The sequence below is a fragment of the Miniopterus natalensis genome, chromosome 8, assembly GCF_054644295.1.
Source record: "Miniopterus natalensis isolate mMinNat1 chromosome 8, mMinNat1.hap1, whole genome shotgun sequence".
NCBI lineage: Eukaryota > Metazoa > Chordata > Mammalia > Chiroptera > Miniopteridae > Miniopterus > Miniopterus natalensis.
Genome location: NC_142088.1, coordinates 9315491 through 9459669, shown reverse-complemented (window position 1 = coordinate 9459669; position 144179 = coordinate 9315491). Strand labels below are relative to the sequence as shown.

Here is a 144179-nt window from a genome sequence, read left to right as displayed (position 1 = left end):
ACAAAATTCCATCATTGACACCAATTATTGATTTTTGGTGAGTCTCTTCCTTTCTGTTTCATCATCTGTAAATGAAAGGGTTGGACTCAATAATATTTAAGACCCCTTTTCGCTCTCAAAGATTCTACCACCTGGGCCCCACTTCTTTCTTTGACTGTTGGCCAGCATTAGGTGGGTAGCGTCTAACCAGAGGTAAGAACACAACAAACGTTGAGTAGGATTAAGCTCATCATGAAGAAAAAAAATAGTCTGACATCCTATTGTGGTTTCTCCCACTTTATCTGTATATTCTCATGAGCCACCATTTATTTTGTTCAATCAGAAGGGAAAATGCCCCATTTCCTGCTTCCTTTCAAATGGGTTTCTCCATGCTGATTCTGCTCTTAGATCTCTTTTAGACCCAAAATATTTGTTTCTCTAGACCAAAATCATCTTTCTGAACTTCTCACCAAATCCTTCAATTTGCAGACTTATGCACGTGAATCACCTATCTAACCAAATCTAGAAAGCTCACAATTTATTTATTAAACTACAATTTAATTATTCCCAGCTGTCCATGTACTTTCTCCTGTAAAGAGCTAAATTGATTGTCTAATATCAATCATTTCAGCTATTTTCGGCTTATATTCTTTCAAGCATGTCATTTTTGGTTTTGTTTATTTAATTCCTTTTTTATTCTGGATTAAAATTGCTTTATCCTTACCGAGGGCTAAAATTAACCAATTTAATTGTTTCTGTTTTGGCGGGGCAAGAGCCTCAGTTAATTCTCTGTATTTCTTTTCCATCCAGCCCTCTGCAGCTCCCTTCCCTTCCTCTGGAAAACAGGACAGTCGCTGTGTGCTGACTTGCTTCTCTCTCAGGTCTTTGCACAGCGCCCTGGCCTTCTCCTGCGTGTTACACACGTACTATTTTTGTTAAGTCCCACATTCTTTTTTTTCAGGACTGCTGTTCTCTGAGCTCTAATTAGGGTGTCTTAAAGATTCTTCAGCTGCTTTCATGCTCGTGAACTTTATACTTCTTATTGCGCCTCATTCACTAGATTTCTTAATTCCCCCGAATTTATGCTCTTGAAATTGGATACCTTTGTATAGCTGCATTGTTGGGACCTACATCTCACTCTTCTCAATGCGAGTCATCTGTGGGCATGAAAACCCTTTTCCCTGTCTGTCTGCTATCTTCAAAGAATTATTTTTTTTAGTTCCCCCTCCACGCTCCTGCAAAAAGCTATATATAGTATTTCTTTCCAGAAATTTAATCTCTAAAGGGAATCCAGATTCTAACATCATTAAGTGAAAATATTTTTATATTGATCAAAATGCTGTAATAGTCCTCAGCCTTCACTTTTTCCTCAATAGAGTAAACACCTTTGTCAGAAGGGTCAGGCCAGAGCTGCCGCAGAGTGCCAAACATTGTTTTCAACCCTCGGCGATCAATTCCTTAATGAGACACATCCTGTCTAGAAGGAGGGAAATACTGTCTATGATCCCAATATCTGCGTCAATTGAAAAGAATGACGAAGAAAGCTAGGGTTCCAGACAAGTTAGAAATATGCGTATGAAATGTTCAGACACCCACCTTTTTAAAAGCAAGTCACACAGGTAAGGGCAGAATTTGAACATGGAAGAAAGGAGGCCAGAACCACTTCCTGGAACAAACAGTTCTTGGAATTCTTTTGGCTCAAATGTAGGGTTATTATCGTAAAATCGTTGCGGGCTGCAACCCTGTACCGACTTCAAAGCGAAATATCAACAAAGACGATCACTCTTAGACATGAGAAAGAATATCTTGATGGAGGCGAGGCAAATAACATGAGAGTTCTGGCTGGTTTGAGTAGAAAAAGAGCTAGTAATTGAGGAAAATGGTTTAACCCAAAGGATTTGAGTCCATTTGATTAAAAGTATTTTTTAGAGTCTCATATAAGCATCCTGAATATTAGAGTTTCTGAGGTTTATCTATCACTAGTCATTTTCCAATTAACTGTACATCCTAATACCCCTTGATCCTAGTTCAATGGCTTCAGTGACTAATAATTTTTCTTCTTTTCAGAACAGATATTTAAAGCTGAAGCCTTGGACTGTGATTACTATCATTTTGTGGGTTTGGGTTTGCAATCCTGATTCTTCAGAGGCTGTTTATTTCTCCCAAGTCATTGTTTCAGCCTCAGTTACCTGCTACCAGGTAAATTTGGGTGCAACTCTGTAGATCCCCGCTTTTCTCAGAAACCAATAATTCAATGTCATAATAGCTCAGTTAATTTCCCTCTTTAAAGAAAGTTATAAGCACACATGAAACAATTATTAATTGCTGTATTTGCATCCATATGTTTAAAATGTTACACACATGATTTAACAACAAAAATGAGGAAAAAAAACTACAAAAAATGCAACATGGGTAAAGTTTAAAAAATAATGTTGACTCAAATAAACATGGAATGAGGAATAGTCTATTTAAAATGGTGTGTGTGTGTGTGTGTGTGCATTTCAGAAAGAAATTATCGTATAAAAAAGAAGTCAAGTCAAGGAAATACCCCAGATTAAAGGAAGACAAAGAGATGTGACAACTAAGTGCAACAACAGGCTAGGTCCTATGCCAGAGGGAACTTTTACTGGAAGGTGGAAAATGCTGTAAACAGTTATTAGGCCAACTAATGCAGCGTGGATAGATTATGGACAGCACATTGTATTGTATCAGTGCAAATTTATAAAGTTGACCACTGCACTGTTGTTGCATAAGAGATACCCTTATTCTTAGGAAAAACACACCCTAAGTATTTATGAATTAAAGTACCATGATGCACATAACTTACTCTGAAGTGGTTCAGAAAAATTGTGTGTATTTGGGGAGAGAGAGCACACACAAATTATAACGCAAATGAGACAAGTCTGGATAAAAGGTAAATGGATGTTCTTTGTACAATTTTATTTTTGTAATTTGAATTTTTTAATTGTTTCCTTCTAAATAAAAAAAATTAACGATATACAATTGATCTATAGAAGCCAGATTGAACAGAACACATTCTGTGTGGTTCCTTTTGTGTTCTTTAAGCATGCATAATAAGTCAGTGGTAAAACCATGAGGAAAAGCAAAGCAGTGAGCGCTGTAATGAGGATAGCATCGTCCATAATAGGCCACGATAATAGTCACCAGGGAGGGAGACTGCTTCGGAAGGGGCTTGGGAGTGTTAGTAACACTCTGTTCTGCACCCTGATGTCTGACTTAGCACAAGGCAGAGCTTTAGAGCTGCCGTAGGTCAGGAATCTCTAGATGTGGTCCAGTTAAGCACAGACACACATAATGGCCGGGGGCAAGTCCTATGAGGCCCAGCTGCAGACCTGCAGAACGTCCAGGGCAGCAGGCAGGCAGTCATACGCACAGGAACCGACAGCAAAGCCAGCGCGCCTGATCCCGGCTCGAAGCCTTTCCCCGAGAGGCACGGCGAGGCATAAACCCGAAGGCGTGCCGCACGGCTGCGTGAGGCCGAGAGCCCGCCGCGCAGCTGCGGGCCGCCTTCCAGCCTCGGCCCGCCAGGCCTCCCACACCGGGCGCCCGCCAGCACTGCCGGGGCAATGTCCCCTTTCCGCTGCTCCCCCTGCCCGGCCGCCCCACCTCCCTCAGGTCTCCGCTGAAAGTTTACTTCTTGGAGAAGCCTTTTCCAACTCCCCAAGCAAAGCCCAGTCTCGTCGTAATATTCTTTTGTGACATTTCGCCTTTCCCTTCATAGCATTTCGCACAGCGCCAATTATATAGTTATTCGCAGAGCCATTTACTTTCCCACCAGCCTGAGTTCCTGAGAGCCGGCTAATACCTACTTGACAACAGCTGTTTGCCCAGTGCCTAGCACAGAGCCTGGAACATAGCTCGCACCTGTTGTGGCTGATGGAAGGAAGGAAGGAAGGGAGGGAGGGAGGGAGGAAGGAAGGAAGGAAGGAAGGAAGGAAGGAAGGAAGGAAGGAAGGAAGGAAGGAAGGAAGGAAGGAAGGAAGGGGAAGGAAGGAAGGAAGGAAGGAAGGGGGGAAGGAAAACGAAGGAAGGAAGGAAGGGAGGAAGGGAGGAAGGGAGGAAGGGAGGAAGGAAGGAAGGAAGGAAGGAAGGAAGGAAGGAAGGAAGGAAGGAAGGAAGGAAGGAAGGAAGGGAGGGAGGGAGGGAGGGAGGGAGGGAGGAAGAGGAAGGGAGGGAGGGAGGGAGGGAGGGAGGGAGGGAGGGAGGAAGGAAGGAAGGAAGGAAGGAAGGAAGGAAGGAAGGAAGGAAGGAAGGAAGGGAGGAAGGGAGGAAGGGAGGAAGGGAGGAAGGGAGGAAGGGAGGGAGGGAGGGAGGGAGGGAGGAAGAGGAAGGAAGGGAGGGAGGGAGGGAGGGAGGGAGGAAGGAAGGAAGGAAGGAAGGAAGGAAGGAAGGAAGGAAGGAAGGAAGGAAGGGAGGGAGGGAGGGAGGGAGGGAGGAAGAGGAAGGAAGGGAGGGAGGGAGGGAGGGAGGGAGGGAGGGAGGAAGGAAGGAAGGAAGGAAGGAAGGAAGGAAGGAAGGAAGGGAGGAAGGGAGGAAGGGAGGAAGGAAGGAAGGAAGGAAGGAAGGAAGGAAGGAAGGAAGGAAGGAAGGAAGGGAGGGAGGGAGGGAGGGAGGGAGGAAGAGGAAGGGAGGGAGGGAGGGAGGGAGGAAGGGAGGGAGGAAGGAAGGAAGGAAGGAAGGAAGGAAGGAAGGAAGGAAGGAAGGAAGGAAGGAAGGAAGGGAGGGAGGGAGGGAGGGAGGGAGGAAGAGGAAGGAAGGGAGGGAGGAAGGGAGGGAGGGAGGAAGGGAGGGAGGGAGGGAGGGAGGGAGGGAGGGAGGAAGGAAGGAAGGAAGGAAGGAAGGAAGGAAGGAAGGAAGGAAGGAAGGAAGGAAGGAAGGAAGGAAGGAAAAGGAAGGAAGGAAGGGAGGAAGAACTCACTTGCCAATCAACCTCTCTAACAATGTCTCTCTCTCTTCCAACAGGAAACAAAAATGACTGGATAATTGGTTAAAGGATTTCATTACAAATCATTTAGTAGCCATAGTGGATTTTCAATAACATTGATGAGTCAAAGGCGATCATGTTTGTGAATGTGCTTAATCGTCAAGCATGCTTCTCTGCTAGCTGGGAGGTCCAACACAGGGGACAGGCTCATTTGTCCTCACCGTGCCCATGCCTACCTTGGTTCCACACACATACTGGGTGCACAATTACACTTTGTCAGGAGAATGAAAGTCTAGTTTCTTAAAGTGATTACACTTTTTAAAGAATATTTTAATAGATGTGTCAACAAATAAAAGTCATATAGAGAAAGTGAGGCAGGGAAATATCTAAACAAAACATAGTTTGCGAATTGTTTTTCCTTAAGAATCACCAAAGAACACATATTTCCAACTCTTAAATGCCACTATTAGAGGAAATAGCAAGGACATTGAGAAGATAACTGGTCTTAGAAACAGGAGACCTGGGTTTTACTGATGACTAGGTTAATTTTCACACAGCTTCCCAAGCTTTGACGTCCTCACTATAAATTGAAGCCATTGCAGTTGAACTTTTGGGTCCATTATTTAGCTGTCGGAAAGCTTTGTGAGATCAATAACTTTCTTAAATGTTCTTAAAATATGAGATTAAGATATCCTAACCAAGTACTGGCTTTCCTTTAAAAAATAAAGAAGAAAGGGAAGCTTCTTACATGTTTGGATGGGAAATCCACCCTGGTTCACAAAAAGTTTATGCTTTTGCTCTTTAGTAGAAGAGAAGAACCCTATAGAGAAAGACTTATCATTATTTTGCAGATTTGTATATGTAGAACTTGTCACTGAGGCAAACTGATACAGCAGGTTAACTTGTAATTCAGGCATCAGTCCCATCGCACTTACATGTGCCACACAAAGGGACTCAGCTGTGATAACAACATGAAGTGGGAAAGTGGACTGTTTCTGAAATTTGCTGTCTGGCTGGCTCTGCTTATAGAACTAATTGAAGTAAGTGGTTAAAAAAATCAAGTGAGGCCTTAAATTTTAATTTGTGCAAATGCAAACAGAAACCATGAAATTAATCCATTCTGTAATGGGCGGTGCCCAAATCCCTAGAATTTTTAGTAATATATGACCAATATTTCTTGAAATTGCACAAGCACAACAACTAAATGACAGTGTTCTGTTTGCTGACTAGTTTTGAAAATAATTCCTGCCTTAAATTTAAAGTAACGACTATAGACTTTTCTTAAGATACAATCGTCCCTACAAAGAAAGGTGACATTTGTTCTGGTCTTAAAAATACCCCCATGTACAGTCAAGCCAAAGAGTGGAGTGCTAGTTAGGGATTTCAAAAGTTCAGATGTGCTGTGGATCAAACAAGGTCCCCTTGAGTATACTATCTCTATATAGTGATTGCCTCCAGCTATCACATGGCCATCAGTCTTGTCTCCCAACTCCAGTGTTTTAAAGGGGATTCCAAAGGGCACAGTTGTAAAGAAGCTGTGTGCCCACTGGCCAAGCCTTGGGGCCAGCCCCCTGGAATGGCAGCTCTGGTTCCCCGCCTGACATTCTGCATCACTGTGGGAGCTGACTTAATCTCGCAATGTCTCAGTGTTCTAATGGCTAAAGTGACCATGACAATAATGTTTCTCTTCTCTCTGGGACACGGTGGAGGTCTACACTCTCATAGGAAGATCTCTTATTATACCAATTGAGGCAGCTTCTGATTTTGGTCATATCTTTTCTAAAAAGATAAACATATGGTCCATTTATCAGCTAATAATAATAATAGCTTAATAATATCAAGTCTCTAATATGTCAAGCAACAAACTAGGTGCTTTTAAGGACATTACCTGATTTAATGCTCACACCCCTGTGCTTAAAGTAGGGACCATTACTACCCACTTTTTACATGTGAAGAATCTAAGTGACTTTCCCAAGACCATACAACTAATTGTGGTATAAACTGAATTCAAACCCAGGTCTCTCTATAGGACTCAAATTATAGAGTTATTTCCACTATATCTGAACATTCAGAGTTTCCAATAAAATTAGAATTTACAAAGAACTTCCATGAAATTCTGAAAGATAAAAATTACTGGTTTATCTATTATGCTTAACTACATGAAATTAATGCTTAAAATAATAAAGTCTGAAGTATATTTGGTATATGTGGTTAAATCCATATAGTCAGTATTTACAACGTACTCCCCCAAAGGCTGGTTAAGCTCATCAAATAAGTCAATTCAGTCAGGTAAATTCAGCATTAAGAAAGTCAGTCAAATTGTTTATGCTTTTCAGTTTTAATTTTGGAAATCTAAAGCACAACCAGTTGAATTTTCTATTTCCCTGTGCATTTATGTGTGTGTAGAATACACTCCCAATCAGGGGTCAGATCTTTATGTCCTCAAAGGTAGTGATTTGATGGGGTGGCATAGGGCAGGGGAAGGTCTGAAGACTATTTTCAGCATTTCAAAGAGTCTAACAAATGTCAACTATGTTTCCAAAAAAAAGCAGAACAGGCTCAGCCAATAATCACATTCCTAAGCTTTTGGCCAGAATCACTTCAACTCAGTGCTTTAATACTAATGACCTCATCCTGATCAGGAAGACTGATTGGGAGTTGCATGTGTCTTTGGTTAATAAAAAAAAGTCTCAAAAAATATAATGATTGCTTAATGTCATAAAGATATAGATTCCAGGACATTTATGCTTTTTGCAATATTGTGGTTTAGGTACCAAAAGGTGGTGGAAGAAACTAGCTGCTCAACAATAAAGGAATAACTGAGTAAATTATAGCTTATCCATGCAATAGAATACTATGAAATTAGAAAAGGGGCAGGCGCCATTTCAAGAAATGCTATAGAATAAAATAAGCAGGTCACAGAAAAACACGCATTACATAGACACGATGTCCTTAGGCTCTTGCCTAGCTTAAGAAACATGTATGTGCATGGACAGAGATGTGCATGTTCCCGAGGTACCGCCTAAGTACATTAATAGAAAAGGGTCATCTGAACTGGAAGCAGCAGTTACTGCCAGGAAGGGGGAAAAGACAGATGGGCACAGATAGGTACGGTCTTTCACTTTCTACTCTGAACTTTTATATGGTTTGAATTTGGACAATGACTATCAATTGTGTTGTAATTATTTTAATTCCTTAATAAATGCAAGGGCTTTGTTTGTTTGTTTGGCAAGCCTTTGCAAACATGGACTCCATATGGAATAGAAAGGGATCCCTGGAGGTGGAAACTGGGTGACCAGCCAGCACAGACGCCCCCTTCCAGAGCACACACATCACACACACATCCAGTCTCCCTGAGAGCGACGGGCTCCTGAGACACTCACAAAGCAAGCTCTGTTTCTCGTGGCCAGAAGGCTGCGCCACGCAGTGACTCTCCTCTGCAACCCTGAAAATCCTGCAGGTTGGTAGCTGAGAGTGTAAACAAGTCGAGGACCAACATGGAGACCCCTCAGGAATGCTGGCACCTTCCTGAGACTTGGAAGTAGTCCTGCTCCTAAGTGGACACAGGCGTGCCTGAAAGAGAAGCTGCCGTGTAAGTCTGCCCCGTGCAAAGCCAAACCAGCTCTGCCACTCCCGCTAAAGGAAACACGGGCACGGCCTGCTCCATCAGCTGTGGCACCCAGCCCCTGCTGTCTGCCCGGCTCCACTCTGGCACAATGGCTCAGCCCTTAATGTGTGACATGGTGTGTGCCAGGAGGACCCAAAAAGCTCTGCTAGATGTTGACAGTCTCCCCCTAAAAGATAGGATGAGTTCAAAGTCAACTGCATGCTCAGTATTGGGAGACAAGAGGGTAACTTAGCTGGGGCTCTCGCTCCCCCCTCTCTCACATTCAGTCCAAGTCTTTCATTCCAAGTTTCTTAGTTTTCATTGGAATGGTTCAACTATTCATGCATTTTTGTGCTCTACCAGCTTAGGCTTTGCCAGGAGCTAGACAAGTATGAGTCTATGCCCATGTTAAGGAATTCAGTTGGAGGGGCAGATCCCATCGAATGCAAGACATGGAGGCTCTGGGGAGAGCACCATCTGAGAAAAGAGGCAAGAAGTACAACCAGGAGAATTTATGGCGCAGCATTTTGCCGAGTCCCACCCTTCCCTGCTGCAGTGAGGATGCCTTGGAAAAGGGTCTACTGGGGCCTCTGCTCCCCCTTCTGATAAAGCAGGGATATGGGACCAGAAGACCGGGGTGTTACAGGGAGCAGGTAAGCGCGTAGGGCAATTAAAGCAGCCAAACCTGCCAAAACCGGCACAGCATGTGTGGTCAGAGAAAGGGGAAACCAGGCATGGGGGGCTCTTCTGAGTGAAAGAAAGACAACTGAGAAACAAACCCTATAAGAAACAAATGATAAAGAAGGGCTGTGCATCTTAAAAGGCTAAACAAAAAGACCTATCAGGTCCTTGTTAGGTCTCAGCTAGTGGTGTCTTACCAATATCTTAACCTGTGGAGGCAATGAAAGCTTTGAACAAAAACAAAGGCACACCCTTAGCAGCCCTCACTTTTTCTTTTAAAAGTACTTAATGGAGATTATAAACAACAGGTTGTCCATTGAGAGCTGGTGGTTTGGCAGGTAGAAGATGGAGATCAGTGGAAACCACGGCTGGCTGCAAGTTTCTCCAAGAATATGTCCATCTATGTGGCTCTCTCTTCTCTGGCCCCAACACCCCAGGCTCCAGGCCTCAGTCTCAGGTCCTCCCACCTTTTCTGGTCTCCAGCAGTATGCTCCCCACTCGAACATTCTTTCTTGTTTCACCTCCTTGAAATCTCAACTTGATCACCCTCCTGGCCGAACCCAAAGCCCGTCCCTACCCACGCCCTGGAACCCACACCCCCTCACTCCAGGTTTTCAATGTCCCTTCTCAGCACATGGCTTTCACTACACAACTCCAGCTCTGGTGCTCACAGTCTGAAAATCTGTTCAAACACATCAAGTGCCCCCTCCCAAAAAATGTTAGTGATCTTGAGTCAGAAGACCTGGATTTACTTCTGTCACTTACTTATTAATGTTTATCATCTGACTCTTGCACTCATAACATCATCTCTCACTAATAAAATTGAAATAAACAACTTGGGGGGAAATCAAAACCAAAGTATTACAAGTTTTCTTTTTTATCAGAGAACAGGTGATTCAAATATAAGTGCTTAAGGTAGATTAAAAAACTTCCCTAATTTGCAACCCAATGAATGTCATATAACATTAAAGAAAAGGCAGCTAGTGATCTGATTTCATGCTCCCAATGTAATCAAATGAAACCCATTCTTAAGCATTGACATATCCAGCTTCTCTAAAAGGTGCTTTGAATAGAAAGTCTTGGTTTTGTTGTAGACATAGAAGTCTTTATTCTTTTTTCTCTCTTGGTTACTACATTTGTTACACACTAAAGCAGTGGTCCTCCACTGGGGGAAGTGGGATAATTTTGCTCCCTAGGGATATCGGGCACTGTAATGGGATGTTTTGGGTTGTCATGTGGATCGAGGTGCTACCGGCATCTAGTGGGTAGAAGAGGCCAGGGATATTGCCAAACAACATTCTACAATGCACAGAACAGCCCCCAGTAACAAAGAATTATCCAGCCCAAAAGGTAAACTGGTGCCACTGTTGAGCAACCTTGTACTAAAAGAATAGGTGTCTCTAAGGTGTTTTCCTAAATTTTTTTAGTGTGCTTTTCTGCACATAAGAAATGATCAAATGAAGTTGGGCACATCTTTGGAGGCCTCAGGCAGCCATCAATGCATGAGTACAGGGCAAAGGAAACAAAGAGTCAGTTAACTCATTATAACTCAATATGGACAAACAGGAATGAGCCACTAGCCTAGAAGAGTTGGTCAGGGAAAAGAGTAATGCAGACGAAATTCTTATTGCAACCGAGGCGCAGTTGACGAGAATGGAAGACTCCTTGGCGCGCTTTATTCAGCATGAACTCATGAGTCTTCAGTATCCAAGAGTGATGTCGGAGTTTTAAAAGTAAAACACCCCATTGCTACCATGAGCAAATTTACTGTACACTGAAATTAAGACAGACCTTCAAGAAATATCTCTGTAATTAAAGAAAACCTGGGAGGCATTGTACCACAAACAATAAGAACCCTGGCTTTGGAATCCTCAAAGGGCAAACCAGGATTTGAATCAGACATGCCCCAGGGAAAGCCTCTTAATCCCTCAGGTTTCTCATCTATAAAACGGGGACAATAGCACCCACTCAGTGGGGCGGCTGTGAGGATTATGTGTGGTTATGTATGCAAACTGCCTAGCATGGTGCCTTAGCCACGTGGTTACTCAATTCATGCCAGTGCCTTGCTTCTTAATGCCCCGATTATTGTCTTCATCTTAACTATACCTAATCATGATTAGTTGAGATGAAAGGGGAGGCGTCTCCAGGTGTTATGGAAATGTCAACTTTTTTTAGAATGAGCTAACTCAAACAAGCAAAAACATTTATCTCTAAAAACTGTTATAAAAGAAAGAAGTAGTAGAGCAATCTGGAACTTTGGTGATAACAACACTGATGACAAATCTTAGAAGATTTACAAGTCTGTTAATAGTAGAACATTCCCAGTTGAAAGGGATGGTACTCAAGAACACAGTATAATTTATGTTAGTTCAATAAAACAAGACATGACCTGGACTTTGAGAAAGAACTTGATACCTACAGCTGAGTAGAAACCAAGAACTGGTTGCAGATGTTCTCAGATCAAAATTTATTTGGAAAAATCTTTTAAGATCTCTATGATAGCTCTAGGATGTTCAAAGGGTTTGAATTATAGATTTAGTTAAAAACTAGTAAATACGTTGTTGTTTCTTGTATTAGACACGCCTTAAAGCTTTTCATAGAAACCCTTAACTTCTTTGGCATTGCCATCAACAATAGATTTCTGTGGTTCTCAGTATTTTTCAAGTATTTTCATATCCATATTTTAACCTTTTATTTGACACCATGCTATAAGATAAATAAGGCATTAATATTAATTTATATTTCCATTTTGTTGGTGCATAGTATATGGAGACTGTAAGGTTAAGTGATTGGGGGGGGGGGGGTGGCTTAACCACAAATTGGCCGGAAAATTGGCTCTAGCATCCTGACTCTCTCTTCAGCCTTCTTTTCATATAATAACTCTTATCACACGCATAATTCAATCTAACAATACTTTTGAGCATCTGGTCAACAAAGATAAGTAATTCACAGTCTTATAATAATCCAGTGTATACATAGTTATAACATGGGGTGACATAATGACATAAGAAAAGTACAAAACAATATGTTCTGTATGTTGAAAGGCGGCAAAGGTCATGCCAGGTAGGCAAGGGAGACAGGCGGTGGCATTCCAAGTGGGCACTGACGGAGAAGTGGGTTTTGCGGAAGAGGCAGAAAAGGGGGACAGGAGAGAAAGAAAGCAGAATACTGGAAATATGTTCAGGGATCAGAGGAGGGAAATTGGACTGGAGCATAGGTTACTGCGTATCCAGGAGAAGTGGAAGATGAACTTGGAAAGTTAGGTTGATGCCATCTCCAACACCCTTAGCAGTCCCGCCTCTACAGGCTAGTCTATAAACTCCTAAATAATAAAAATAGCATCTTAATCATCTTTAAATTTCAGTGGCAAGATTCCTCTAAAAATCACATACAAAACACTCCATAAAGGCTTTCAGAATAAACGAGTAAATATGAGTGAACTAATTAATGAATCAGTGAGCTAAGGAGGTGACCATGGAAAGGAAGGGCATAAATAGAAAACAGTGTGGACGTATTTGGCCTGGATTGACTCGATGGGAGGCAGTGGAGAGGAAAGAGTCTTTGCTTCAGGGTAACTGGGAGAATGGTGAGTATAAAAAACACACAGCGGTTGTTTCAGTTAGGAGATGATGAGGGTGGACAGAATAGCAACAGAATGTTCCATAAAGTTAGTTGAGAAGCCCCACCTGCATTTCCACATTTTTGTGCAAATGGAATCTGGATTGGAAGAAACCCTGCAGGGCATATTGCAAATCCTCTCAATGAAGAAAAAGTGTGGCTGTCTAAAAATTGTACTTTGATATAAGTGGGGGTTTTAAAGATCATGGTAATTAATTGTCTGTGACATTAATGGAAACTTGGGAAGAACAGTAGATATCAGATTACTGACTCAGGAAGTCTGTATAATTCATCTTTGTACAACCCCAACACTTGAAGAGTTCAGAGAAGAGCAGAGGTAACCACTGCACAAATAGCGTAAGAGCTATAAAAGAAGCGTAACCACAGGGCAATGAGCACAGCACCTCAGACATGCTCGAGATGCTTTCCCATGGTTGGATGAAAGAGTGAATGAATGAATTAGAATATGAGCAAATGAATAAATGTAGTCTCAGCAAAGAACGGTTTTCTGCTTTGTGCATCTGCATTTGATATATACCATATCAACCCGAGTTCTTAAAAATATTTCTAGACAATTGAGATGGATATACAAGAAGTGCTGACTCATTTCCAGGTATTCTGAGGCATTTCACTTTACCACGACAGACCTGGGCAGCCATCCTCTCCTGTCAAGGAACTGGGAAATATGTAAGGCTGGCAAAGTCTAAGTGAAAGCATAGTGGGTCATTTCTTACACCAGATTACAACACACAGAGCAAATAAGCCCCACAATCCAAATACACACACACACACACTCCAAGGCCAAGTGGTTCAAGCTCCAAGGTTGCTAAGTGGAAAGCAGAGCCAGAGCTGAAGCCAACACAGGAAGTCATGGTGGCCCTCAGGGAGGAGTGGCCAAGCCGAGGGAAAGAGGAAGGCTGGAAGACCCATCACCACTGCTAATGGGGTTCCCAACCACTGGGTAGTTCCAGGAGGTGCACTGAAATGCTCTAAAAGAGAATAGACAGAATAAACATGTGTAGAGGAAATTTCTTATAGGCAGATGTATAGAGTTTCTGTCTTCAGAAAACACCACCTGCAACTTTACTCAAAAGTTCGTTTCTTTGATTTGTTTTCTTTCCTATAAACATGGACTTAAAGGCTTTTTTTAACTTTTAAGAACATAATACATTCAGATATGTTTTGATAATTATAAAGTTCCATAAGAATCAAAAAGTATGGAAGACAACTGAGCATTGACATTTCTGGTATGGTGAGAATTTTCATTTCTTTGGATGAGATGCATATAAAGGGTGCTTTTGTAATTAAGGATTCCAAACACCAGAAATGCTTAGTTGTGATTTCATACATTGTAGTATTTTCAGTATCTCCACTTCATTTTCCTTGAATTTTATACCATTAGACATGGGCATAGGCTCTGTGGCATTCTGGCCTGATGGGTAATCTTACCACAATTGAAAGGGTGGCACTCCAGTTACCCAGCAGAAATACAGCCTCATTAGAAACTATGGAGCAACAAAGCTAAGGAACACATGTGTATTGTTCAATGACAAGATGACACTGTCACGTTATAAGGAATGTGTGGTATGTTATTTGGCTTTATGAAAACAGATATTGCAAAAAATGTAAAGACAAAGGGAGAAGAAATAGAAAGATAAGTTATGGAGGGATATAAAGAGAATGGGGGTTGGGGATAACCCAAGCACTTAAAAGTAATCTGAAATCTGATTGCTCAGAGCTCTTGACTTAGGGCTTGAGGGGGTCCAGGTCTAATGTTGAAATGCCCCTCCCAGCAATAACATTTGGAGCAAGCTCTACGGCAACGAATATGAAGATGATAAAATTATTTGGTTAATTGGAGTTTCATTACATCAGAATGTCTAGAAGTCAGTGGTTTCTGACCTGGAAACAGGCAAGTCATCGGATACCCCTGGGGCTTCTGTTATTCCTTTGTAACTGTAGAGGAAGGCAAGCTGATCTCCAGGATTCTTTCCGTGATTCCACAGTGCTGCCCCGTATCATCCATGGTGGAAAACGTCTGTCTGACTGCTCAGCGGTTGTCTCATCTAAAGAAAGGCCCTTTGTTCCGTGAAAGAGGCTGCTCATCCTCACCATTTTATGTCTTAACACTTAGGACTTTCATGAAAGATCTAATCAAGAAGACACCAGATGTCATAGCATCCTAATTGCTGCAGATAATCACCAAGAGCTTAAAGGCGTTGTACATTCATGTGGAACATTTGCTAGGGGCTGGGTTCTCAGGCAAAAACATGGAAACAGCTGTCTCACTTGAGTTTAAGTTCTGATGATTAAGGGGATAGCAATTTCCAAATCACATGAATTAGCTTTTAAAATAAAAATTGTCCTTCTGTAGTTACACAAAGCAAATGCTCAGTTTTAATCAAACCAAATGCTAGGGAAAGAAAGACCTCACTCGAACTTCCTATTAAAGTGGGGGGGGGGGGTGGAGAGAGAGAGAGGAAGAGAGAGAGGTGGGTGTACCTTTGTGGTATGAGATGAGTAAAACAATAAATTCTCAAACTCAACTGCTACTTTTAATATTTTCTCTTTATCACTGGCTTTAAGCAAGTTTATTATTATGTGTTTTGATGTAACTTTCCTCAAACTTAGGTTGTGTTGAGTTTTTTATATTTGTGAATAGTTTTCATCAGATTTGGAGAGTTTCCAGCCATTATTTCTTCAAATACATTTTTGCCCTCCCTCACCCACATCTTCACCGGTGGGCACTGCAGTTACCCGTATGCTTGTCTATTTGAACTTTCCCCAGAGCTCACCGATGTTCTGTCCTTTCTCTTCTTCAGCCTGTTTTTCTCTGTGCATCATTTTGAGTGGTTTCTATTGCTGTCTTCAAATTCATTAATCTTTTCTTCTGTAAAGTTCAATCCATGGTTAATCCCATCCAGTATTTGTTTGTTTTTATTTCAGACACTGGATTTTTTCTCTAGAAGGCTGACTGGGGTCATCTGTATATCATCCATGTCTCTACTTAACATGTTCAATCTTCCATCTTCTTGAATACATAGAATACAGTAATAACAGCTCTCTTGATGTTCTTGTCTACTAATTCTATCATCTATATCATTTCTGGGTCAGCTTTGATTAATCTTTCTCTCCATTATTGGTCGTATTTGCCTGCTTCCAATCATTATTAAGCTACTTAAATATTTATAAAGCAACAAATACCAAGGCATAATGCAGAATTTAGAGGTGCTATCCTGAGACAAAAAGAGAAAAACAGATGCACAAAGTGCACTGAATAACTTAAATCTTCTAAAAAACATTTTTGTCAACAATTGACAAATGTTTGTGGTTAAAAAGAACACTAACTTCCTTAGAGGCGCATCATTCTGCAAATGTTGGGTAGGTTTGCTTTAGTTCACAATAATCTGAAGTTCTGAGCCTTGGTATTTAACAGAAGAAATCACGTTAACAAAAATGTGACCCTCTATCCCGGGGAGAACGCTACACATAGGAGTGCCCTCACCAGGACACAGAGCCAGGCCGGGCTGCTGTCTCACAGGCGCCCGACGCATGATTGCGCGGTGATCATGGTTACGCAGGCGAGTAGAGAAAAGGGTGGCTGGTACAAGAACATAAAGTACTTAGAGATAATTATGAGACAGTGTCAAACTACTAGGTAGAAAGATTAGATTCATTATGTGAAAGATAGCCCGGCTGGCATGGCTCAGTGGTGGAGCATCCACCTAGGATCCAGGAGATCGAGGTTTGGTTCCCGCTCAGGGCACATGCCCGGGTTGCGGGCTCCATCCCCAGTCAGGGGCATGCAGGAGGCAGCCGATCAATGACTCTCTCATCATTGGTGTTTCTCTCTCTCTCTCCCTCTCCCTTCCTCTCTCTGAAATCAATAAAGATTTTTTTTTTTTTTTTTTAAAAAGAAAGATGGATAGATGATATAGACAGACAGACAGATGAAAGATTCATTGAAGACATAGGGCTTCTGGGGCACTCGTGATGTTTTTCTTGGCCTGGATTACACAAGTATTCATTGTATATAAACTTGTTAAGCTGTTCCTTTATATTTTACATACTTTTTTGTATGTTTACTATAGCACACAGTATAAAAGTTTTTTTAAAGATCATATGAGAAGCCACAAGAGAGCTGGGCTCAGCTGTTACCTTTGACTGAAAAGCTGAATGATTATATCATCTTCAGAAGGAATCATCATATCATCATACTGTGTTGTCTATTTTTAAGTTTAAATCAAAATTGAGGAGTGCTCTTTTGATAAATGGCTTTCACATATATTATCGTCTTATGACCTTGAGGAATGAGCATAATTATCTGCCTCCATTTTGCAGATGGAAAAACTGGAGCTTGAAAGGCTAAATGATATGTCCAAGGTCATGTGCAGTAGGGAACTGGGGGAGTCGTGTTACAGCCACTGCACCACAATCCTCTACTTTCTGGATTTTGTAATAATGCAGCATGTCAAGGGTAATTTAGCATGCACAGTTGGTTATCTCCAAGCACCTATTCCTCCACGTTTTCCTTGTTAATGGAACCTAAAGTTTGCTCAGCAATAAGATGGCCATCTCCTGGGAAGGAGTGGGAGTGATGCCTCCCAGTCCCAGGAGGTAATACCTGATAAACTGTAGTGATCCCATCCCCCTTCCAATGACTGGCATTTGAAGTGCACACATGATGCATCTTGACCAACGAGGTCCAAGAGGAGAATTGCCGTGGGGCTTATCAGGTAAGCACATGATGTTTGAAGCGCCCTGGACGCCTTGGCAGGCCTGAGGATAAAAGCAACGTGATACAAAAGGCAGATTTATTCACCTCCATTTTTCAGGTGGGAAAATGGAGGCTTCAAAGGGTAGATGACTTGTCCAAGATCACATTCTGCAAAGAACTGGTGGAGAAAGGGGAAGATGGGAAAACCTGGATCTCTGATGACATGGTTGTATCCTGTGAGTCAAACTCTAAAATTCCCTACTTCCAAACCTCTTATTATTTGGAATAATAAATTCCCCTGTCGTTTGAGAGACTTCGATTTGGATCTTTCTATTAACTGCAGCACAAAGAATTCCTACTAGCCTACTAAGTACTGAGCTGATTGTTTTCTTGCATTAGCATATTTAATTTTCATTAGAAATTCTATGAGACAGATACTACTATTGCCACTTTTCAGAAGAGGGCTTAGAGCTTAAAAAAGCATTTAGAAACTTACACCCGTTCATGAAGCTATAACTGGGGTCCAAATCTATTACGCCTGACTCCAGACATGTCACATGATAAACGCTGCAACAGAAGCTTTTTTCAAAAGACGGTGGCTCAGTCACATGGGATCATTAAAAGTTTTTTGTTGCCATGCTTTTAGTTGTGGCTGCAGTGAGAATCAATGTCTTTTTCTCTTTTCTCCAGTCCTCAGACAGAGCCCTTCAGGGCAGAATTCTTGCCTCCTGATTCTCTACAAAACATAAGCATTTCATAAAAGCAGAGGGAAAACTAATATTCCTCGTTCTGAGGAAATGCTTCCTAACTGTAAGATGACTGCCCAGAAAATGAATTAACTGTCCTAGGAGGCAGTCAGTTCCCTGTCACAGGGGCTTTAAAATAGGTGCTGGGTGGCTATTCAGTGAGGATGTGGCATTGATCTGGCAGGTCGCTGGGAAAATAATCTATTCTTAATCTTCAGTGATAAGGTTTCATGAAACACAGCTTTTCCATGGAATAACTTATTTGCACACATTATATTTGTCAAAGAGTGAAAGGATGAAAGGGTTAAAACCTAAATAAGTTCTAACGTCTCCAGGGAAAGATTTTTCAAAGGTGCACTGTGACTATTGGTATTTTATAGTCTGCCATTCCTTTCAATCTGCAAGTGCTGTGTCTGCTCTGTGCATATTTGTTAGACATAGTCTAACTATAAAAAAAAACCAAATAAGTACAAATATATCCCTTCCCTTGAAGAATCTGCAGCAATGCCTTGCTCAGATGTATGCACATAAAAAGTTAAACAAAAATACAAAGCAAGGGGTGCTGTTTGACAGAATAATAGGTAGGGCCAAAGCAGGTTTACAGCTGTTCACATGGAAAACAATGCAATAATTAATAAACAATAATACAAGAATAAACTCTGTTTTCACATACTCACAACTGTAAACCTACTTTTGTCCAACCTGTGTAATTTTAGGCAAAATGGGGTAAACTTTAGTGGTCTGGGTCTTTAGAGAAGAGCTGTCTTTCTTCTTGCACTTTTAAAGAAATAACCTCAAGCTAAACTAATAAGCCATTTGTTAAGTGTTGGTTTTCTGCTTTTTATATCCTAGGAGTAAATACCCATCTGGTCAACATTACTTATTAAGGCGACCAAAACATTAGGCTAAATCTTGACCAAAGTCAAGCCCATTGAACAATATATTTGTGGCCATGGCCTTACATTGTAAATTCAGAGCGGGGCTTGCAAACCTGGGGTCCATTATCCTGAAGGGGTTCTTCAGTAGATCTCAGGGAGGTCTGGGAAGTTGCATGGAAAGAGATATCTTCAGAGTCACTAACCTCTAACTAAAACCTAGCACTACCTTCAACAAACTAGAGTATTGTTAGTTTCTATGACATTGTCACCAATAGAAATCACAGATATTTTCATATCACATTATAACTGCAGCTGTCTGAATGTGCCATTTATGCTCATGCTTACTTCACAATGACCATTGTTATCAAGCCTCTTGCTAACTCTTACTATTTGATGCACTAATAAAAACACAAGTATTACTAGGTCACAAATTTGGTGTTTTTTAAATATTTTGATCAATACCTTATCTCAGTATAATTGGTTTTCTTTGCAATCCTGTGTGTTTTGTTTTGTGGCATGTAGAAACAATATTCTGAGACCAGGTCCATTTACCTAATTGCTAAAGGTTCCCTGGCACACAAAAAAGCTAAAGAACCCTGGGTCAGGTATCTTCACCTTCCTGAATTTTAAGGACTATTTTGCTATTGGCTTAACAGATATTCACCAATGCTCTGTGTTTCCGGGTTTATCTCACATTTTAGTTTTGGGTTTGCAACATTTGAAAGTTTGAATTTATAAAAGGAGATCATTAGTGTTAAACAGAACAAAATCTTAATTAATTTTTAAATTTGTCTCTCACATATACTTTGAGCATCCAATCCAGTAAGCAAAAGGAAACTGGTCCCAAATTTCTCTCTCTAGCAGCAGTGGAGTGTCCAGATAGAAGGCATGAACTTATCAGATCTTGGATCTGGAACATATTTTATGGGTTTCAGGGGTTTCTACCCTGGAAATGAGCTTCTTCCTGCCATAAGGAGAGGAATAATCTCCTTTTTTCTTTCTTACCTTAAACTCCCTGAACACAATTTAACCTCAATGAACTCAGTTCTGGAGGATCAGATGCTTGCTCTTTGAAGAGTCTATGTTTTTTCTGTATACAAAGCAAGTTAATTCATATCACATAAACACTTTGTAAAGGGTACATGTTAAAACTTCCTCGTCAAGGCTTACAAATTTGCATTATTTCTTTAGACTTTGTCTGCTCTGAAATTAAATTTGAGGTTCATTTGTTTCAAAGAAATAAACATCAGAAAAATGACTTTTGGCCATTTAAACTCAGATGGCCAATTTATATGGCTCTACTCCTGCTGTTACCTAGTATTGTGGTAAAGATCAATAAAAATTAAACATAGCATAGAATACTACAAAGATATGGCTGTTATGCTGTTTTACTTTATGTGAATTTGGGGAAAGAATTTTGGGGTGACACACTCAGAAAGAATTTTGTATGTGTGGGGTGTTTTAAATTTATGGATTTCTTAAATTCCTCCCATTACAAACAGCCTCTGGGTGCAAGTACACATTGAAGAAAGAAAAACATGAAACTGGCCATAAACAGCAGGCCCAAAGGCAGTCATGGTCCAACCATGACATTTTAGGCCAGAGCCCTGGTCTACATACTGCTAATTCCCATGGAATTCCAAGTAAGGGTTGAACCATTTCTATGTATGTTGGTTCACCTCTCTAGCCATCCGAAAACCTTTTCTTTAAGGAATAATTAGGGAAATGGGGGCTCCCCAACAAAACTCATCTCTATCTTTTTTGTTGTTCATATGATAAGTCACATGGATCTTAGCACAGGGAAACAGTACTACTTCAAGTACTTAATAATTTGAAATAAATGAGAATGGTTTAAGCCTCAAGCAAATTTCACGGAAGACATGCTCTTCAAACAGTTGCTCCAGTGAGTCTCCTTTCTATCACTCACACAGTTGCACATCTATAATTAAATAACTTAATTGCTTTTTCAAAGAACCCTACTTGCCTCGGCTTACAAGTGTTTTAATCCCACATACCTTCATAAGAGGTCCGGTATGAACATTAGGGACAAGTCGGATGGCCCAAGTTTTCAAGATACATCAATGATGCCAGTTTCGATATATTCTTCATATTTTCAAACACATGTACATAATAAAAACTAGTCAATCTCCATTTTAAAGCCCTAAAGAACCTACTGGAAAGATTATAAGCTTGTCTGTAGTGGCTTAGAGTTTCACCTAAGCACACACAAAAAACAGGGTTTGCCTTGAAATTGCCCAGGCCTGGGTGGAGGTGTGTCTCACAAGATTAAGGACCATTGTGACACCCGATATGCTGATGACACACAGCAGTGATGGGAGGTGCGGAATGAGCGGCGCATCGGGGTTGCAGTAATTCCTGCTCACTTAATTGACCTGGAATGGGCTGTGGTTATTACCAGGGAATGCTCCGAGGGTGAGTGATTGCCATAAAGCTGCTCTTAAAGCTTATAGATGGTTTCACATTTTGAGGAGGTGGGGAAGAATAGAGGGAAGATGTAGGTTCTTTTTTCTCAAAATAAGAGGCTGATTATATTGGAGAAAACTGGGATGAATGGTGGAGTTTTGAAAGAGAAAAAGACAAATTGTTTCCATGAGACTCTTGTAGCACTAAAAATAATCTTATTAATAAAAGTCATGCTCAGAAGCTGAAAAATTCTTTTACTCTCAGACTTGAACTATCCAACTAAATGTGTTCTGACACAGAGAACCCCGGATAAAACACCACCTACTGTCCCTCTGTAAGTATCATCCGGCTTTGTGATCGCTTCCTTCCAGGTCTATGGAGTCACCATTTGATTCACATATTAAGTCAAGGATGTAGTTTCAGTTTCCCCAACATCATGATGATCCTAACTATATAGCCAAGACTGATTTTGAAATATTACTTAAGAAAAATTAAGTGATTTGTTCTCACAGATGGATAAAATTTCAAGTGATGATATCAGGCCAGATATAATGTAGGTAGCCTATGTAAGATGTGGCATTGCAACTTGGTCCAAATGCAGAGATAACCTTAACGGACATTTCAAAACAGTAAACCCAAGAAGACTCATGCTGTTAGAAAAACATGGATTGGCAAAACAATTTTAAAAAGTATTACTATTTTATCGTCCCCCCAAACTTTTAAGGAATCTCATGGTGAGTCCATTGCAAACACTCTAAAAGCACAAGCTATGAAAAGAGGTTGATCAGAATTAAAATGTCAGAGCTGTAACTTCTTCAGTGTGACTTAGAGCAAGTCGCTTAACTTTTTCAAGACTCATTTTTGCTGTAAAATAAAACGAGTCCTACCTACCTTGTGGGGTTGTGTGAGAAGTAAATAAGCCAGCGTCTGTGAAGTACTTAGCAAAACACCTGGCACTGAAGAGCACTGAGCAATACCTGTAATTATAATACTATGAATCATCTTACTACTACTTAATGTAAGGCAGTTTACAAATATACATGAAATACAAGATGAAAGAAATACACAAGTAAATCAATGCAAAGAAAAACCAAGGGTAAGGCAATAGTATGAGGCCAGGAAAGAGGTCAGTGCCTGCAGCCTGATTGCATTCATTCAGTCAACACGCATTTACCAGATGCCTGCCATGCGCGCATCTCTGTGAGGATCGTGACCAAGACGCATGATCCTGCATTCAGACAACATACAGTCCTGCCTATTTGGGGAAGAGGAGGGATCTATAAACTACCCTCACTATTAAGGTGTTAACAGTCATCTTCTCCGAATTTTTGACGTTATCTTTAAATCACAAATAGGCCAATATACATTCTTAGGATGAATGACCTTACTTGGATAATTAATCATAACCTGCAACACTGTAAGAAATGTAGACTGCAGTGCATCTTCTATTGGCATGATGGCAGTTCACATGCACGCACGCACACAGCACACGCACATGCACACACCCAGCTCATTGGAGTGCAGGGTCTCTGTGCTGTGTCTCGGCGTACACATAGCCCCAGGATGGGTCTAGAGGGTCAGGGTTGGATGTCTGCACCCTTCCGTCCTGCACCTGTGAGCAGCACCCCAGTTTTCCTTACGGCTGTCCTCTCTGAAGAGTGGGAGAACACAGCGCAGGGAATGCTCAAAGTGGTCACTGGGGTGCAGGGAGACCATCTCAGACATTCTACTTACATCTTCCAATAGTCAAACGGGTCAGTGATGCGCCTTAATACTCAGTGCATGGGCTGGCGCTAGGCCCTCACTCGGCCTGTATACTGCTTGCTCCTTGGTGCCCAGGGCAACCTGAGCGAGGAGCGCACGCTTCCCAACACAGTGGGGCTTGACAGTGACGCCTGCTTTCCTGCATTCACACGCAGCGCTCTGGAAATGCTGCGGTTTACAAGTGCCTGATTAAACAATTCTAAAAGTGGTATTATCTGATTTTAACTGAATTAAGTAACAAAAAGGACAAGTGAATTAAAAAGAGTCTGGCAAAAAATATGCATTGGAGATCATTCAAATAATGGAAGTACACGAGAACATGTTTTTAAAAGAAAAAAGGGCAGAGTTGAGACTCCTCGACACCCCAATGCAAGGTCTTTGGAGTCACATCAGTAAAAACAATGACAATCGAATCGAATCTGATGAAAGAATGACCAGCAAAATTAGACATGATCAAAAACCCTTGAAGTATGAGATTGTATCCACTACACAAACAATGACCTCGCCCTAAGTGAGTGGGATGTGCCCAGAGATACTATTTAAGGAATGGTTTCAGTCACCGTGATGAGCAAGGCATTTAAAACCTCAGCACCAGGGACATGAAATCCAAACTGTGACATTTTCCAGCAGCTTTTAAAGTCATGTAATAGTCAGGGCTGGACAATTTCTCTGAAACTCCATAGAAGACGTTTTGAAGTCATTTTTGAGGTTTCTTGCGTAATAATGAGAGACAAGAAATGTTTTTCTGGCACAGACAAACAATGCAGGCTAAGATTACAGAGATGTTTTTGCAGCTGAAAGTCACACGCTTCCCCACTCGAGCTGTTGCAACAAGGAAGGGAAAGGCGGGGAGCCAGTTCCTGGGGGCCGCACACTCGCTTCTCCAGCACAGTGCCCCTCACGCTCCGTCAGAGTGATCGTGAAGCCTTTGGAACCACAGAGGCTCCTGGCAGTCCCTTACTAAGTCATCGTAAAACTCTTCCAACTTGAGAAAAAAGTGACGCATTCTTCTTTTACCATAACACAAGTGTTCCAAAATGTCAGCATTTTCCGTGGTGACTAGTAGTTCTCAATTGTACGCTAACTGGCAAATCCGTATCATAGGTATCTATCTATTTATCTATATATTTTAAATTTCATCTATCCCTTCAGAATGAAGGCGACAGCTTAATAATACCTGAAAAATGATATCACTCTTAGAGAGTAATTTAAGCTATGGATTCCGAGCATTTAAAAAGAGAAGTTTAGAAACATTGTCACTATTCTATGACTTGTGGAAGGAAAAAATGTATGTCACCATAAAAATTTAGAGCTGTGCACTCAAACCCGGAAAAGAACTTTCTAACCTGTTTTGGAATTTTCCAAAGAAGGAATTTTAGAGTTTTTTTAACTTAATATAAAAAATCAGCATATTCTGATGAATTTGAAAAATAAAATAAAAACTAAATGACATCAGAGAATAAATTTACCAGCCAAATTTCAGTAAATATGTCACACGATTGATGAATAGAATTTAAAAATGAGTATCATAGTTCAAAAAGCCAAGCCATGGAGCACATATTGTTTTCAGCTATAAAATCTGTTTTAACCAAAAAGCAAAATAAACTGAATTTTGAGACAGATCTTTAAATAACTGCTACATAATATATTTAACCCATGTTTTCAAAACAATGGGGCACAGTTATTTACACTGCTTTTTTAAAAATATAATTAGTAATAGCAAAGAGTTAAATATATTAATATTCTAGTGAGAACAAAAGAGTATATACAAAAATGAATAAAACAAAGTTTTAATATTTATAAAATATTATTTGTTTCTTCTTGAGAGCACCCTAAAATGTTTAGCTTCCCTTCTTACATAGGTTTTACAATGCACAGAATGTATGTGCATATAAAAATTTAGGTTGGTATGCAATTTATAAATAAATAAATGTCAGGGCAGGGCGTACAACCATTTACTACTAGGAATTACAGGTTTAAAAGAAAAGGCATGGTGGATAACTCCATTCCAGATGAGTAATGTTTTTAAATGTGGTCCATGAACTACCTGCCTCTCAGTTATTTAGGGTGCTTGTTAAAAATAAGAATTCACCCAGAACTACTGATTTGGAATCTCTGGAGGTGCAGCCCAGGGTTTTGCATTTTTAGCAAGCTCTCCAGGTGATTCCTCTGCATGCTACAGTTTGCAAACTCGGGCCTCTAGCCAAGAAAATCATGGCTGACTCTGAGCCTTTTATATACTCCTTGATCCCAGAGACCATGGACTGGGTATAAAGGATCCATCCCCTTGGCTGACAATGATAAGTCCATTAGCCCATTTTCAGACTCACTAAGAATAACTGTTGGTAGCAGTGATATGCCCAGGAAAAGAACACATCACATATTCCTTCCTGTAACAGGAAAAAAAAAATTGGATTTTTAAAAAATTTTTAAAACTTTTTTAGAACTTTTCATCCCTAGAGCTCATGATAATTTATAAATGCTAACTTCTTTAACCATGCAAATCCCTATGAGATAATCAGGAGGCCAGACTATGAAATTCTGAATATAAAACAAAATATCTAAAGGCTAATACTATAAAGAAATATCCAAATTGAAATAGGCATTTAAAAAATAAATACTAGTTTATCTCCAAGTAAAATTACACAGGAGGGAAAAATGTGTTTTTATATCAAAATTTCTGAGAGCTTGTAAATACACGTCCATCTGCCCTCCTGCATTTTAAAGATAAATAGAAGTTGGCTTCAGTAATTCAGAACCAAGCTTAGCAATTCCATTACTTCCTGAGGCCCTCCCTGGCCTTATAACCACAAAGTCATATGCTTTGGGGGATCTTACCTTCCAATTTAAAGGGACATCTCAGCTTTCCTCGCCGAGTGAAATGTTTCTGCATTTTCATAGTCCTGTTCTGTGTCATCTGCCTGTCAAGAAAGCAGTTGCTTGTTTGATTGTTAATTGCCCTTGTTTTTTATTATAGAACGCATTTGAATTTTGGTGAGCAACATGTTCTTCTTTGTAATTAGATATAGTAGTTAAAACGTCTTTCAATTCACCATGGCGTTCCCCTTTAATCAGCACATCAGGCTTTCTGATGATGGAACCATATCTGTGTTTTTACCACAGCAGACCTGCTCCAAGAAAATTGTGCTGCCAATACACTTCGTAATTGGAATGAAATTCAAAGGTAGGAGTGCTTTTATTTTGCAGGCCTGAAATGTGTAAGCCAAATGAAAGTAAATGGGGATACTTCGATCATTTGTATCAAGGTTCAAAGGTTTTCTGTAGGCTGCAGGACATCTGTAGCTGTAGCTGCCTGGTGACCATATATGAAGGGCCTGTTAGAAGGTGAAGGGCAGATGGGCAGGCTGGAAACGCAGACAGGATTTCTATGTTGCAGTCTTGAGGTGCAATTCCTTCTTTGGGGAACCTCAGTTTTTGTTCTCAAGGTTTTCAGCTGATTGGAAGAAGCCCACCCACAGTATCGTATCAAGGGTGATCTTAAAGTCAACCCATTGCAGATGTTAGCTACATCTAGGAAATACCTTCACATCTCGTGCCAACATCTCGATTAATGTTTGATTGACCCACGGTACTGTAGCCTAGCCAAGCTGACCCGGAAAATTGACTGTCACAGAGGACAAGAATGTTTTAAACACTTCCTCACTAGCTTTCCTTCCAGGGAAGTTTATTAGCCCCATTTTACAGATAAGGAAACTGAGGATTAGAGGGATTATGATTTACCCAATATCAGTGAGGAAACAAGCAGGTCAATCAAGCCTCCCTGGTTCAAGCTCACAGTCCACGGAGCACACCCATCCTGTTGACACCCTCTCCTCTGTCCATTGGGAAACAGTGCAGATGTGGGGCATTGTATCCCAGTTTCCTGCATTTATCAACTGGTGACCAAGCCCCACTTCCCTCCCTTACCCTGGAACCAAGTCATTCATGAATGAGGGATCAATCCCAGTGACAAACCAAAAAAATATGGGAACCATTGGGTACAGCCAGTAAATGAAGAAGGCTCTGGAGTCAGACTCCTGAAGTTCAAATCTCAGTTTTGCCATTTACCACCTGCTGTCCACTCAGAAGCAAGTTCCTAAGGGTGGGACCCGTCACTAGCCCTCCCCACTGTATTCCAACCACCTGACATGTGGTAGACAATTTAAAACTTTAAGAAATATATAATAGTGTATATAGTCAAAGGCCATGCCCAGCAGAATGGCATCCTGGGATTAACCAACTCATTGGAAAGGAAAGGAGCTAGAATCTCTCACTACGAGCATACGCAGAGCGCACCATACTTCTTAAATTTTAAAAAACCGTGATGATAAACTACAACTTTTGCTTCATATATACACATTCTAAAACATATATATTTCTCTACTGCTCTTAGCCTACTCAAACAGCAGAAATAAACCCAGACACAGCACCCAGAGAGTGGTGCTTAACGTGGGTTCTCTTAGCATATAGCCGGCGGGCCAAATCCAGAATACCTCTGTCTGTTTATGGGCCCTCGGTTAAGCATGGTTTTTACAGATAAACATTTACAATTGATTTGATGGTGGACAACTAACTTTGAACGTCAATTAAGTGAAACGTTACCCCCCTAAAAAAACTTTTTTTTTCTGTTTAGTAGACCTGCATTACAAAAATTGTACACAATGATTATTGTTTTTATATTTTTAATCTTGTCAATAAAAACTTGTTGAAAATGTCTCCTCTCTAGTTATATAAGGAATTACATAATATCTTCGATTTTGCCTGTTAGCCTACGAAACTTAAAATGTATTCTCTGACCCTAGCCAGTGTGGCTCAATTGTTTAGAGTGTCATCCTGTACATTAAAAGGTTGCAGATTTGATTCTCAGTCAGGGCACATGCCCAGGTTGTGGGTTCCATTCACCATCAGGGCACCAATCAATGTTTCTCTGGCCCTTCACAGAGAAAATTTGTCATTTCCAGTCCTAGGGAATCTAACTTGTGACTTCCCTTCCCAACAGTTGGCTACTATGAACTACAAGCTCTTGGCTGATGAGCAGATTTGCTTTGAAGAGGAGTATATTGGTGTCTGAGGACACTTCTGAAACCACAGGAGAAAACAAGTTCTCTGCCTTGGCAGTTTTAAACTACAAAAGCGATGCCCACCCAATTCCAGTCCCACACACTTAGCCATGAAATATATTTATAAAGCCATGTGATCAGAAACAATGTGTAGTGTTTTCTGGTCGTGGGAAACAGGGTCATCCCCTTGCCTCAATGGATCCATTCTTTGGGAAGACGTTAGCTCATATCACATGATTAAAAGTTAACTTCTTGATTCTGGAAGCTACTATCTTCTCATTGATTTCACTTGTTTGTTTAAAATGTCACCTCTTTCCAAGAGCCCTTAAAAGTACATATTCAGCCTCGGTTTCATGCTGGATTAAGATATTTTTGGCTGTTGACGCTTCTTAAATGATGCCAGTTTATAATTTCAACTAGCTGCAAACACTGAAAGTCTATTAAACATGAGCTGATCCTCCATTGGGGGAACATAGCTCTTGCCCAATAGCCAGAAAATCAAAACTCTGGGGCTCTAACGCCTGAAGGGAAAGGAAATTGTAGAGACAATGCCCTTTATGGAGATTCAAAAAATGGTCTCTCAGCAAATTCAAAAATCAGGATCTGTGTCAAATGGCAAAAAACAAACTAACAAAAAAATGAGCTAGAAATGTTCAGCAGTCTTCAGTGAAGGGCTATGTGTATACACATTAACAAAATATCCTAAAGCACGTGAGAATATGACATAAAGGGGGTGCGGAAGTGCAGAAAAAGATCATCAGAACCGGACGGGCTGGATGGACCTTGCCTGTGTTTGGTCCAGAAAAATGATAATAAATGAGGCTAGAGGCCAATTGTGACACCTCATGCCTCAGATCTGCAGATAATCCAGCAACATCACAAAGCCTGCTCTCCCAAAATAGCAACTTTTCACTTATAGAAGCCAGAGGTCAGTGACCTCTTGGATTTGGCCTCCTTCTGTATGGCCCATTTCTAAAATTACCACCAATTCTGCCTGCAGGGTCCACGCTGGGAAAGGAAACAAAGAGGTTTTGACAATTCTTAAAAAGTAGGAAACCAAAGAAGCGATGCCTTTGCCTGTTTTTCCCCTTTTCACCCACTTGGGTCGGGAACATGGGGTTCCATACATAGCAAGTTACAGGTGATTCGTTAATACATCCAAGAATTAAAACAGTTTCGGGGGGCTTCGGATGTCTCAAGCATCCACACAACACCCCTTTAAAGGGGTAAATATCTATAATTTCTCACCACAAAAATTGTAAATACACATTTGAACTAAATAATATAAACTGTCAAAAGACCTTCAGTGGTGCTTTTTATTGACTTAAAGTTCTCATAAAAAGGTCCATATAACTCCAACACTTCTATAACAAGTTTTACTACAGAAAGAACAAAAATTGAAGAGAAACCACAGAACCACAAATCTTAAAGCTGAAATTGACCTTGAGACATTAATTACTCCATCACTCAGCTGCTCCCGCTGCTTCCACGTCTACCCCACACCACAACCCAAGGAATAGCTCTCATTTTAAGCCTCAAAATATGAGATACCACAAATTTCCAAAACAAGCAATTGCCTCTTAGAGAAAATTTGACTTAGAAGTGACCCATGCATATAAACGGCTACTTTCTGTCCCTTTTGATTCCACACTAACAGTCCCGGGGCTATACCTCCTTAAGGAACCAGCAGTGCCCTCGGCCTTCCTGGAAAAACCCCCCTCCCACCACCCATCCCAGTCATAAATGTAGTTATTCTCATAGGAGCATCTTTTTAGTAGAAGTCACAGGAGTCCCCAGACCCCGTATCCAGTAGCCAAATCTCTGCCTCACTCCTTTTTCAAACCCACTACCTACGTATACCACAACTTTGTCTAAATAGACCAAAAGTGGAATGGGGAAAGCACAAAAATTAAAGGCATGTAGTTATACAAATACACAAATGCATAATACATACACATTGTAAACATATATGTACATAGATGCATAGGTGTACTTATATACCTGTCTGTGTGTTATGTGCACATGAATCTATAGATACACGTAAATGTATGTGTAGGAAAGGAAAACACTTGACACGTGAAGCCAGATCTTGAGTGTAAGAGACACAGTTGGTACCCACCCAGACCCCCGCTACTGAGCTGGTGCTCCCAATCCTAATAGTTTAGGGCTGTACCCTTCACCTGAGAATTATCCTTGGCTAGAAGAGATGCCCTGCCCAAAGATGCCGGGTCCTTAGAGTCCTACACAAGAGGCCTGCCCCCTTCCTCAAGGTGGGACAACTCTGGTGTCATTCATGCTCCAGAGCTCCCTGTGGGATCAGACTGCGGCTGGGCTTCAGTCTCACTCTGCCACTCTTCCTCCCTGACAGTGTTCACTAGGGAGCACTGCCCCATGAATCAGTGGCTCAGGAATCCCTGTCTCAGGCTCTCAGCATCTTGGGAACCCAACCCAAGCCAGGGAGGAGCAGAGGAAAACACCAAATACAAACTCAGGAAAAGGGTAGGAGTTCATACAAACAAAGCCATCTGTTACATTGGGAGTTGGTTACAGAGCATTTCAGCTGGGGAAGAATCGCACACTGAGAAACAGATACTCCTCCTGCTGTTCCTAGGAGGGCGTTGGACCGAGGGCGGAACTGCAGAGGAAACCCAAGAGTTAGATTGGGGGCGGGATGGTGTCTAAGCTGCGCATTTGTTCTGTGTTCTTTTTTGTATCTGTATCTTATTTTAAAGCTTAAGAAGAAAGTCCCAGGATAGAACTATGATTAGTCCAGCTGAGACACCTGTCCTTGCTGAAGTTTGGGGGATTTTGTTCTGCAATAGCAATGATTTAATGAATTTATTGGGAGCTCTTCTCCTAAATAAATACTTGGTTGTTTATCCACCATTCCCTATTTCAATTTCATCCATCTACTGTATTTCCCTTTCCCTTAAATGAGTTCATCACACCTGAAAAATGAATACTTACATTATGCTATGCCAAAGATCCAACCCATTATAGCTCATTGCACTGAAAGAATGAATAACAAGCTCGTGATCTAAAATGATGCCTCTCATTAATATGGATGATTTCGCATCTTAATTATGCGTGGCTCGAATTCACACTAAGATTAAACAAAATTGAATTTTGGGCCATGAACAGAACTGATCCACAGAAAAATGAGAGAGCAGAGCTGTGTTTGGTAATTCTAGCTTGAGCACAACCTGCACAGTTTACAAGCAACTGTAGGTCCAAGACATAACCTTTCTCACCTGGACCATTTCAGTAGCTTCCTCCCCCATCTCCCTGACTCCACTTCTGCCTTCCTAGTCTATTCTTCACACAACAGCCAGAGCGATCCTTTAAAATAAAAAATCAAAACCCTCCAGTGTCTTCCCTTTGTGCTTAGAGTAAATTCTAGTGATCTGACTGTGACCAACAAGGCCTTGTGTGATCTGGACCTGTCCTACTCCCCCAGAAGCATATTCCCCCAATCTCTCTCCCTCACTCCTCCCCAGCTGAATGGATCCTCTCATATCTCTGCTCTTTCTTTTGCATTGAACTCACACTCGCTGATCCCTCTGCCTAGAATCTTCTGGCCCCAGATCATCACATTTCTATTTCTTGTCATTCACACCTGCTCAAATACCTCCTGCCCAGACACACTAGGTCTAACCCTGTACCTAAAACAGCAACCCAGCCCTAACTTCCTATCCTGCTTTATTTTTCTTCTTACCATTGCAGCTTGACCTGGCACATATTTATTGCCTGTCTCTTCCACTAGAATGTGATCTCCATGAAGGTAAGCACTTTGGGTTTTGAATCTTTTTATCCCTGGCTCCTAGAGTTGTATCTGTCACATAGTAGACACCCAGTTAGTGAATTTATATAGAGGCAAACGTTGGCCACAATGTAGTAATTGTGATGCTTTCACAAACAGTGGGAGCCCTCCTTACTTATTAAGAATGCTTGTGACATAGCATTTGTTAACACTGATGATGTTATCATTCTTATAACCCTTTCCAGAGTGTCACTGAAAACTGTGATATCAAAACAAACACAAAGGGTCTCTAAATTAGTCTATAATGTCAGAGAAATCATTGACCAAAAGAGTGAGACAATCTGATCACTATAAATAAATACACATTAAATATACTGTGTCTTTGCCTTAACTTGATTACTACTAAAAGGATACATTTCTCTTATATTCATGGAAATAACCTGTGGAAATAAATGAGTATTAATGGCCACCAATGAAAATCAGAGAAACACTAGTGTTGTAAGATTTCTGTATGTTTTCAAGTCATGGAAAGGAAAAATGCCAGCTTTCAACTCCTAGCTTTCCAGTAAAAGGATATAAAACAGCGCTGTAATTATGTCCTGCAGATGTGTGCTAATAATTTTCCCATTGCATATGAACTCAATCAGGTTGGGGGGTGGAACTGACATACTTCCATATTCAGTGGGATTAGCTCATAAGCAAGAAGAAAGCATGCTCTGCTGCACCGCATACACTCCCAATGAAAGCAGATTCCCAATGAAAGCAAAAGCCCATGGTCCTCCCAGCCAGATAACATCATAAGTGACAAATTCCTTGGAACTAGTCACCATTTGATTCAAATGGTTTTTCTTCTTTTTCTGCCCATAATTTAAAAGAACACAATCCAAAAGCATTCCATTACTCATGCTCCATGATAAATCAGCGGCATGTGAATACCAACTTATAAAGGGGGGAAAAGTCATTATAAGTCATGTTGCTTCTTGAAAGTCCTTTTGTAAATAAATCAGCATTTTAGGAAGTGGGTCTTTTTTTTTTTTGGTCTTTTTTTGCTAAAGGCATTATCTGAGTTTAGGCAATAATTTTGGCTCACTGGCCTGGAATTAGCTGAATGCGGTATCTACAACCCCCTTGAGATAGGAGCCTCTACAGCTACTTAACACAGTAGCCTTGTTTCAAAGAATATGCTCATCTTCAAAGTAATAGTTCCCCGCCGTGGCCGGGTCGCATTCTCGTGTCAGTGCTGACGCTCACCGAACGGGGAGAGATCTTTCTTTGAAACGGCTTTCTTGGAGCAACCATAACCCAAAAAGACAGTTAATGCCGGGAAAGAGCAAAACAGCAAGACAAAGAAAACGAAGCAATCGGCGTTGTCATATGGTTTGGATTTGGGATTTTTTTTTCTCTTCTGCAGCATTTTTTCCTCCACTTTTCAGTTTTCTTTCCAGTAGTTGAGAAACACTGAGAGACCCGAGGGTGCACATCCCTGACTCACCCTGCAGCCTTTATCGAGTGTGCGGGAGAGGGGGTAACTTCCACGGCAGGCCGCGCTGGCGTCCTGCTCATTTCCTCCCTCGCTCCCTCCTTGGTCATGCGGCCGAAGGCCAGCTCAGGATCGTGATCTGCCCTAAAACCCTAAGTACTTGAGAAGAATGCTCATTTCTAAAACTGAAACCAAAATGCACTTACAGACCGAATCCAAATATGTTTATTGCAACTTTAGCTAAAACACGTTTTAATATTAAAGTGCAAGCTTGACTTCGCTTTTTTATAGGAAAAAATAAATTGAAGCTGAAAAAGACACATTGGTTTAGTGTATATTATTTTTAAATGATAGTCTGAATCATGCCCCTCATCTCATTGATTTGGCCTTGAAACAGAGAAAGAAAAGGCATAATCTCAAATCTTCAGGATCAACTCCAAGTTTAGTATTTTCACTGTAGTTCCCAAACAAAACCATCTTCAAACTTCACTCTCCCCAAAAAACAAAATGCATAAGTTTCTCAGAAAATGAAATCCTGAACCGTCCCGGGCAAGTCGACGGCACGGGGGGAATTTCAGATGTTTTTTAGTGTAGTTCGCCCTGGATCAGGTCCCCTTGCTTGGTATCAGTGACCCAGGCTTCTGGGGACTCAGAGTTCCTATTGAGTTTTACCAGCACGGCCATCTAAAGTAAATTGTTGTCTTACAAAGTAGTGAAACCCTATCTCAGCTACAAACATGCCCAAGCACACGCAAACACTCGGGTCTCCGGACAAACGACAATCCCAGCTGTTTCTGCCTCGGATCCGAATCCTCCTGGCCAAGCACGCCCCCCTTTGAAGTGCAGGGCACCTCTGTCGGCCTGCAGTTCGCAAACTTTGCACTGTTTCTCTAAGCTGACCCCTGAACTGATTGTCTGATCACTAATTCACATGCTAAGCTCGTGGTGTATCGGTATCACCGGCTCGCCTGCGTATGTCATTAAGGGTTTGTAGTAAAAGGAAAGATGAAAGAGGAAGGTGTAATATTAGACCAGCGGCCAAACATCTCATGAGTGTGTTTGGAAAATGTGACTTGGAAGAGAAATAGGCAATTCCCTTTCAATCAGTCTTTCAAGTTCTATGGAAGGGCTATATATGTTTTTTAGTTCCTCACTTCCCTGGCTTGTATTCATTTCTGTCCAAACTATTGGCTACTGTTGAAAGTGTGCCTTATGCATGAACGATGGCATTGCGTAAGAAAATAAAGCTTAATTCTTAGCATTGCCTATATCTGAAACTTACCTGTCCCTCTCCCATCATCACTGTCACTGAAGCAGTTTAACAGAAATTAAAGAAAAGGGTGCCCATGGGCGCTTCTGTCTGCAAAAGCTAAGTGGCTTGTTGAATCAACTACCAATTTTTTCCTGAGCTGTGAAGACACCCTTTTGTCTCGCACACACATATGCGGAAGATGACAAATCTAATTTTTTAGATCTTTTCATCACAAGAAATGATTTCACTTAAGCATTATTTTTGTCCACACGATTTATGTTCTGTGGATACTGTGAAAGAGAGTCTGTCGGGACATCTTGGCGAATGTTGCATCAGAATTCTTTAGAGAAATGGCAGGGCCTCTAAGTGTGGATAATGGCTCTTTGAACAGACTCTAAAGAGCCCTTTCCATAGACTGGACCAGCTCTTTTCAAGAAATACGCAACGAGAAGGCAAGTAAAAGGGGCGGGGCAAACCGAGAAGATTAAAAAGAGAGTAAAAGATTAAAAGAGGGAAAGAAATAAGGAAAATGCAAAAGGAAAAAAAAAAAGATCAAAAAGGGGATTAACCATGTTACTTGTTGTTTCTCAGAAATTAGAAAAGTATGGAGGATAAGGAATTTGTTTCCTTTTGGCCCAAGAAAAATGCCAATTATGGTAGCTAAACTGCCCAGATCACATATCAGCATGCTTTGGAAATGTGAGAAATGGATGGGAAATATAAACACGGAGCAATAGCGTACAGTTATGTTATGAATTAAGCCAGAAAAATATCAAGATTTAGTCACTGAATGAGCTGCCAAGGTTAATTTTCCCTGATGAACTTGAGCAAGATCAGAATAGAAGCGATAGCACCATAGTTGGATGTTTTCTGCGAGACACCCCCCTGCCTTCTAGAATCAAATTCTTCGTTTTCTCAGGGAAAAGAACTCCAGGCTGAGAGCATAGTCAACAGAAATGAAGCCATGACGTTCCCCTTCATTTCTTGGTTTTTATTTGATCAGTGCCCTAGGTTCTGAGGTTAGGGCTCTGATATGGTAAAACCAGGCAGCCAGCGCTGTCCAGTCCAGTCATTTACTAACGGTCTCCGTATGTCACTACCTTTCGGCATTGTTGTTGTTGTTGTTGTATCATTTTGATACCGGGAATTAATCATTTAAATTCACTTTAAAATGTAGAAAGTGTTTCAAGTTGTACATATTTGACAAAATTGATCTTATACATCTTAAGAAGGAATCTACACTTTACTATTAAATACAAGTGCATGTGTGAGGCTACTTAGTTTATTCTACTCCTGGTGAATTTATAGAGATTTCTTTTTCTTTTTTCTTTCCTGGCCCACATATTCCCTTTAGGGTTTGGCTTTTTGGTTGCAGTGGTTGCCTACTCCAGCTAATCTAAAACTAAACATGTTTAGGTCTGTTCATTTTTAAACTGCAGATTTAATTGCCAAATATTAATTGCTTTACAAATCAGAAAATCTAAGAACTAGAAGCTCTAAAACATAAAGCAGAGAAAGGGTAAATCATGAAAAAAAGCAAGAACGAAGGGAAAAATGAAAAAGGTCTTATGTTGCATGAATGCCAAAGGAAGTCTAATAAAAACAAATATTTAAATTAGAAAGCAAGTGATAAAATTATATAAAAAATTCTTTATGGCATTTTGGTACTCCAATGTTATATTCAGTATATTCTCTCTCAAACACTCAGGAGATTTTATATATATGTGTGTATATATATGTATGTGTATATTTTATATATATATATATATATATATATAATATACACATATACCAGCGATGCAATTTAATGGAACTTTGAATAGCATTTAGCAGCATCTCATTTTTCTTCTCCTCTTTTATAAACTACATGAAACTTTTCCTAAATCCCAGGTGCTTTTAGTTTTATTCAGAGTCCTCTTAACGGCAGGTAGCACAGAATACAATCCGGAAAAGTGCATGAATTTTATATTAATTGACCCCTTTTGTCAGCGGTCAAAAGGAGCGGCCTGTCACTTCCAAGGCGGGTCACGAGAAACAAACAGCTTAGGTCAGGAGGCACAATAGATACTTTACCTCCCGCTGTCGCCCTCTTGTGTGCACTTTGGCGGCACGGTTGGGGTGGGTGCCACGCTGAGGCCAGGGCACAAGGATGACAGGTGACTGAACAGTGCCAAGCTGGCTGAAGTTAGAGCTGCTCACCACAGCAATCCCACTGCTGGAGAGCTGTCCTGTGGGAACAAAATGCCAACATGGAAGGATATAGATATAGATATAAAGTCTGTCCCAGTACGTTTACTAGCAGAAAAGAAATCTGACTATCCACCCATCGGGAAATGAGAGAATGAATTAGGACAGATCCATCCTTGGCAGTAGGATGTAGTAGGATGTCCATCCTATCAACTGTTATGTGAAAAAATAAAGCACAAAGTAATGTGCTAAAAACAAAACAAAACGCTGTAAATGTAGGTTGCACAGGAGCGTAAGGAATAAGTGAAAGGATCCTGTTAATATTGGGAGACCAGAGGGAGATGTGCAGACTCTTAAACTTTTTATTTCTATGATTCTTTCTGGTTTGGTTATAAGAAGTATAGGATTAATTAATTTATATGCTTCTTTCTAGTTTGGTTATAAGAAGTATAGGATTAATATACTGACTGAATCAATTATAATAATATATATTAGACTATATGTATAGTCCAATAAAGGATTATAAGGATAAAAATACATAAGTTTTGTCCCTTACCCACTTTTTTAAGATTCTTTGTTCTAGAATCTAATTTTTTTAACCAACCTTTAGGCCCCTGAACATGACAAAGAAGAATGCGGGGAGGGTCCCTGAGCAGGTAAAGGAAAGTGAAGTTGCAGAATAACTGGTGTTTCACAAACACCATGTGCAAAGGCCCTGAGGTAGTGGTTGCTTGAAGTGTTAGAAAATACCAAGGAGACCAATGTGGTTATGGCTGAGCAAACAGGAGGTTTAGAACAAAAGAGGTTGTAAAGGGACCCAGGGGACAGATTATAAAAGATAGGTTTTACAAAAAATTTTACTGCAATTCAAAGTAAAAAAAAATGTCATTATTGCAAACCAGTACGTGCCTACATACATGCACACACTCAAGTGACACACACACAAACAGCACACACACACAGAACACAAACCACAGTTTGAAAACCACATTGACTTTTATCCTAAGTGTGAGAAGCAGACATCGGAAGGAGAGGTGTTATAAGATTTGACCTACATTTTAAAGAATCAATCAGGCTGCTAAGTGGAAAACAGGCTTGGGGCGGGTGGCAAGAGTGGGAGAGAAGATTCCATTTGTGAGGTACTGGGCAAGATAAGGTGGTGGCTATACTGGAATGTTAGCAGTAGGAGTAATAAGGAGTGACTGGATTAAGGGTGTATTTTTATTTTTATTTTTTAAAATATATCTTTATTGATTTCAGAGGGAGGGAGAGGGAGAGAGAGAGATAGAAACATCAGTGATGAGAGGGTCATTGATCAGCTGCCTCCTGCATGCCCCCCAAGGGGGGTGGAGCCCGCAACCCAAGCATGTGCCCTGACTGGGAATCGAACTGTGATCTCCTGGATCCTAGGTCGATGCTCAACCAGTGAGCCACGTGAGCCGGGCTAAGGATATATTTTTAATGCAAAACTACTAGAATGTTCTCATAAATTGGATGTGCAACATTAGAGAAAATGAGTTAAAAATGACTCCCAATTTGGGGACCCAATCAACTAACTGGGTTAATAGTGATGCCATTTACTTAGTTGAGGAGCAATATGATAGACTCAGATAGTGACAAAGGGAAGCGTTCTACTTAGGATAAGTTAATTTGAGTTGCCTTCAGACATCCATTTGGAAAAGTTGAGTGGCCCCTTTTGAAGTTAGAATGGCTGTGCAGCATTCTTTGGCTAATGAAATGCGAGAACTGAAGGATGTCATTCTGATGGACGCATAAATTTAGGTGACATCATTGTCCAAATGGCCAGCTAGTACAGCACAGAACAAATGAAAAGCTCTGAAGGCAGGATTTTTCCAACTGTGAACCTTTGCCATAAAATTAATGTAGGGGTTGTGACCAGAATTGTTTTTAATGAAATGAAATTAGTAAGATAGAACAGGACGGGATGGGACAGGATGGGACAGGATGGGGTGGGACAGGACAGGACAGGACAGGATAGGATAGAATTGGACAGAATAGATCAGAGCACAAGAACTACACACTTGGCATAAACTGCAGCCAGTTATGCGGAGCCATGTGAGAGAGACAGATTACTGTCCTTACTAGGAAATGTGATGAATGTTTGTATTAACAAACAACATTTGATTTTTACTAACCCACATCTCATTTATCTTTGCAGTAGGCGATGGTTTACCATAACAGGATAGTTAGTGTTGTCCATATTTTAGTTAAGACGTTGGGAGTGAACTTAAGTCAATAGGGAAAATTCCCAGATCACACAACCTAATGCTAGCCCTGATCCCCTTCTGCCTTTTCTCTTTCTTTGTAGCATTTTATCACTCGTATGGGCCACAATGGATTAATAGGACTGCTCCTTCCATGGTTATTTTTGCATATGCTCAAGGCTCTGGACAATAGTGTCATTTTATGCATTTATAGTCAAGCCTCTACTCATACATGAGAATACAATGAAAAGAGAGAGAGTCTCCATGGTGTCCATACATTTGGATGCTTACTATTATAGTAAGATTCAGTGTGAACAAGCCCTTAAATCTAAGTTCAATGACTTGAAACACTCACCCAACACATACTTATTGAATAGCAATTAGGCTGCAGGAAAATTATCTTGTTTCTCATATAACCTTGAGTGGGATAAGCTAAGATCTCTATTTTATAGCCAAGAAAGCCAAGATTCATGAGGTTGAATGATTTGCCTATTCAGCTAATCAGTGGGACTTGAGATTGCAAACCAGATATTTCTGAAGCCAAGACACTCTGGGTCTTGTTACACTACATCACAGCAGCTTCATCTAAATACACTGTTAACACTGTTGTCAAAGGAGGACCCTACTTCAAAGACAAAAAGGGAGTGGTACATCCAACAATGGCCACGAGTGCAGGAGAACTACGTGATACATATAGAAAGGTTTTCAACATATATGTAGAAATAAAACAATCCAACAACCAAGAAAAGACAGAATAGTGTTTATTGAATATTCTTACTTGAGTTCCAAAGACGGGATATATACATATATTCATATACCCATCACATATGTCTACGTACATTGAGCATAATATACCAGAGCTCTTTTAATAGTGGCTGTCCCTGTAGAGAAGGACTGGGGGTCTATGGTAAGAAATGAAATTACTTTCCATGCTTTACCAAGTGTCCTATTAAACCACGAGGTCATCACGAGGGCTATATATGGTTAGAGTAATTCCAGATCTCTTCCTAGGCACAGAGTGGGAATGCATTTCCCCCAGCCTTTTTGAGATTAGGTTGTGTGGCTTGCATTGGTCAATAAAACGTGACCAGATATAAAATGAGTCATGTTTGAGTGGAAGTATTAAAAGCCAATGCCGTTTTTTTAAGGAAACAAGCTGGGAACGTAGGTAGCAGCTGCACCCGCCGCCTCCCGCAGCCACATCAAAATCACAACTAAAATACAGAACCACCATCACTCAGAGCCCCCTGAGATCTGGCTGCACAGAAGCCCCACAACCAGGGAACTAAGAGACCGGTAGGAGGGGCGGAGACATGGGCAGGTCCGGGCTGAATCCCGGAGGCACGGCCTCGGGCCCACACCCGGTGCTGCGGGGTAAACCCGGGAGGGCATCTAGGCGGCGGGGGTTTCCCGGAGGAGTGAGGGGTCCCAGCATCACAGCAGTCCCCCAGCCCAGGGCTCCAGGGCTGGGACCAGACGTCCCCACAACTTCCGGCTGTGAAACCAGAGGGGACTGTCCCTGAGGGTCTCGGAGGCTGCAGGAGTCCCAGGCTTTCCTCTTAAAGGGCCGCGCACGGACTCACTCGGACGCTCCCTCTGAGCCCAGCGCCGGGAGCAGCCTGAAGGGACCTGGGACACTCGGGGAGGAACTAACCTGCCTGGAATCGGGCGAGAGGTGGAGGGGCGGCTTCCTCCCGGGCAGAGGGGCTGGCGGAGGCCATGGCTCCTGTGGCGAGTCCTCCCCGCACACAGCCCGCAGGCAGGCGCCATGTTTGAATCGCCGGCACCTGACTCACGCCTTTGGCCCCGCCCCGTGATTCCCGGAGGCCCCGCCCCTCCCCACCTGCAGCTCATCCGGGCCATTTCCAGGGGCTTCTCTGTGCAAGTGGCCTCTCGAGCCTCATGCTCAGGACTTTCCTAAAATCTCTCAAACAAGCAGCAGCTGCCCCATATGGCTTGATAAGCAGCCCCAGGCCTGGCCCTAGCAGCAGCTGCACTGGCTCATAGCTTGGCCTCTCTTGGGCACCTGCAAGCGCAGCACAAGTAGCAGCCAACTATGGTTTGCTGTGCAGCTCATGCTGGGTGGCCCTGGGCAAGGCACTGGCACAGGCTGACTTTGCACCTCCCGGGAGGCCCCAGAGACAGTGCACCTGGTAGTAAGACTTGACCATGCTGGATTACAACCCTACCACATCCACGAGTGGCACACTCAAGGGGCACCCTTGGTGAACACCAAAGCTCCACTGAAGTAAATCCTGCTCCGTAGGGGTGTCACCAGCACAGCAGCTCTCTGGCTGTAGCTGCAGCTGATCCTCACAGCCAATTGGCCTGGGGGTCAATTCCTCCCAGTGACGCCAACAGCAACCAAGGCTCAACTACAACAGGACAGTGCACACAGCCCACACAGGGGAGCACCTAGAAGGCCCAGCTCAGGGGACTGGGGAGGCTGAGCCACTGGACCCTACAGGACACCTACTCCACAAAGCCACTCTACACATTCCAGGAGACATAGCAGCTCTACCTAAATACATAGAAACAAACACCTGAAGCAGCCAAAATGTGGAGGCAAAGAAACATGTCACAAAGGAAAGAACAGAAGAAATCTCTAGAAGAGGAACTAAATGAAATAGATCCAAGCAAACTAACACATACAGAGTTCAGAATGATGGTTATAAGGATGCTCAAGGATATTAGTAAGAGTATGACAAAAATAACTGAGAAAAACGATGACATAATAAAGTACCAATTTGAAATGAAGGCTACACGAACTGAAATGAAGAATAATTTACAGGGAATCAACAGTAGAGTAGAGGACGCTGAGAATCAAATCAGCAATTTGGAACATGAGGAAACAAAAAGCACCCAACTAGAAGAGCAAAAAGAAAAAAGAATCCAGAAATATGAAGATTTATACTGTCTTCATAAATATAAGGAGCCTCAGGGACAACTTCAAGAGGCCCAACATTCGTATTATTGGGGTGCCAGAAGGAGAGGAAGAGAGCAAGAAACTGAAAACCTATTTGAAAAAATGACAGAAAACTTCCCCTCCCTGGGGAAAGAAATAGACTTACAAGTCCAGGAAGCACAGAGGGTCCCCAAACAAGAGGAACCCAAAGAGGCCCATAACAAGACACATCATAATTAAAATGCCAAAGGTTAAAGACAAAGAGAGAATCTTAAAAGCAGCAAGAGAAAAGCAATTAGTTACCTACAAGGGAGCACCCATTTGACTGTCAGCTGATTTCTCAACAGAAACCTTGCAGGCCAGAAGGGAGTGGCAAGAAATATTCAAAGAGATGAAAAACATGGAACTACAACCAAGATTGTTCTGCCCAGCAAAGCTATCATTTAGAATTGAAGGTCAGAGAAAGAGCTTCTTAGACAAGGAAAAGCTAAAGGAGTTCATCACCGCCAGACCAGCACTACAGGAAATGTTAAGAAGAAGCTAATGAACAAAAGAATCTGAGGAACTAAATAGATCCAGAGACACTGACGCATGTAACAGACGATCATATTTCAGAGGGAAGAGGGAAGAGGGATGGAGGGTGGGAAGAGATTAACCAAAGAAGTTCTATGCATATATGCATAACCCATGGGCACAGTGAAGAATGGGGTGAAGGCCTGGGGAGGGGGTGGGAGCGAGGTAGAGGGGGTCAATTGGGGGGGGAGGCGGGTGGGACACCTGTAATTCTTTCAACAATAAAGATAAATTTAAATTAAAAATTAAAAAAGAGCCAATGCCCAACTCACCCTTTGTTCCAGCCACACTGAAAGCATAGGCAGAGATAAAACCTCCATCAGCCAGAGTCCCAGAGTGACCACGATGAGCAGAGTTCTCCTGCCAAACTACATTGCACACTTAGAGTGAGAAATACACCTTTGTTATCTTAAGTCACTAAGACTTAAGTTTGCTTATTATGGCAGCATCGCCCAGCCTATCCTGACTAACACAACATAGAGAAGAAATGCTAATGTGTAAAGTAACATAAACCTAGCAATTGCATTCAAACTTTTTACTATTTTTAAATGTTAAGGAGAAAAAAAAAAAGTGTTTTTTCAAATAATAAATTGGTTCATCCATTCATTAAGCAAGTATTTACTGAGGAACAAATATGTCCGAGGCAATTATAGGCAAAAAGGAAGTACCATTAACTTAGACAAGGTCCCCACTCTCACAATTAACACAAATAAATGAGCAAGGTAATAATGTGGGCTCTGATGAAAATAAAAGCCAAATGATGTCACGAGAGTGACTGGGTGACAAGTTTGGGGGGTCAGAAAGGCCTCTGGAAAGAAATCGCTTCAACTGATGGTTGCAATTACAATGGTAGTTCTAAAACCACAGAGAAGTTTTTTTAAACTTCCCCAATCTCCAAATATTCTCAAGTAGGCCTATATTTCATTTACATCAGAATAACACCATGAAATAAATACATCACAGCAGATAAAGTGATGGAGTAATACAGTGCTCAGTAGAAAACCCAGGAGGTCCTGCTTTCACCCAGAAAGTGAGGGGCCATATTTAGTTACACCTGCAGATGGAACTGATAGAATCCTAAGTGGAGACAGAAGCAAACGTTGGCACCTCTCTAAGTGGGGAGGCCACCAGTTGAAAATGTATCCCATAAAACATCAATCAAGATAGCAGTAAAAGGGGTGAAATGCATACACACGTAAAAACAATTGAAAACATGTTTGCCTAATTATACAGACAGAGATATCAAGGCCAGTGCTGAAAGGAAATGAAAACCTAGGAGATACTGAATCTCTGCTCTGATGGAACCCAACTCCAGGGCTGGTAACATGGCCTGGGGGACAAATGCCACCAATTGCAGCAACATTAAAGAGTTAATAAAGCCTGTGAAGTGTTTCCAAAGAAAGGAGGATCTGAGAGAAGGAAGCCACAATCCCGCTTTTATCAGCAATTACTCGTTTATATTTCTGTATCAAGCTAACTTTATTAAATCATTCTGCAAAGGTCAAGTGGGATGTGTCTTTCCTGGTCTATTTTCATATTTTATGCCACAGACTGAGTAACTGGATAATATACACTGTATTTCCAAAGACTGGAAGACATTTACGCTCAAGTGCTGATTTCCTGTGGTGTGATATTAGTCACTTAGACAATGGGGTTTTATCTGATGCTGTGTATGTGTAGGAACTCGGCCAATTCCTTTTTTTTGGGTGCCTGAAATTCTTCCAGTTACCAGCTGTCAGAAACACAGTTTAACTGCTTATCATTAGACCAAGCAACTAGTTCCAATTCATCTCTTCCAGAAATTTCAACTATGGAGGAGATAGATAAGTTGAAAATAGTTATGAAACTGTTTATATGGGTAAGTCTGATGTTCCAGATCTCCTGGAACTATTAAAAATCACTCTATAAAGAACATTCTCACTTTCTTAAAGTGCAAACACCCACACTGCTTAACCCCAAGAAGTCTAACCTTTGACCAGATTCCTCTCATCCAAACAGCTAGATAAATGACTACATCTTACATAGATCTCACTCAGCCATCTCAGTCAATCACCTGGCTGTTCTTCATGACACCTTTAGCTTCTCCATGTCAGCCTTCCTCGGGCAGCGTCTGCTGGTGCTCCACCACTTCTCCCCAACTTGGGTATGGACCCTTCCTCCATTGCTCAGAACAGTAGCTGAGGCCTGACTTTTCTCTGAAAAGTCAGGAATAACAGAATCTGTGAGACAGAAACCTTAAACCTTGGTACAACCTGTGAGCCCCCTCAGACCCTCTCCACCCTGCTCTCTCTGCAGGGGACTTCTGTACAGATCCACATGCTTGGCTCCTGTGCCCTCTGGCTTCTAACTGGGTTCAGCCAGTGGGAGCCCCAGCAGGAGCTGGGAGAGTTTTGCTCGCCTTGCTCCCTTTGCAGCTGTACCTGAATGTCTGTGTCCTTTCATCACAGGCCACTCTTACAGCCAACTGCTCTACAGGACTCTCTCACCAGGTTCCAGGAAGCCCCCCCCCCCCATAGAGCTCTCCTCTCCCCCTTGTATAATCCCTTGCAATTCCTCTACACCCCTCCAATTTTGTAAATAGTCTCTTTATTAAAAACCCTCCTCTACATTTCCAAATTCAAGAGTGGCATCTGTTTCCTGTTGACCCTGACTGATACAACCCATAATTGCCTGAGACCCAGACCCAAATGCTCCCACCGGGCTCTCCTCCTGTGTTTCTGGGAACAGTTTACCTCCCTTGAGCTGGTCTCTACTTTTCCAAACCCAGGAAGAAGGAACTGGATTCCTACAAGTAAATATAATATGTAAACATAAACCTCCACCTACAAAGATGGCCTTTGACACCCGTCTGCAAAGTTGCTTAATTTCTCAGCATCTGAACATACATCCATTCCAGGGTAGGATATTTGTTTTCACTTTTCATAACCAACAGACACACTAGGGTATGTTTGGAAAGGGGGTATAGTTTGCCCCCAAAATAATTTAAACTTGGAACTTAAAAAAGAAAAATAAGAAAGGCAGTCTTCCCATTTTTGCCCATCAAGGCTAAGCAAAGAGATCTTGGGGTCCAGCTCAGAAAAACACCCAGTTACACACCTTTAGATAATGCGTGAAAATGGATCACCCCAGGCAACCTGTGACAAAAGGCACTATGGCATCCAGAGCTTTCACTGATGAAATGCAGCCAGGCTACTAAGAGTTGGCATTACAGCCTTACCAACCTATGGGGGGACGGTTTAGAGAGGTGACAACCATGGCAGATACATGTTCCTTCTCCCATGAGTTTCTTATTGGGCCCTGAGGTTGAAAGTCTCTCGACCCATTTTTAAGGAATAAAGAATTGTCCTATTTTTCCTCATCTCAGATGCTCTGAACCCTATAATCTGGAGATCCCCAGAAGGCTCTGGCTGTGGACCTGTCTTACTGGAGAATCTTGGAGGCCCAGCTCCTGTCTGATCTCTCTGGCTCCTTTTGTCTGGCAACCCCCACAGCTAGTATTGTAAAAATGGAGCCAACACCCCTTTGCCACTGCATCTGCCCAGGAATTTTCTATTGATCCCTACAGATTCAGCTCCAAGGTCACTTTTCCTGAAAAGTGTTCAATGCCCTCTCTTTGGCTTCCCACACTAACTCTTCCTTACCCATTACTTTGTATTCCAACACTTTGTTTGCTGACCTAGCTCATTCAGCGCTGTGGTCTATTGACAGCAAGAACTGTCTTACTCACCGTGACAGCCCCACTGCCCAGCATACTGTAGGAGTTCGCTAAGTAGTGGGCACATTCATTCATTAGGAAATTAAAAACCACTGCCGAGCTCCCTCACTCCGCACGTAGAAAGAGCTGGCGGGGGGGGGGGGGGGCTTATTCTCAAGGATCAGGAGCTGTATAAATGCTTGGCTTCGTGGAGTTGGGGGAGCAGGATCAAAAGGCAGTTCTTTTTTCAGTTCCATGATTAAAACTCTCCTGAATGCCACAGGATTACAAGAGCCTGAGTAACAAGATGTCAACACACTTCTTGGGGGAAGGTCCCAGCCCTGCTGATTTTTGTGTGGTGGGGCTTTGGAGACCTCCTGCTGGGGACACCATGGGATTGTAGCACACGCCAACCAAACAGCAATTCCGAGACTCTCCCTCGGGCAGCATCGCTGCTCCTCTTTATATCTCTCCCTCTCTCTCTCTCTCTTTCTCCCTCTCTCTCTGGGTCAAGAGCTGGTGGTGAGGTTTGGGGGGAAATGAAGCTAACGTGTCCCCATACTCCAAAGTGACTTCCCTCTCTCAGCTCTGCTGTGGTAAGTGACCCTAACCCCTGCTTCAGGTCCCAGAAAACTCATCAGTTAGTTTTCTGGCCAAGTGTGGCCAAGGCTTCAATGCAGCCAAAGACTTCTCCCTGAGTTCTTGCCTTGTCAGCCCTCCCTGCATCCATCTCTATGGATTCTGAGTCCATTAGTCTGGGTGCAACCAAGCACTAGTCTGTTTGCTGCTGCTGTTGTTTTAATAATTCCTCAGATTACTATCTAGCCAGGGCTGAAAAACAGAGCTCTAAACAATAAACTAACTAGCTATTTCTCTTTTCTTTTCTAATCCTCCTAGTGGTGAATCCAAAAATTCAAGACTTTGTGCCATCTGCATCAGTCAGAAACAGAAATACGACTTTTAGGTGGCTTATTAGACCCCCTGCCTCTCCCTTCCATAAGGTTTTGCATCAACCCAGGCTCAAGACCTGTGTACCTCTGGTTCATAAGCCAAATGGCTGGTCCCCCCAACCCCAGGGATTACTGCAATACCACCCTTGCTCGCCCCAATTCACACACCCTTGAGGTTGAGCTCCCTCTTCAGAAGATCATGTGGAGACACAGAGTATAAGAGAGTCACTCTCCATTCACTTCTTCATTCTTTTATTGAACAGGCAGACACTGGGTATCCATCATGGGTCAGGCACGATGGGATACGATGGTCAGCAATACCCAAGGGTGGGTCTATAAAAAAGATAGAGCCGGCTTATATCACTGGCATTCGACCAGAAGCCCTAGCCTAGCTCTTTCTTCCTTTTCTCTCATATATCATCCAACACTAATTCCAGATCCATGAATGCATGTCTAGGACGGAGACTGGCTCTGTGAATCTCTCTGCATAAATACTTTTCTGCCACTTATTCTGCTCCTCAGCGTTTCATCCCAGCTCTCCTTATCCATACATGACCAAACACCAAGAATTATTTACTCAGAATGGGTGAGGCCCAAGTCTTCATCCCCCAAATAGACTTTGTTCCTATGGAGATGGTGGTTCTGGTTCCATGTGGGAATTACGTAGTTTGAGGAGTGATTCTTCCATGGCATGTCCACACAAAGGATATTAATTAATCCGTCCCCTCCCCTTTTAAGACTCTTCCTAAACTCACAGCAGTGAGTCAGTGACTTTGTCCATTACAGTGGTTCTGTATGCCAGCACTAATGAAGGTCCTTCTAACACAGGATGTTCCCCAAACATCCAAATGTATGTGAAAATGCATCTCCAAATTAGGCTGATTAAAAGCCTAGAACAATATGTTTGTTTCCATCACAGATGTGAAGTACGGTATCTGTTCCTAGGAAAACTGCTGCTAAGGAATGATTCAGCAGCTGACATTAATGCAGCCATGATTCAATAATTTTTAAGTTTTGATTTTCAGCTTTTACTTTTAACTTTACAAATTCAATTGTATAACTCTATGGACAAAGGGGAACCCCTCCAGACACAATCAGGTTGAAGCCCAGTTGAGTGCCAAGGGGCTCAAAGTTCTTAGGGATGCTTGTCCACGGGGTGAAAGTAAGGACCCTGACTGGGGTTAGGATGGGGAAGTCAGGGCCCCATTCCCTTGGAGATGGATTTGATACAAAAAAACAAATTAGAAAACAAATGATCTGCAGAGACTTTCAACAGGAGAAATATGAGCAAAGCAACAGAACTCAGAGGCATGCAGAAATTAAAGGGCATAAAGAAGTATATCAAAAAGAGACACAAGCCACACAAGGCACGTTCTGAGATCAGGAGGGAAGGGAAAGTGATATGTAAGGTCAGTTGCGGTTGTGCAATCCCATATCCTGGTAGTTTCTCTAGCGTATTGGGAGTGAATTTTTTTTAATGCCTGTTTTCAACTTGAGTTTGGCATGAGGACAGGTTGACTAACAAGGTGACTATCGCAGGCAGCATTTGGAAAGGCAAAAACAAAAACAGGTTCTGCCACTAGCCCGAGCAGAAGTCAAAGCCTGCTTCTGCTATGTCGCTATGTGTGACCCTGGCCAAGCTGACGAACTGCAGACCTCAGTCCACTCATCTGTAAACTGGGGCCAAAAGTGCCTGCCTCACAGGATTTTTGTGAGGATTAAACAAGGTAACAAAAGAAAGTGGGTTTACCTTCCTTTCCTCTTCTTATAACAGTTTTAGAAGAAATAATTATCAAGAAAAAAGGCAATACGGTTGACTGAAAGGACGAGTGTGTGAGCTGAAAAGACCTAAGGCATTTAAAGAATTTGGAAATTTTTACCTACTACACTTCAAGTCCTTGGGGTTTTTTAAATCATTGTTGACTTTTCTGCAATGACGGGAATGTTCTATATCTATCCTGCTCAAAGTGGTAGCTTTTGACTATTGCACACTTGGGATGTGGCTAATGCAACTGAGGAACTCACTCTTTAATTTCATTTACCTTTAATGACTGAATTTAAATAGCCATACATGGCTAGTTGCTACTGACTTGAAGAGTGCTCCTTGAGATCTTTCTGACCCTAAGGTTCTCCCACACCAGTCTGGACTTGAGGAGGGAGGAAGGAAGGAAAATGAAGGAAATAGGCAGCAATGATTTTCATGAAGAGTGAAGAAAGCTTCTAGAACAAAGCAAATAAAACATGAGAGCTTGTGATAAAATTTCAGCAGAGGTGAAGGTGAAGTTAAGTGCTCTGGGGGAAAACATGCCTCCAAGGGATGGAATGTGATGCGATAGCTCCGAGAGGCCCAAGGACAGAGGAAGCTGGGTGTGACTGCGCAGCTATGGAAACACAAACATCAGTCCTTAGAAGGGTGTCTGACCAAGCTCCTTCAGGACAATACCGCTGTGAGTTGTGTGACTTTACTTGTCCATGTTATTATCTAACCTAAAAGGCACCGTTAGGTGTGAAGTGCATGTTTCGTTGGCTCCCCATTTCCAAGTTTTTATTAATACTACATTCACCAGTTCCCACGAAAAGAGCAGTGTTGGGCAAGTTTTCATAACCGTTTATTCATTATAAATAGTAAATATTTACTGCACTTTTTACATGAAAGACATTTTTACAACACATTGTTGTTGGCGGAGGCTGCAACACAAAAGATAGAACTTCTCTCCATCCGTCACCCACTAAGACCAATGTATGAACTGAGCTCGGTGCTACGTCTAGTCTAACTCACTATGTCATAGCTCTCAACTCTAAAGGGAATGTATCTGTGCCTATCTCGTTCGTGATTCCAAGAACAGAAAGAAATAAATAACACTGTCTTCCCCCTTCTTGCCCCTCTTAACATCTCCAAAAGCAAATTTATTGACATTCGATAATGTCACCGCACAAATGTATGTAAACCTCAGTTCCTAGAGTCTTTTAATATTGGAGAGCGTTGTATAATTTAAAAGTACATGAGGGCCACATGGACATTTCTGTTCTTGCCCTGCCGTTCCTAGAAAAGAGAAGCATGTAAACGTAATAATTTTAAAAGCATCATTCTTGAACATGCTCTCTGGTCAAAAGGAGCAAGCCGGGTGTGGGTTGTCCAGCAAGCGGCAAACGTCGCTGCGTTCGACCACAGTGAATCGTGGGCTGCGAAAATAAAGCACCTGCAAAAATATAGTTCTGATTCTGTATCTATGAGCCTGGCATTGCCAAAGCGTCCGTGAGGTACACAGTATTGCACACTGAGGAGCAGCTGTGGGAATGCACTCACTTCTCCCCTCCCCAGCTCAGCCCCGACGGGAAACTGCACTGGGGAACCGGCACACCCCTGCCAGGCCGGGAGAGAACACCAGCTTTTCCTCCTGCTGACCCAGGTCCTACCAGCAAGACGTGTCCTTCCGGGACATTTAGTAACCACTGAAGTCCGAGTGAGGGTACGATAACAAATAATTTATTTGGGAGGCCCTTTACATCTAGTCTAACTTCCTAAAAACGGTGCCACTTATTTCCATATCAATTTCCAGTGTGTAAAAGTCAAGGATTCCTCCGTTCCTGCTGCATTAAGGGAGCAGTCTGAAAGTTGCAGAAGCGTCAGCATGGGGCATCCATCCTGTTATACTGGGGAGAATTCTCCGACTGTATTTGGGAACATTCTGCTTGCCCGAACCAGTCCAGATAAATCACACACGCACGCACGCACACACGCACTCAAGCACACGTGCGCGCACACACGCACACACACGCACAGGCACAGGCACACACACAAATGGAATGTTTCAGCGCCTACAGAGCTGGGGTGTTGGATACATAGCCATGTGAAATCGTTGCCTTAAAATGTTGCATTGTCTTTACTGTCCCGGGTCTTCCTTTTCTCCACGGCTTTGTCCAGCACGTTCAAAAGAATTGGAAACCAACTACCGGAGAAACCAAATCAATCACTCTCCTTTGTCTGCTGTCGGGACTGTCCCCCAAGAGGGCGATTTTTTTTCTGAGAAGATTCTTCATGTCTCGACTATGGAGACTGGAAATCGGGCCAGTTGTAGCTCCAAGTGGCCGGTCCACTTACGCGATATCTGGCTTGAGATAATGGAAGGCACCTGCAAGGAAACACACACAGCTCTCAGGTCGTGCTGCGACAGCTCGTGGCAAGGGGCAAAGTCAGCTACCGGCCGGCACTGTCGTATTTAATACCGTGGCATCAAAGGATTCGGACTAATATTTTTAGTCCTGAGACAAGTTTGACATAACTCTGTGTCTTTGAGATTATACTCCACATGATCCTTGAGCCGACCTCATTAAGAACATGTGTTTCTAATGCCAGGGGTTACTTCATTTTGGCCAACCCTTGTGTTTTACCTAGTGCCAATCGGGCTTCACATCTCGGCAATTAAAAACCGCAAGACGTTGTTGACATCAGTTAAGAAAATAATTATACAAGCGAGTTCTTGCTGGAACAATCTGCTGGCGTTGCCCAGAGTTGATCCTGGGCTGTAAGGCTGAATCAGGCCGCCACCTCCCCTTTCTTAAGGAAATGTTGGAATTTTTAATGCTTCCAGAAGCAAACCCCCCCTAGGAAGTCCAAGGCTTACTTTGTCCATACTGCCCATATTGGTAGCCGGTGACAGGGTCCATGCTGTAGCCCGTGGTGCTATAGGTGGGTGGACAATACGACTGAGATGTTGGGAGACTGTCCAAGCTCTTCATGTGGTCTAGTCTCTGGCTGCAGCTGGCCGACACCGTGGTGGTGGGTTCCAGGCCCCCGGTGAGCGGGGAGAGCGCATAGTCGGTCTGGGGCTGGTGGGGTACCCCACCATGGTTGGCCAGGAGTCCCATTACCTAAAATAAGCAGGCAGATTAGGAAGACATGAGAATGCGAGGAGGACCATCGCCTACGGCTGACAGAGCAACTGGAAACGTCCCATTTTGATTTCTTTGGGAATCTACTGTTAAAGAGCTGTCCGGATGATGGTGAGCTCAGTTCAGAGTGGCAGAGGTGTGTTACATCATGCCCAATGAAGACATCTGACTGCAGGTTCAGAAAAAGGAAAGGGGGGGGGGCAGGGAAAAGGAAAAGAATTGGAAGGAGGAGGGGGAAAAGACAGAGAGATTATACTGTGCCGCTAGCGATACAATCGGACCCGGATTTCAAAGGAGAAAGGAGGGGGGACACAGGGGCACAGGGACAGCGCTAGGGAGACATTTCATCTGCTTATATAGAATAATGCCTAACCATATAGTACCTCTGTTTCACGTGTGATTTTAAACAGGTATTTGCTTATATCTTTTTAAAAGTTAAATGAATTCAAATCAAACTCTTTTCCTGTATTTTGCGATCTCTGTGTCTTTTTTTCAGTGTTTCCTCTCAAGAAAGTTCCTCCCGATCTTGGGAGTCCTTCAGTAATCAGAAATAATTGTTCCATCCCGGAGGCTTCCTGTACTTTTCCCGCCCCTCCCACCGGATAACCATACATAACTTCGGTGACCTACATTGAATTGTGAGAGATTTGAGAGGAGTAACCTACTCAGCTTTACATGCCCGCACCTAACAGAGTGCCTAGTACCTATTAGGGAGGGGAGGGGGGAGGGAGAGGGGAGAGTGGGGAGGGGTGGGGGGGAGGGAAGGGTAAAAGATTCGCCAGCCAACTGCTTCCCTTGCTTATTTTTCCTTTTCTTCTCTAAACCAACATTCTCTATAAATAAGTGTTAAATGAAAAGCCTGAAATGCAAACATGTTAGAAAAAGTCCACTCAGTTTTGCAAATAACCCTAAAGAGCGAGCGAACTTGAAAAAAAAAACAAAACTGTGATAACAGAACAGCTTTCAGATTAGCACGGAAACACTTTCGCAAACTCAAGCTCGCTGACCCCTACAACACCTTGCTCAGAAGTAAGTGGATAATTAATTTTGCAGCTGGAAACCTGTCACACGAGCGAGGAAGTGATTTTTCTCAAGTTCATACAATTCAGTGGCAGGGCTCAAAAAGCCGTTGCGGGAAAGATCGGCCTGTGGGTGAAGAGCCTCGTGTGCTTACAGATACCACCTGCTCACGAAGTGTGTAAAGGCAGGGCCCACAGTGGCACAGTATTGCCACAACGGTCCTGGTGTGTTTTACGATCTTTGGAGGACACGAAGCTTAAAGTGTGCACAGAAGAGCAGGAGGAGGGGGCTGTGCTGGCCTCCAAGGAAATTCAGGCCATAGGAGCCAGGAACCAGGGGTTCAGGCAAGGCAGGAGGGAGAGGCTGGTCCTGCGTCCCAGAAAGCACCTGAAATTAGGTTCCACAACAATGAGGCCACAACGCCCTTTGGGGAGGGTGTGCATAATCCTCACAGTTAAACAAAATCTTCTTGAAATAAAGCTTTAGACTGACACGTCATCAATTAGCCCCAAGACATGAGAAAGAGAGAGAGCACCACCATCTTCTGTGGATGACCCGGCTCCACTTCTCTGAAGCCATTCCTAGATTTTCTTGAGCTTCGTGGTGAAATATCTATTTAAAAATCTCCAAAAATTACCTATACTCTAAAAAACAGTCATATGCAACAGAGCATAGTTTTGTGTTATTGGAGATTTGGGGGAATGAAAATCACAAAATAAAGTAAGAATCAATAGGACTCACAGCTCCAGGAGAATGGAAAGCCACTAGGGCCTGAGCTCTCTTAGGGACCTACCCAACAGTTTATAGTGAATTAACTTCATTTTCTCATTTTAAAAAGCTGAATGTAGCCTAGAAGGCATTGAAGTTATTTCCCGAACGTTCTTCCAACTACATGGGGTTTTTTCCTCTTTTGCCTTTCTTTGAGAGCTTATATAGACGATTTTACAGTGCATACTTGGAAAATTCATAGACTTTAATTGATATACTAACTTATTAAATATTTTACTTCAAGCCAAAATTACGCATGTCTATTAGAAGAAAAGAGTCTTTAAAATAGAGGTTGTTCGGTGCCAACTGCAATATTTTTAAATCAGAGGTACCTCTTTGCATACTGGTGTAATGGGCAGCAATGGACAGGGAAGGTTAAAATACAAAAAATGTGATTTTTTTTTTTTTAATGAAAGGGAATAATGACACAGGTACAAATATCTTACCGTAAATAAGCTGTCCTAAGCAAAAAAGAGAGAGAGAGAGAAAGAAAAAAAGCACACCTAGAAAAAGCAGTTTTGTAACTGTCTCAATTCAGAGAAGAAAATGTCCAGTGGCACTAGATAAAAAGGAATCACATTTTCAATAGCATCCGCCACGAAGCTCCGTGCTTGAAATTCGGCTGACGGTCTGTCGCTTTAAGGGAGAGTGGGGCGCCCCGCACAGTGATAGTAGGAGCGCCAGAGCCGAATTTTATTCGAAACATGCGCACCCTCCCATGAGCTATATGTACATTTTTGCGATCAACTTTTTTTAAATCCTCTGCCATCCATTTCTTGTTTGCATAACTTTGAAGGCAGCAAAAACTTTGACCGTGGGGGAAAGAAACAACCATGAAGATTCTAAGAGAAGAAACGAGTCGTCCCTGTGAGCAAAAACCAGCTTATGATGTTCCTGGAGCAGCTTTTTGCAGTTGCTAAATTAGAAAAAAAAATAAAAATGGTAGGATAGGATTTACATGTGAGCCCTTGAAACAGATCCATTGGGAGATGGAGGTGTCTGCCAGGGCCAGGCTCTAGGGCAATAAAGCCACAGCTCCTCGGAGAGCCTGGCCATTGGGGAGCACGGCCGATGAGAGGGGGAGGCTGCGGGGAGGGAGCCGGCAGAGCCCCCCGCTCAGGCCCCGGCTCAGCAGCCCGCCTGCAGCGGCTGAAGCGAAGAAATTAGAGGACCGTCACCTCTGGTCCCTCTGACCCCTGATCGGGCCGGGAAAGAGACATTCTCCTACAGGCTCTTATTCCAAAGTGACTGTCACATACTGCGATTGTGATCTGTTTCTCAAGAACCACATGAGGATGGAGAAAGAGGTCCCAATATCTCCCTACATTTGGTCCGAAATTGAAATAAATAAATAATTATAACGAATTGCAATTCATTTCAATATTTCACACTGACAAGACGTGAGAAATATCCATCTTTTAATAACTTGTCGTTTAGAAATTAAAAATGAACTTTCTGTTGGGAAGAAAAAAAAAATAGCGACTATGTAAATACAGAATACACTGCTTTCCCCTAACATCATCTAAAACCTCAAATCTCTGCGGAAGGCTCCCATTTCACTTTTATGTGCGCTTCTTTAAAAGCTATTTTGTATTTCATGTGGTTCAAGGGAAGCTATGAACATTTCTCGTTGCCGCACAAAGAAGTTAGCTGGTAAACGATTTCTTGGAACGCCCCCAATATGGTTATGGAATGTCTTCCAGCCATATTTTCCCTTTTAGAGTACTGTCAGGATTTCTTTTATATATGCTTTTCCTGCAGCAACTGTAAGTCAAAACATAAAATAAAATCTTAATTTGTTGCAAAGTGTGTGTGTCTTTCCCCCTCATAAACCATTAGGTCATTTCTCCTACAGGGATGGACTGCACTTCTGCCTGATTCTTTTTTAATTTGGGGTGGAGGGAACACAATGGCCTGGCTTTCACAAACTATTTCAAAGGAAAAGAAATAAACTCAGGGCTACTCAATTCTGTCTACAGAACACTGGCCATATTATTAAATGCCAGACAAATCCAGGAGGTACAAGGACCAGGAAAAGAGTTGTCCTTCAATGAAAATCTCGATTCTGTCCTTCGGGAAAGGAACGCAGAGAAGACTGAGTTTTTACCTTTAGCTGAGTAGAACCCTCAGGGGAGGCATCTGAAAAAAAATCTATTAAGGATATTTCTAAATTGCTACCTCCAAAAACATCTCCCAGACACCGTTTCTACACTGTGTTATGGGTAACCTTTACAAACAAATCCAAAGCCTTAGAATCATAAGCCGATCCCTTAGTCATTCGCATTATTAGAGACATTTTCTGAAGATCTCCTTAAACTCATTCTCAAATTTCAGAATTCCAAATAGGTTGTTTATATCTTGATTGGAAGATTATATGGTTCAGGAAAAGCTAACTCTTCACAATTGCTTCATGCCACATTTCTCTTGAATTAATTTTCCTATTGTTAAGATTAAATATAAAAGATAAAAGCTATGGGCCAAATTAAGATTTACATTTAAACAATGTGTCTGAAAAATATTTGTCTTGGCATAAGCGTTATAGTTTTGCCTTCAGTCGAAAGTGCTCCGGGCTTATCAGAAATCTAAAATGATTTAGCAAATTATGGTGTGCATCCAGACACTTCTATTTTTGTTAGTATAGATCCTGGTTCGTGTCTTTATTTATTTATTTTTGTCTTTCGGTCACCAGATGTTCTTCTGAGTTAACATTTAATAGCATACATTTAGTGGCTTTTTAGAAGACCGCTGTGAATTACAGCTTTGTATAATATAAAGGGTTTTTTTTAAAAACCTTCTATTCATCCCTCCAAAGTTTACTGACTATATATTTTTTTAATTTGGATATGACTTATTTCCAGAACCAAAAAATATACACGCATATTCAAGTGTTTATCCAAATGATTTTTACCGATACGGGTGCTATCCAAGTCATCTAACAGTTAAATCTCAGTGACTGCATCTTGGAGGCTTAAAAAGCTTACATTGGAACCACAGAGACTTCCCAGAAAATGTTGTCTTCGGATTCAAATGCCTTAGGAATTATCCTGCAGTTGATTAGCATCTAAATAATTAGATTTTGGCCCTGTCGGTTTGAAAGCTGGAAGAGGGAAGTAGCCTGAAGGCAGAAGTTTCTCTGAAGGTAAGTAGGGTGACCTTCTCACCCAGACCAGAGTTATGGGAAGGGCATGGCTGACCCTCACCCAACCAGATAGAAACCCAGGGCCTGTAAAACGTCCAGCTAAATACACTTTTTTTTTTTTTAAATTTTAATCATTAGCTCACATTTTACAAGTAGCAATGTTTAACGCATGATGAAAGTGTGTGTACCAGCCAAGTGCGATTCAGTTGTGGCACATATTTTCAAGTTTTATTTATGAAGAGCACAGTAAGTACTGTCTCAATTAAACTCTAAGTAACATATATGATTTAACCCCCATTCCTGTGACCAATTACAGATTCACTTCTATTTTATCAGTTCTTTAGAGCACCTATTTTAACCGTTAAATTGGTAGCACTATTTTTTAGGGACCGATGCCTAAAATATAAATATAGGCAAAGAACTAGCATAGAAAAGGTTCGCAAAATACACATATATGCACATATATATGTACATGTATACATATATGCATAATATGTATAGTTTACCCTAGCTAATAATGAACAATCATATTATGTCCATATATCACCAATAAAATAAAGGCCATTAAAAAAAAGCTTATTCCACCTAAATGAGAAAGTATGCCAGTTAATACATTTGGTAGCTGACTATGCTAGACCCACCGTGGGCTGTAATAAAATTCTCATATGTTTTAATTCATTTACGCATGCCTGCATTTAATATGCTTTGTGACCATGTCTACAATTAATATGATTTATGAGAAAAGAACATGTGCAATATTGGGGGGCGGGGGGCAGATACAGGATACGTATTTTTTTTCTTCTATGAATGAAAAATACAACACACCGGCTTAAGGAAGATTGTGGGCTGTTAGCACAGTGAGCTGGGCTGACAGAGCCCTGAGTAAACTTGGGGGAGTTAATGATATCCTCTTATCTGACCCTGACACATTTGCAGCATGTAATTTACAGAAGCTCTGTCCAGGGAATCTTGACAAATGCTCCTAACGATGTCAGGGCAATGTTCCATTCTAATGTAAAACAGATGTGGGTCAGATCCCCTCATTCATCACTTAACACACAGAGGCTCCAACTCTTTCTGGGAGGAATGACATTACCTGCTGTTAACTCTTCTTGGTTCAGGAAATTTCTCCCCACCACAGTAGCGCCCTTAAAGGGTAAGCACTCAAACCTATCATCGTTTCCAGAACCTGTCTGAAAACATGACTGTGGAAAATCAAACATATATCTTGGTTTAACTTCATGACGACTTCAGGACACGTTTGCTAAATATTAATGGACCCTTTGGGACCTAAAATTACAACTACAGAAAGGGAAAAGCTCTGGGCTTGGGCATCCCACAATGCTTCAATGAGGTGGCATTTAAAACTTTCTAATTGCCCATAAACTAAACCTGCATTCAAAGAAATGCAAGGCTCATTCCCCCTGATAACCATTCATAAAGGCAAACCTTGCTGAACCTTAACTACCTAGCTCTGTCTGAGAGTCACCAAAAAAAGCTTATAACGAACTAGAAATCCACTAAATTTTTTAGAAAGAAGGGACTCAATTCTGCCCCTCTGAACCTGAGGGATATTAGGCTCCACTGTATTCCCATTCCGCTAAAATTTCCCATTCCACGAAGATTTCCCTTCCACCCAAAACCCTAACAGCATGAAGGGCAGACATTCCGGGCTACCGAGGGAGTTGCCCGGCTCAACGAGGGTATTTTTTCTTTCTTCCAGACCATGTGTGAGGGAGGCAAATACGTCTGCGGCTGCCCAAAGTCAAAGGCCCAAGATTCCACCTACGAAGTGCCTGGTGATTATAAAAGAGAAGCAACCCTTTCCTTCTCTTCATGTGAAGGAAGACATGTCCTTAGGAGAGAGAAAAGGGCCACGGAACAGACCAAGTGATACTCATCTAATGAGTAGATGCCTAGAATGAACACACCTTTCAGGAATGTTTTCTGTTCACAGGCTTTGTGGTCAGGGGGGAAAGCGCTCCCTTCAGACGATGCAACAGGCAGCCACTCCTTAGATGTGGGTCAACATCTGAGCATTACAGTCTTCCAAGAGCCAGAAGCTCCGACTCCACTAAGCTAAAATCCTATCTACCCTAACTCCCTCCCTTACCCGATTCCAGGGGCACTGGACCAATGAAGGTGTTGCTTTTCCACTTGAAAATGTACCTGTGCCCTGGATCACAAGCTGGGCGGTGGCTATGCCCCCCCATTGCCCAGGCAACTCTCTGCAGGCTGGCAACGGGCCGGGGAGCCGCTCACCTAGGTCTCTGGTCTACAGAAATTAGGTCTGCTCCTCCAGGTCAGACAAAACAGAGTCTTTGTGATTTAGTGCTTAAAAGAATGCTTCCCAATCAATTAACTCAAATTTAAATCGTCCCTTACTGTCCCAAAGTTTTTTCATTGAACCTCTTGTTTTAGTTCCTTTTATCTTTTGCTGGTGAGAAAATCATGAACACACCTTTCAGGAATATTCTCCTGCCTTTGAGGTCAGTATCATGCTTCCAATTTATCTAGTATCTAATATCATAGGAGTTGGACTGTATATTTTTTTAAATGCATTCGTGTGATATTATATTTCAATAAATCAAAACAAGAAAAAGAAAAGGAAATCAATAAATAGGATAATCCTCTCTCCTCCGCACACTTGGCCCCATGGGATGAGGCAGTGCTGGCTCTTGTTTTCATTGCAGTGGATTCTCATGCTATTGTGATCTGAATTACTCAAACTAAACCCATTTTTGTACACTGTATTTCTGGGGACTATCATAGCCCAGGCATATTACAATTACTGCATTCAGAGTGCATAGCAAGATGAGTCCTTAGTTTTTAAAAAATGTCTAAGTGGAACAATACCTGAAAATACTTCGGTCCACCAAGAAACTGCCTTTCTTTGATATGACTCAGTTTCCACATTTGCTCTTTGTCAGAGGCAAAATAAAAGTGTTTTGGGGTGTTTTTTTTTGGTCTGAGGTTCACATGATATTTTTAAGTAAACAAAAATGAAACAGTATTATTACTCTATCTAAAAGCATTTAAACCTCTCGTGTTTCTCAGCATAGCGCTATAGAACAACTTTTTAAATATCTTCCAGGTTTAGCAAGAACATGAAACAGAAGCTGAGATAGTTTCAGAGACTTGTCTGAAGACACACAGCTAGTAAAGGAATGGTAAGTATTGGCGTCTAGTGCCTTTTACCTTGGGGCTCCTTGTTTAGATGGATACATTGCATCCACACTACAATTAATTCACTAAACAGTAATTCTCTTTCTTTCCTTTACTCCCTTATCAATTTTATCTAAATAAACATTAGTAAGCAGTTTATAGTTTCTTCTTTAAATTACTCTTTCTTGCTAGGTTGTCGCTCAGAGGGATGGCAGTGTGTTGAAGCAGATGACATCAGATGTTTAACAGAAAGAAACTTTCACTTAGGAAAAACATCAAGGGAACCATTTTAGAAATGGACAGATCATAGTTGGATCTCCACCTGTGTTTTTTTTCATTCAGCATTTCCTAGGAAATGGTCCTCAAAACTTGGCAGTTTGATACTCAACAAAAGGGCTCCAGAGTTAAATTAGAAAACACCGAGTTATACAAACATGTTTCCATACTGCAAGCCTTGTCAGAGCCCTTAGTAGGCTAATGTATACTGAGACTCTGAAAGATAAAGGGATATAATTTGTAACATCTACTAAATTGCTGATTCAGAATCCTTTTTCCCCACAAATACTGTTCCAAGGAGCCCATTTTGGGGAATAAGCCTTAATTATGAGACACTGGTTTCTGGGTGTTCAAGGATGACTTTGATCTAGTACCATTCCTCTAGAAGCTCAGAGTCAAAGGGGACATGGGCACTTTATAACACAGTGTGGTATGTGTTTTAACAAGGTAGGAACACAGTAATGTGACATCAGCAGAGACTAAACCAAGAAATTCTGCCTGGAAGAGTTATGGAAGGGTTGACATTGAACCAGAAATTTTCCCACGGAGTCATATAAGTAGAGGGTCAGCTCTACGAAGGGCTTTTAAATCTCACAACAGATGCAAGAGTTTAATTCAATTTTTTAATGCAACATGCACAAAATGAGAAACTATTTTGTGAAAAAATAAAACGATAATGATTTCTTTAAATAATGCCTGCCTCCTTCATTAGTTCGGTGTTGAGGACTAGCTGCTCTGTCCCCTCACAGCTAAGAAATATTCCCTTCGAGGTACAAATGCTACCCTGTGAATCTACAAAGTGCACTGTCTCCAAGGATCTCCCAATTTTCCATCCTTCCCATTGATCAGCGGGGTCAATGCAATCACTAATCTCCGAAATTCTAGTTTACTGAACTCTAGCGAAATGTCAAGAGTGATTTTTAAATATTATGCTGTACATTGAAAAATATACACCTCTGATGAAACCCAGACTGTTTTGCAGAGACAGATTCTTTAGGGGGGAAAAAAAAAACAACAAAAAAATAGTACACAAGTAATGACTAAATCCAGTCTTCTGGGTCTGCAGTACAAAGCACACATTCAGCCCCTAATTGAATAAATATGCAAGTATTCAGATTTCTGTAGATATTGCCATTTTGCAAATGCAGTAATAAATTAAAAGCTTTACATTGCATTCCAACCCCATATAAAGGGTTGATTCAGACCACTGGCCTCACACTAGAATCTGGCACAGCTCTGCCGTGTATTATTCAGCACAAAGAAAAATTTTTACTCTAGGACGTAGTTATAGACCAAGCAATCACACTCAATTTTCTCTCCTCAATGGCTAAAGGAATTCAAATGGACCTAAAAATGATGGGGCTGTTGCATTTGATTTGTCCAGTGTACAGGAGAAAGCAGCTGATGCAGTTTCTATTTAAATCAATTCAGCAGACACCAAAAAATTTTAATTCAGCAAGAAAGGTTTTCTTGTGGCTCATTTCAGTGACATGATGTAAGATTCAATCACTGGCTGCTGCTCCCTCCTTTTCTCTAAAAAGGAGATTTTGGCCAAGCAGTTGTTTCGCTCACAATTCTCCAAATCTGTAACAAACTCAAGAGACTGTGGCTAGAGCTGACATAAACCAGGGCTCTCCTCATACTCTTTAAGGGCAGCAACCACAGCCTTCGGGGGGAAACCAATGGCACCAAGTCAATTACAGTCTGCATCGATTCAACAAATGGATTAGCAGCCCGCTTTCACCACACAGAACATCCCGAAACCTAAATGCAGAATGGGAACACGCGAAGGGCCAACGGTTATTCCGGTAGAGCTGAAATGGGCTCGTTTATGGGCATAAACACCCTTGAGCCTTCATAAACATGACAGGCTCCTGCAGCCCTGGTTTTGAGCTCATGGGCTGCTTTAGCAATGAAACAGAAAGAGCTTTGGAGAGGCTGCTACTGGTGCACGGACTGCCTCTCTGTCCAAGCTTTGATGGACACCCCACCAATCTCTTTAATCAAAGCCCCTCCTTACTGTTCCACAGATGAATTTCTGGAAAGTGTGAAGGGGAGGAAGTGGCTCTGCTGGGAAATGGTTGGTGGCAGGCCACCTGCTTGTGGGGTTCTGCACAATGATAAAAGTAGGCTGAGGGCACAGGACCAGCAACCTGTGTGTGAAATGGAAAAAACAACTGGCCTGGCATCAGGTAGCTACAGGATGTGTGCCCCCCAAATGTCCAGGAGCTGGCCCCACCACCAGGGGAAATCTTACTGTTCTGACCATGTTTCAACAGCACAAGAGAAGGTCAAGGAATGACCATGCCACCGTGAAAAGGATTGTTTCGCGATATGAAACCGAAAAGTACCCATCACAACCATTTTTAATGACTACACCCCATCCACATAATAAGCCCTTACCCCTTCCATGGACAAAAAAATCACCGTCTTGCCTGGCAGCTAGGGAATCAGATAACTGCGAACACTGTGGTCGAAAAAATGACAAGCGGAGTCAAAAAGCAGTCTTGAGTTAACACATATTAACACTTAAATGCTTCTCCCTAATAAGTTTCAGGATGAACAAATGTTTGCCCAAAGAAACTGTGCTGAGCAATTGAAATCTAATTTGAAATGGAACCACAACAGTCTAATACATATATGCATGAAATGGAGAAGCCGCCTAACAAGCGTGGCTGACACCAAATATGCAATTTACATACATTACACACTAATAATCTCGATTTTAATATTATTCTTTAAAAGCAACTGGAGGGGGGTGGAGTTAAAGGTTTTCTTTTGTGAAATGCGAATAAGAACAAAGGATGATCCTGGCGTCTTCGGCCATTAACCACGATCTTGTTAATACAAAGATCTCTCGACTCTTTCTCGAGTTCATTTCTGGAACCGTGTCTCATCCCCAAAGCTGTGATGATTCGACCAGACTTAGCAGATGAATGGTCTGCAAACTTGATGAGATCTGCAGACCTACTCTTTGTTCTTGAGTTGCTGAGTGGCGAGCAAACATTCAAGCATTTTCAAGCCTGGTCCACAAATCTTTACGAGATTTTCTTTCTTCCCTCAGCAGATTGCCCATGAAAGAGGACAGGTGTACCGGCTATTTCATTACATCTTGCCCAAGACCTGGAATAACCTGAAAGGAGGCTCCTGAGCACAGCTCTTACCATGGGGATTTATTAATAACAGCTAAACGTTCTCTAAAACGAAACTTTTTTTTTTTTGGTAATTTAAGCCTACTTTCTTATTTTGTCATTTGTTTCCCTCATAAACCAGAAACAAAAATCTGCCCATCTGCTCTAAACATAAAATGTGTTCATAATAATCCAGATTTATACCAAATGTATTTTTAAGTATTGCTGAATTGAGAGAGTACTCAAAATTTATGGCCTCGGAGGCTGCAAGGAGGACTTCCTCTTTTTAAGAAGGGAAATGCTTAAAATGAACGTAAGAAAGGCTCAGAAAGCTTCTTGGATATCAAATGGCTCCGTAAGAAAGAAAAAAAATGTCAATGATATGAGTAAATGAATCAAAACCATATGGGTCAAATTTTCCCTAAAATACACAGTTTGAAAAATTAAGGAGGAAAAGTACTTGGCAAAATGTGTTTTGGGTTTTACCAAACCCAAAACATTTGAAGAATCATTTGCAATGGTTGATGAACCCTAAATGCAGCCAAGTGGCCCGTTTCTGTATACTGCATAACAATCTTTAAAACGCTTCTATGTAACCCACTGATACCGCGTGTCACTCAAGAAATCATTAGAAGCTGTGACCAAAAACTGTGGAGTTTGTAGAAGTCAGGTTGGGGAGGGTGTGAGACGATAAAAGGTTGTTAATGTAATAGGCCTTGCTTTTCGGGTTTGGCTGGGTGTGCTTTGGAGATGGGGGAGCAGGGAGGGTGGTGTTTCTCGCAAAGAAAGTTAATTAGAAGAACATGTTAATTAGGCTCTGGAGTGGAAATACATTGTCTCTTTCCCTGTGCTCTTCCTCTCTTGTCTCACACCAAGAGAGCACAACCTTTCAGAAGGCAGGTACTGCCGGGGGGTCCCTCTCCAGAGCGAGCTGAATGGTTTTCCTCTCACAGGGTGTTGGTCACTCATTACATAAGCCCCAACTCCTCAAAAGGGTTATGAAGTTCAAACAAAATACAATTCAGCGACAGCAGAAAATGCCAAGGCCATCGGCCTACCCTCTCGCTCACCCACCACTGAGACTGTCGCCTCAAGTTCCCCGACAGATGCAGCCTCTGAGGCAGCCAGCGGCAAACACACAGAAGGCTCTCGGCCCACCGACAGGAAAATCAGGCCGAGCACCAGCGCCAGAGCCCACACACAACTTTCCGGGCCGCTGTGTTTCCTCAGCAAGTGAAGTGTGCAAATCTGTTTATAGAAGAATTAGCAACAATGGGAAGAGAGATGCAGCTGGCTCTTCACCCTGGCGGTAACTCCCCGTCATTTCCATGATTGTGTGCACTGGCCTCGGTATTTCCATCAGGGAAGTGGGACTGTTCCCCAGATATAGTAACTGATTCCCTCAGAACAAGATAAACTTGCCAGCAATTCAGTGGCGCACAGACCCTTTCAGAACTTGAGCAGAGATATGAACAAAGTTTCTAAGAATTTTTGTCAAAGTTCTTCGGTTTATAATGTCCTAAGTACATGTCAATCCGTTGCTGCTCCAGCCTCAGCAGCCGGACAGATGTGACTTCCCGAGTCCCTGCTTCACAAACCCGCCCCTCTCTAAGCTGAGACTTTTCCTGAGTGAAGGACTGGGGACATCCAACAAGCACCATTTGGCTAAGGACTCTGATTCCAAGCTTTAAGAGAATCTGCGCTTGAGGGGTAGATAGGTTAGAATCCCCCCCAAAAAAGGCAACTACAGTCCACATATACAGAGAAACAGTGTGCCTGTCATGGTATCTAGTAATTCCTGGACAAGAAACTAGAAAGCCCATTGCACAAAAGTTTCCACACATTCTAACGCATGATTTTCATGTTTGAATGGCAAATAATCTATCAATTTCAATGACCCTAGGAAAAAACGTCAAATAAAATGCACATATATTTTTAACATATCAAATATCCTACAATGAATTGATCAAAATGACTGGAACAACTTTAGCTCTGATTCAATTTACTAGGTGAGGAAAGGTCTATGGTGAAGTGTAAACACAGAGAAAAGACAAGATGCCAAGTCTTATACACCATATCTCGGGTATATTTTTCAGAGTATAAGACCCAAAAGGAACAGCTAGAAGGCAACAAGCAAAAGTATTAACAGTGGTTGCCCAGGGTAATGTTTTTCTACTCTAAAGACACTTTTAAAAAATTTTCCATGTTCTACAATAAACATACAGATTATTAGAAGTTAGCTTAGCAGAAAAAGTGTATAAAGCAAAAAAAAAAAAAAAAAGTAAAGAGTGAATTAGCACAAAGAGTGTAAATTAACCTGAACACCAAAAAGTTTAGAAAACAAGTTTCTACTGAATGATTTTAAAATTCGACTGAAGCCCCCGGCCTCTATTTATCATGAAACCTGTTTCCTCTCCATCCGACTGTGAATGGACTAAAACAGACAAGGTCTAGACCAGAAGCCAAGAGCCCCAGGTCTAGTCCCGATTCTCTCACTGTCAGCCCTGTGGCCTTCGGCAGGCCCGGAGCTCTCTGAGCCGCAGTGGATGTGTCTGCATCTTAGATGTCAGACAGAGGCAGAGGAAGTGGAAGAGTGAAAAGAAAAGAAGAAATGGTAATCATAGGATTAGTTTCACTATAATATTACATGGTCCAAAATATTAATAAGCTCTTCTATAAAATAAGCAATAAGACTAAACGGTCACCGCCCTTTCTCTACTTTAGTTTATAGGTAAACCAGGCTGGTTAATGTGGGCTTTTGTCTCCAAATTTTCTTCATAATATTTTTAATATAACCAGACAATCACAAACAGGATACCCACCCCCCCACCCCCACTTGAATAGAGGTATTCCTGAGAGGTGATAAATGCCAAAAGCTATAGAAACCTGAGTTCTAATGCCCAAGTTTTCTACTCCCTCATTTTGCAAAGATGTTTGTACAGATACTGATTCACTCACACTGTCTTTCATTCTTCAATTTTGTGTGAGGAAATAAGAAACTTCTTATTACTTGTCTCCTTTCTAACTCTTTGGGGATGCTACCAGAACTAAGACAACATGGATTCCTACTGGTGGTTTGAGGCAGAAATGCAAAATATCCTGGCTATTTGCAATGTTTTAAGGAAGGATTAACATAATATGTAAGAGCACAGTAAAGAAATACAGGAAAAGTTGCCTGTGGAATTTTCCATTGCTTGATATTGGAATGATTCCCACCCTACCGCCAACTCTGGAATCACAGCCAGGCTTCTTGGAAATCAAGGATTAACAGTTTCAAGATCAAGTGCTAATAATCCCACTTTTGTCATGCTTATATTATGCAATAAAATACCCTTAACAGAACATACGAGGTGATACACGTATAAAAAGCTAGCCGTTTCACTTATAGAACACAGATTTATGTCGGTCGTTATACTTACCACGGATGAACACTAAGAAACGCCGAGGCAATCCTGGGTCTCACCTTACAGAAGTAGTTAGGCTTGACGTTTACTCATATCAAAACTTTCAACCAAATCATGCTCATAAAAAGCTTTTCCATGGCCCAAAACCACTTATACTAAAAAGTGCAGAGATAACTACTTTTGATGTTACTTCTAAACTGTGGAAGATGCTCATATGCTACAAATCTGGGCGTTTCAAAGATGCATCTATTAATAGAAAGCCAGGATTTTCATGCACAATCACATTTATAAATGCCAGCACTTGGAAATCAAATGTACTCAAGTTCTGTAGGAAGCACATCCATTGTTTTCATGTTGTTATTTTCGGCCGAGGTTTAAAGCCACCTCTTATTTTTTTATTTTTTTTAGCCCAGAATGTGCTATAGGAATCTATGAAACTTAATTACATTTACTGTTACAAAAAAGGATTTATGAACTTTTGCCTTTAGGCAGAAATGTTTATTTCATTGCCTTTACTATTCATTCTTTTCAACTCCGACAGCTTTGAACTTTTTAGCTGCTCAGAGTTATCACTGTTGTGCAGCGCCCGGGAACTCCACTCCCAGGACGCAAACCACAAGTTGAAGAAAACGAAAAGGCGAAGATATATGAGTCGTTATTTTGGCCACCCTTTGTGCCATTAAAATCTCATTTTCTGCCTATTAGAATGCCCTCTTGGTGCTTAGGCAGCGGTGATAGTCACTGATTAGTGTGTAATTGACTATAATTGTCTTTTCACTTTTCATTTGTGTCATTCTGAGCTCCTCTCTGTTTTTCTCACCACCAAGAGGAAAAAGGCGGTTAAGAAAAGATAAAGCTGTTAAAACTCTCACTCTCAGCCCTGAAGAGATTCTCGATTGCAATTATAGATTGCCACCCCTTTGTGACATTTCTCCAAATTTAGCGGGCGGCTAGCCTCGCCACCTGGGCCAGGAGCTCCCTAATAAAATCAAGCGATCTGTATTTAAACAACTGCTAATAATGTCAACCCCAGACAGATGCCACATGTAGGAAATTTAACCAACCCTCTGACATGCAATTATCAAGGCAATTTATTAATAGGATCTCTCAAGAAAAGCTCATAGTCCAATGCAAATTAGAAAAACAATTACGACATTCAAATCTCTCTCTACTCCCAAAGAACAGCAATTCTCCTGATTCCTGCATTTATGACTCATTTACCCCGGAGTTCTTCAGTCATCAGCTGGGTCTCTCCCCACACAACTTGTTTGCTTCCTCTCGACTGTTTTATAAAATCTGGCATTTTATTAGTCGCTGCTGCTCACAACCCTCTCCACGGACCACATACCGTTGTTATTTTTTAATGTGTGTAAGTTTCTTACCCAAAGACCAAAACTAGGAGCAGAGCTGACAAACTACGTCTAAACATAAAAGCTCCAAGATTTCGTTAGGAATCGCTTGCATTTTAAGTCCAAGCTACAACTTTTGATACAGCCCGTAGGAAGGCTGGAGAGAAAGGAAACTAGGAAACTGAAATCATGTGGCTCGTATAAAGAATACATTATGGTTTAAATCTGGCAATTCATTGCCCCGCTGCCTCGGGGAATTGACTGTTCGGTTCTGGCATCCAGCACATCGCTGTCTGGGGACGCGGGACTGACCTGAGGTGAAAGGCCGTTGCCAATGGCGGGGTTCATGGGGTTGGAGGGCCCGGACGGGGGCACGAAGCTGTCCGTATAGCTGGAAAATCCATGCCTGGTGCTGGGGAGACAGTAGGCAGAGCTGCTGTCCGGGTTCGAAGGAAGGGTGCTTTGGTGTACGGTGCTCGGGGGGAGCGGCTGAGGTCTGTGCACGGTGCTGCTGGGGTCCGACACGGCTGCAACGAAGAAGACGGTCAGCCCGCAAGGCCGTCTGCGGGGCGGCCAGAAAGCGCAGCGCGGAAGCTCCGTCGCCAGGCCACCAGGGGCATCTACTGGTCGGACCAGATGTTCATTCCCAGCTGCATCTCTTACCGTGCAAATATCTCCCCACATGTGTGCAAGGACATAGCTGATTTACATGCTTTCATGGCAAACTCACCCAGAACAGGAATTCAGAAATCACATTAACAATGCTAACAAACCTATGCGGGGAGTGAATGTTATTAATCAACGTAAGAATTAACCCATGTAAGAGTTGCAAGAATCGAATTTCTTCAGCAAATATTCTTGCAAAGCACCTACGTGTTGCTGCGACGGTATAGTTTCGAACACCTAGGATGCTATCTTTCATAATCCAAAATAATTTCGTCTTGTTTGTTCCCATCGCCTCTATGTGCTGACAAACAGTGACTTGATCAAAGCCCCCCCCCCCCCCCCCCCCCGTTACTACTGCACTTAGTGCCCATCACAGAACGTCAAGGAATTCCGCACCGGAGTACAAATGCAGATGTAAAATTTTCACCAAAGAAAAGCAAAGGGCACATTTTTTTAGAAAGGTGGTTCGGTTTCATTGTTTAGTTCGGTTTTTCAACTACTGAAATAGGATCAAATGGCAGCACAATTTATCTCGAGAGATTCAGACATGGCCCAGAACAAACTGCGGTTCTGAAACGTGACTGGCACTTTCGGGACAACCTGATGTAATGTCATTAACATGCAGACAGCACGCGTGTCACCCTGGCTGCCTTCGCAGGGAGAGCTACGGGGCCTCGGTCTCCCGCCTTGACCCCCCCCCCCCCCCCCGTACCTTGTGGAATCGCCGTGGGCTGGTACGAGGTCTCCGACAGCTGGTATGTTGGCAGGGTGGGCATGGCGGTGGGGGGGAAGCCCCCCGGAATGAGATGGTTGAAAGCCATCAGTTGATTGGCCCCAGCTTGCTTCCTCCATCTTGCACGGCGGTTGCTAAACCAGACCTATGGATTTAATTTAAAATTTGAGGGCTTCGCGGATGAAATAATAGTACATTCTTAATGAATTTTTCATGCTAAAACAGACTCAAGGCCCCTTACTGACAGGGCAAGGAGAAGTAAGAGCCCTCCGCCCTCTGTGCTGTACTGTCGGGGGAGACAGGGGAGTTAAGTGTCAGGGTCACAGCGGGGCTGCGAGGGCCTTCCCTGGTCTTGCAGGGCCCCCACGAGTCCAGTCAGGACACGGGAGGAATGGCTGAGCAGGAATGGGACCAGCAGGAACCCCTCTGTCACCACCAACACCCCCCCACCTTCATGGATTCCAGGGAGGATCCAAGAGCCTCCAAGCCCCACACAGTGTGTGTCCTAATTCGGACTCGCCTGTTCCACTAGCCCTTCTATCCTACATTCTTATAGTCTGTCTTTGTATTTCTATGGCCATTATGGGCACAGCTCCTGGATAGTCATATAAACTGACCAACAGGAGCCATTTTACCACCTATTTCAAAGTGTGAGACATTGTATTGATCATAGCGGGAATGAATGCCAAAGAGGTAAGTGTTTCAAGAAATGAGAGAATGTTATCTAAGAAGACCCCATAAATAATTAGTTTATTATTTCTTTCAACAACAGTTTTAAGCACCTATAACACTCTGTGCCAGGCACTATGCTAACCAGGTAAACTCAGAAAAACTTGATGTAATAAAATAAAATGCCTTCAAGGAGTTTAAGACCCAAGTACTTTGAGCAGCTAGAGAGAAATGGCAATAACAGAAGCAAGAAATGTAACTGAGTATCTAAAATATTGAGAAATTATAATATAAGGCGATTAATGGGCCCTATGATCTTGCCTGACTCTTACACCTGCAGAGCTCAAATGTAGAACTTTGATTTTTCCTGTGTACATGTGATGTTGCCGCCAAAATGAGAAAGGATTTCTACCAATTAAAGATTTGATAATTCCTATATCAAAAGTTCATAGAAAACTTAATAAGGAGAAAGCATTGTGCCTGAGGTCAGAGAGATAAAGGGGTGAAAGAGATGATAGGAAGAGATAGGATCCCTGCATTCTAGCAGCTTATAGTCTTGTCCTCAAGGAATTCGGAGTCATCAAGGAAACCAAAATAATTGCTCATTAGAGTTAGAAGCTCCATGTTTGGAAATGCAGAGAATCAGGAAAAGTTTTGAGTAGACACAGAACTTTAACTCATTTTGAAGCTTGGGTATGATTTCAACAGGAAGTGACTCCAAATGGACATGATAATACAGGAGACAGCATGTCTAAGAAAAGATAAGACCTGATTTCCTTATGAACAAAGTTAACAATTATACGACTTATTTGTAATTTTTTAAGTTGTAAAATTTTTTAGACTTAAGGGTCAATTTCTCCTTTCTGGAGCAAGAAAGCCCAATTTAACAAATATTTTGCCAAGTCATCTGCTTAAACTTTTGCTTACCACCCAAGCTCTGAAAAAGAGTTTGGTCTTCTCCGGGCATGATGCAAGATACCGTTAAGGAGAGCTGTCTGAACATCTTCAAAATACTAACTCTTAATACTCCTTGAGTTTCCAACCAAAAAAGAAGCTAAGTCAATATTTTCCCATGTTGATACAAAATTGAATTAGACCTGGGGTAAAAGAACCATGAGCAGCACTCAATTTGAGATCTGTGTCGATTGTGTTTTCTCACTGCCAGTCTGTTGCTGTGACTCCCAGAGGCACTGGGGTAAGAAAACTGTTTTCAGAGAAGGGTTTGGAACAAGCTGTGTTAGCCTGAGGAGGCTGGGGTAAGAAATGAGGGGCATATTCACACCTGAGTGCGCTGTACTGTACCACACACCATGGTCTTATTTTGTATTGTAAAACTTTGAGATTAATAAGGCCACCTGGCTCAGGTGAAGAGGTCCCCCACATCTATCTAGACCAACCTAAATATGTTGGATCTTTAGCTTTATGTCCTAGGCTGGGAAAAAGGTTGAATTTCTGAAAGTTCTGATGTGACTTCATTCATTCAGACATACTATTCTCAATTGACCTGGTGAGATATTTTATGAAGAACTCAGAAGCCTGCACTTCCATTGTTATCAGAGCCTGTTACCAATCTCTCTACGCCAGCTCCCTGCTGTAACCTCTGCATAAGTAAACCCAGTCTGATTTACCCAGTGGATGGTTATACCTGATCACTCTATCAATTTACCCTACTTTTAAAAGTTTATCCTAACTCCTCCATAACCCAATTTCTTAATCAAAAATGTCTCTCCTCAAATAATAAATTAGAAGAAACATCATGATTTTTAAAATACCTTCAAATACCTTCAAATGATTGAATCCAAAAGACTAGCGGTATAAGGTTTCTGGGAGTTTGTTTTCATTTTTCCAAAATGATACAAAAAATATCGAAGACATTGAGTAAACCCACCAGGAGCTGGATTTAAAAGTTCTTATATTTGCAGTACAATGAAAGATGAAGAGAAATTGTGGGGAAACAAATCTTTACTGAAAATGAACCTTCAACAGGAGGTTCAAGAATTTGATAAAGGGAAGAATTTAAATTTGGGCTAAATAAACCCAGAGGGCTGTTCCTGAGAGAAGCAGGGCTTACTGAGGGCTGGCCTGTCTATCTCTGGCCATTTAACCAAATGTGTCAGCATTTTGCCATTGCTAGCCTTCTGCCTCTCCTGGAACCAGCTGTCCGCCGAAAGCAGCATCAAAGGAAAAACAGACTGGAGCTGTGAATTGGGAGGTGCTTTTTGCCTTCTTTATACTTTGAAACTCATAAAAGACGTATCTTCTATTTTTAACAGAAAAAAAAACAAACACGTTGCCGTTGAAATAACCCTCATTTTAAATAGCCAAACCAGCCAAGCACAATTATCCTGGGGGACTGTTACCACCCATCTTTAACTGAAAGACATCTCCCTGAAGTTTTTACCTCGTTGGATACCCTGCAGCCTGGTTCATTTTCATCTGCCCCCTGGATCTCTCCCTACTTGTCTTTCTACTGAGCCCTTCCACAGAGCTATATTCATGCCATTTGGAAATCATCTTTATATCCATTTCTGAAGTAATACAAGGTCCAATGATTCTTTAAAGCAAAATTTTAAATTAACTGAAAGGTTCCCATAACATCATGGTACCTGCGGGGGGGGGGGGGGGGGGGGGTTGGGAGATAATCAGTTACAAAAGAAGAAAAAGATTTTCATAAATTTGTCTCTTCATGAGTAATATAAGTAACCAATTTGTTCAGGCCCTCAATATAAGTTGGGGAAAACTTAGTACTTTAAAATATATAGTAATACTTTTGATTCATGTGGGTGCAATGCACACCAGGAAAAAGTTGACTTGCAGCTCCCCCACTTACCATGGGACTCTTTTCTAATCTGCTAAATGGGAGAAATTAAAAAAACTACTTTACAAGACTATTGTGACAATTAGGTGAGACGGTGCAATCAAAGACCTTAAAAGAATATCTAAGAGATATTGTGTTCAATAAATGTTAGTCATTAAGTAAAAATTTTCATTGCCCCCTCTAAGAAACCCAAGAATTAAAGCCTTGCTTCGCTGCCTTAACTCCATGGTCTATAGCCAAGGTCTTTTCTGCCTATGAGCAAACAGAAAAGTGCCCAAATAACACCTCCAATCATTGAAAGCCAGTTTGGCTTGAATGGAGACGTAGGTCAAATTTGCTTCCAAGTTTCATGGATTAGTGCTAATTGTCCTGTGGTGTAAGCCTAATTTTGCCCATCCATAAATTACTGGTTCACATTTTTGGTGTGGACCTCAAAGGCAATCTAACTTACATTATTCCAGATGGGTTATTTCACATGCAATTTGGAAACATGGAGAAATAAAATAATGTAACACATAATCCTTAGAAAGAGAATTTCATAACAAGATTATGAGATGCTTGATTAAACACTAGATTCGGTGATGTCTAATGCTACAATGCCAAATACAGGACTTTCCAAGTAGGTGAATTCAGAACAAAGTGCTCATTCCCCTGGACCTTCTCATTCACTCCACCCCCACCCCCCCACCCCCGTTTCCAGGCCACACGGTCCAGGCCCTGTGATTTCGGCCACCCAGCACTGGCCACTGTGCAGCCAGTAGGCCGGGGAGAGGATGAGCACCGTGCTCCATGAGTGTCACAGGAGCCCAGACACACACGAAAGCAGCTCAATGCGGCTTTACATGTTCCAAAAGCGAGCTCCTGCAGCCAACTGCAGGATGACCATATTTTTGCTTCATGATGGAGTTTAGAGTCAACTATTCCATATCTATCTTAACTTCTGAACTCTAAGGATCTATTAGGTGGCTTTAAATCACCATTGGGCTTCCCTGAGAATCCCAAATTACTGATGCTCGCAGGGTCCTCAGAGATCATGCATCCTAATAGTTTTTAATTGGAGGATGGAATTTCGGGAGGTGGTATTTGAGAATATGAGAAAAGCCAGAGACCCTCTCCCTAGTTAATGCTAGAGAGAGGGAGAGAGAAGCAAAGACACAAAATTTTGTATACAAATCTCAAGTCTCCCAAAGTCATCCATGATTTTCCTGGTTGTCCACAGACCCAGTTTGAGATCATCTCATCTAACCTACCTCAAATTTCAAAATTAAAGAAAAAAAACAAAAAACCAAGGTGTGCCCAGATTATAGCAGAATTAAGTGACTTGCTCAACAAAACGCTTTGACACGCTGAGACCAAAACCCACATCTTCAGACTCCTCGTTAAATGCTATCTCTAAAAGCAGCTTCCTTTCCTGTCTTCTGTTATCTTGGTGGTAAAGAAAATGGTTCTTGCCTGCTTCATGGAGTTATTAGGTGAAATATACACTAAAAATTCCGCATATCATAAATATGTGCATGTCCTACTTCCCCACAAAACTTTAATGCTTTCTATTATTTCCAAAATAACAGCTACCCAGGAAATAAATGAGGCAAATTAGTCTTCGGTGGACAATTCTTAGATTGGGTACTCAGATTTGGCTCTGATAAACACAATGTAGCTACTGTCCAAACAAATCAAATTTTAATAAAATACTGACAAAAGCTTACGTTATTATAGCTTTAGTCTCATCTCTATTCAGAAGACTTCAGAAATATTTTTCCTCAAGGGAAAAAAAATGGAATGGAAAGTGTTCATGTTTTCTTTTTTTTTTTCGGTTTGGTGTTCGGTTTTCCCAGGTGCCCCAAATTAAACTAACTCACACTTTCTGGCTATCACTCAAACTGAGTTGACTTTGCTACTGCTTTCCCAGATCCTTCTAAAAACTACAGGATTTTGTTCTGGCATTTTAATCAGTGATTAACTACTCCCTTCTTTTTCCTGCTGGGTTAAGTAAGATCCATATGCCGGGTGTTGTAGGGAATTTGTTAGGCCGTAGATCATAGCCGTGGTGCAGGACGTGGTGTGTCTCAAGGGAACTAATGAAGCCATAAGGAATGTAAAGAGTCACCGGGTTAAAGCCACATTAGGACAGCTGTTAAGTTAATGAGGGCCCTGCTCTGGAGAGGAGGTCACTGTATAGAAAAATATGAACCACTCTTTATTGGTTTGATCCCATGTCCTCTGGAAGTTAATGGGCCTTTCTCAGTCTCCGCTGACATTCACTGAGCCCGACGCAAATGCCAGGCACTGTATAAGCACATGGGCCTGAGACTGATTCTGGCCCCCGTCCTTGTCTTTGGCAAAGGCAAGAATGAAAAAGAGCGACACTGAACACGCCTTTCAGTTTCCCATCACTCCCTTTGTTCGGTTTCTTTAAAAATCAATGTTTACTGTTTGATCTGTGTTCAGAGCTGATATTCGACCTATCTGAAAGACAGTGCCAGCGTGGGGGCTGGGCCAGCCATGGTGTGTAGGACCAAATCCTGGAATACGTGGGCACTCTATTAATAAAGGTTTGCAGAATGAAAAGCTTCACATTCAAACCAGGTAATCACAGAACTATAACAGAAGCAAAACAGGTTTGATATATATAAAATTATAGCATTATTATATTTAATATTACAACATGTATACCATATATGATTACATAATACTATAATATTTTTGTGTACGTATTATTGTGATGCATGGTTAGAGATGATCATTTCTGGGAAGGAACTCTCTGTCCCAATGTAGCAGGCAGAGGGACCAAATAGTACCAACTGGAACCTGCACTACCTGGTGCGTCTATGACTCTTACCTTCCTGCACGTCCCTACCCACCCCACCCCCGCGATCACAATCGGGTGCCTCCATTCCAGCTCTGAATGCTTTTCACCACCATCCCTTCCTTTCCCTTCACACGGCCACTGGCGGGTTTCACAGCCACGGCCTCCCCTGCCTAACCCACAAGTGTGGGTGTCCCAGCCTGAAAGCCACGTCTTCCCCAGGGTGTCCTCAGAACAGACTTCCAGCCACATTCCTTCCTACCTCCGACGGCTCCTGACCCTCCAACCGAACTGCACCCTTCTCTTCCCTCAGCGTGAAGGAAAACGGAAGGCCACCTGACCCCTAACGCACGTGCTTCCGACTCTGCGCTTCTGCTCCTCCGTTCCCTCTCATCGCCCCACTCTCCCCACCTGCCCTGTCCACTGAGTAACTATTTTGCCTCAAAAGTCCACCTTAAATCTTCCTTCTCCAAGAGCCCCTCTTGTTCACTCCAGCTAGATCTCCTTTCTTCTCAACTCCTGCTGCCTTCTGGCTCTTTCTTACAGTACTTACTGCATCTGCTTTGTCTTTACAATTACTTGTATGTTTACTTTATTACCCACAGTAGATCAGGGCTCCTTAAAAGACTTGTCTTAATTCCCTCAGCATTCCCTGGCTTTCTTAGCACTATGATGACCATATGAAAAGTCACACTGGATGTGACAACCCCTCCGACTAGGCTCGGCAGCCTGGAGGAGGTTACTGCTGTCAAATTCTGCAACAGCAGAGGGAATCAGCTGCAGATGAGAAAGCGGCGATCACTCTCGAGACCAAATCCGCTGGCTAGTCCACTGCTGGGTTCCCAGCCTCGCTCTGACTGTGAAAGTGAAGTATCTGGGCATCACACATTTCCAAATACGGTAACTTAACTCCTGGGACAGGAAGGAGCTCCAGGATACACTGAGACATCTGCAATCCTTCAGACGGTGCTTTACTACCTCGTTCATGATGAAAACGTTACTGTGTCACTCACTAGAAGCATATTGCACCAAAGAAGCCTTTTCCGGAGGGTTCAGGGTACAGCTGACTCCTGAACCACGCAGGTTTGAACTGCATGGATCCACGCACACACAGATTTTTTACAGTCAATGCCTGTCGTGTTTTCGATCCGCAGCTGGGAGTCCTGAGCATCCTGAGATTTTGGTACCTGTGGAGTGTTTTGCAACCAACGCTCCACAGATACCGGGGTACAACTAAGTTTCTCAGGAGGCAAGGGTTATACACAGATTTTCAACTATTCATGGGTCAGCGCCACTAACTCCATGTGGTTCAAGGGTCAACTGTCCATCTGGGAGTTCAAAAGATAATTCAAACTGTTCTTAGAATAATATCATTACTTGAAATGCTCCCAGACAATAAAACCCTTAAAGGAAGGGACTTTACCTTATACACCTCTGCACGCCTTCATCACTGAAAGGCCATGGAGAGGAAGCGTATGGAATCTAATTACCTCTCTCAGTTACGAGCGATACAACTTTGGGTAGTTACTTACACAGTCTTACAAATAAATTAGGGATAATAGTAACAACCTAGGGTTTTCTTGATGAGTAAATGGGTTAGTTCCTGTAAAGCACTTAGAATATAGTACCTGGCACAGAAAAGCCACTCAGCACCGGTCTGCCACCCCCACAGCCCACTTAATGACTGGCACATAATTAGGGTTCCTGAAATGACGAGTGAAAGCACAAAGAGACACACCTCTGTGTGTTCTGATTCTCCTAGCGTATTCTCCTAGCAATAATCGCCAAATTCTAAAATGAAAACGCACATTTTTATAAATACTAAAACATGCTAAGAATTCCAAAGACGCAAATTCAATAGGTCATGCTTTTCACTATACATACCAAAAAAAAAAAAATTACTCGTCTCAAACAACGCGACAAAAAAGCAGTCCAACATATTCATCACAGCCATCACGAATTTCATTGGACTTACCTACCTGTGAAGAAAAATAACTTTTCTAAAATATTGCTCCACAGACGTGCTTAAAACAAAAGACATGGGGGAGGGAGAGAGGAATCAGGCAAATGCAGATAAAAGAAAAAAGAACCCTGCCATCCTAACAGGGCCAACCCTAAGGCAGGGCGCTGGGGGGACGCGGGGACCCCGGAGGCTGCGGCCCCCAGGGCGCCGTTGCTGCGGGGCCTGCTCTGCGCCCACCGCCCGCTGTGCGGGAGGATGAGGGAGGCGGCCCCGCCCGGTCCCGCGGCGGAGGCGGGCGCAGCGCCGCGTACCTGGACTCGGGCCTCGGTGAGCTTCGCGCGCTGCGCCAGCTCCTCGCGCGTGTAAATGTCCGGGTAGTGGGTCCTCTCGAAGGCGCGCTCCAGCTCCTCCAGCTGCTCCGCGGTGAAGGTGGTGCGGCTGCGGCGCTGCTTCCTCTTCAGGGGCAAGTCGGGCTCGGAGTCGATGTCGGAGCCCTCGTCCGACTGGGGCGCGGAGGCTGGGCGCAGGGGAGAGAGAGAGAAGCTGAACGCGAGTCGTAAAGCGAGCGCGAGCGAGCCAGCATGCGCGGGCCCTGGCTACGGTGCACCGCACGACCCGGGCCCCTCCTGCCGCTGCGTTAAGTGGTGATGAATCCCCCCCCTTTCTCGGGGACCCCCAGGCAGGAATAATGGCAATCGGCCGCGCGCTCCGGGTCCACTGTGAGCTCTCAGGACGCAGGGCCTGGACTCACTCCACTTGATGACCCCCACCCTCTGCATTGAAGGGGTAACTCAACGCACGGCTGATGAATGAATCACATTTAATTTGGCGCCCGATAAACTCTCACCAACTTTTACACCAGGAAATCTGTTTTAAAAAGTGACTTTTTAAATAAATAATCAAACATCGACTTAGTACCTAAAAAGGCAATGAGAATAAACGATCGCAGGATTCCTGTAAGTTTATAGACTCTACCTCTCCTCTAAGAAAAATCATGTATAAATATCTTGTTACCAAATATTGGGGAAAGCTCTGGGGAGAATTTAGAAACTGTGATGGAGATCGGAAGAGTAAATTCAGGGGGAAGCGGGCACTGTCTAGTGAACTGTCCCTAAATTGAAGTTCAGAGTCGGGGTCTCTGCTGATCCAGCGGCTGCCCAGGACTATGCCTCATTTGAGGAACTCGGTGCAAAATGAAAACGCGGAAACCAGTGTTCAAAAATGTCAAGAGAGCAACAAGGGAGCGTAAAGCCAGGCACAGGGCCCTTCTGCGGGGGGCCGGGGCAACTGCACAAGTCGGTCCCTGAAGCCAGCCCTGCCGTGGATCCCTCCCTACCAAAGTCTGATTTTGCCTGGGAACGAAACCTCCCAACTTTGTGTGCAGGTAGCTAGGAAAGAGGAGGCGCTGAGAAATTAGATAGGAATTAGAGTTAATGATACAATGTGGTGTCTGTGAGTTGTGACCGTCACAGAGCACCTGTTGGCCTAGAGGGTTCTGAGGTTTGAGGGTGCACCGGGCCCAGGGCTCTGGGCGGGACAGCAGCCTTTCAGAGGGCCATCAGAAGGCTCAGGCCACACACTCTATGATACAGGAACCCAAGCAGCCTTGCTCCGAGTACATCCAAACATGCTCTGAAAACTCCCCGAATAACTGGGGGCTCCACTGGAGAAGGGGCTGAACTGTTCTCTCAGCAAATGAGGAGAGAAAGGGAGAAAATTGTAGATGATTAATGTCAATGTCAAGGATGCATCTGCACCCTCAGACTGGCAGCACCTGGGAAAATGCAGGTGGCACTAGCGGCAGTGTGAAAACACGTCTCCTGTGCCACTCTCTTCTGTCTCCAGCTCACACCTAGCTCTGGCCGCAGCAATCTACACCTTCACTCTACTTCAGTGTAAATTACACCCTGCTCAAAAAGATAACCCATAAATACAAGTTTACATTTTCAAATATTTTAATACGTCTGCATTTTACTCATATTGAAGCACTGAAATTAAGAGAGTGGATTAACATATATGACAAATTTTACAAAGTAAATACTTGAGCATAAAAGCAAAAGAGAAATATAATACACAAGCCACCTACTGTGCGTTAGACATTGTGCTTGGTTTTTCAATTATGTTATTTAATCTAAGTTAAAATGCTCTAACAGTATAAATTCATTATTTTAGGACATTTTAGCATTAATTTTTGGATGTTTTAGTATTAACTTTAAAAAAGAAAATAGATTTTTTTTTCTTAAGTATGGGGGTAGTTTAAAGGAGTTTTAATGTGCAAAGAAATATGCCGTGCATTGCATTATAGGCTTCCAAAGCTCCCAATACGACCTGCATGTGTATATTTTTGATAAGTGCGAGCCAAGTTACAAGAGCGATCATTTGTGCCTAGTTGCAGAGCAGTGGTTCTCGAGCTTTCCGAGCATCCCAGTCATCTGCAAACCTGGTTAACTCACAGCTTGCTGTCCCTCCTCCAGTTTCTGATCTGTAGGTCTGAAGTGGGCTCTAAGAATCTGCATTTCTAACACATTCCTGGGGGATTGATGCTGATTTTACTGATCCTGGATGACATTCTGAGAACCACCTCTATAGAATATTCTAGATTAATTATTCTCTTCCCTCTCAAAATTCCCAAATACAAAACATTTCCTGCCACCATTTATCAAAAAAAAAATTGCTTCCACATACATACTTCTTAATTATAAATAATAAGCGCCCCAAGAAACAAACTACTTATCTCCCTCAGAGGATAATGCATTTCTATAAAATGTTTTTCCTGTTATGCTTTTGGTCTAGGATGACCTGACTTTTCTTTCCCATGTGAAATCAGGTGATAACTCAAAAGCATTTAGCAACGGACCAAAAGCTTCCTCTGCCCGTGAGAACCTTAAATCTTTGCTTGTACTTTCTCTTACTATGACCCCATTAGGATAATAGTATGTGGAAATTTTCATGTTTCCTTTGGGAGTCTCCAAGGTTATTAAATGCTCCCAAGTAAATATGATGTGCCATGCACTGTCAGGTCAATTAATCAAAATCGTCTCTGGTTCCCGAAGAAAAGGGGCTGCTTAGTACCAGCAAGAGCTAATTCTGAGGGTCAAGGTCACCATTTCACCTTCACAATCAACATCTCCCAGAATATAAACTCTGGGAGCTCAAGGCTCTGCTCTGCCTTGTTCACTGCAGGAAGCCTGGGGACACAGTAGGTGCTCAATAAAAACAAGTTGAATAAATTAATGCACCAGGTAAAATTTAAGTTTTGACCTAACACTGATTTCTCTGACACTCTTATATTCTTATATTCTTATATGAGTCTCCCAGCATCATTTTACATGAGCTTTGGGGGTCTGTGAATCCACTAAAATTATTCAGAAATTCTCAGAAGTATTTGCATAGCTACATTTTTCTGGGGAATAATTATCTTTTAAAAAAAAAGGATTGTGATTTTTAAAAGATGAAGAGTCACCAACAGCTTGTGATTTAAAAGATTCAAACTATCTAAGAGTTCAATAGGACAGCCTTCACCACCCAAAATAAAAGAACTAATCACTTCTTTTATCTCTAGGCTGTTTACTCAAAAGCAATCCTCAGGCTGCATCTCATTAGGAAAGCCTCCACAGAGCATCATTTAGAAAGACACAGAGGAAAACATTTTCCCCAATTTTTTCTGGGGGAAATGATCTGAACCAACTGATCGTTTTTGGCAATAAGAAGCCACAATTTTGCAAGTTAATTCTAACTTTTCCCCATCTGCAAACCCCAAAAGGATGTGGACTTTAAAATGTTAAGTCAGCAACCCCAGATTAATCTGCCAGCTAAGAAATACTAGCTATTTCTAAAGATGGAAATACTGGTATTTCTTACATCACTCAATAAAAATAAAATTCCTTATTTACACAGAACAAGACCCACAGTTCCCTGAATTTGAATCATTTAGTTTTTACCAAGAACAAATCTAAAACCTAAATCCCACTTAATAGCACAGAAGAAACCATTTTTTTGGAAATGCATCTATTTTACATATTCAACTTTACTCAAGATATTAGAACAAATTAGATACTAGATACCAAGTAACCTATCTTGCTAAATATTAACCAAAGAGAGCTCGACGGAAATAAATGATATATTTTCTTCTGTACAGAATACCTAATGCTATGACTTGGAAACTGCAAACAGTGTTATCAAGACAGATATCTAATGAGTAATAAATTGATAGGATCTGGCAGTGAGGTCAAATATAATCTCTTCTGTAATATAATCTCTTCGGACTATTTCTACTGTCCACCCTTAATATTACGGGGAGATTTTTCAGTACATTCACATTGCTAAGTCCTATTCCATACATGCCTTCACAAAGCTTACTGTATTATTCATTAGAGATACTAGCCCCCCAATTCCAAAGTCCAGAATAGGTCTCATTAGAAAATCCATATCAGTATATAATCCATGGCCTTTTAAGTGGCAGTTTTATTGCTTTAAACTGTGTACTCCAATCCATATTGTTATCAGACTTTGAAAGTTTTGACTCTGTAACCAAACTCCCCTCACAGTCCATTCTGTGGCTTACACATTCATTGAACCGCGTCGCCAGTGAGCCAGACGCATCCCTTACCAAGATGACGAGGGTTTCTCTCTCTTCCCCGGGTAACTAAACAAACACCTGCCAAGGAAACACCCACTGAACCGACAAAGGAAACTGAGACACAAAGACGTTATTCAGGTCACACCGGAAGAAGAGCTAAGACGTGACCCAGGTCTGCGGGACCTCAGGGAACATACTGTCCTTCTTCCAACCTGGTGTGTCCTAAATAGGTGTCGATTGCTGATTTCCATCCCCCCCCACCTCCCCTCTCTGTTTCACACACACACACACACACACACACACACACACACACAGTCCTTTTGAAGAGAAATACCAGAAACAAACCAAAACAGGAATTCCAATGTAAATCATTTAGCTGATTGCCCCTATTGCTCTCATTTGTCCCACATTTTCAAAAACTTCCTAGAATCAAATAAAATTTACAGAAATACAACAGTTTGATCAGTATTATATACCAAATCAAGGAATTTTTCTAACTGAATTCAATTCAACACACATACGGAACTCTATATATCCAAGATGCACTTCTTAAACAACAACAAAGTCCTAAGAGATCAATTCCTTTGCCAAGATAATGAATGAATTTGAGAAATCAATTAGTCTGACCGTTAACAGTCTCCAGTAAGAGTGATCACAGACCTTGGTCCCGAGACCCAGGGTCAATCTAGAACCTCCAATGGTTCACAAACAGTTGAAGTGATCACTCATTTTATACTTCATTAAAGTCTTCTCTCTTTTTTTGGTATTAAAGATATCTTAGTAAAAGGATATCAAGAGTTGTAAAGAACCTCAAATGTTTTTAGGTAATATAACAGTTTTATAGCAGCTTTAGGTTAAAAAAATGAGCAGAAAGTACAGCTTGCACTTTCCTCTTCTCCCCTCCCCCATTCTTTCCTTCGGTGTCAACACCTTGCCTCATACATTATCATCAACTAAAGTCCATAGTTTCCACCAGGAGTCCCTCTTTTTGTCGGACGGTTTTATGGGTTTTACTAATTTATAATACTATTTACAGTGGGATACGAAGCAGTTTCACTGCCCTGGAAACACCGAGGCTCCACCTGTTCACCCCTCTCTCCCTTGCCGCCCTGGTGTACCTTTAAAACTTTGTGGTATACAGTCAATAGTTATTTAGGGTATCTACATCCATCTTTCAAATTGGTTTTAGGCGAAAGTACAGGAATAAATCACTTGAAATCTGTTGAATATTCACAAGTTATTGGGCAGAAACCCCTGCGTGATGACAGGGAAATGGCAACTCCCACCAGGCGCCTGAGCGTCCCCAGTCTGTGCTCTGTCAGCAAGACCATCCCCTCTTCCAGCCCACGCGGATTTTAGAGCTTAGGAGCCACAGCTTTCGTTATCCCAGCGACTCCACGTTAACTCCCAAGGATAACCTTGGGAAAATGAACATTATCAGTTTAAAAAAGGGAGTGGGGGGACCAAGCATGGGCCATAACCATGCCCCCACAGAATTACAAATTCTTCCTTTGGAAACAAATCAAACTGGGAGGAGAAGGCGGGAGGCAGGAGTATTACCACCAGCGGACCCACCATGAAGTTTAATTAAAGAAGGAATTATAGAATTAGAGAGTATGTCTATGTCCCTTAACCCTCTGTGACCTCTTCTGTAGCCTCAGGAAATGCTCATCCTCGTTAACGCTATTATACATGAGATCTTACCTCAATTTTGTAGGGATTTAGTCACGTGGAATTCTGTAATTATTGGTTTCCAGACCAATATAATTCGGAGATGAGAGACAGGCCGAAAATGGAGAAAACAGAATATTTCACAAGCATGGATCTGGCACACTGTCTTTCTTCCCAGCAAGGCCTTTCATTTGAATAATTAAAGAATCAAAACATGACAACCATTTAAACTCTGTGCTTGCCCCAGATATAATACAATGCGATTTACAGACACAGAGGAGGTGGGGGGAGGGTTCTCTCTCTGCGGGGCGTCGAGGCTGAACTTCCTTAGTCATCGGTCATTTACTCTAAGACAGCCTCAGACCGAATCAGATGGTCTTTTCATCTGTACTCATCTTTCCGAGCTAGACCCGTCAGCAATTATCCTCAGAGCTGCGTTCCACTGATTTAAAAAATAATAATAATAAACTATAAAAATAAAAATCGTTCCTGGGGGGGGTTCACCCCGTGTCTGAGTTTAAGGGTACTTTCACAGGTATATTCCACGAGGTCTTTAACAGGTCAACTCGAAGTCTGAGGCACCTACTTGGCTAATTGCAGAATGGCTCCTGTGTTTGCAAGTTTCACAATTCAACACGAAGGGGACAATGGGACAACTCACTGTTTTCTGATCTGAAGTGGCCCTTTTACACTGAGAGAGATGTGAATGACCTCTCTCGTGTTTACTCGGGTGAAAGCCAGGAGGAGTGGAGCAAGACTGATACTCCCTCACAGGCCCAGAGTAAATGACAAATGACATTTTCCCTTTGTGATCTTTGGGATTTTTGTTGACTTATTTGGAGGCTTTTGTTGGATCCCAAGAAATGGCCTGTGGCTGAAGCCTATTCTCCCGATTTCCACGCTCCATCTGTGGAATCCATCAACGGGGCATTTACCCTCATTCAGAGCTCTGACACCTGCCTGGCAGGGAGCAGCAGACACAAAGAAAGCCGGACTGGATGAGAAAAGGGAGGTTGTTTTTTGTGGTGTTTTTTTTTTCCAGAGGAGGGAGGGGGGTTGAAATGGATGCACAGTAGGGGTTAATCCAATCCAGTTGAGAGACTTCGGCACCTGGAGGCTTCCCTTCCACATTAATTCACAAGCTAAGAAGTGGTCGGTGACATTGTTTTTCTGTGGTTTGAAATTGTATATATGTCCAGAAAAGAAAAGAGACACACGCTAAAAGGAACAAGCCCAAGAGTTACAACAAAATCCTAAGGTAGATGTAGAGAGTCTGTGCAGCTAACAATCTATCGAGTAATAAACTGAACGTCCCGGAATTCCTAAGCCAGAACTCGGATTTGAGTAATTGTTATTTTGTTAGTTGATAAATTAGAAAAGATGAATCATCACCGCCTCAGCCGTCTTGGAGGGGGTGTCACGTTTTGTTTTTAAAGCTTCTACACAACAACCTTTAACAAATGCAAAAGACAAAAACAAAAGTGGGGCACTGTATGGCCAGGAAAGTCTGGGCTTTTTCTCCCAGCAAGGTGCTTTTAAGAAACCAAATCGAATGAAGACCCTCCAGCCATTTACCCGCTCGGGCCCAGCCCAGCAGTCCCCATTCGGAGGGGGGGGGGCTGGAGAAATCTACCGCTGTCCCCTCCCCTCTGACCCAAGTCCTTCCCTCGGAAGCCGCCTTCTCCCAGCACGGGGTCATTAGAAGGAAAATAAGCTCCTGCCAGGTTGGTGCTAATCAAAATAGCACAAATAAACCCTGACACTCAACAACTCCCCGAGTGCCTGCTGCCCTGGGAGGTGAGTACAGATTGGTTATGAAGACGGTCGGCCGCAGGGCCAGCCACGAGGCCGCCGGGTGCCCCGTGGCCCGGGAGTTATTTTACATGCCCGACGTGGCCGTGGCCGGTTGCTGTTTATTTAAGATAGGGGCTGACAAGGAGGCTGGCAGAACCCCCGGCTGCCCCAGACACCCCGTGGTGCCCTCAGGTTCCAATAACCGGATTTCAGGTGCGAGCTGGATTTCCACCCACCTTATATTGCAGGCTTTCTCCGGAGGGGGCTCTCGCCCACCTGACTGTCACTTCGAAGGCCTCCTTTGTGACAACAAAGCTTAAAAACAAACACAACTCGCTTATTTCTCCTCGGTGCAGGGCCGCCCCGCCAGGGCTTACTTCCAGCAGCGGTCCTCCCTGGGCTGAGTAAAAACATTCAGCGCCTGTGGCTTTCCCCTACCCCAGCGACGCTTGGCTTAGGGAAGCGGCCGAACCCCAAGCAAACCTGCTTCTGCACCTCCTTCCGAAGCTTTTACAGCGCAGGGGGGACGCTACCAGCTTAGGGCCCCTGCCACTGACCCAAACTAACCGAGCGGCGTCGTGAGCCCTTTATTCTCAGACTCCCGCGTGCAACAGGAATTCCTTTTACAACGTGAGTCTCTCCGGTCGAGTTAAGCTGAAGTCACACTTCCTGGCCCCACCCCTGCAAATAATTTCTATCTGCAAATTTTTCTAAATGGCTCCTTTGAACTCCATGGTAACCGCCACCAGAGCATTTCACAGAGAAAAAGAGCCAAAAGCCCCAAGAAAATGTGTTGCTATTCAATTAGGAAAACTGATTAGTTAACTAATTAATCAGCTAACAGCCTTCTAAGAATAGTCTCCTGTGATAAGAACTGTCCCCCCCCTCCAGAGCTTTAAAAGTCAGTCATAATTAAAGCGAAGAGGCTGAGCCCTGGCCACGGGCAGGGCCGGCTCCCTGTCGCCGAAAGCCGCGAGCCAGGTTCCGGTTTAGCGGGGTGGGACTGGCTTGCACGGGGCAGGGAAAGGTAATGTGCACACTGGAGGGGAACAGGAAAACAGTAGTTCTCCTGAAAGAAAAAGGGCCAAGTGACTTTTATTTACAATTGCCAAGAGAGAGGCTATTATTGACCATATGTGCCACAACTGCCCCTCTTATCTGGGGCCGGCCATCGTGTCCTTTGGGAGCTGTTAATGAACTGGGTAATTGAGCCGCTGACATGTGTTACCAAAACAAAACAATAGGAAGAAGAGACAAATGAACATTTTATTTGCCAATCAGAGTAGGTCCGGCTTTTCAGGGAGCTGCAGCTAAGTAACTGACTGAAGACATAAAACAGTGCATTGAAAGCAAGCAGATGCAGACACAATAATAGTTAACTGACAGCTTATGGCCCATCTGTGCTTAACATTTTGTTAAAAGAAGTGACTCGACTTGCTAAAGAGACAAATCATACAGCTGCCCCGAGCGCTGAGTTATAAGGCATAAATCGTCAGCCAAACTGTTTCATTCTTAAAATGACAATGCTTATTAACTGTTCTGTCGGGACATTTTGTCAGCACAGCTTGACACAGTTATCACTTACTAAAAACGTGACCACTCAGAGATATTCAATGGAATTGAGTGGGGGGGGGATCAAAACAGTGCAGACAATTTGAAAGCACAATGGGCATTTTTAATCGCTCACGATTCCATGTGCGTTTCTAAGACGTTATGAATGGGAAAGAAAACTGGTGAAACAGAACAGACCATGTTCCACGTAGTAATTCCATGCAGTGCCTCGTTTCATTCATACATTTGTTTCAGAGCCGGAGAATATTAGAAATGCTCTCATTCTGGGTTGATCGCATTAATCTCCTCACGGCTATCGGAAGAAAAACTGAGTCATTTAAGAAATAATTGTATCTGGCCACTTCACTTTCCCAAACATACTCCCCTTCCTCTTTTAGAAAAATATTTCTTTAGTAGGGAAGGAAAGCCCATGTTGCAAAAGACTACCTTTTATTAGCTTATGTTTTTGTTACTGCGTCTGAATTAAAATGACACTTTTTGGTGCAAGTGTGGCTCATCCACTCCATGTAGAACTTGCCCCTGACCATTTTCTATGTACACTGGTTAACCAGAGGCAGAACACACTCTCTCAAAGCCCTTCTTGTGATGGTTCCTTCAACATTCTGGGCAAAATTAAATCGATAATAGTAATGGCGATATAAGAAAAGCTGCCGTTTACTGACTTGCTGGCAGCTTACAATAGCCAACCGTACCTCCTGCATCCCTTAAGTACCTTTCCTTTCATCTTTACCAAAACCCTGCTTGGAGAAGTAATATCACCCCCATCCTACAGATGAGGAAAAGTGAGGTCCAGAAAGTAATGTAATGTACCTGCTCCAGGAGAACTCAGGGAGGCTACCCAACCACAAGATCGTATATATCAAATACACAATCTTATAGACATTCATTTGAGGAACATGACTGACATGGGTTGGAAGAAAAACTGTGGCCAATATTGTCCCATCTTTTTCTTCCTGGTCTACAGTGCCAGGACTCAAGAGGTCACAGTCAACCCTGTAAACCAGTTGTAAAAACATGACCATAAAAGAGGAGCGACATTTTCCGTGGTGACTGGTGAGTGCGAAAATTATGTCACCGACAGTTACTAAGAAAGAATCCTGGCTACGCAACCTGAACCCTAGCTGTATTTACCGAGCTTTAAGTGCGACACAATTAGACCCGTGACACAACTGCCAAAGACAAAGAACCACCCTGCCCTCAACTTTACTTTCCACCATCCAATGTTTTCGCTATTGTGTGCGTCAGTCATTTTTAAAGCCAACAAACAAACCGGGGCTCAATACATAAAAGAGGTAACAAGTTACACAGAGAGCCTCTCAGGGGGTGGAAAACAAAAGAATGCTTCTGCCACCCTTGTTAAGAGAAGACTACCCCAAAACACACAATACCTAAACAGCTTTATCCACCACTACGCTTTGCCAGGATTAGCAGGGCGGGAGATGTGTGGAAAGCAGAAGAAAGGCAGATTTAAGAAGAAAGTTAAATACTATCCTTTGGGGCCAGAAACCTACGTCAGGAGGTAAAAAGATACACGATTAAGAGACCTGAAGCACCAGAGCAAAGTGTTTACAAAACAGCAGATCATCGCAAGAAACCCTTCACTTTACAGCCCAAACCCCGAGAGAGCAGGTGGGGTTGCCCCAAATCTTTCATCTTACAATAAACAATTTGTGAATCCCAAGGATGAGGCTGATGTTGTCCTTGGTGCCTGGATGCAAATATGGATATAATATGGAGCTTAAACTCGGGAACTAAAACTCAAATCCCCTAACTCCCACTCCAGTGCTCTTTCCACTGAAGCAAAGTATCGGTACAAGCAGAAGATAATCCAGCCATGCCCTGCAGCAACAGAGAGATTAAATAGCCTCTCCAGGCTGAGAAACCTAGATACATTATTTACTAACTGACTGAGCCACAGATCCTGTGAGCCTGTGATCTCTAATTTAGAGATCAAATTAATACATAACTGCTTTGACTGACACCTCCCATATGGCATTTCAAGACTGTTTCTTTGCTTTTCGTTTTCTGTTGGGTTCTATAAAGAACAGGGGCAGAGCAGGGAGTTTGTTTTGAAAATCCAAATCTTGCCTGGCAAGGTATAGCTCAGCGGTTGAGCATGGACCTAGGATCCAGGCGATCAGGGTTCGATTCCCAGTCAGGGCACATGCCCGGGTTGCGGGCTCGATCCCCAGTCGGGGGTGTGCAGGAGGCAGCCGATCAATGACTCTCTCATCATGGATGTTTCTATCTCTCTCTCTCCCTCTCCTTTCCTCTCTCTGAAATCAATAAAGATATATTAAAAATATATATATATCCAAATCTTATCTGGCTCAGTTATTGCTTGTCGGGGGACAGAAAGAGGTAATCACTGAACATAAATGAAAGAGGAAACTCTTCCTGGAGGCGACAGAGAAGGCTGAGCTTAATTCTCATTGGAAGGGAATCAGCAGCAGCATCAAGGTCGTCACCAGAAATCACTCACGGGGCACCTGCTATGCGAGTACTTCTCTGGAGGCTGGAGGAAACGGGTAATGAAGAAGCGAGTGTGGCTGCTCCCCTTCTGCAAAGGACTGAGGCTGAGGTCCAGGAGGTGGCTTTCAGGTTACCGTCATATCCCACCGGAGGACTCTGGGAGAAACTGGCGGCCCGGGCGAGATGACTAAGCAGATGATGTGCGGTGATTTATCACCGTCCCGGGATAGAACAGCTGCTTTTGGAAATTTTGTTTTCTTCTCTTTGTGCCTAAGCAACAGTCACCATTGAACTCAGAAGAAGGGATACGAGAGGTTTGGGCAAACGAAGCTGCACGTCATGGTGGAGACCTCCAGCTCGGGAGACAAATGCCCCTTTGTTCGCTTCCTCTCTGATTGGGGCAAGATGCCTAACTCTCGGAACCAGTTTTTTCATTAGTAAAATTTTCTTTAAAATATCTGCTTCCGAGGCTGGTTTTCAGGGAAGGAGACAATCTGGAAAGCACAGAACAGTTGCTGACCCAGGATGTAGCCTCACCAAAGGTAGCCGCCCCTCTGCAGCCCTTTGCCTACGTGTTATCCGACCCTACGAGGCATAAAGGAATTGCATGGGGGGAAATGTTCTCTATATTCTAAGACTAAGAGAGGAAAATGACCACCAAAACATTGAAGATGTGTGTAGAAGTTCCCAAATTTGTGAAATAAGTCATCATCCAATCTCCCGTCCGCATGCTCTTCTGACAGTCCTGCCCGTGATCAGCCAGCAGACATGCATCTACTTAAAAAAGATCTTCAGCTCTTGCTCTCTTATCAATCCCCTTAAAAATCCAAAATGTAGACCAGGGTCCTCTACTGCTCCTGGCCCCAGACACATTTCTGCGCTGTGGGATCAATGATTATGGCAGCTATGAAATTCTGGGCTCCCAAATAACTCAGAGCCTAAACAAGAAGTCTGAGCTTAACAAAATCAGGCAACAAGCCGAAAAGAAATGAACAGTATGGTGATTTCGGGGGGTGGGGAGGGAGGTGGAAGGAGGCAGAGGGGGAATAAATGGTGATGAAAAATATAAAAATAATTTTTAAAAAAATGCTTGGCCTCTCCTTATGCCAACAGTCACTTTGGTTTCCACGAGGAAGAACTCTGAATATGTTTGCTTGGAGGCAGATGCTTATCTTCCTTTATGTCTACTGATACCATCTATATAGGCCAAGCAATTCACTATCTGATCACTTTGTTTAGTGCCAACAGCCAACGTGGATATACCCAGCACCCAACTCAAGGAAAACTATCAAGAATTTTGTCAGTAGCAGGTTTCTACATGAATTATTGGACAACTGTCTAGCCTCTGCACATTGCTTTTTCAGGAACAACCTGGCAGAACTGGAGGGAAAGAGATGAGGAAATGCTTGGCAGGTGAGAGAAAAGACGAGAGAGAAGAAAAGAACAGAGGAGAGGGTCAGCCTTCCTCCCTAGCAGAGAAATAGCACAGGAAGTGGCTTCAGAGTCAGCGGGTTGGCTCCAGGCACTCCCTTCTCCAAAAGACTCTGATGACAAGTCTTTCTGAGTTAGGAAAGTCTGCTCAAAGGGACTAGAGTGGGGGCTGAGGGTCATTCCTAAGAAGAGTTTATTGGACAACCCAGGCATGTGCTTCAACCTGGATCCTAGGTCGATGCTCAACTGCTGAGCCACGCCCGGCTGGGCTGGACAAACTACATTCTGTTTCTTATGTGTGGATGTGTTTGTTTTTATATTATAAAAGTACATTACATTATAAAATAAAATTTGGACAGTGTCTAAAAACAACAAACAATAATAATCCCAGAATCCAAACAATCACTATTAGTTTTAAATTAGAGAGATTATATAAATGGATGGATGGGCCAAGAGATAGATATAGACTGACTGAACTCCCTTACTATGTTTCTTTCCATTTTTTATCCTGGTCTGTTACTAACAAAATAGAAGTTTTTTAAAACTCTCTCTAGCAAGTATTTCAAAGGACTTGCCCACAGTCTCTGCAAGCCAGTTAGGTGTTAGAGTTCACTAAAAATTCACAGAAATGATTTCTAGATCATCTGTTTCTTAATATCATTCACAAACTGCTTCACTCAAGTAGCATGGATATTCAAATATTGATCACTAGTAAGCAATATTTACAAGAAATAATAATTAACATATTCCTGAGTAAATCAGCTTTAATCTATAGAAAACAATTCATGTGCAGTTGACCATGTAAACAGACACCTGCTAGGAGTATACCCTATGGAATTTTAAGTTTTCATTGGGCTGGAACAAATCTACCTCCCAGAATCCCATGTGCTCATTAAAATGGACAAAGGATAGGTCACATCTTAACTTTGGCTTCCTTACTCACTGTCTATTCTGCTTAGCATGCGCTGTGTGGCCATCTTTACACAGTATCATGCATAGGTCTCAAAACCCAGTTCCACAAAACCTTCCCTGAACCTCCCAGGCATAAATAATTATCTTTCTCTATAGTACAAGAGCACTTCATATTTTTCATACATTCAGCATGTTTCCCTCTTAACTGACCTATTGACTAAACTTTCAGGTCAACTCTTTCGCAACCACACTTATTTCTCTGATTAACCACATCCTTGAATTTATATAAATTTGGTTGTGCATCCCAGTGGTACTTTTTCATTTAAAGGGTCAATCAGTCAGAGGTCAGCAAAGCCACTGGTAAGTTCATACGGACAAATCTAACAAATGCACACACCACCCTACTAAGAACAGGTTTTGAGGGGACTTGGTTTCTTGCTTGCCAGTTGAGTAGCTTTGCAAGGAAAAAATTAGAGGCCAGTCTAAGAAAAATGGCTTTGCGTGTCAAAGTTCAATGGTTATTTTGAGACCCATGATGTTGGAGAATTCACAAAAGAAGAGAAATTGACTGATGGTGTCATGGCTTCATCAGAAAATAAGGAAAGAATAATTGGGAGGAGCATAGAGAGCATCCTACCTCAATTTTTCAGGAGTCCACTTGGGAGCCATCCACTGGCAATAAAGAGAGCCTTTCTTGACTTCAGTAGTTACCAGTGAGAGGAAATGTGCGGGTGTTTAGTAAACTGCAACATTCAGGTAACATACCTGTTTTTGCTATCATCGTCATATTCAATGATTATTTAGCAGGTAACTGAATACCAATTAAATAAACTTTATTGAACTGTATGAAATTAAAGGGGAATTACATTAAGCCTTTCACTTTCTACAGAAAATAAAAATATAAGTGTCATGATGCTCTTCTCTGATCAACTGAAGACACCTGCCCCTCTTTTTCTCAAACTTCCTGATTTTCTCTGAATACCGGGAGACACCAACAGTATCATCCTCCTCGGCTTCCCACCCCTTTCCCTGAGGAAATCTGTCCTTGTCACAATTTCCCTTTCAGTCTTAGGCCTTTGGGAAGATTGACTCTCAATTCCAGAACTGTACACATCCTATCAACAAAGATGTGTTTCTTTACCTCCAAAAAGATCTGAGGAAGTCCCAGCTTGGAAATACAGAGCCAGAAGCAAATCCATGTTTTGTGAGGCCTGAAGCTTTTATAGTTTTGGGGGAGGGAGTGCTTAAAGAAAAAGAAAAAAAGAACACAAAACTAGCTTTTAGCATATTTTACGAAAAACACATGATTGTGGGGCACACTGTCGGGGCCCTTGGCAGGGATTTGAAAGGATCCTTCCTGGTGAGAACTCTGAAGTTATCTTCACTGTGAATCTTCTTTCTGCTCATGAGCCTCTGGCAAAACCAGGGTCCGTAAGTGCAATGCACAAGAGGAAGACACTCTCTATATTCACCTTTCCTGCCATTAGCACAATAAACATCCGTAAACAACAGCAATGACACCCCATCCTACCCCCCAAATAGCAGGGACAGTCAAGTCAACCAATACCCCTGATTATAAACTCCCAAGTCTTTCATGGGGCCATGGGGTTTCTTCCCCAGTTCCACTGAAACCAACCCTCAGAGGCAGCCGCTCCCTTGGTCCATGAGGAAAGCCCATCCTCTGAATTATAATGGAGACATACAGGTCACGGGTAGTTCAGAGAACCTCATGATAAATATGGAAACCCATTTTTTTCTTTGTTTTCTAACCTTCAAGAAATATCTTGGGAACCTGGCACATATCCTAAGTAGGGATGTCAAGAGTGTGGTGACACTCTCATGAAATCCCCACCACGTGTGATTCCTTCACATGCATATTCCTTGCATTCATTAGACCTCAAAAGGAATGTAATTTTCAAACAACTCGAGAAATCCTATTTAAATATTTTTTCTGCAATGATTATGTATTACGTTTGTAATAATTGAGAAGTACCCCCAAACAAGCTTGGGTACTTTTATGGGAGTTTTCAAACAACTTCGAGTCAATTCAACATTTTGGACAGCATGTGAGATCTTTTTGTACCTCAGTGATGCACCCTTCCAAGCATTCATGCATGTTCATTAACTTTGTAACATATTGCGTAGAAAATGTGTGCACTACAGAAACTTGAAAAAAATTATTATAAAAAGGAGACTCATACCAGACTTAAGCCAGATACAATTCCCTAGACACTGAAGTGGAAGAAATGGGGCAATTACAAAGCTACAAGAAAAAATAATGCTTTCTTAAACTCAGGCACGAGGACTAGAGTTTCACTTACCAAAGTATTTCCTTGCATTTCTTTACTTGCATCTGAAAATGTGGCTTTATTCTCATCTGATCTCTCTTAAAATCTGAATATGATATAGGACCTCACACGGTTTTACCCAAATGACTCACTGGGGACTAAATGTCTGTACATTTCTTCACATTTTTCAATAGATCAAGCACTAATTTTCACTTATCTCAGCAGTTCTAATACACTGTCATTTGAGAAATATTTATTAAACGTGAAATTCTGAGCTGATTTTGCCAAGACTCCACAAAATTGAAAACACACACATTTGCTTTTAAAGGACCACCTACACCATCACTTTAATTGTCTTCTAGAAGTATTTCAATGTGTGGGTCTCGCTCATCTCAGGTGAATGAGAAAGACACCCAAACAATATTCACATATTTGGCTGCATAACCAGAAGCTGCCAATCCAACTCTAGTAATAGAATCACCACAAACATAAACATAGTGCTAGGAAAGACAGTAAAACCTCCAAACGAAGACATGAAGGTCTCTACCAGAGTCAGCCAAACACAACCTGCTGCCTGTCTTTGCATGTCCTATGATCTGAGAATGGTTTCTACATTTTTAAATGGTTGAAAAAAAATTTATTTTAAGAATAACATCATTGCATGAACACTAAATGAAATCTTATTGTTCCTAAATAAAGTTTACTGGAACATAACCATGCCCACTCATTTCTGTATTGTTTATGGCTACGTGCTACAAAGGCAAGCTAAGTAGTTGTAACAGAGACCAAAAACTTTCACTACATAGTCCTTTACATAAAAACAATGTTCCTGGTCTACACAACAGCCAACATTTTATGGGTACTTTCTATGCACCAGGTACATCATCAAGCATCTTTACGTGCTTTTGTTCACCTAATCTTCAAATTAACACTATTATTACCCCATTTTATGGATGAAAAACTGAGGCACAAGAGAGAATTACACAGCTATTATGGAGTGGAGGTGGATTTGGCATAATATCTTTCATGCAGATGTTCTTGTTTATGAATTCTGTGCCAAACTCTGTTCCACATTCCCTGTCACCACCAAAGCCCATCACTGCTATCAGACAAAAGTCTCATTTTTCCATAGCGTGACGCAAGCCCCTACCCCTGGGCAACGTGGATGGAAGGATGCCTCGTCCTGTCTTGGCTGCAGTCACGCCCCCATGTCCATGTGTGAACGAAGCCAGAGTTATGGGGGATCTTCCCAGGAGGGCCCACATCTCTGTTGTTACTCAACTTCATAAAGCAGATGCCAAACGTAGTTCATGAATTAATTACACCCAGTACCAAGCTACTGCTCAGTTCACAAGGAGATAGAGAACCAGGACACTCTTTTAACTGGACAACAGTTTTCCGGTGGCCTGAAGTCTTGCTGGTGTGGTTACTTTAGCTCACTACTGACCCCTGCTTTGACTTAAGACTCTTGGATTGTCTTGGATCTCTGTGCCATGAACTCAGTGACCTCTAACATGAACCACTGGCTACGCCACAGAAAGGCTGGAACCACAGCCTCACCTGCCTCCCCCATCCTGGGCCCCGATGCCCCAAACACCACTCCAATCTTCTTCATCTCCATGGCCACCACCAGAGCAGCAAAATTACCTAATCAGTAAACAAGGAAGCTAGAAGCAGGCCAAAAGAAAGAACCGGTCCTCTATTCCCGGCTCCTGTTCTCAACCAAGATGTTCGCTTAGGCAAGTTACCTAAACCGTACAGCTCTCAGATTCCCCATCGGTGAAGGAATAACAATCCGCAGGTGACTCTGAAGGGAGAATTCGCAGGGGCATGAAGAGACTTCAGAAAATGTGGAACGGAAATATAAAATGAAAGTAAATATAATGTGAAAGTAAAAAATGTACACCCTGATTTGACATTATTATGGTAACTGTCTCAAATGCTAAAGGCATTCTGGGGTGTGCGTCAGGATCCAAAACTTCACGCTAAGCAAGACCCTGGGTGGCACACCACCAGAAACAGCACTAAGACAAGCTGTCAAGGGACATACCCTCCACCATATGTATGTTTAGGTGTATGTTTTCTTTCCTGAGGGAAGGAAGAGCAAAGTTTTTAATAACCCCATCACAAAATGTGTCTCTAATCCCACATTCATTTGCTCACCAAATGCTTATGTAGTACCCACTCCACCCAGTTCTGTGCACAGCAGAATATTCAAACAGCCGAACAGAACAGAGCTCAGTCTAGCAAATATCAAATTTAAAAGAGAAAAAAAAATCTGACATCCAATCTCCAGGAAACGCCAATTGCAAATGTTTTTTTAAATGGAGAGTTTTGCTTTAAGTTTTCAGTCAGACACGTCAGATGGTCAACCAGATAACGGCTGGACTTCTAATCCCATTTTGTGTTCGGTGGCCCTGTTCTTTGCCTGGGGGTGCGGGGGAGTAGCTCTCAGCCCCTTTCACCTTACATTTCCTCAGTCTCTTCTCGCCTTACACTGAGCTTGGTTTTGTTGTACTGAAATGTGCTTGTCTGTTCCCACATGAGTCTTCCTGCAGCTCTGGCCAGTGCTTCAGACATACACAGTTACCCTGAGGATCTGAAATGCAGGCTCTCTTAGATGTCCAGAATGGCCTCTGGAAATCTGGGTTTCCCGGAGTCTGTATTATTTTACCACAAAGGCATCTCTGAGACCCATCTCTGGGTCTACCCCTAAACTGACGTTTCCATCAACACTACCATTACTTAGGAAGCAAGAGAGCTTCGTGGCTGGCGGAGACCACTCAAAGATCTCTTAGAGGTCCTATTTTCATTTACTCCACAGTGTAAGTATGGCCAACATCCCAGTGAATATCCTATAGTTAAGTTTTATTTTATCATAGAATCACATATACTTAAGGCTTACTATGAAAATTTCTATTCTCAACTCAGTCAGTCAAGTTGTGACATTAACAGAAATAGAGAATTTGTTTTGTTCAAAAGCCAGACTCATTTACAGATTTAATTAGGAAAAGAGAGAACATACAGTCTTTAAAAACATGAGTCATAGGACCTGATTTGAATACTGAGAAGGGGTGAGGTAGCCCCACTCTAGGGGTGTGTGAATATGGTCGAGGTGTCAAGGATATGGGGGAAGGGCGTCAGGGTTTCCTAAATGGAGAGTCCCCACTAGGTGAAAAAGTCTTGGCATTACGATTCCATGGGGTAGCCTCTACCAGCAACAGCAGCACGATCACCTGAGGTGCTGGTTTAAAATGATGACTTCTGATCTCCGCCCCAGGCCTGCAGAATCAGAATCACTTGATGTTGATCCCAGAGATGTTCTTTTAAGCAAGGAACCCAGACATTAATGGTAACGACACCAATACTTACCAAGCATTTACCATGTCGGTCAATGTTCTGAGCATTTTACACGTACAAGCTCAGGTTCTCTCATGTGTGACTCTGGCTCTGCGAAGCCAGTGAATCACTGGGCTAGATTCTGGAGTAAGATGCACAGAGCCCAATCCTGGATCTCTCATTTTGCTAGCAGGGTGGCCATGGACCGAGTATTTAACTTCCCCGGCCCCAGGGAACTCCTGTGCAAAACAGGGCGACCATCCCACTCTGCATGGTGTCGTGAGGATGGAATTTCTCATACATATAAAGCACCAAGTGGGCGGGCACTAGGACAGCCCGTGACCTGACTGGGTGCACAGCACCTCACGGTGGGTGCTGGGATGCACCTGAGCGGGGATGACACGCCAGTCATGCTCTTTCCTCGCAGCTGTGGAAGCCGGCCTGGGAACGAGCAATCCACTCCGTAGGGTTGTGCCAGACCCTGTCCAGAAGCCTCAGAGCCCCTGGATTGTCTTCTTCCTTCTGGGATTGGGAGGGGGTAGGAATCAATCTCATTCCAAGGGGGCAAACTGGCTGGCACGCACATGCTCTTGGGCGGTTCCAGAGTGCCCATGAAGGCCTGTCTCTGCTCACAGAAAACCATTCTTTCCTCCAACCAGCCCCAGGACCTCACCATCGCCTGCAAGATCCCTTGATCCCAGCTGGGCCTCCTCCCGCGGAGATAAAGCCATCCCAGCCTCTCAGAGCCCCCTGCCGTCCTTCCTTGATCCCTCCCTGATCTTTCCCTCTCCGGCTTCACCCCCGCTGAGACAATCCCCCAGGCACAAAGACCCCTAACCTCCTCCAGGCCTCAGCCCCCAGACTGCGAAACTGCTCTTTGATTTCCCTACTGCAAGGAATTCCCTTTCCTTCACCAGGCGCCTGGAAGCTCATTTTCTCATGAATACAAAATTAAATACTGCACGTAAGAGCGACACTTAAACTAATAATCTTTCAACTTCTAATAATCTTTCAACTTCCTTTTCCTAAAAATCAGAAAGTGATCAGGAAGATGGGATTTTAAAATTATGCTTCCACAGGGAGGGTAACCTGACTCCATCTCAGAGAGCAAGCACTGAATTTGGTGACCGGCTCCCCGTTCTGAAATGGTGCACTGTCCCTGACCCACTCCGGAGGAAACAGGTGGCCACCCAACTAAACTCTGGCTCAGTGTGCCGTTGAAGTGGATTCTGCAGGTGTGAGATCACTGTGTTTTTAGGTATACTGAAGACAGTAAATATAACTAGTAACAGGGATATGCCGTATACTGTGCTGGTAAAATCTGGAAAATATTCACAGAATGGGCACATGCAGGCACACCATGCCACAGGGGAGAGAGAGAGAGAGAGAGAGTGTGTGTGTGTGTAAAAATTACTAAACAGCGGGGGGCTTCCACAGAGATATGCATTTTAAACTGTCTACATTTCACTTACATATCTTCAGTTACTGTTTCTTAACAGGGACATGATAAATATTTGTTGAATAAATGACTCCGCATTTTCTGGCCTTCAGATCATATCTAATTCCACACACTCTTTGCCTGACAATTAAAATATTCACATCACAGTAACTCAGGAAGTATTTTGTTTTCCTTTCCTTTTAACTCATACAAACACATAACATGTTTAACAATTTACTGCTATGTTTTAAGAATCACACTTTTATGTTTTAATAATACATAAAAGTTTAAAGCATCAGTACTATGCTAAAACATTTTTTGCCTCCGCAGCTACCAGATGAATGAAAACCTCCGTAGCTTGTAAATTTTTAAAAAATAATTATTCGAGGTTTTGTCATGCTAATTATGGAGACTCCTGTTCTCAATGACTTCCACGGAGACACTGCCTATTTTCCAGACCTTGCTTCTAAAACATCCTTTATTTTGTATAGAAAAAGTAATCGAATTAACTACCTGTCTCGGTTCATCTGATTGAAATGTCCTCCCGCAATATCATCCTAAAAAACAATGAGGACTCCTGAAGACTTGAGGGCCCTTTGCAGAGATCAGTGCCCTCGGGGCTCGCGGATGGGCAGGCAACGGGCCCTTTTGTGCCTGCCAGGGATCCCGGGCAGTAGCCTTGGCCACCCCCGGGGAGTCCCCTGTCCGGCTAGGAGCGTTCCCACCCGGCTGGGGGACATCCAGGCGTGGACAGAAGGAGCTTTGTAACAGGGTGGACGGCAAACCCTTCTGGGGAAAGGGCAAGAAGGAAGAGGAGCGCTGGAGAGACACCCTTCCAGCCTAAAACAGATTGATTTTCTGGCGTGCTCTCCAGCATGTCTTATTTGATGTTAAATCAAATTAGGACTAATTACATCACACCATCCAAATTTTTGGAGGGAACTACAGTGGTGGAAATAATAGTCTATTTGTCTGCCCCTTACTGTGACCTTTGAAGAGGTGTTCATGTGTCAAAGCTCAGTCCATCTCAGAGCACTGATGTGAAGATTAAATTTGTAATATATGTGAAGCGTTACTATTATATCTCTATATTAATTGTGTGAGAACATTTTCCTGATTCTATTATTAAATAGTAAGGTAATTTTTCTACTAAATGAATATCCTGCCTTAAATTTATTTAAACACAAAGCTTATATTCAGAACCTGAATGACAACCTTCCCCCCTTTTCACTGACCTGGAGATAAACTTTGACCTGTCGTTTGATAATCTCACTTTCTCTGAAGGTGCCTTGTTCCTTTGAGGGATGACAGCTTGACCCCAGATCTGGAAACCGACATGGATCAATACACCTCTTCCCTCCCTCCTTGGCTCACCAGCGAGAACCCTTAACCTCTGGACTTGATTCCTAAACTTTGCGTATTGTTTGCAATCGGAGAACATTTGGGGCAGATGGAGGATTTTTTTAAAATCTGAGTTTCATTGGGTGCTGACTAAAGTGTGAATCAGAAATTCAGTTCTTAAAAGAAGAAAGTTCTCTTATCGGTGCCACTGAACTGCTGAGCTGCGCCCCCCCCCGAGTTTTATTCTCTTGGGTCAAATCTGGAATGGACTGCACGGCACGGATTTCACACGCGCTGTGGCCGTCTCAAGGCCCACGGGAGAACTGGAGGAAGGAGAGGGAACCCCGTGCCTGTGTACCCCTAGGGCTTACTTTCAAAAGAATTCATCTTAAAATTTTAATTTTCTGAACTAAATTTATTCTATAGTTTACCTCAGCTACAGCAGCTAAGATCTACCTTCCAAGAGTGATTGTTGGGAAAGAAAAAGCCTACTCTTCCTGCTTCTAAATGCACACACACACACACATGCACACACACACGCACACACACACATGCTCACATGCATTTGGAAGCAAACAACACAACTTATCCAACAGAGCGTCACTGTCAAATAGCCTGTCCACTTCCCGATCGATTCTGAGATAGAAACTCCTAATTCCTGGAATCGTGTTACGTTACAGGCAGGAATCACATTGCTTCTGCCTGTTTTATATCCAGATCAAAAGGTAAGCCGAAAAGATCGTACAAAGCAAATAAGCATTTTGCAGGTAATATATGATATATCAAATACAAAGACTAGGCAGAGCATTATGCCCACTGACTTCTATTAAGAGCATCAGCATGAAAGGGGTTTGTAACTACTGGTCCAAACAGAAAAATTACGCTGGGAAATAACACGGACTGCATTTAGAGAAAGGGAAATGAAAACACCCATCATCTTTTGAAAGTTTTCAAAGTTGGAGCTGGTGCTACAGAAGAATTCAGCATTTTTGTCTGTTTTCTTTTTGTTTCAAAAGAAAATATCAAAAAATGTCTACAAGTTTTGCCTTAGAATCAGAAGTTCAGGACTTTGGAGACATCCTTTCCCTTTTCTCACATATGTAGGGTGGGAATTTGTTTTATCTAAAAGTAAAATGCCATTACGGGTTGGCCTCAGGAGAAAGAACTCTCTTTCTGGTTCTGCTACTGACTACAGCTCGGTGGCCTTGGGTCAGTCATTTAACTCCTCTGAGCCTTGCTGTCCTCAAAGCAATGGCCTCCACAGCTCAAAACAACACTGAAGTGCCAGATAAAAACTACATGTGAAAGAACTATAGAAAAATACAACACTCTAATTATCACTGCTGGTGGCCAGGTAGCTCAGTTGTTTAGAGCACTGTCCTGATACGTCAAGGTTGCAGGATCAACCCCCGGCCAGGGCACATATAAGAATCACCCAATGAATGCATAAAGTAAGTGGAACAACAAATCAATCTCTCTCTCTCTCTCCCTCCTTAAAATCCAATAAATAAAATTTTTTAAAATATATCACTGGATTGTGATCATTTTACTAAACTATATTTCTATTTATTCCTTAACTTAGAAATCAGATAACTACCTTTCATTTACATATAGCTATATTTTAACATCACAAGGTCTTGGATGAGGAATGAAAAAAGTATTTCTGGCAACACAAAATTTAAAAGTAATGCTTTCCTTGGGACCACTGGAGAATTACCTAGAGCCACCTCGACTTTGTATAAATATGGAAATGAACGTGAGTAGCCACCAACATTCAGCACCTCACCCTCCAAGGCAGTGCCATCTCAATGCGAAATTCCCATAATTATTTAGCTGATAAACTGTAACCTGGGATAGTTACCTCAAAATGCAGCTTTTAAGGAGTAGCCTGCAATAAACAGACTTCATCCAACTCGAAGTTTCCAAAATTAGATCAACAAACTGTATGATTCTGGCAGACCCGGCACACACATCACGAGCAGCCAAGATGTCCAAGATGACTGGCATGAACAGCCTCCCTAACCCCCTCCCGAGTTTCACAGGCAACCCCTGCCAACTCTGGGACTCACTGGCTAAATCTCTGATTATACTTTAAGCTCATTTTTATAATGCTCACATTGACTGTGTAAGTGTTAAATGTTAACTCTATTCTAAATGTTAGAAAATGGGTAGAGAAAAGCATGCTAAACACCTGGCACGCGTGTCAATTTGTATAAAACAAATTAGGACTCAGCATTGAAAGTTCGCGGAAACTTTGCAATGAAATTCTAGACTCGGAGGAAAAGATACCCAGAAGGTCGTAAGATCTTTCTAATTACCCCCTTCTGGGGCATGGCAGGGGGCAGATGTCTTTCTTCCCTCAAAACAGAAAAGGAAAACCAAACTTCCTACCTCCTAATTCCCTCCCTGAGTTCCTGAGAGCCTAGTTTTTAATTCACAGGCCAAAACACTGGCCTGGAAACCCTACAATACTGCACATTTGCAAATGTGTTCGAAAGTACCCAAAGGCTTAAAACGCTATCAATTCAATAAATGATACAAAAGCTAAGGGCTGCTTGACCTGTTCTCATGAACACACATTAAATGTTTCTGGTATGCCTTCCTTGTTCTCTGAGGCTGGCTGTGAGTGGTGCGTGACAAATGGGGAAAGCAGGTTAAACACGCGTGGCAAGTCCAGGTTTATCTCTGTGTGGACATGACTTGGCTCCACCTCTATAACCTACCACCAACCGTTTCACCTGTGCTGAGCACTAACGCAGAGGAAGTACTTGGAACGCAGTGACATCCCCAGCAGGGCGGGTGATTTTATTAATTTTTGCATGCGATGAAAGTAGATTCATTCTCTTTCTCTCGGATTTCCAAAACTCTTTAAAACCAAAACAAAACACCTTTCAAAAAACAAACTGTCCCCAGCAGGAATTTTCATAGGTATAGACAAACGGACTCTAAGATGTATGTGGAAAAGGCACTCGAATAGCTCGAAACAGTTTTGAAGAAGGTTGGAGAAATGACATTACTGGACTTCAAGAATTACTAATTACTGCCAAACTAAAGTAATCAACGCATGTGGTATTATCGGCAAAGGGAAAGGTACACAAATCAATAGAGCAGAACAGAGTTCAGAAACAGACCCACAAATGCAGCCAGTTGATTTTGACAAAGGTGCAAATGCGATTCAATAGAGAAAGGATAGCCTTTGCGACAGGTGGTGTTGGAATAATTGGACACCCATGTGCAAAAAATAAACCAACCAGCACAGCCTTAGACATAACACCACATGCAGAAATGAACTGGAAATGGACCATAGACCTAAATGTAAAATCTGTTTTACAGGAAAAAAATCTTCATGACCATGCTAGACAGAAATTCTTAAACATGATACTAAAATGCACAAGCATAAAATAAAGATTTGACAAACTGGACTTCACTGATATCAAATTATTTTGTTCTGCAAAAGTACTGTGTTAGAGGAATAAAAAGACAAGCTAGAGGCTGAGAGAAAATATTTGCAAATCACATATCGGACAAAGGGGCTGAATTTAGAACATAAAAAGAACTCTCAAAGCTCAACAATAAAACAAAATAACTGAAAATGAGCAAAAGAATTGAACAGATACTTTTATCCAAGAGGATATTTAGATGGTAAATGTAAATTAAACCAGGGTTAAATATCACTAACACGTCTATTCAGAGCAGCTAAAGTAAAAAATACTGACAATACCAAGAACTGGCACAGATGCAGAGCAACTGGAGCCCTAGTGCACTGCCGGTGGAACGCAGAACGGCACAGCCATCGTGGAAAACAGGTTAGCAGTTTCTTATAAAGTTAAAGGTACAGTTACCATATGACCCAGCAATCCCACCTCCCACACGTTTACTCTAGAGAAATGAAAATTTGTGTTCACACAAAACCTCTACACAAATGTCTATACCAACTCTATTCATAATGAACAAAATCTGGAAATAGCGTAAATTTTCTTTAAACAAACTGTGGCACATTGGTTCAACAGAATACTGTTCAGCAATAAAAAGGAAAAAAAAAATTGACACATTTGGTGACTTGGATGAATCTCAAAATAAATATACGAAGTGGAAGAAGCCAGTCTCAAAATGTTATACACTGTATGATTCGATTTACATGATAGTCTTAAAAAAATGAAACTACATTGATGGAGAATAGAGCAGTGGCTGCCAGGACCTAGGGGTGGGTTTCAAAGGAAAAGCACAGGGAATTTGGGGGGGATGATGGAAGTATATGGTACCCTAACTGTAATGGTTACATGAATTTACACGTGTTATTCCAAAAAAGAACAAATACATGTACATGTATATCCATAGCAGCACTATTCATAACAGCCAAAAGGTGGAAATGACCCAGATGTACAACAATCGATGAATGAACAAACATTTTGTGACATATGCATAAGATGGAATATTATTCAGCCATAAAAAGGAAGGGCACGCTGATACATAGTACAATGTGAATGAACCTCTAAAAGACGGTGCTAAGTGAAAGAAGCCAGGCGTAAGAGGTCACATATTGTATAATTCCACTTATATGAAGCAACCAGAGTAGTTAGAGCACAGAGACAGAACACAGGCTGGTGGTGGCTAGATGATGGAGGGATGGGGGGCAGCTGCTTAATGGGCACAGGATTTCCTTTTGGGGTTGCCGAAAATATTTTAGAACTAGATAGAGCTGGTGGCTGCACTACATCGTGAATGTGCTCAATGCTACTGAATTTTTCACTTTAAAATGGTTAATTTTATGTTAACAAACTTCACCTCAGTGCAAAAAATCCAAAAAGTCTATTTTACTACCTAACTTCAAAAAATAAATGTAAAAATCACAAACATAAGGAAACTAGAAAAATTTAGTAAGAGTTTGTAACTCCATGCTCAGATTGCTTCCTTGAACAAGGCATACAGGAAGAGACGGAGCTAGATTCTCACATTCCAGGGGACTCCCCATTTCTGTGCATCAGGCTCTGCGGTTCCCAAAAAATGTTCCTGCAAAAAGGGCACTCAGGGTGCAAGAACTTTTTTGTCCCATTATAAAAAAGAAACCAAGTGTATAAAATTCATTTTCTTTTCAAACAGCACTTACTTAATAACAAATGTTAAAGTGACTACCTACTGTGACAACATGGATTATGCTAAGTGAGATAAGTCAGACAGAGAAAGACAGACACTGTATGATCTCACTTACATATGAAATATAAAAAAGCCAAACTCATAGATATAGAGGCCGGAATGGTGGTTACCCAGGACTGGTGAAGGAGATGAGAAAGATGTTAGTCAGAGGGTAAAAACTTCCATCTGTAAGATGAGTAAGTTCTGGAGAATTAACATATAGCATAGTAATTGTAGTTAATAATACTCTATTATATACTTGAAAGTTACTTAGAGAGTAGATCTTCAGTGGTCACACCACAAGAAAGAAATATTATGTGACGCGATACAGGTGTCAGCTAACATGGTGATAATCATTTTGCAATATATAAATGCACCAAATCAATTCTTTACAAGTGTATCAAGTACACTTGATATATAAATGCCCCAAATCAATTCTATACAAGTCTATCAAGTCAACACACTGTACGCCTTAAACTTACACAATGTTATATGTGAATTATATCTCCGTAGAGCTGGCCAGGAAAGCATCCTGCCTCGCCTTTGAAAATATGGTTGTGCTTTAGAGTATATCACTTGTTCATTTTTAACAGAACGTAAGAGAGGGAGGAAAGGCTTATTTGGCCTTTAAAGACGGAGCCATTCTGGTGACAAGACACCTTGTCTTCAGCCGTCCGCCAGTTCCCACCACACTGTGTGTTCCGCTGCTCCATGCTGTTCCCCTGCAGGTAACGCCTTTCCTCATTAGTCCCCCTAGTGCTGGCCAACTCGGAGCAGCCACCCTCTCATTCAGCCCGGAGGTCTCCAGGAAGCATCGCTGGCCTGGGGACGGCCAGGCAGCCTCCCCTGCATTCTCACAATGCCCTGGACTTTTAAAAGCTCTTCAGGGTATTAGAGCAGCAGGATGGGCTCCTGTGACCATCTTCCCCCAGACAACAGGCTCCGGGGGAGGGGAGGGGAGGGGAGGGGAGGGGAGGGGAGGGGAGGGGAGGGGAGGGGAGGGGAGGGGAGGGGAGGGGAGGGGAGGGGAGGGGAGGGGAGGGGAGGGGAGGGGAGGGGAGGGGAGGGGAGGGGAGGGGAGGGGAGGGGAGGGGAGGGGAGGGTTAACCATCATTCTCTCCAGCAACTGGCAGAGAGTAGGCATTCGATTCAAGCGTAGTGGGCTTGTGCCGCCTGTCGTGTGTTTCCCACAGCACAGTCTGGGTTGATTTCTGAAGTCCTAGTCTCTTCTTGTTCCACAGGTTCTGTTACCCTTGCTTCACAATGAATTTCTGTTCCCCCAGTTCTGTGCTTTCCCAGTCGTTCTAGGTGCTGGCAGCTGCCGGCAGCAAACCCGGATTTGGGGGGACACTCTCTTTTTTAAAAGACTATAAATTGACAAGTGCAAAATCTAGGTCCATAGTGAATCACAGTAAGTTCCTGTCGCTCCCTTTTGTGTGCATCTCTCGAGTGATTTATTAGCAAGGCTCACCTAGAAACACACCCCGAATGCAGCCTGGTTTCCTCTCCTCCACCTAGAACATTCTCCCACACTCAGCAAACTCCCAGCACTCTCAGAGGTTCGTGCACATAAAAGCTCTAAATTTAAGCTCTATTAGCTTCCTGGGAAACCACCTTAGAGCCACACCCCACAAATAAGATTAACAAGGTCAATACCTTGCGCTTATTGAAGGGAACTTGCGCCCCTGTGGATTCTCTCATATAATTTTTACCCCCATTTTATAAGGCAGGTACTATTATTGGTCCCATTTCATAGGCCTACCAGCTGCGGAGGTGCCAGGCACACTCCCTGAAGACAGGCTCCCTCCTCAGTACTTTCTGAAGCCACTTGTCTTCCCAGAAGCTACAAGACAGTTAAGAGTTCAAGTTCGGGAGTCAGGCACACCCCGATGCCCAGCCCTGCTCTCCCTCTCACAAGCTGCCCTACTCAGCCTCTAAACTTCGGTGTCCTTTGCGATAAAATAGGAAGCACATTTTGACTGTTGCTTTGTGGTCACCTGTCTGGCCCTTGAAGGGCCGATTGTGAACCCTGACTTGGGGGAGCCACTAAAACCATGAGACCTCAAAGATCACACAGATCCCAGGAATTCCTTACGTACAGCTCGGGGAATGACAGAATTGGGCTCGTGCGTCATAAAGCTATGAAAACACACGACATTGAGCCTGTGGGTACAAGCCAAATAACTACCACTCTGCTCCAGATTCAGCCACTTCAACCCAAACGGGCAGAGCAAGTGGTAGAAGTGACCTGAGTCAGAACCACAGCCTCCCCTGGAGGTGGCGCAGGAGGGTGGGCCAGGTCAGCGTGGGAACCCGAAGGAACACTGGTCGTCCTTCCCCTCCGCTGTTCCCCAGCCTTCACTTCTTGCAACAAACAAGAGGCTTGTGTGGGCAAGAGAGTAAGAAAAAAGAGGCTAGAAGGGTACAAGCTGGTGAAAATGTGCACACCACCCAGGAGGAGGGGAAGAGCAAGGGCCCCCAGTCTTCCTCCCGCGCGGGGCTGGTTTTGACCTGGAAGTCACGGCGAGGCTCCGGTGTTCCAAGGTCATGGGCATTCCCGGAGATGTGCAGACGCTATGATCTTTAATCATCCTAAAAAGGGGCGTCAATATGAGCGATGCATTTTTAAAACTAAAGTAAAACGATTTTTCAAAATTACTGAGAAAAAAGAAATGTCCTCTTTCTAAAATGTCATGGTTACTAGTGGTGAAAATATCCTAGCTTGTTCCATTTCTATTACCTGTCCCCCCCCCCCTTTTTCTAAACAATTATTATTTAACTACTTTTTTTTTTTTTTAATTTGGGGTGTTTTGTGGCACTTTTCTCCCAAGACACCTAAGGAAATCTACAAATTCACAGTCTATTGCCGTTAGTTAAGCAGCTACTGCTCTGTTGACTCTTTCTGTGGTAGAAATGCCTCGTGGCCCCTCAAACATTTTTCTGTCATATCAATCAACAGGACAGGAGAGAGAATTTATGGATTGACTATACTAACCACCTGAAGTTATCAATATGTTTAAAAATTAACCATGTAATTTGTTTTCCTAGTTTTGTATACAATTCACCCTGGGTGACCTCCCCCCCCCCAAAATCAGGATTTTTTTTTTTTAAGAGAAAGTTTTCAAGCATCAACGTATGGTTGGTGTGTTTAAAGGCAGAGCCATGGAGGACTTGGTTGAATACAGACGTTTAACAAAGGCAGAGACTTTTATATTAATAGCTCCATTCTGGAACAGTTTGTCAGAAAGCTGCATAACAGATCCTTCAGATTTATCATCCTTCCTCCAAACAAAACCCATTATGCACAAAACAACATCAAAGAAAAAAATCTACAACAACCGGAATAATCTGAACAGAGTCCTCAAGGGCCTCTTTAAATCCCGCCGGGCTCTGCGATTCACAGACCTGGTCCGTCGACCTATCTGCAGACACTCATGGGGGTGCGTGGGGTTTACCCGTCTCTTACCTAATTCCCCTGGGAAAGTTGGGAAAATCTTTTTAAAATCTGCTCACACTTTCAAAAGAAGTGCTTGGTTGATGTTGTCCTTTTGTGTGTGTTTTTATAATGACCAATAAAAGTGGAATCCAAAACTCTCCACCCATCCAGCCTCCAAGCAGCCCCCCAGTCCCACCTCCTCCCCTCGCCCCTCGACGTAACATCTGTAACTCCCAGCCCTGTTAGAGAGGAGGGTTTCCGGCCACCGTCCCCCCCAAGGGTGTGTCCACTGCCGGGCTCTGCGGGGACTGCGAGGAGCCCAGTGCCTGGCTTCCCTCTGAATCTCCCCCTCTCCGCGGGTGCAGGGGGGCCTGCGGGCCAACCCCCCCCACATTATTCCAGCATAGTTTTGGCACGCTAATTTTCTTCCCTAAAAAAAGAACTTTACTAGATGGGTAAACGTGTTTGTCTTTAAGGGTTGTTAAGAAAAATCATGCATATTTCAGCCAGCTCCAGATGAAACGAGTTAAGCGATCCTCGGGCATGCGAACGTCGGAAAATGCCACATTTGTGCCATATTTGGACCTTTTACTAGGAGCTCGACTTCAATGCAGCCCCCGCCCCCTCCGGCCCCCTTCCCCACCCTCCTCCTACCCCTTTATGTATATATGTTGCATAATTACGGAGCAGTGAGTATTTATCACCTTTTCTGGGCAGTAAGCAGAAAGACATACAATACCATTACTTCCAGTTCCTGCCTTTCCCAAGATAATTAGGTAACACAGTGGAGGGAGCCTCGCTGGGCCTAATGCTGTTCAAGTTAAGTGATTGACATGGCTCTGTCTGGCTGCTCTATTAACTGTTTCATTTTGTTGCTATTTGCAGTTTGCTTGGCTAATACTCCGAACAAATACAGACTGTTTCTTTAGCCCCTTTTTTCTCTTTGACCTTCTCCTGCCCATTTTCTTTGACTCACTTCAAACTGGCTTGAAAAGGCCCGTTGAATACACACAGTCCGTCAGAGGCCCAGGTTCATCCTTACCCTTGCCCTGAATGCCTCACTTCAAAGATGGGCCGCATTCTTTAATTGCCCTTTGAATTAATATCAAAGGGTCACAATGCGAGTGCCAAAAGAGAAAGGGGCTTTAATGAAGCAAAGAGCTGCCATTCATTTGCAGATAAGCACGTTTTTATGCCTGAATGGTCACCGGGGCTGAAGGCTTGGGGAAGGGGCGACGGTCCCCGAGGACTTTCCCCTAAGTAGTGATTAGTTCCAACAAACAAGAGCAAACAAATAAAAACACCAAAAAAAAAGGCAACAGACAGCGACAACAGAAAATAAATAATAAGGCGAAATCCCCGAGCCCCGCTCACATCCCCCTCTTATACGTCCCTAAAAAAAAAAAAAGCTGCACTTAATTTAAAGCAAATCCATTCACCGTTTTCAATCCCATATTTCAACACTGACATTCCGAGGACCGAGTTCAACAACAAGCCCGAGATAAAAAGTATTTTGAGTCTGAAATTTTATGCCACAAGTAACACAGAAGGAAAATGGGATGACTTTAAAATGCAGGGACGAAATATAACTTTCACACGAAATGTCCCAGTGCTCACGGCATGATTCCTTCTGATGTGGATATTTCCGTTTAAATTACTGATGTTCCGCTAACTCTTTTCAGTAGGAAGAATTTAGTTTGAGCCTAACACAGTACAACACGTCTCTCTGTATCTCTCACCTATTTCTCCCAGAGAAATCGCTGCTTAGTGGCCACTGTCGTAATTTGTCCCCTTGTAACACTGCAGCTGCCGCCAGAGTCCACCCACGGCAGCAGAGGTCAGTGGAAGGTAAAACAGAGCTCAGATCCTAAGTGATTACAGAGTGAAACAGTAAGCCATGCTTCCCCGTCCCTCATCCTGCTGCTGGAGAGGCTGCTGATTAAGAAAGGATTTCAGTCCCGGTGAATTATCATCTTAGCCAGAGCTCAGATAGCATCCCTGCTGCCCAGCGACAAAGTGGACGGCTGGCCTCCGGTAGACATAACATTGGGACCATGGCCTGGACCGTGCTTTGGTGGAAGCCTTGGTAAACAGAGCTTATGTTACTCTCAGTGACGTCACAAGGAAGGCCCTTGTTCAAACGTCTCCATCGGCCTCCAAAAGTGAGTTGCCAGTTTTGAATCCGTGCACGTAAAATTGCCACTACTGTCTTAAAAGGGAGAAATGCTCCCTTATCTTTAAAGAAATCAAAAGCATGTTCTCTTCACTGGCCCTGTTTTCCATGAGCTTGTCCATCTGGGTCAGAGTTGCCAAAAGAGAGCGAGAAAAGGGCAGCAAATAAATGTCAGAGAGTCAGCCAGTCTGCATAAATCTCCAACCCCTTCCAGAGAAACTCCTTCCTGGCCCGCTGGGCCTTCCAATCTGGTGACATGAGCCAACAGGCATCGGAACAATGTGGAAATCAAAAGACTTATTTTTGTCCAAATCCAAACCCTCAAAGGCAGCTTCTCTCATACCACTCTTCTACTCGATATGCCCAGTGTGCTGCTTTGCAATGAAGCAATATTATCCTAGCAACTAGGTCCCAGATGTCCTGGATACAGAATTATTTCAGTGTATTTTGGTCTAACCACAGGAAGATCGACTTAATTCTTATTAATCTGAGAAAGTATTAAGACAAATCGATCGCCTACCAAATCTTGTTTCAGGGACTACAAAAGCAATGAGCAGATCAAAAGTAAATAATACTCTGTACTCGTTGAGAACTTCAAATGTGTTCAGAGCCCGTAAGACATCGCCACCATCCTTTGAGGGAGCCGAGCAAGTGTTCTCGCCCCCACGGCGGAGGCATCCAGATCAGCGAGGCTGCTGTTTCCTGTCGTCACACAGCTGGCCAGAGAGTGGCCTGGGACAGAAACCAAGCGCTTTCTCCTGCCACACCTTTCAAAAACCGCACTTGTATCTGGTGTAGAGCTAGATTTGGCCGGTGCAATGGGCTGTGGTTTCTTCACCAAAATCCACAAGCGGAATAAACTTCAGGGCACTGCAAATCCAGCTTAATGAGCCACAAAAGAAGTGTTTGGACCACATGTCCCAATGCTTCCTCAGAAGCGACAGGCATATAAACACAGCCATTGATAAACTCTGTGCAAACACAGCGATAATCTGTTGCTGATGATAATGACTGTATCTTGCACTTGTCCAGGCCTTTACGCTTCTGAAAAGTGTTTTTCACACCCACTATCTGATGGAATAATGTGATTCTCTGAGATGAGGGCAGTTTTTTTCACTTTCATGTCAAGGGCCAAGAATAAGGTAAATCTCTAATGTGCCTTGATGTCGGGTGAAGCAATGTGAAGTGTTAAACTCTAAACAGCCTAGCCCTGGCCTGGTAGCTCGGTTAGCTAGAGCATCATCCTGATATGCCAAGGTTGTGGGTTCGATTCCCGGTCAGGTCACATACAAGAATCAACCAATGAATGCATAAATAAGTGGAACAACATATCGATGTTTCTGTGTGTGTGTGTGTCTGTCTCAAAAATCAATTTTAAAAAAAGACCTGAAGAAGTTATTTTTAAAAAATTAAAATCTAAACAGCCTAGCCACTGAAGCTACCCAAGTAATAGGTTCCTTATTTCCTATGTAACTCTCACTAGAACTCTAAGGGGCACTGGATGCCCAGATAAAACTGACATTCCCAAGGGACAAATCCTCCATGATAGCGTCTTTGCCTAGCCACCGCCCAACTTGCAACGTAAAGGGTGCTTTGACGTTCAGGTCCATGGGGAAGACCCCTCTGTGAAGCTTAACCTGCCAGCTGCAAAAATGCAACAAGGTGTCCCACCCTCACCGGGAGCCGCTTCATTCACGGGCTCTCCCAGACTCGTCCCGATGCCAGCGGGGTCCCTCTGCACAGGGAAGGCTTTCACTTTCTCTGTGCCACCGCGTCACTGCCACCAAGCCGCTGGGGTCGCGTGCAGGCCCCTCCTACCGGCCAACACGGACCTGGGACCTGGTGAGCACTTGGCTCGGGAAACACGGCGTAGCGGCCTCCACTGTTTACACCGGCTGGGAGTGAGCAGCACACGCGGAGGAAGCTCTCGCCTTCCTCAGGGAGAAGCAGAGCAGGCTGTCCTGAAACCTGCAGACTCACCAAGTTCGTATTAGTTGGACTTTGTGAAAAAAATTCAAGGCAGCCTCTTCGGAGCTGGCGGCCACTGCTCGGAAGAACCAGCCCCGAGTGAGTGTTATGTCAACTGCAGAGGCTTACAGGGGAGGAAAAAAAACGGGATCTAAACAAACCTCTCGGAGCAGACATCCTGCAGGAGGCTTCAACGGGAAGCATTTGTTATGAAGCAATAAGAATTTGCATAATTTGGGGGAAGACTTTGTTTTCCAAGTAATTCTCTCTTTCACCTGCTTAGGTCTCTGCCGTGTATGGCTCTGGTTAAGTTTTGTTGATGGAGGCTCATGTTTAACCAACTGTTTTTAATTTACAAATTAAACTTGTCAGAAGTAGAAATCCTTCCCTTGGAACTCTTCCAATATGTCAAGAATTAATTCTAATGAAAACGGCATTGCCTAAATGCAGGCTGGCCAGTCACTTATTTTATTTACACAAAGTCCTTCTCAGTTTCTTTGATAAAAGCAGCTAAATCTTTTCCCTCTTTCATGTTTTGTCAGCACTTGATTCCTTTTGTCCCTTGGCTATTTGCCTAGCTGTGGACAATAAGGCAGGGAGAATAGAAGCAGATTGTTGGAATGGCCCTCAATAAACCTAATTATGACATGTTGACTGCCCTCACCATGACACAGTCAAGGGACCCAGGCTTATTCAATTACCCTTGCCAGGTTTCTCTTTCAGTCCTAAACTTATCCTTTGACTGTTTGTATTTCTGAACAGTATTCATGTTCATTGTGAAAGAAAATCCCCTGGACTTTGAGGGGTTTTTAAGTTGATGCTGTTATTGTAGCTAATTTTTATTAACTGAATGATAACATGATAAAGAAATAGACTTTTGTTATGTAATAAGAACAAATCAGTGTGTGCTTAAAGTTACACCTCTCCTTCCTTTCTCTCCCAGCCAGCCTGGCAGGACTTGGAACCTGAATTAATAAACAAAATAATTTCTTCGACCTGCATGCATGTCCCTCGCAGCACCGCACTGAGCCTAACTCTGCGGGCAGGGCCGCTGCTTCCCTGGGATTCTTAACTTTAAAAATAATCGTCATCACATGATTGCGTGCGTGTGCGTGTGTGTGTGCGTGAACCACCAAGAGGGTCCTTTGCCCTGTTAACACCGGCGAGCGTAAGTTCATCGGTACCTTTCCGCCAACAGCTATTTCTTCAGCTGCTGGGGATGGACGGGATGAGCCGCATTTAATTAAAGCCCCGGCCGCTGGCTGGAGGAGCCCTTTCCTCCTGCCGCAGATTGTTCGGGGATCACGCCGTGGTTGCCGCAAAGCCGGTGTATAAAAGCTGCGTGTCAAGTGAACAAAAGGGTGGGAAAATGAAGGAATGCCAAAAATCAGCTCCTGATCCATCGCAGCTTTTAAGTCAAGGAGGTCCGATAGCATTAATATGCGGTCGTATTGAAAGCCACACAAAACTTTACGGGGACGATTGTTTTGTAAGTTGCAGCATCCCTGGGTATTTTCCTGTCCCTCTCTTTTCTGTTGAGGAACTCGTCGTTTCCTTTGGGTATTTGACAGCCCTTTAGACTATAATAGGATAAAAGTCCAACGACAGTGTAGCAACGTGGGCGCCGTGATTTCTTAAATTGGTTCCTTCAGTTCATTTCCTCCATCAGAAAGTTCCCACCATTCGAATAACCGCAAGTCTAAATTGTAACCTGTGAATCTGGAGTTTGGGATTTCCTGGGTTTCTAGGGAAACTACCTTTTTCCATGCTAATGTGAGAAATGAACTTCACAAAGGACGCGTGAAAATAAAACGTACAGGATCCTTAGTGTCTGAAGAACGTGAGGAGTTAAGCGCTCCCAGGACGTGCCCTGCCCTGCTGCTGGTCCCTCTTCCTTTCAAATAACAACACTTTCGTTTTCTCCAAAGTCTAAAGGGGTATTTTTAACCTCAAATATCCAAAATGAATTGTGCAATAAAGTCTTTAAACACTATGAATATGAATAATTCCAGCGGAATGGACTATAGCATACCATGTATTAAGTTACAGGACTTTACAGACTGCCAATCTGAAGTTTGGTTCCAGCATCTGTTAATTTCACTTTCTTTTATGCACACAAACTTATATTCACATTGCCTTTTAAAATCCCTCTGAACAACTGTATATAATCATATTAGTAGTCTACCTATAAATTTTTTTAAAATCCCCTTTTAATAGCAGCATGGAACACAGTGGATCTCTCCCCACTAGAAGGCTGAAGTGTTCTCCCAAAGTGTTCCAATTACTTTAACCAGCAAATGTAACCTCCTGAATAAAGGCAGTGAAAAAATAAGTCCGCTTTTGCTACTTTAGACTGGAAATGTTATTCAAGTATCCAAGATGTCTCAATATTGTAACCCAAAGCATATGTATTTTTGCATTCCCTAAAATGTTTTAATGTTTTTATATAGTTAAACAGAATAACAACTCTTCTTCGAATCTCAACTAGCACTTCCCTAAAAAAACATGAAAAAAAAAATAGAGGAAATCAAATACTCAGATCCAGTACTGCTCACCACCCCAAACTTGGCAAAGCATTATAAATGCCTGCCATTTTAAGTCATACAATAATCTTGCTACTCAAACTTTATTAAATAAATTATGCCTTAACGCTCACAAATTCAACTTCTTCCAACCTGTTGGAACCCAATTCATGTGGCAGTAGGTTTGCTTATGGATACGGGGAGGGGAGTCAATAACTTGATTCGTTTTGATTTGTATGGAGTCACTCAACAAAAATCCTAATGTTGACTAATGGTAGCTAAGATCAGATTTCTTCTTTAATCTATAGGTCAAGTAGTAACTTTCTTATCAAATGAAAATTCTGACTTGCCATTCAAGCTTCAAAATTGCAATACATTTGATCTGAGCACAGGATAACCACTAAGAAAAACAGAAACTCTTTCATATGGTAAACAGTAGTACTTATTATTTGGACTGTATAAAGGGATATAGTTCCTCTTCCTGATGTTTTTATTTTATAATGTTCAGCTTCTATGTTAAAAGAGTGGTAGATATTTTGTAGCAGTATTTGCTTACACGTTTCCACAAATCTATTTAAGATAAACTGCACCAAAATTTGAGCCACATAGCAGATTTATACAAAAAAATGTGCGTGTAAATATTAGTGTGGATATTTTATATGCTCTAAAATTTCCTCAAACAAAAAACAAATTTTTACAATGCGTTTTAGACTGTTAATTTTATTATTTGGCCTTTGTAATTAAGGATTATAGCATTTGAATGAATCACTGTCTATTTTCAGAATATATGCCTAAAAACTCAATATGTAGTAGATGTTGACTTTTAAAAGAATTTTCCTTCACAAAAATAAGAGTAAAAATGAGGGGGGAAATACTAAAATCTTCTCTTGATAGGCTATGACAGCTTGCCTTGAATTATTTTTAATGTAACAAAAAATATTTCTTATACTCTTTCCAAGTTTCTAAAATACTTCTTAGGAAAGTCCTGGTGAAAACAAAAGTTTTCGGGTGTGATATTATCTCCTGTTTAATGTTGACAAGTTTTCTCACAAATTCTGTGTTGCATGGAAAAACTTAATTGATTCAGATACTCTTTTTATATTTGTAAGTATGTATGTATGTATGTATTTTAACTCAGAGGCAACAAAAATAATAAATCTTGTTGGTCCAATTCAGTTTCTGACACCTAGCGAGGGAACTGGTTTAAGTGAAAGATATGTCAGCAGGATCCCAGGAAGGGAAGGCCCCATTGTCTCACTGTCTGACTCTCTCCTCCAGCCCAGTTTCTAGCTTTCCTTGGTCGGCTACCAGAAATCGCAGGTGCCCCTCCCTGGGCACAGGGGCAAACGTCTAGGCACAGAGCATTTGGAAGAGAGAATGTCAGTCTTGCTTAAGCACCTCTAACTTAAGGGAAAGCTCTCTAAACAAGGCCCCCAGGCCTTTCCATTCCCATCTGGAAGCCACAGCTATGGCAGGAGGTGGGAGAAAACGCGCATTTTCCCACCTGGATGCATTTCCCACCTGGCTGAGGAAAAGCCAGTGTGTCCACCTGGTCAGTGGCTCAGCAAGCTCTGTTCCCACCCTCTCTGTTCCAGCACCAGGGCATCCCTCCCCCCAGAGATCAGACTGGAGTTGCTCACCTTCTAAGACATCGAGAGGCCACGGGCCTTTCCATCTTTGCCCTGATGCCCCGGCTGCCTGGAGGCCCAGCTGTTTCCTTTTTAAACAGCCTGCCCAAGCGGGGAGACACTGAGCCTTCGCCGCACCGATGCTTCCTTTTCTCGAGGCGGCCCAGGCAGGGAAAGCAGCCCAGTCCCGGTACCAGTCTCGGGAACATCTCAGGATTGCCCGATGCAGCCTAAGCCGAGGGAGCCAAGGCCCAAGGAACAGAGGGGCGCTGCCCACCTCCCCGTGTCCAGTGCGTGGCTGGAAGTTCCCATCCTGCGAGGAGGCGATCCAGGGGCTGCCCGGGCAAGGATGAGCCTGCGGCGCCAGGCCCGAACTTCGTAAACAAGGGGCCACAAGGGATGAAGAAGGGATTCCGACGTCCAAGGCACGGGTGGAAGGTAACTGAGTATTATTATTACCATTGTTATTATTTTGTTCTCACGAGTGGCTGTGCCAGGCCCACACTCCTCGCACAGGGAGCCCACCTCTCCTCACTTCCACCTTTTTCACAGGTGAGGGGCCCTGGACCCCGCAGCCGCAGGTGGAGTCAACCCCAGCTGTTCCACTGGACCCTCGTGGCTCACGTCCTCCAGTGCAATGTGCGTGAGGCTCCCCAGGACCCGGCGCTGAGAGTCTAGGAGTCGGGCCTCCCGGAAGCTCTCCCACTGGCCCCACTGTGGGTGCCCACTGCCCCCCGGCCTGTTGGGCAGGGCAGCCTCTGACCCCTGTCCAGGAGACACCAGAAGAGAGAGCTCAGGTCAAACGTCAGTGCTCCTTGGGGAGGGTGCTGAGCTCAGAGGCATCCGGATGGCCCCCCACTGCCCTCCCGTCTACCGGTCCAGGCCACACCAGACCCTGCGTGTATTTCTCCTAGCTCTGCTCTTTGCCAGGGAGCCCAAAGGACACAAGCCAAGGCCTTACCCTGGCTCCCAGGAAGTGTGGCAAATCTACCTGTGGGGGGTGCCCCAGGCCCCACCTGTCCTTGCTTCCTTCTGGGTAGCTCAACAGGGGGGCGGGGGCTGGGAACCCTGCCCTGGCAGGCAGTGCTGGCCAGCAAGGAGCTCCCTCAGCACAGAACCAGCCCTGCCCATTCATAGAGAAGATAGGAGCCGCTGGGGTGCCGTCTGGGGGCAGCAGAAACTATCCTTTGTCCCCACCAGAAACCTTTCCTACGTGGATACTGGACTTCTGCCACTGGGGACTCATTTTCCTTGCCAAGCTGTCAGCTCCCAGGGTCCTTTTGGGAGGGGCCACTGGTTGAGCCACGACGTGAATCAGAGCTCAAGGTTATGTCCGTGGGGGGGCTGGGGCCCACAAGAGGAAGGCGAGCCAGGTGGAAGGACGGGACGGGGAGACAGGAAAGGACTGGGGAGCGGCGCTCAGGGCTGACCTCCCTCTTTTTACCAAAGGTCGTCTCTCAGAGGCCTTTGTGAAAGGAAAGGGGGGGGGGCGTGACATTTTCAAAGGGTTTGGGGGAGAAAGACTGGAGGTAGAAAGATTGTCAAACATCCCTATAAAAAGCCCAAACTTGTTCTGGTAAGATCATTTCCTGTAAACCACAGTGTGAGCGACAGTTCTTTCTATTTTTCCTAACGTTGTGCCAAAAGGATTTTCCAAGTCCCAGAAATTTGAATGTGAAAGATAGTCATTGTCTTTCCTAACGAATTTAATTTGGGTTTTCCATTAAAAAAAAATAATAATAAAAAGGATTCATTTCAGGGGGGAATCGTTAGTGTAAGCTAGTAACATTAAATTATAGTAATTCAATAAAATGATGCAAGTTAGCCAGCAAACAAAGATTCAGACCAAATTCGGTCCCCTCTGTCGTCGGGATTTTGTAATAAGGACACTGTTACTCTCATCTTCCCAAGGTGGAGGCTGGGGCCCCATTAGGAACACAACCTGTGCAACGGCTTAGTTTCAATTTTCCTCAGAGCAAGGCAACGTGACACAAGGGTGTGGCTGGTCACGAGCACTTTGCCTTGGCCTGCAGGAGATCTTAATGTCCCCACACTCTGCTGACCTTAGACGAGGTGGCCCTTCCACGGGGTGTGCGCTCAGGAACGCCTTGAGAAGACCAGCTGACACCTTCCACGGGCAAAGGGAGGACAGACAGACGGCAGGGCTCTGAAAGGTCACTGAGAAAAGCCCAGAAGATGAATCCAGCATGGGCCAGGCTCTGAGTGCCCACCCTGGCCTTCCACCTGGAGCTGCTCCCTGCACAACGGGGGCTTCACAGTATCCCTGCACCCCCCCCATATGCCCCCCAGCCCCCGCCTCTGCACTCCTAAGCCCGGCTCTGCAGCTTCTAACCTGATGCCAAGTCCCGGGTCCTTCATTCCCCGCCTTCTTTCAGACAAAAATTCAGCAAGTATTCAGAGCTTGGCAGGGCCAGCGACCACAAGCAGACGTCGGTTTCTAGTAAGAAACCGTAGAAGTAGACTTCCTCCTGCCCCCTGATAAATGTGTGTCGCGCCCACACACGCCCTGGATGTGCCGTCTGCACAGAAGACCAGCCAGGCTACCACCTGGAGTTTCCACACCGGAGCGCTTCCCGAAGCATGTTCTGTCCTGGCCGACGGCCGGGCCCCCAAGCCACTGGGAGGAGACCCCCGCTGATGCGCTTGGCTTCCCGAAGTGGACGGGCCCCCAGCCCCCTTGAGAAACAGTCTGAAAGGATGTGACAAGTTCCAAAATTTTCCAAAACATAAGCAACAAATCCAGACACGGAGATCCCATGCACTTGGTGGTCATGAAGTGGAATATTGCAGCATCTCCCCCCATGAACTCATAGGTAACGTTTTTATTCTAAAAAGTTGCAGATCTACAAACAGAAGGCAAGGGGCAGCTTTCCCCTCTGCCCGAGTTCCCTGCCCTCTGCCACAGAGACGGTGCCCTGGAGGCGGCCTCTGCTGGCCACTCCCCTCCAGCTGTGTAGGTGACTGCAGTGACAATGTGTCAGAAAACTTCAGGTTTGCTTATGCTTTCGATTCGGGCCTGACCACCACTATTTTCCGGGATCTAAACTTCTGTTGAGAACATCACAGCCACCTGACAAACAAATCAAAGTTTTTCTCGTCGGGATTAACTCTCCCTACACCCTCCTGTGTGAAGAGCCGCATACTTCTGCAGGTAGTAATCAGATGTCGCAAATTATGGGCCTGATTCAATCCAAATTATGCTCAGAGCTGGGCGGGGGGGGGGGCGGTGAAAAGCTGCTTTTAATTCCTCTCCGCTCTTTGCAGCTGGTTTTAAGGCCAGGTCTGTTTACATTCCCAAAAGGACGCCTTCAGATTTCCACAAGCAAGTCAGAGGGGGAGCAGGAAGAGAACCCCGAGCACCCAGCTCGCCGCCTTCCACCCCAGCGCACACCCCAGCTCTAGGGTGAGGCCTCCCTCCCTGCCTCCCTCCTCCGAGGGCTATGGGACCCCGCAGCCAGAGCAGTCAGGAAAGACCGGTTTTTGTTTTTCTAGTTTGGTTTGTGTGTGTTTTTTTAACCGAATCAAGATTTTGATTTTCAAAACTAAACCCATAGCCCCTAACTCACTGTCTTACTTCTGAAAGGCCCCTCCCTAAGAAGGAAGGAATGGCCTGGAACATTCGCTTTAGAATTACTTATGGGTGTCCGCGTCTCTGGCTTTCTCAGGGGGGCTGAGAGAGGTGGTTTTTCTCTGTAGTTGAAGCATAGTCCTTCCCGGCTCATCTCACAGGCTTGAACTTCCAGCTTAGCAAGCCAGGTACTCAGCAGCATCGACGACCAAATTCTGGGCATCGGATTTGGGAAAAAGTAGGCTGAGATGATTTGAGGGAGGCAGGGTATGTGCAAAAACATAAAAAGTCCTTTGTGCACAGAAGGGAGTGGATCCGCACCCCTTAGAAGTTCGTAAAATTAAAAATCGGCCTTCACCAAACTCAAGAAACCCCTAGTGCATCAGGCCAGGACTTATCAAAAGTAAGAACTGCAAGTCCGTGTTTTCGCACTCCCAGCTGCCCTCACTACAGCAAACCTAATTTGGTGACCCTGGACAACAACCTCTCTTCTGGAGCTAAACAATCAGAACGCGTTGCCTCTAGATTGTTATAAACTCCCCACAATTTTCAGGCACAGAGAGAGAAATAAGTAAGAATACTTAACATAAATACACAATTTTTGATGGGGGTGAAGTAAACAGTAGACAAGAAAAAAAAAAGTAAAATGAGGAAGAAATAAGTAAAAAAAAAAAAAAGTTTTAGGATTTAGAGAATGTTGCATTCAGAGAAATAGAGCATTCGAGGGATTTCCAGAGGGTAGTCCCCGTTGGCAGACGTTTCCTCCTGCGAAGGAATCTCAAAGCCGATGCTCTTGCATACAGGCAGAGGTAGAGGAAAGTCTTTTTGCCTTGTGCCGGTGGCCGCAGGAAACACTCCCCCTGCGAGCTCTCCACGCATCCCCCCGCCACTCGCTCTCCACACAGAGCCCGAATTCCACCAAAGCTATCAATTCCCTTTGTCCCCCCCACGGAGGAATTATTCTACAAATAAACTCACACGTGTGCCAAACGGGCTATTGGAGGGGAACGACCTGCGGCTGTTAAGTAAATCACTGCTCGCCATCAGGGCGGAATAGTATGCAGCTATGCAAAGGGCCGGGAGCACCCCACCCGGGCATGGAGTCCTCGCCCAGGCACATTCTCAAGTGGAGCAAAAAGGGAAACAGAACAGTTTCCAGGGTGGACTCCCACTTGTGCAAAAGGGGAGGAGAGAATAGTTTTAAAAGAGAGAAATGTAATTGCTTGTTTATGCCCAGTCTAGAAAGACAGCCAAGAGGCGGAGGGACATGGGTGGAAGAAAGCTTGTCACTGTACATCTTCATATGGCTTTTCAATTATGTATAAAGTGGGTGTCTAACCCGGTCAGAAATAGATAGGAGCTAAAATTAAAAAATCTGACAGCGCAGATATTTCCCTCGAGGGTCCGGATGAACAACAGCGAGGTCGTGGGGTAAAGAACGCTTCCCTTTGGAGGCCGAGAGTTGGCTCCCATAATCCAGGAGTCCCCTCGATCTGAAAGCCTTCAGGGGCCCGGCCCAGTCCAGAAGGAAGGCCCCGGGGCTCGCCAGCGAATTTTCATCAGTTCACTGGGGGCCGGCTGGCCACGGAGCCCCGGCTGCCTGCTGTGACGCCTGAGCCACAACAGCTGCATAAACTGGCTGTGCCCCAGCCTGACCCATTTCGGAGACAGGTCAGACCAGTGCAGGCGGGGGTAAGAAAACAACCTTCCTTTTCCACACTGGTCGCACTGGCAGGCTGCTCCTGCGGGGAAAACTGGGGGGGCTCCTCCCCAGCCCCCCAAAGCTTTACAGGCAGGCTGCTTTCTTTCACCCTCGCATTGTACCCCCAAAACACAGAAGTCCCATTGAAACTAGATAGAGGGAAACCAAATAAAAAAGTCATTGAAATGTATACTCCGGCTGAACAAATTGGAAAGTTTCCTTAATATTTCTGAAGTCAGACTTTAAAGGCGAGGGATTAAGAAGAATCGGGCACACGGGAAAACACACAGTGTCATGTGCGGAGCTGTAAGGACATTTAAGAACAGGAAAGGAGGCTGAAGAAGGGACGTCCTGAGAAATTGTACCAAAAAATCCCACAAAGCAAAGGACTATGGCAGGGCTTCAGGAGCAAGCAAGTACGTATGAAACTTATTTTCAAAAGGCAGCTTGTTTGTCAACCTCTGATGGATGGGGGAAATCTTGTGCAAAAAAAAAATTTTGAAAAGAAGAAACGTTTTTTAAAAAGCCAAGTTAATGTAAGGGAGAAAAGTACTCTTCGTAGAACTAGCAGAAAAGGCAATTTAAAACTATCTTTTGACATCTCAGTGGATGCTTTTAGGATAGTATTATCGTTTGTATTTTTAAATCAATAACATCTATTACGTTAAGTAGTTGTTACATTATAAACTCATTTTTTTGACTCAGTAAGAGTGGATTTTCAGTGTGTGTGTGTGTGTGTGTGTGTGTGTGTGTGTGTTGTGGGGGGGGGGGTTCCTCATTGTTGCTCCTAAGCCCTAAATTCAGCTTTTATCTGCCCTTGGGCAGGGCCCATCTGCCAGGAGGCTGGTCACTTTCTGCATGTTCAGAGGGTATTTTTCCCCAAGATTCCGAGTTTCCCCACAACAGGTGTAATCTGCACATAACTCTCACCCTCTCATTTTATTCTCATATCGCCCTGGGAAGTTGGTGTGATGTGCTCCACCTTACAAACTGAAGTTGTAAGGTGTCCAAACTGAAGTTCAAGGGGTCACACCTGCAGTGTGCTTGGTCCCAATTTTAAAGCAAAATTGTTGATGCAAGAGCATACCACATTCACGGGGCCTACTGTGCCCTCGTAAGGCAGGCAAAGACGGGAGAAGGGGCTTGGGGGGGGGGGGGGGCGTTAAGTCAGAGCAGGCAAGAAACACCCACTTGCTTTAGTGAACCTCTACCAGGAAACTGGCCAAGTAGGGATTCAGAAAAAAGAAACCTGTTGCTTTTCTTATAATAAAATGAATGGGACCAATTAATTTTCTTTAGTTCAGGTTAATCTCAGTCATGGTAATTGAGAGACACACACAAGCACACACCCTTGGGCCAAGATCTTCTTAACCATGATGATATTTAAATATTAGTAGAAGCCCTGGCTGGGTAACTCAGTTGGTTAGAGTGTTGTCCAGATAGGCCAAGGTTGTGGGTTTGATCCAGGTCAGGGCACATTTACAAGAATCAACCAATGAATGCATAAATAAGCAGAAAACAAATCTCTCTCTCCTTTCCCTTCTCTCTCTAAAATCAATAAATAAAAATTTTAAATAAAATAAATATTAGGAGAATTTTTAAATATATGTTTGAAGATAGACTCTGTGAGTCTTTACTTAAAAATAAAATGTTTTCTTAAATATAAACCTTATAAAGGAACAAGGAAGATCTTAATACCCCCATACAATGCCCAAGTGCCTGTTGACTGGGTAAGTTGTGCCTTATATTGGGATTTGCCAAAAAAATAAGAAGATAAGAAGGCTAGGTGGTTGTATTTTTAACATATCTGGGGACTTATAAAAGTCACAAGCCTACAAATAATGACTTTCTGTTAAAAGTGCACATCTGTATGTGACCATGTAAGCATTTACTACGAAAGTCCACAAAAACTAAACCAATTCCATGCTGCAATATAAACTGCACAGCAGTCCACTGTCCTCTCTTAACAGGTCTACCCTAACTTACTGTTTCCATCTAATGGCATAAGGCCAAGTACATTTAAATTCTGCAGTTGTCTCTAGAAACATAACTACCATCCGCTTATAAAAATTTTGAAAATTTACACTTAAACCTCCATAAAACTAAACTATTTGAAGTTTCAATATGATCCTGGAAATTTTTAAATGCTGCAGATCAGTGTTATTTCCTCTCCCTTAATCCTATATTGGTCAGCCAAGAAGAGTCTGTCATCCTTGTCACAAAGCATTTTGATCAGCTATTTTAAAATGGAATCCACTGGAATTAGATCCAGGATGAGTGAGAAATTGACTGCTCGAGCTGAAAGTTGATATTCATGTACTATTGTAGATGCACTAAATCTAGCCAAATGAAAGTACGTAAGAGTCGAGAAACCACTGAATGGGTTTAAGGAGACAAATCTACAGCTAGTTTGTCACTGCCTGTCGTGAGTTCCGATTTATTGTATTGGGGAAGATGCAATTTCCAATCCCTGCACTGAGAACATGAAAACTCAGACTACTGTGATCAAGTTGCTTCAGCCCAAAAGGCAGGCATTCTCTGTGGTTGATGTCATTGGCTTAAAACCCTGCAGCAAAATGTTAAATGCTGCAAACTTTGCTTAGATAATGTTCGAGGTACAACTCTTTCTCAAGATGTTCCTTTCTAGGAGAAATGTACATCCAATCAAATTCTCAATTTTACACCACTGCCCTTTATTAAGATACAATTTCTTTTTAAAAGAGAAGTGGCCACTTCCATTGCAGAAATGACCTGTTTGTTCTTTTCTTAGTTTTTACCAGGAATGAAGGACAATAGACATTGAGGGTAGGAATTCATAAAACCTAGTATTGCTCAAGTATCTTCAACAAATACTTCCCATGGTTTTCATATCTCCCATGGGCAATGGTGAAGTTTCTAACTTATCTCTTTTAAATAGATGTTTTATAATGTTAATGGACTTTTTGAGCATATTCCAATTACAAACTGGAAATGATCTATTTTCTATTCGTTTGAGAGCATAATCCCAACACAGGTCATTTGAGTGGAAGTTTTCTAAGAGGAGACATGTCCAAATTCCAGCAAAAGCTCAATGCTGTTGGAGCTCAGTGTTTGGTCCAACACTGCAAGGCAGAGCTGAAAACTGAGCTGTGCCACTCTTCTAGCAGAGACTGGCATGAACAGGCCAAGAAAATCTTTGGTGTGCATCTTCCAAGGGATTGGCAACTTCCAAAATTCCCTTTCACTTCCTCTGATCACAGTTCCCCAGCTAAACGCAGCCAGTTCTTTTATTTTTTAAAACAATGATATCAAAGTTTTATTTTTTTTCCAACCTTTATTGAGACATAACTGACATAAACTAGTTCTTAAGTCAGTAATTCTGTCTTGGTACTGAGATTAGGCCCAACTTAGAATTCAATTCTGCTGTCCCCTGGCAGTATGTGAACACACAGCCTGACACCCAAGGGTGTCACGGAAGAAGCCACTTTAACTGTGTATGTATATGAAATATACATGTGCTTGTAGAAAAAGCAACAAAGAACTCCCTAGTGCTGCATCGGCACCCAGGAGAAGGTACCCATAACAGATCTGAGCTGACTCACACTTCTAACTCAACCTATTTCAGGCAGTTGCTCTTTGCTCTACATTGCAATAATGAGGACTGTAGATGACCCATTAATTGGGAGATAATAATAGAAAATATTAGAAAATATCCACTAATGATTCTGACTCTGCATGTCAAGATATGTCTTGTTCAAGAGTGAACAGTAAGAATAGAAAACAAAATGAAATACAAATAAAGCCTTATGCACAATTATTTAGTACTAAAATTGAGCATAATTGGAGAAAGGGATCCTGGAAATCCCACACGCAGGCAGATCCATGATGCACAGCTGAATCCCCAAAGCCTGAATCTGGCATAAATTTCATAAACTCACTTAGAGTGATTCACTGGAACTTGCAAATTAAGCACAGAGATGGTATTTCCAAAAAAACCCTTGCAAGAATGTTAGCTCTAATACTAATAGAAAAACCTATTCAAATATATTGAATTCTTAATCAAATTAAAAAAAAACCAAAACCTCTAATTGTTCATCTAATAATCATCCGCAATAAAAATCATTACAATCATCTAGGGACCTATTTTTCCTAGCTTTCGACAGCAGTGCTAAGTGTCAATAGAGAGGCTGCGCTGTTACCTCAAATTCTGACGACTCTAGAAGATGTAATCCTTAGGAAAATAAACCTTTATTTTGTGCAACTGGATATAGTTTACCGCCAGCATAATTCCCAGTGACCAACTTATAAATAAACTCTAACGACGCACAAACTGTACACACAAACACGTATCTGCTTCTTCATTATAGGGACTTGAAAAACATACACGATACTCATCTAACCATCTATAAACACAAAAAGTATGGAAACACATGGAGAGGAAATGCAGTCACTATAACTCTCAGCTTCCTTAGTTTTACCCAAAACCCCAACATCTTTCCTTTCCATCAACCCAGCTGGGAAGGCAACTTCAGCGAAACTTCCAGGTTCAGAAACTTATCCACATGCAGACAGTAGCTTCCATGCCTCCCACCACCTCCCCGAAATGGAAATTTATTTGATGATACATTCGCCATCTTAGCCTAAGTCCTAAAGAAGAAATCACCCTAGGATAATTAAAAACACCCCGTGAATCTCTCCTCCTCAAACCCACGACGTGTAGCTGGTTTCGGTTCCCATTTCTTAGGGAGAATTTGGTCAATCCTCAGAGGTTTCGGACAAAAAGGATTTTCCAAGACAGATAAGTTGGAATGATCCCACTTTGATCTCAGTGGTTAAGAATCCCTCTCAATAGAAGACGGCCAGTGAGGGGCCGAGATCCCGGCCTTTTAATGCCCAACAATGGTATCAGCAAACAGCTATTTAATCAATATTTGGCCAGAGCTGCTGAAAACTTCCTTTTCAGATTTTAATTCCTAGTTGTAAAACAACCCCAGAGCAACCAGAGAGATAAGGCATTACACCCACCGCTTAATTGCCTTGTAGTGTCTTGTTAGTTCTAGATCTACATTCTTAATGGTTCTTTAATCTTCATTTACCCGCCTGAAGAAGTTCCCTGCAGTAGAACCCCGCGGAGAGAACCTTCTCCCACCCAGCCCCGGCCACTCTCTCGCGCTCACGTCCTTTGTGTGTGTGTTGCTGTTGTGGCTTTTTATTTTCACTGGTTACTTACTTATGGACGACTTAAAACATTTACACTCATGCCTAGGAAGGCTTTTTTTTTTTTTTTGGTCCTCAAATTAATAAATGCCTTCGTGGACGCTGGAGCTGGGTCCAGGGGCAACGCTCCTGTCCACCTGCCTGAGGCCGCGCACCGCACACCGCGCGCCGCGCACCGCACCGGCTGCGGACCCCGCGCGCACTTGCTGGTTCCGCCTCAGCGCCCCGGTGGTTTTATGGCACCGCCCTGGGGACTCTTAAATAACCCTCCAGTAATTATTACGCACGGGAAGTCCGCCCCCCCGCCCCGTCCCCGTTCCGGTGCTATCAACAATCAAATCAAGCCACCGCATAAACACCCGATTTCAAGCGTTCATGAGAAAATCTGCGTGTTTGCAGTAAGGCTAGAAAGTAAACACACAGCAGCCAGCCCGACGACACAGACAAGCGAGCGAGAAAAGCCCGCACCCCAACTCTGCCGCCTCCTGTTCCATCTTGGGGCGCGCAAATCGCCACCGCCTGGTTCTCGCAAAGGGCGCGGCGTGAGGGTCCCACTGAATTCGGGTCCTGCTGTTTCCAGTGCATTTTTAACTGTTTTTAACTGTATGCGGGAGTGTTTCGAGGACTTCGGAAAATACGGACTTTAAGGACTTGGACGCCGTTGGGGTCAAATTCGCGAGTCTGACCAGCGGACTTGGGGAGCGGGCTCCCCGCCGCGGGGCTGAGCGCGCCCACCCCAGGGTCGTAACCGGTGGGAGAGCTCGTCCGCCACCCCCTCGCCTCGCGCCAAACGCGCCAAAATGTCCTTCCTTCCCTGCTAACTGGGGGCGGGGGGGGGCAAAGAAACCGCCTTCCGTTCCCCTCTGTTTCAGCGGCGCTGCCGTCGATGACAAAGTGCCCTTTTCATGATTCCCCTGGACACGAAATACTTCAAGGGCCTTTAAAACCCGCGCGGGCTCTTTACCCGCCGCATCTTTCGCCCCGCGGGAAAGCCGACCTGCATCTCCTTAACCCTAGACGGCTCCCCGCGCGCAAACGACAGGGGCGGGCTCGAGCACGACCTTTGTCTCCCTGACTTTCTTAAATTAAAAAAAAAAAAGCAACAACGAAAAACAGCACCGCTGTTCCTAAACGTCAACAAGGAAAAGAGATACAGTCATCCCCAACCGACCCATGCTCGGGGTCTCTCAGCTCGGCCTTGGAAATCGCGGCAAACCTCCCACGCTCCCCGCGACGGGAACGGGGGAGAGCCCTGTGAAAGTGTGTCCGCAGCCCCAATCAAAACAGCAATTTGTCCATCTGGCCTCTCCCCGCCCCCCCGAGCGCCGTTTCAAAGCCGCCGCAACAAGTCAGCGATTGTAGCGTTGCATCTAAACATTTAAGCGACCGTCTCGCAGTCGCGTGTCCGTTTACAGTCCTCATCTGTCCTGTAATTCCATTCCGGCGCGGGGCGACAACGCTCCCCAAACTCAGACAGGAAAAGCGTCACCCGGCCGGGGGCGGGGGGAGGGGCGGGGGGAGGGGGAGGGGAGGTGGGAGAGCAGGGGGAGGGGAGCGGGGGAGGGGAGCGGGGGAGGGGCGGGGAGGGGGAAGGGCGGGGAGGGGGAGGGGATGGGGGAGCAGTTTCCATTGATTAGTCACTGCTTTTGTGTTAAGGGCTTTCTTTAAAATAAGAAAAAAAATGGGGGGAGGTTGCAGAAATCTCACTAATGTGAGCCTCAGGCAACGGAGGGGGGGGAGGCGAAGGGAGGGGGAGCGGGCTGCGTCCAGATGAAAGTGAGAGCGACATAAAGGAGGCAATTGAGCCGGCCGCGGCCCGGCGAGCTAAGCTGCGAGCCGGCCGGGGCGCAGGGGGGCGGCGCGGGGCGCGGGGGGCGGCCCATTGTGGCGGCGCCCGCGGGCCCGCTCGGCCGCGCCGCGGCAGGAACAGAGGCGCCCATTGAGGGGCCGCGGCGCGGGCCGTACCCACCGCCCCCGAGGCTGCGGCCGGGCTGGGCTCCTGCGGCTGCGCCTGCTCGGATCTCCGCGCGGGCCGAGGAGCCGGGCGGCGGGGGCGGTGACTGTCCCCTGGCCGCCCTCCCCTCCCCTCCCCTCCCCTCCCCTCCCCTCCCCTCCCCTCGCACCCGCGCGCATTGGAGCTGGAAGGAGGGTCGCAGCGCCGGGGCGCCGGGGCCCGCGCGCTCCACGTCGGCGCGCTGCGCTGTCCCTGGATTGGGCGAGGGGCGAGGGCAAGCTGGGGGAGTTCCCCTGACAGTCAGTCTCCGCTGCACCCTCCAGGCCCACGAGGAAGCTGGGACCTCCAGAGAGCACGGCGCCTGGTCAGGGCACCCAAAGGCCCCTTCTCGGCCAGCCTCCAGCTCCTCCGCCAGGGCGCCCAGAGCTCCTTATCGATATTCATTCCATTTTGCGAGCGGGGCGACCTGTGTCGTTTGGCGGCCAAACACCAGAGGGAATTTTCTGAGGTTTCTAAGCTTCCCTTCAGACTGCACTTCACTGTCCCTTCCCTGGGCCCCTCTTGCCCTCCAGCGTTCATCTGTTAAAGGAGCTGGAGGCGCTGGAGAGACTGGCGCTGCGTCATCTTTGACAACCCCAAATTAAATTAGGCCTCAGCCTCGGAGGTGTGCGCCTGAGTGTTTTCAGCGGTACAGCTCCCGCCGGGGAAAACACCCTGATTTTTAAAATGGTAGCAATTGCCCTTGAATGGCAGCCCGACCCAGCTAGACGGCCCAAAAGACTAGGAACATTTTGTAGGTGAAATGGCCACTTTTTCCACGCTGGAGAGTCCATAAAACTTCCTGGCGCAGCAGCCATTGGGGCTCATTGAATAATTCATCCCTCATTGCAAGCCCATAATGTCTATTCGCCGCCCTTTGTGGGGCTGTTTTCTCTTCTTTTCTCCTTGAATTATAAAAAGGTTGCCTTCCTTTGTTCACTTCAAGCTGCTGCGAGCCAGAGCTTTGTCTGGGCCGAGCTAAAGTGTGAGTTTCAATGGACTCTCCAGGCTTTGTCTCCCAAGTTCATCTCCAAGTGTAGATTGTGTAGAGAAGGCCTTCTTTGTAAAAGCTGGAAAAGTTGTACAAATGTTTGACCAGCTCATTTGGGGCGTTTTGTCTCCTGGGCCTCGGTTGCCTGTGCTGCGGGGAAGCCTCGGATCTGCAGCGCGGGCGCCTCAGGCAACAAGTAGCAAAGCTGCGCCCCCCCCCCCCTTCTGGAGTCTCTGGGATGCTCTGGGCTCCTGGCCCCACTACCCGAGGGGCTGCTGGGTTGGGGGTTGGCTAGCTTCTCACTTTTCTCCCCCCCCAGCACCTCCGCGCTGTATGTAGGCCTGGAATGAGAGCCGAGGTGTCTTCGTAGAGGCTGGGAAAGGAAGGCACCCCTCTAAAAGGACAGGCTTAGGCTGAGGCTGAGACACCCCCCGGCCGCCCTGCTTTAAAGGGAGGGAAGCAACCTGCCATGGCTTTGGGTGTTTTTTCGTGATTGCCTGTGTGTGCCAGAGCCTCTAGGCTTCTGTTTATCCCCAAAATCAGCCATTTGGATTTGTACCGTCTAAATCTAAGTGTCCTTTTGAGGTTGTGCACAGATTTTGCATTGGTTTGTAAAGGCCAGCGGTCTGCCCAGGGGTTGGGCAAGAAAGGGAAAGGGAAGACTGTCCACAGTCCTACCAGGCTGAGGGCCGTGGCCCCAGCTGGTCAGTGGTGATCACTCCAAGCCCACCTGAAGAGTCACCTCACCTTCTAGGCCAACTCAAAACTCCACTTTACAAAATCCAGGCCCCAAGTAAGAGACCGCCAGAGGAGGGAGGAGGGGACACCCGGGGACTCCAGACCCCTTTGGGAACTTGAAGAAGTGCAACCATCCCCAAGTCCAAAACTGCTGAGGTGCAAATCTGCCGGGACTCCTCTGAGCAGTCACCCTTCCCCGTTCAGCTCCAAGGGGTTGACTTGCCTCTGGGAGGGTCAAGTAGAGGCCCTTAGAGTCGGAAGTGGACCGGCGGCAGGAAAGGGGAGGCGGGCTGCACTCATGGTTCTGAGGGGGAGATTTTCTCCAGATGCTGACAGGTCGCAGCCAACAAGGAGCAGGTAGTCCGCACCCTTGCGTCCAAAACCCAGACCCCCTTGGTTTTACTTCCCAAACACACACAAATCAAACCCCATCGTATCTGAAACAAAGCAGCCAACTTACACATACGCATTTATAGGGTAGCTGAGGTGGGGCAACTTTCAGGGCCCACTGCCTATCCAAGTACCCAGAGTCTCCTCTCTCCCCCCCCTTCTTCCCTCCCTCCCCCCCTCCCCCCTCCTCTGCTGCGCTAAACTCTGGCTATTTAGGCCTTTCCTGAGGGCGCAAAAATGCTTTCAACCTCCGGGGGATCACAGCCACACCCCCCACCCCCACCTCCGCGACCGCTCGGAGACGCCCCGTCCCGTGCGCTCGAAGGCAAGACCGTGGCCCCGCACCTAAAACACAATTCCGAGTTTTACACTCCCGGGGAGCAGAAGAAAGATTTATAAAATAGAGAAAGTAAGCAGAACAGAGAAAAAAAAAATTTGTTTGGATTGCAAGTGCGTCTCTCACTTGAAGGCTCTTACCCGGGCGCGCCGGGTAGGAGCGCGGAGACCTTGCCACCGGCCGGAGCCGCGCCGGCCTCCGGCCCCCAGCGCCCGGGCGCAGGCCCTCGGCGCGCCGCCGCCTACCTCGCTCGCTCAGGATGCCGTCGATGCTGTGTTTCGCCTTCTTCTCGCTCTCCTCGGCCTCCTTTCTCTCCAGGTCCGCCTCCTCCTCCTCGCCTTTCCCGAATTTACTCCTCAAGATGCGGCTGATGGAACTCACTGGGGACGGGAGGGGGGAGGGAGCGCAGAGCACTGAGATGCGCAAGGCTGGGCAGGAGGGGCCCCCTCCCCCAGTCCGCGCCCAGGAGCCGCTGCCCTGTGGGGGGGCCTCCTGGTTCTTCTCCCACCCCGCCCCCAGCCTCCCATTCGAACCCCCCCCGAGTCCCAAAATCAGCATCTAGGGAAAAGGAGACCGGAGCCTGGGAAGCTTGCACCTCCAAGCGAGGCCCGGGAACCGCCGTTTCTGTCCCTGTTCCCCAGCAGGAAACGTCCCCCTTCTGGACTCTATGGACCGGGCTCTAGGTCTCCAATCCGAGCGCATTCAGCCCACCCTGCCCTCAGCACCACCACCTGCAGGCGCTGGGCGGGCTCCGCGGCGCCCGTTCCGGGAGGAAGAACCGCAGCGGACCCTTCCCCAGCAATTCAACTTTTTTTTTTTTTTTTAAGGCTATAAAGGGTTTCAATTTCAACTGCAGAACCGTTTCCTATTGTAAAAATCAAAAGAAAATTCACTCACCACCCCCCCCCACACACACACACACTTATTTTTTCCAGATTCCAGTGTGGTAAACAAATCCATGCTCTGAAATATCTCGTTCTCGCAGGGGGGAAAGGGAGTTCCCTTTTAATTAAAAACAAACTCTCCCGCGCGCCCTCGCGCTGGGCCTGCGCGCCCCTCTCCTCCCCGCGCCACCCACGGCTAGGGCGCGGCGCCGGGCGGTGCCGGGGACCCTCGGGGACCCTGCGGGCCCGCTGCGGGGCCTCCCCACGGCGGCGGACGCGGCCGAGCCTCGGGGGCCAGGCCCCATGTCCCGTCGATGGGGGTTACCAAAACATTTGTTTCTCTTTACAAGGGAACATCAATATTAATAAACGCTGGGCCCCCGCCGCGCGTTTCCTGCCGTTTTCCCCGACAGAAAACCTCTTCAGGGCGCCCTCTGCGTTGCTCCCGACCTCAGGACCCGCAGCTCAGCCGGGCTCCCTTCGCGCCTGGTTCGTGCATATTTCAGAGCCGCCTCCCGAGGGCCCAATCGATCCCTGGGGTGCTTACAGCTTCGGTGACCCGCCGGGGAAATCGCTACTGACGGCTGCGCCGCAGGAAGACGCAAGTGGGCCTGGTACCTGAGGGCACGGTGTTCCGGTCGCAGACCGCGTCCTTGAGCAGCTTGTCTCGGATTTCCCAGCTGAACATGCCCGGGTTCTCTCTTTTGTACTCCTCGATTTTCTTCTCCACGTCGGGCGTTGTCACCTGCTTTAAGAGAACAGGCAGGCAGGTGTTGGTACCCAGTCCTCTGGGCCAGCGAGCCAAGCAGGATGCTTCTTCCTGCACCCCCTGGGGAGGGCCCCCTTGTGAGCAGAGGGACCCCGACTCTCAAGGCAGTTTAGGTTAAGGTAGGACCAGGCAGAAAGTCATCCTTCCCCATCCTACCCCGAAGCAATCTGAGGACCCTCCACCACCCCGGATAAACAAGGACAATCAGGATAAATGGGAAAGAGGGGTGCAGCTTCCGATCCCTGGAAATACGGAAAGGCAATTCCTTACACCAAATCAACACGAAAACGAAACTAAAAAAAGAAATGCTTGAGAGAGAAGCGGACACACCAAGTGAGCGCTGCAACGTCTGCCTGGCCAGAGGAGCACCAACTTCGGCTAAAGGGAAAAGGAAAATGATCCGCTAAAGGCGAGCATCTAGGTTTTGAAAATTTAGTTGAGTGGATAACACTTAGGCATCATTTGAGAAACTGGCTCTTAGTTTTTTTCCAATTAAAAGAGTTTCCAGAGATTCTTAGAGAGGTTGCAAAGGGCACTGAGGAGGGAGAGGGAGAGGAGGGTCTTCGGAAGTCTTAAGTTTACCAGAACGCTCCTGTTGATTCTGCCCCGTGGCAGCTAGAAAATTATACCGCGTTTTCCCCACATCCAGAAGAGAAGGCAGACCCGAGAAGGTGTAACCCCCTCCCACTCGGCCCTCCCAGTGGGACTCTCTTTCCTTTTTTTAAAGGGAACCAAAATGATTTGAGGATAGCACCAAACGGCTTTTTAAAACGCCAAGTCACGAGAGCTCATGACAAAGAAAACAAATCACTCAGCTTTTGACCCCTTGAGGACAATTTGGACTGGACGAGACTGGGGCCTGGAGCTGGGAGAGCGACCATGAAAAGAGCCGAAGTGGCCCCTTCGATTAGCTTCGGAAACGGCAGTGCCGCGGGTGGGAGCTGGGGAGATACCAGAAGAACCCAGCAACAAGTGGACACACAGTTCGGTGCCTGCCTATCAAAATAATGTGCTGAGGAATTACAGGACTCAGCATATTTTTTAAAATGCTGTATTTTCTTTACAAACGGGCTGGATGGAGTTTTCCCTTAGTGTTTATCAAGGAATCTCGGCTTAGGCAGCAACCAAGTCCCCCCACGCTCACCACACACGCGCGCACCCCTACACACACGCACGCCCCTCCCCAGACTTGAAAAATAACTCCTAGGAAAGCCCCAGATGGCCGCCCTTGCCCCCAGCCTGCCCCTCCATCGCCGAGACCGCGGGCGCAGAGGCCTCCAGGGCCGGCGCGTGCTCACCTTGGGCTTGCTGCCGCCAATAGCGCCGGGACGGATGGAGCCCGTCTCCTGGTACCTGCACAGGATCTTGGAGACGCAGCCGTGGGACACGCGCAGCTGGCGGGAGATGACGCAGGGCCGGATGCCGTGGTGGGCCATCTCCACGATCTTGTGGCGGATGTGGTTGGGCAGCGGCCGGCCGTTGATAAACACGCCGCCGAGCTGGTTGACCCGGCCCTGGCCGAGGGGGGTGGACACTGGGGGCAGAAGGTGAAAAGAGACGCAAAGGGAAAGTCATTTCAGGGGACTTGGGAGCGGCAGCTGGAAAGAGGAGCCCAGGAACTTCCCGCTCCTTTGGCCAACCCGAAGGTTACAGGCTCAGCCATGAAACCGCTCACCTCCAGCTCCCGGCCCAGCCCCTTTTTCAATCACATTTGTTCAAAGTATTAAGGAGTTCAGGGCCAGGCGCTGCTGTGTGAAAGGTACAACCAGGGCCAAATAACTTGTCCCCGGGAAGCTGTTTTCTCTTTCTGTCCAGGTAAGGCGGCAACTCTGGTGAACGGGGTGACCCTGTGGCTGGCACAAAGTGGGTGTTGCTCAAGAAACAGCCTCCTGGCAGACAGAAGTTCACCCAGGCTCAGGCCTGCTTGGACTCCGCTCACACCAAACCCTGTCCAACTGGGCTGCTCCCTTCCAGAGGGACTTGGAGGAGCTGACAGCCTTTGGGACTTCCAGCTCAGAGTGCAGCAGCCAAGGATCAAAGAGGGTCCCAGAAGGAGGCCGCAGGTGGCAGCCCGCGTCACCTGTTACACCTCCGGGCAGGGAGAGACCAGATCTGTTCCCTGGCCCCCTGGCCTGGAGTCATGCTCTGGGTACTACATTCTACTCTGGACCCAGGGTGGAAGGCAGGAGCCACCCGACCTGCATCTCGAACTGTCAGAAGGGCTTGGACTTGCAAAACTTCCCTGGTCCTGGGAATGCCAGAACCTTCAAGCTGACCTTCAGGCAGTTTCCCAAAGGGGTTACGGAAACTTTCAGATGCCGCTAAAGAAAAACGAGACTCTAAATAATTAATACCAACAATCCCAAGCACGGTGTCTGTCGCAGGGCCTCGCCACCACAACTTTGCACCGCCAAGAAAATTCTTCCCGAACTTAACAAGGGCTTAGCAAGTATGGGCAAAGCCGGGGCAATTTGGAGACGCCTTTGGGTGGGCAAAATGCGGAGAAGTTGCTTCCTGTTGCTCAGAAGTCGGCTCATCCCCTCCCCACCGTGGATTTTCCAAAACAACAGGCAACGTGGACGCGCTGGGAGCAGGCCTGGCCGCCAAGCTGCGAAAGGGCTTTCGGAGAGAGCCACGCTCCACTTGCAGAGAGAAAATCGGGTGCAGATCTCGCCCCAACACTTCCCTCCCGGGGTCGGGGTGCTCAGGAATGGGGTCCCTGGGCGCGCTAGGGGAGCCTGAGGAGACCCCGGGTAGCGTGGAGCAGCCCGGGCCCAGCCCGGGCTCGGGCGCCGCTGAGGCCCTCGCTTACCTTCCAGCGGGAACCCGCTGCGCGGGTAGTTCTGCCCCGGGCCCGGCCGCATCATCCTGGGCACAGCTCCGGCCAGCGTGGTCATCCTGGGGGCAGCTTCGCGTGGAAATTATATCCAGGTGAAGGCGAGATAAAAGGCGAGCGCGGCGCTGGCGACCCTCGGGAGCTCCCCGGAGCGTGGAGAGCCCCTCCCCAAAGAGGCCGGAGAGAGAGGGAGGGCCGTGGGGAGGGGGGCCGCTCGCGCCTAGTCCTGGGAGAGGCTCGAGGTGGAATGGAACCGGGCTGGGGAGCCCTGAGCCCGGGATCTCGAGCCCCGGGCGGAAAAGTTTGGTGGGAGTCTGGGCGACTGGCCCCGCGGCCGGGGGCGCAGGGGAGGGGGCTCCGAGCGCCGCGGAGAGCCAGGGACGGGGGTGGGCCGGGAGCGCGGCCGGCTGGAGTCTCCCGCTGTCGTGACACCGAGTGCGGGGCTCTGGGCTCTCAAGCATTTATTAGTTCTTTCACCCAAAGCTTGGTCAGGAGCCCTGAGCTGCGATTGGCCGACGGGGAGACCGTCCCGGGTGGCGGAGACACGCGCTGATTGGGCGACAGCGGCAACTTTCTCTTCCCATCCCTGGAGGTGCCGAGGCCTCCGCCTGGCCCGGAGGGACCCGCGCTGCGCCCCTTCCCTGGGAGACCCGTGGAAACTGCGAGAGACAGCCCGAGGGAGATGACAGCTGCTGAGAGTAGGGAGGGGCCCCTGTCTCTGTCTCTGTCTGTCACTCCATGTGTGTCTCTCCTTGGCTGTCTATTTCTCTGTCTCTTTGTCTCTCTCTGTATCTCTGCGTGCCTTTCTGTGTCTCTATTTCTCTCTGGGTGTCTATGTTTTTCTACTTGTGGCTCCCTCGCCCACTCCCCCCCCCCCCCACACACACACACATACATTTTTCTTGGCTTACTGCCACTGAAGGGGGCACCATTGCATCAGAAGGCACTGGGAACCCCCAGACCTGTGCGGCCTTCCTTCCTCTGGTCAGTGCCCCTTGCTTGGCCTAGGCTTGTGAAGGGGTCCTCCCTGAGCGGTTCCTCCCAGGAGGAGTCCAGGCAGAGCTGATCGGTCCTTTTGTCTCCTCCGTCTGGGGGCAGGGGTACTGTGAAGCCCCGCAGACGCGGGGAGGCCCCAGCACTGCTACTCGAAGGCTGGGGAGGGGAGGAGAGGGGAAGAACACTGTCTCCTTTTCTTGATTGAAACCCCGGGTCTGAGAAGCCCCAGCTCTAAATCTCGACGTATAGATCCCAACGCGCCGGCAGAGATGCGCCTATACGTGCAGGTTTTGCCCGGCTGCGGCGTTTGTTCTCAGGAATTTATTATGGTATTCAGACTAAAGTGCTGGAAAAATAAAAGGAGTGAAGTCTTGGCTAGGAGCTGAAGTGTCCCCAGCAGGATGTGACGCCAGGAGTGTTGTAAAGACTGTCTGTCCTTAGAGAAGGTACTATTGTGCATAGCCTTTTATTTATAACTTGGTAAGTGCCAGCGAACTCGCCTCCTTTACACCCCGAGTGCCAGCCCCGCGCGCTGCACTGCGCTCTGCGCGCCCGAGTCTATTCAGGGACTGTCACTCCGGGACGGCGAGGCATTCAGGGCCTTAATCAATCAAAAGGATGGGAATCGGGCAGGTTTTTCCCTTTGAAATAAAGGAAACAATGACTTCTGGGCTTCAAGTTCCCCCGTTGCCTTTTACGATTTTTTAAATTTTTCCTGTGCTGGAGTTCTCCACTCCTCTCTCTCCGCCCACGCTTCCCCAACTCCTTGGACAGTTTTTACGTGAACTCGGACTCCCAACCCCACTTCCCAACCCCTTAATTAAGGCAAACTCAGAAGGCAAGATGGGGGGGGGAGTAGCTGCTCAGTGTTCTGCAAGTTGGCCCTTTAAAAATTCACTCACAAGTGGGAAAGCAGGCCGCTTTGGGTTGGGCCCGATGTCCAAAGGCTTGGTTGACCTGGAGCAGCTAGAAGAGGCTTCTGGAGATGTTCGAAAAATCCTGGACATCCCCTCACCCACCCAAGGGGGTAGCGCCCCATGTGCATTCATAGCACAAAGGAAAGACGCTGCAGACGACGGAGCCCTCCCTGCTCAACCTGGTTTTATATAAAATGATTCAATTTGTCAAGGGGGAAACTTTGTCATTTCCTTTTTGCACACATGGGGCCACCAAAGTCTGTGTCCTTGCTTCTTAAGCCCCTTCTCAGGGATTGCATCTCGGGACCTGGACTTTTTCCAAGTTTTCTGTCTCCAAAAGGTTGAGCGAAGCAGACAGAGCACTTTCTGGGGTCGGCGGTCATGGTTGGGGAGGGAGGCACCGAAAGTGTATTTCTAGAGAGCATTAAGAACTTCAAGTTGCGGCTACACGGAACCCAGGACGGCGGTGAGCGGTGGAAAAAACGTCCAGGGCTGAGTCTCACCGGTTTTTGAGCGCAGGGCTGGTTCCCAGGGCCCGGGCGGCGCTCCCCCCGCGGCGTCCCCGCGGAGAGCCGGCCGGTCGGCGGAGGCGCGCTCGCTGCGGGCTGGTTCTCCCGCGTTGCGCGTCCCGGCCGAAGTGGCGGAGCCGGAGGACCTTCGAATGGAGGTACTGACGGTGCAACTGGATCTCGAGTGCGGATCTCGAGTCCGCGCACCCATACACCGACCACCACCTGCTATAAAAATGTGCGGATGGTGGCCACGAGGGTGTGTGTGGGGGGTTGGGGGCCTGCAGCTCCGGGGTCTCTCCTTTCCGGCCTCTCCCCTAACCGGGGGCTCTGAGGTTTATAGTGGCCAGAGAGGGGTGAGCTCGGCTTTTTCCCTCCCAGCAGCGTCCAGAGGACCCCGGAGACACAGCAGCTGGGCCGGTACAGCTGCCGGGCCACTTCCAAATTCCCTGAGGTTGGCGTCCCTGAAGTCCGACCCGGAGGGCCAGGGCAGCGATGTTGGCTGAGGCTCCCGGCCCGTGGGGCCCATTCGCAGCCAGGCCAGTCCAGGCCCAGAGCCAGCCGGGGCTCCGCCACGCGCAACAGGTCTCGGGAGGGCGGGTGATTCCAGAGTTCCCAGATTTGTTTCGAAGAGCACACTCCCAGCTCTGCACTCCAGGCACTCCTTCCCTGCCTCGGAAGCGTGGGCCTCCCCGACTTCTTTCCCAAGTCTCTCGGGAAGCCGAAGGCACCCGGCCCCCACTCCCCGGAGCTGGAAGGGGCTCGCCACCCAGACCCCTTCCCTTGCCGGGAGCCTGGGGGCCAGAGTCCCAGTGCCAAATACGGCCACGACACGGGGCCCATTGGCAGGAGAGTGCCCGGTGGGGGGCTTGGAAGGCGAGCGCCTGTCCCTGCGGCCCCGAGCCCAGGCCTGGGAGGCGGCGTTTCTCCGGGAGGACAACTCCCCGGAAAGCAGCCCGAGAGTCTCTGCGACAGCTCTGTGAACCAGCCGAGCTGTCCGCCCCGCTATCCCTGCGCTTGCGAAATGAACCCGGAGCTTTGAAGACGATCGTGGGACCAGTTGACTTTAAAAGGTGGAATGTAACTTGTCACTTCCTCTGCCCCCGGTTTCATTGGCACCGCAAGCTGGGGGGGGGGGGGGGTCGTGCCTCTTTACTTTCGGGGGGCAGTGGCGTCGGCTCGGGCTGTGCGACACCCTCGAGCGCGCAGCCCCACAGCTGTGGGCCCGGGCACAGGCGTGTCACAGCCCGTGGGCTTCTCCGGCCTCTAACAGATGACATCATTTGCAGCTGAACGCAGGCCTTAAAGGGAAATTATGGTCTGTGTAAAATAACGTCCGTGGCCTTGTAGGGGGCGGCATCTGCCACCTCGGCCTTCCCCCCCACCCCCCATCTGGAGGGACCCGCCTGGCCGCCCACCGGGGCCCAGGCATCACGCTCAAGACGCAGTCTGACGCCTGAGCGAGCCAGGAACCCTCAGCTCCGCAGAAAGGCCCCCCGTGTTTACCCGCAGACAGAACGCCAGGCCCGGCACCGCGCGCTCCTCGGCTGGACGCGGCGCCCCGACCGGGGAGCGCTGGGGTTCACGCGCGCCGCGCCTTGCGCCCCCCGCGCCGCCACCGTCCGCGGGGCCCCGCGCTTCGTGGTGAAAAGCTTTGGCGCCGCAGTTCTCACTGGAATATCAGTGGGGAGGAGATCGGGTCTGCGGACTGGACGAGGGTCTGGGCGCCGCGCTGGGTGTGGCGGGAGCCCCGCAGCCGTGGGGTCGCCCCGCGGTGCCCCTGACGGGGGGGGGGGGGGCAGATCGAGGCCCAGCGGGCGGGCTCTCAGGACAGACTCCCGGCCAGTGGGGAGGAAAGAGGGTGGAGGGAAGAGAGGAGGGAACGGGAGTGTGGTCCGGACATTTGCGGAAGGGCGGGGGGGCGGGGGGGGGGGGGATGACCATCGGGACAACTGGTTGCCTACAGACGTTCATTTGGTTCTGCAAAAATTATTTTTATGCAAATTAGGAGGACGAGAGGCGCGAGTCCGAATCTCGGAGGGGAGGGGGGAGTGGCTCATAAAAAAAAAATTAGGGTAAGTCCTTGGTAACCTTTAAACAATGTTCTGCCCAACTTGGTCAGACTCCACGAGGGAAGCCGGGTCTCTGCTCCCCGGCGTGCGTGCGCGCTGTAAGCCTGCGGGCGCCCCGGGACTGGGGGAATCGCGCGGAGGCAGGAGCTCGGGGCCGTGGGCTGCAACGCTGGGGGCAGCGGGAGGGCCCGTCGGGTTTCCCCGACGTCGGGAACAAAGAGGAGGGCAAATGACCGCCCCAGGAGCTTCTGCCTCGGGAGGCTTGGGCCGCTCTTGGACACAAAAGCCCCCACTGTGGGTTCCCCTCCGAGGCCCCGGGAGTGCAGTGGAGCGGGGAGTGGGAGAAGGGGAGGGAACGGGAGTGGGGGGCCTAACAGGCCCTTTGCGTGGATCAGGCCAGGTCTCTCTGACGCCCGGTTTCCTAGGGCCCGAGCCAGCGTGTGAGCCGCCGCCGCCCTTCAACCCCGCGGGAAATGTCTCTGCGGGTGGATTTCAGAGGGAGGTAAGGGGGGGGGGTGACTGAAGGAACCAGAAAAGAGAGGACCGTTCAAACCCAGGGGGGACGCCACAGAGGGGTCCCGGGCGCCTAAGGCGGCAGAGCCTCGAGTGAGCCCAGGACCAGCAGTCCCCACGCTTTTAAAGGCGCGCCAGGGCCGGAGCCGGCGCAGCCAACCCGCCAAGAAAACGCAACAGGTGTGTGGGGGAGGCCCGGCCTCCGCGAGCCCACCCGGTGCGATTTGGCCCGAGCCGGAGGAGCGCAGGTGGGGACAGGAGGGGATACTAGGAAAAGCGTTGGGCGCCGAGCCTCCGGGCCACCCCGAGGAGTCGGGTCGGCGCCTGGGAGCTCAGGGCGCACGGGAAGCTGGAGGGACCCGTCTGCCCCCCACCAGCCTTTCAGAGGAGCGAGGAGGGGGGAAGAAGAAACTTTAAACTGGTCTTGGGTTTGGAGGCGAGCAGTGGAAGAATAATTTGGAGTTAGAAGTTTGGAGATGGGAGAATTCCGAGGGAGGAAATCTGAAGATATTAACACCGACCATCTCCAAGGCCAAAAGCGATGGAAAGAAGCCGGCCGGCCGCCAGGACGAGCTGGAGGGGGCCCCCGAGAGAGAAGTGAGACCAGCGCTGAGCCGCTGCCTCGGGCCCTCTCCGGACGCGCCCCGGGTCCCCTCGGAGGCCGCGCGGGCGAGGACCCCTCCCAGCTGTGCCGCTTTTCCCCCCCGGAAAACCCCCGAGAGGCACCCCGCCCCCCAGACCCCCAACGCCCAGCCTGGGGCCAAGAATTAAGACAAGTAGCCCCAAGAGGAACAAGCTTCAGAGAGCGCTTTCCCTTCCACTCCTTCCTAAACGAAATCGAATACTATCTGGCTGCAAGAATATACATCACGGGCCCGGAGTCTGAAAGATTAACATTTGGATACGTAGGAAATGTAATCTGCATGGCTAATCGATTCCCAGCGTCTCCGTTGAGAGGGTAAAGATCGATATCTGCATGATGGATACTGTATTAATAGGGGCATAAATAAAGGCCGAGGAGCCCTGACCGAACCCTTTGAAGCCGCGCCCCGGCTCTCGGGCCTCCACGCGGCCGCCCGGCCTCCCCCTCGGGCCCGCAGCCCCTGCTGGGTGGGAGGCACTCGCTCCCCCGCGGGGAGCGGGAGGGGGAGGGTCTTGGGCTAAAGAGAGTTTGCAGCTCAACACAGAGGCGGCACTTTTTTTCCTGGGCTGCAGCAGGTGGCCCGTAAGGAGGGAGAGAGGGTGGTGTTTTAGCAAAACGCACCGCTCATACACTTAGAAACAGCCACAGAAGACCCGTGGAGGGACACGCACAGTCACGCACCTTCGCACACACATTCTCACGCACGCGGACACCTCGAACTCCGTGCACAGACTCGCATAGCCGCCTAGATGCACAATCGTCCATCCACAGACGCGTTGGCACGCAGGGGCAGGTTCCCCCTCCCGGCGAGCACCGACGGAAGCCCAGGCGGAGCCCGGGGACGCGTGAGCCCCGCTCCCCGAGCTCCCCTTTGGGTAGGATTAAGGGGAGGTAGGGAGGCGCAGCGGGAAGCGTGGGGTGGGGCTGGGGGGTGGGACGGAGAGAGCGGGTTCCTCCAGGTCCCTCGGCGCCCCTCGAGTGGAGAGAGGCCCACCCTTGAGCGGAGAGAGGGTAGTTGCAGACGGAGACGGGGGGGAGGGGGGTGAGTCTCAGGGAGAATGTCCCGGAGACAGCAAGGCTAGGGGTTCAGTATGGGGAACACTTCCATCCCGAGCAAGGATGCCTCAGCCCAGTGGTGACCAATTAGTCCTGGGTCCCAGCG

At 44.8% G+C, this 144179-nt stretch overlaps 1 protein-coding gene across 2 annotated transcripts; it reads right to left on the bottom strand.

Moving 5' to 3' along the window:
* Window positions 1–51314: 51314 nt before the first annotated feature.
* On the bottom strand, window positions 51315–137590 carry PAX3 (paired box 3). Of its 2 annotated transcripts, none has more exons than XM_087819371.1 (9): window positions 137344–137590; window positions 135830–136065; window positions 134381–134510; window positions 133124–133258; window positions 78557–78762; window positions 69969–70134; window positions 68903–69117; window positions 52071–52317; window positions 51315–51578 (listed from the first exon to the last, which is right to left on the bottom strand). In XM_087819371.1, the coding sequence occupies exons 1-9, from the start codon at window positions 137426–137428 to the stop codon at window positions 51544–51546; spliced, it is 1455 nt and encodes a 484-aa protein (XP_087675497.1). In that variant the 5' UTR covers window positions 137429–137590; the 3' UTR covers window positions 51315–51543. The 2 variants fall into 2 exon arrangements, with proteins under 2 accessions (XP_087675497.1, XP_087675498.1); XM_087819372.1 differs by having other exon boundaries at window positions 134381–134507.
* Window positions 137591–144179: the final 6589 nt, after the last annotated feature.

Excerpts from the sequence above, each read along its gene's own strand:
- PAX3 (XM_087819371.1), bottom strand. The coding sequence starts at position 137,428 with ATGACCACGCTGGCCGGAGCTGTGCCCAGGATGATGCGGCCGGGCCCG. Across the intron at positions 136,066-137,343 it reads CAGCGGGTTCCCGCTGGAAG|TGTCCACCCCCCTCGGCCAG; the intron begins GTAAGCGAGGGC and ends TTCTGCCCCCAG. Across the intron at positions 134,511-135,829 it reads TTGGCGGCAGCAAGCCCAAG|CAGGTGACAACGCCCGACGT; the intron begins GTGAGCACGCGC and ends GTTCTCTTAAAG.